At 43.6% G+C, this 143,778-nt stretch overlaps 2 protein-coding genes across 4 annotated transcripts; one reads left to right on the plus strand and one right to left on the minus strand.

Moving 5' to 3' along the window:
• The first annotated feature begins 15,890 nt into the window (after positions 1–15,890).
• ATIC (5-aminoimidazole-4-carboxamide ribonucleotide formyltransferase/IMP cyclohydrolase) lies at positions 15,891–39,528 on the plus strand. Its single transcript, XM_086465203.1, has 16 exons — positions 15,891–15,912; positions 16,724–16,850; positions 18,607–18,683; positions 19,769–19,835; positions 22,153–22,241; positions 23,612–23,763; positions 23,916–24,072; positions 25,837–25,962; positions 26,132–26,239; positions 27,511–27,596; positions 28,807–28,896; positions 30,555–30,683; positions 31,654–31,746; positions 37,683–37,865; positions 38,793–38,948; positions 39,409–39,528. The coding sequence occupies exons 1-16, from the start codon at positions 15,891–15,893 to the stop codon at positions 39,526–39,528; spliced, it is 1,782 nt and encodes a 593-aa protein (XP_086321329.1).
• Positions 39,529–44,382: 4,854 nt separating this feature from the next.
• On the minus strand, positions 44,383–98,752 carry FN1 (fibronectin 1). 3 transcript variants are annotated; one of them, XM_086465425.1, is made up of 46 exons: positions 98,593–98,752; positions 98,126–98,254; positions 95,987–96,124; positions 94,145–94,276; positions 93,880–94,017; positions 91,242–91,400; positions 89,637–89,837; positions 88,969–89,148; positions 87,338–87,514; positions 86,255–86,407; positions 84,242–84,370; positions 82,464–82,607; positions 79,951–80,072; positions 78,599–78,776; positions 78,302–78,478; positions 76,568–76,696; positions 76,363–76,452; positions 75,630–75,824; positions 73,941–74,213; positions 70,363–70,629; positions 68,714–68,808; positions 68,201–68,369; positions 67,862–67,948; positions 66,897–67,088; positions 64,294–64,566; positions 63,056–63,238; positions 62,005–62,094; positions 61,162–61,431; positions 60,648–60,764; positions 60,048–60,212; positions 59,205–59,360; positions 58,281–58,394; positions 56,301–56,570; positions 54,254–54,441; positions 53,083–53,170; positions 52,725–52,901; positions 52,398–52,487; positions 52,008–52,187; positions 51,372–51,461; positions 50,066–50,532; positions 49,361–49,499; positions 47,745–47,909; positions 46,360–46,485; positions 45,653–45,759; positions 45,238–45,348; positions 44,383–44,811 (listed from the first exon to the last, which is right to left on the minus strand). In XM_086465425.1, exons 1-46 carry the CDS (start codon positions 98,750–98,752, stop codon positions 44,737–44,739), a joined length of 7,455 nt encoding a protein of 2,484 aa, XP_086321551.1. In that variant the 3' UTR covers positions 44,383–44,736. The 3 variants fall into 3 exon arrangements, with proteins under 3 accessions (XP_086321551.1, XP_086321552.1, XP_086321553.1); XM_086465426.1 differs by having other exon boundaries at positions 73,941–74,207; positions 75,624–75,824; XM_086465427.1 differs by lacking the exon at positions 64,294–64,566.
• Positions 98,753–143,778: the final 45,026 nt, after the last annotated feature.

The raw sequence follows: 143,778 nt of genomic DNA on the forward strand, positions 1-143,778 counted from the left end.
GCCCCATTTCTACAGTCATTTATACACATGCTTAACTCCACAGACAACTTTAACGTGGAACAGCTACCCACATATGGGAAGAAAAGCCTGTGATGGCATCCTTGCAGGACTAGGGCTCCAAATGGTGGGAGCCAGAGGCCTCTCCTTGATAGCAGGAAGGCACTTTGCATGCTGAGGATGCAATGCAAAGCACCACAGAAGTCAAACCTTAATATAAACATTAGTTAGAACTATTTCATTATTCAAATCTCAGGAAAGCTGTGGGGTCAGGCACCTTCTCCTTTTTTACATGAGAAAATGTGAAAACCCCGCATTGCCTTCTTCCTTTGCCCTGGACTGGAAGTTGGGGACTCTGCTGCATACATTGGCTTTGAGCCTTTTTTTTTTTTTTTCTCATTTTTGGGACACACAACAAGCATTGCTTGCAGTTATTCTTTTTTCCACAGACAATAATCAACAGCTATAAAACCAATTCCAAACACAACCTGGATCAAGTTTCAAAAAGCCCTCATGTTCTCTGTGTGCGTGTGTGTGTGCGCACAGCTTAATTTACTGCGTCTACAGAACTGCATTTGTAGGACTACATTTAATTTCTTCTTTTTTAATCTCCAAGGCAGTTATCTATGACAGTGAGCGTGTCACAGGACAACATCACTTGCAGCGATTGCACAAATCAGCCGCCAGCCTCTTGACTTAACAAGCTACACGACCCAGTGATCTTTGGCATGACACTCCTTGCGTTTTATTGCTGGCTTGCAAGATCTGGTTTGAGTCTCTTTCAGTAGCAGAGGTCTTTATTGCTAAATAGCCCTGGCTGTTGAGCAATCTGTGAATTTAATGTACTTGTACTGGAACGCCTGCTTGGAAGGTAGTGGAAATTCAGCTTAAAACTGCAAACAGCTCTCTTTTTTTTGCTCTTTTTCATTCCGTCCTCGAGTTTCCCTTTTGCTGTTCGTAAACTACTTCCTGAGCTGTTTCCTGTGCTGTTGTAGCTCTTTATGAAGCAGGCTATTACCTCAGTCCTGCTCAGGCACATGAAAGAGCTGATCTAGAGGAGGGAGGAGCAGTGGCAAGGCTCATATAAGCAGCATCCTACTTGTGCTGCTTTGACAAGCCATGAAATAGTCCCATTCTTCCTGGCCATTTTATTAATACTCAAAATCCATCCACAGAACAAAGCGTGGCTGGTAATATTTCAGCTGTCTGTTTGGCAAGATGCATGTTGGGAGGACATGGAAGAATCTTATGAACAAGAGCACCAAAGCCCATGTGGGACTGTTTCATACCTGGAAGAGGTCAAGGAAGGTTTCTGGGGGCCAGGCTTTGGAGACGGAATAGAAATCATGCTTTTGAACATTCTGCATCAAAGCTCTCTTGAGTGTACCACTGTTGCCTCTGGTACTTTTTGCTAGGAAACAAAAAGCTTCTGTGACAGCTACCAGCAGTTACAAGAATGGAGCTATATTACTACTGGGGAAAAAGTTCTAAGCTCATAAATGTGTATCTGAATTTTTAAATAAGTCTGTTGACACATTTCACAGAGCTTTTCAGCAAGCACTCTACACTTCCAGCAGGAGTACCGACAGTTTACTGGGAGCAAATCCTGTGTTTTATTCTGAAAGAACATCTGTGGTTTGGTGCTCTCGGGTATTTAATTTTTTTCCCTAATGTTCCTGGTGCTGGGATCTGTGGTATAAGTAAGAGAACCACCTTTCCTTAAAGCAAAAATCCATTTTCAGCCCTCACAACTGAAAAGAAATGCTGGAAAACATAAACTCTAAAAAGACATGGACATCAGGAAGACCACATAATGCAAAGATGTCATAATTTTTTAATGGTTTGGGGTAGTGAAACTGAACTTGTGGTTGTCCCTCTGCCCGTTGCACATGAGAAATTTCATTCTAAGTTATGCTCCCATGATCAGTAAAGAGAAGCACACTAAGTAGCTATCTATCCATTTAACACTCCAAATTTGACCACCAAATATTGTAATAAGCTGCTCTCGAACCAGTTACAGATTCAGTATTATTTGCAGAAATAATAACAACCAGCAATTTGGCATCCTCTGAGGAAAGTGTTATTTTCTAATGGGCTGTTCACGGTGACCCCAAATAGACAAATTAACCTAATAAGGTTTTCATTATGTATCATTTACCAGCTTGTGCAAGGGTCAGTCCAGAATGCAAGACCACACCTGACCTTTTAAGACACACTTTTCTAAAACAGCCACTTTCTATAAGGCTACGTTGTAAAGCAGCTTAGCTTTTATCCTGGTGGCTGATCAAAACACCCCTCCTCCCCTCTAGCACTGAGCGCCCTGCTCTGTGAATGCTCCACAACTCTTATCACACCTCTTAAGTCCTGTTCCTGGGACAAAGAGCAGAAGGAGCATTGTATCTTCTGGGGCCCCTTGGAACATCTCTATTGCAGGTGCAGGCTATCAGAAAAGAAAAATAAATTTAAAAAAGGACAAAAAAGGACATCAAGCACAGGAGCAGCAGCCTACTGTTGCAAGGTGATGACAGAACATGGTTAGCCCTGGCAGGTCAGGGTCAATGTCCCATCCATTATCGAGGCGAATCTGCCCTACCTCAAAGCCCACGGATCGATGTGAAAACAAGACAGACATTCCCCAGGTCAGTGCCCTGAATTTCATAGACTGATGCAAACAACAGTAGCTGTTAAAATGTCACTACCTGTCCTGCCCCTGCATCCCCAGTTACCATCCCTAGCAGGGAACAGCAGGAGCAACTGTGCCTCGGTGCCAGCACTGCAGCATACCCACGGCACCCACCTCTGCTGGAAGCCCATGTACACTAGCCAGCCTGCAAATTAGGAGCTGGGGACACTGAGATGTGTTCCCTGCTGCAAGGCAAGTCACTCTTGGTGGCTGGTCTTGTCAGCAGCTGGGGCTCCTGCAGTCTGACCTGCTGTGGCTTCTGTGGTGTAGTTAGTTAGGTGCACTTAGTTCAAGTTTTAGCCATATGCCCCTCAAGACCATTAAAGCTAATCTCAACAGGCAAAAGGGGTTTACAAATGGGCAGTGGCAAACCAGTTGCCTATGAAAAAAGTGTCATCATACTGCATCAGACACTGACTCTTGAGTCAATGCAGCAAAGTATGAAGCTATAACCTACGTTTGCAACTACTTGGCAGCCTTGAACATATCAGGGCCCATTCTCAGCTACCATGAGTGCTTTGAGAAGATCCTTTTTTATGGCTTTGATGTGGGGCTCAAAGCATCTTCCCCACTGTGGGGAAAGAGACAGCTGTCTCAAACCCAGGGGAAAACTAGTGCCATTCACCTGAAGTGATACTATGAGGTACTCTCACTACCTGTTTTGAACACAGAGCTCCTGCATCCCTCTTCTGGGGTCTTCTCTGTCCCTGTGCATCTACCTTTGCATTGGCTGCTCTGCGAGCTGAGGAGCACCCAGCCAACTACCTCCTAAGTCCTGCTAACCCACACAGACGCATGCTGCAAAGAGCAGAGATGAGTCATCTTCAGCTTTTTTTCTTGGAACAAATGCATCCAGGTGCCTGCTCCCATTAGCTGCAGTGGGGATGCAGATACATTATTTGTTTTTATGTCCATGAGAAACGAGGTACTGTGTAAGAAGGAAATACATCAAACATGCAGAGATTTTTCTTCTCCCATTTTCTGCAGTGGCTGAAACAACCTACAGACTGGTGCCGCTGTGCTATAGCTGAAGGAAACCCTTTTTCAGTTGCTGGAGAATTAAAGGAATAAAAGTATGAAGACTGGTTTTGTTTTACAGTAAACATCAGGCACAGACAGCTCAGCTGTGCCCAGTATAGACAAGCATGAATCTAAGCTGCCTTTCGCTCTCTGGGTACTTAAGAGTCTCTGTCCGAAGGAGTGACTCTCCGTAGGAATGCTGGCTGGTAAAGTCAGTGTTTCAGACAAGCCCCAGACTGTTCCATGGCTGTTGATGCAGAACACAAGGGTTCACCTGTCACCCAAGAGTGACAGGTTAGGTAGGGAAATGCAGGCAAAGGGTTCCCAATGAATGGTAACTAGCTCTATCTGTGGCATATTAAAGACCAACTCACATAAGCTGGGTTTTTTTTTTAATATGGAAGGTCCTTTCCTTTGGGGTACAGTTTCCTCTCACTCGAATCAATGATCATTTGTTACATTAATTCAGAGTCAGAAATCAGCTACACTGCATTCAGGCTCTTTAATTGTCCAGCCAGAGAAATCAATGTTTTTATTGAATTAGCCAGTTGCCACAGCAAGTTTTCTTTGATTTCTAAGGCTCCCATGAATCAATAGGAGTTTGTCATTGCCTCTAAGTGGAGCAAAGTCAGACCCCAAGTCATGCTCATGGATGCCAACACGAACCTTCCTGCCGAATTCTCTGCATTAGGTGGATATGGGACTACCTGGCAATTTGCTGAAAAACTACCTCAAATCACTTCCTCCCCTGCCTCATCAAACTGCCCTCAGCCCGTAACCCCACTCCTGCCTTATCAATTCTCATCTCTCACACTCAGTATCTTCTGTTTTCCTGCTTCCTTATCAGCTTTCTCTGTGCCATAGGCAAGATCTGCTGCTGCTGTCTCCATACTGTATTAGGTGCAGGAGTCTATGCCAGAAACATCCTCCCCTACACAGGCCTGCATCTGATAAGTCTAAATGCCTCCCCAGGACTCCCTTCCCTGTGCTGTTGGCAATAAGTCATCTTTAATCAAAGCGCTGGTCCAAATATTATTTTTTTCTTTTTCCCCACAAAGGTAATTTTGTTGTTGTTGTTTTCCAGCTTTCCCATAAAACTGGCCATTTTTTTGGCCAGCACAGCTGGCTGGAAGTGTGACTCATACATAAATTACCACTTTTACTGCATTCCTTCCCTTTGTCAGCCCTTCTGCTGTCAGCTACGTGGGACAGGACCATTACTCTTCACTGTTTAGCAAACACTCTACACATAATGGGCGATACTGTCAATAAATGAAAATAAGACCTGAAATCAAAGGAAAGCTGACTGACAGGACTTTTGTGAAACCATCTAAGCTTTGCAGGTTTTTAATCAGCTGTGCTGCACTGTTACATGGCACTGAGAATGGCTCTGCCTTACCTGTAGTGTTAGACAGCATCGCAAAGGGATGGCAACGGAAATCAGGTCTTTAGCTCTTCTACCCGTGGCTCACTTCAGCTGATAAAGAACGATCTGTGTCTTACAGGTTGAGAAGCACCATGTAACTTGTGACTGGCACAAAATGCTGGATAGCCCAGCATTTACTTCTTAATCATAATTTCTTCCTGGAAAATTGGGGGAAGTGAGAGAAATTGATGCTAAGAATGGCAGGCTCTAGGAGATGTCAAAGGGGAAAATGATGGGGGAAATTTCAAAAGCCCACCGTTAGTGAGTGCTGAAGTTCATAAAAATCCTTTGCAAACAAATTTTGATCACGTCCTAGAGAAGAGACAAAGGGGAAAGGCAAGGACTGCAAAGATGACTAAGCACTAATCTGAGCACAACTGAAAATCAGGGGAAAACAGTAAAACAACTCAGAGGGCTCAAGTATTTCAGCTACCAGGTGGAAGTAAAAGAAATTAACAAGACGAAAACAAAACTGGCGCACTGCATGACACAGCTCCAACTGGGACATCAAACTAGTACGAATCATATGACATGGTATTATTTGTAGGAGAAATAGCAGTGTTTTCACAGTGGCAACAATGAGAGGCTTGTGGCTGCACATGTGTTTGAAATGGACATTGTTTGTGTAGTATCGCCTACCCCAAACACTCTAAACTTTCACCTTTGGCTTGGAAACAGTGAAACTGGCTTGAAAATTGACAAGTTTATAAAAACACTCCATATATTCTGAATGTTTGCCTTCTAGTTTTCAACCTTCATTCAACTTTCAGTTGCAACTTTCAGTTTTCTGCAGTAACTGAACTACAGCTTCATGTTCTGAAAAAAAACCCAAACAAACCAAACCAAAAAAACAAACAACCAAGAGTCTCATCATGCTCCGAAAAAAATCCAAACCACTAATTATTTCAAGATCTGCAGTAAAATCATGCAATCAGCAAAAGCCAGCTGCAAACCATGTAACAACGAGTCTTTGGACAGAGAACATAAATACTCATGGTAGCGAAAAGGTGAAATCAGAAGATGGGAAAGAAGGAATTAATCTAGTGGTAGCTGGTTCAGCTGAGCACAGATCAGCAGCTTTGAGGCACGCTGTTGAGCAGGGTCCTTTCTGCCCAATTCAGAATGGTACATCGGCCTGTGGGGAAGCAAACCAGCAGAGCATAGTCCCTACTATAGCCCTGGCTTATTTCTGTTATGCAAGGGTAGAAGCTGCTCTAGTTGTCACACTGGAGGTCTGCAACAGAGCTGGAGATCAGACCAAACGCTGGACTTCCTGCAGCCTTGTCATTTATCCTTGCTTCTTTGGCAATACAAGGAATCCCATGAAATTCAGCATTCAGGGTATTCCCTATGCCCAAGATGCTTAGAAGAGGATCTCTTTAGCCTAAAATGTCTCTGAAGAAAAGAGCTGCCCTTCTTCCAGATGGGTGAGGCTGATGATCCAGTAAAATTAGGAACAGTGGATCAGTAAAGGAGGACTTTGGCAGAGAAACACCAAAACTGAACAAAAAGATGGGAGGTGAAGAATTAACCGCTTTCCCCAAACTACATTAGACCTGAGTCTCTAGCATTAATCCAGGAGTAAAAAACATTTCACGTGATTCAATCACATGGATTCTTAATTCCTCATCTAGTGTGCTCCTTGCTATGGTTTATGGCATCAGTGGGATCTGATACTGCCTAACACTGGGATTTCAGCCCCTTGCAGGAGATAATCTAGAAAGGAAGAACTCCCTATGTTAAAGGATTTTTATCTGACCCATCATAATACAACTTCCTCTTGCCTGGAGAAACCATTTTTCCCCCTTGTGTTTGTTATAATGCTGATGTGTGCTTCTGAGATGAGTTAAACGGATCTGATCAGACCCAAGCAAGGCTTTTTCCAGGTTCTGACAAGGTGTGTATTTATGTGAAAAACGGTGCAAATAAAAAAAATGTCCTACTCTCCAGCTCTCCAGAAATAGCTAAATATCGCATATTGTCAGCAAAATTTTATGTTTTGAGAATTCTGTCCCCAGCATGTTTGCTCCTTTTCAACTACACTAAATTAGTCAATAAAACACGGCAAAATAAACTGAAGTGTTACCCTGTCCTTATTAGTCACCCAAGTTTTATAAGATAATGGGATAAGGCCACAATTATGTTATTAATGACATTATCATTAATTAAAAAATAGGGCTGGAGAAAACATTAAGGAAACTGAAGAACACAGTTGAAAGTCTGTAGCTGTGTTTTGCAGGAAGTTCCATTAAGTTCCCTCTGGCCCTGCTGCCTTGGCCTGAGTCCCAGGCTCAGGTTTTACTACTGAACTCATATGGGGCCAAAATTGTCACCCACATGCATCTGTTAATTTAGCCCAGGAAAACAGCTCCACACAATTAAAGCATGAATAGCTCCAGTGACTCCAGAACAAGAGCCACTGAGCAGAGATGGGCACGAGAGACAGTTTCAATGCCTGAAATGTATGGAGACAACTGAAAGACAGTGTGGAGGAAAGGGGCACTACTGCAAAGGCAATCCTAATCCTGCTTTTGCTCCAGAAGGGCCAGACCCAGCCACACTCTTCACTGCTCATCGTCAGGAATTAACAAGCAAGTCAGCACAAAGCTTGCACGCTGGCAGGAACCGTGAGCATTGTACTGCAGCTCCAGGGTAATTAATATGTGCCTCAGCTCTGCCTAATGAGGGCTGGTATTTGCCATCCACATCCTGAAGTCTCCCTGGCTCTTACAGGGGCATTTGCCCCATGAATCCAGGCAGTTGGTGCCTACGATTCATGTAACTCAGTCCTGCCCAGGGCTTTTCATCAACAGATTTCAACTGCACTGCAAATGCGGATACGTTGTTGCCCCTTGTTTGCATGCAGGGAAACACGAGGACCCCCGACTTCACTTGCACAGGATTATCCTGCAGGAAGAATTTGGGTTTCCCAACTCCCAAACTGTGCAGCACCTGCTCAAAAGTCTTCGTGGTGGACCCTGGTTAACGGAATAGTAGCTACATAATTAAATCCTAGTTTTCTGAAAAGCATTATCTGGAAAATGACATTGTTTATTCTAGAACCTGGAAACATTCACTTTAAGGCTTTTTTTTTTAATGAAAAGCTGAAAAATTTGGCTTTGATTGAGGTCAAAAATAAAAGGGTTTGTTTTAATGTTTTCTGGGGAATAAACCTCTTCCTTTTCTTGTCATTCCTAGCCACAAAACTTCAGAGATGATCTGAAAAGCCAGAATTTGTCCTGTTGCAAGTGCAGACTCTGAGCAAGGAAGGTCAGAACAGAGAGGAGCCACAATGATTATGTATGCAGGGCATACAGGGTAACAGCCTTTCAGAAAGCACAAGAAACTCCTGGGGAATCCAAAGCCATTGAGTTTTGAGCACAGAAAAGAAGTAACATTTACTTTCATTTTCTTTTACCTCCACAATTCTTCATTAAAATGTTATCCGTGTTTCTAAGGCCACAATACAGTCACCTGGTCCAGTTTCTTGGGAGGAAAAAAAAAAGAGCAAGTGATTAATGCAAAAATATTTTACTCTTTCTTTCTTTTTTTTTTTTTGTTGTTGTTAAAATTAGACTATGTATAACATCAGCAAAATCTGAAAACAGATTATTTGCTGCACCTAAGAACATCTATTAAAAAAAAAAAAAAAAATCTGCTAGTTAGAGACTGCTCCAAGCCTTCGTTGGCTGTGGCACTGACTGCTGTATGATGCTGGACATGTCTCTTCATACAGCTCTGTGTCTTTTTCCACCTTCCTATTTAGCCATGATTTCTATTCACATCACAAGGGCTTGCGGCAAGACCTGTTTTTATTCTACATCTCTCGAGGGTCCGGATCACAGGTAGCTCTAATGTAACACACATAAATAACCACCTATGACTGTCTTTCCAGGAGAGCCTCCTTCTGCTGCCATCTTTGGCAAGCTGTCGTTTTTTCAGGCATGCTGCAAACAGGCAGCTCTGCATTTGCTGTCAGGTCTCCTATGAGCCTGTTAGAAATCTGACAGGGTTTCCTGGGTCCCCCAGGGAGCTGGAAATGAATACAGGCTCACAACATTTGCCCTTCCCTGTAAGCGAGCCCCTGGATATTGGACAGAAAGGTGAGCAGAAGGTTTGATGGAAGTGAGTGATGGGGTTTGTGCCTAAACCCTTCAAAGCCAACATGGGCTAGTCTTCCACTCAGGGAAATGACTTCTTCCTCCCTGTCTCGAGTCTCTTCCCTACACAAGTGTCTCATGGACTTTGTGAACCAAAGATGACTGAGGCTGGACTGTTATATAAAATGCCTGTGTTCCTTCTCAATCTGTTGCAGGCTCCCTCGCCAGGCTTCACTGATTTCCAGATGCTTCTTGACTCTTTTCAATCAGCCTTGACTCTATTTGCATTATGCATTAAGAAGAACTCCTCAAGGATGATTTTTGCTTTGCTTTTTGCCTTTGCTTTGCTTGTTGCTGTAGATCCCCCATGCTCTACAACAGATCATGCCTGGTGGACAGTAAAACTATGTCACCTATCCCTCCAGGCTCTCGCTGGGAGACAGCAGAACACCCCACCCAGGGAGTATTTCATCATCTCCCAGATCTGGTCGGAGCAAATTCCAAATATCTGGGGAACCACAATGAATTAACATGCAAACTGATTCCTGAGCCAAGATTTGTGTCACTGTCATCTTTATGTATTAGACTGTAGATCATGAAAGGAATTATGCTCTGCTGGCTAATTAAGTAAACATGAAGCAAACAAGGGTAGCAGACAACGGCTAGGGTCTAGGAGCCTGGCTAAGACAGAAAATTCTTGTGTGAAGATGGGCAAGTTCGTTAGGGGTGGTTCTGAAATGCACCAAGGACAATAGAAGGCCATTAACAGGACCTTGAGATGAACTCTTGTCCTTGTCGAAGTACAACACAGGGCTCTATAGATTTCCACTTCTCCTGTCGTACAGAGCAATAAGCTAAAACAAGAGGAGTGTGAAATGAGAATGAGGCAAGTTAAATAAAAGGCTGGAGAACAAAGCTTCTTCCTGCCCTCTGACAGGCTGAGGGTCTTCCAAAAGGTCTTTCCCAGCACTTGACTCAGCCCAAACCTCAGTGCGCTCAGGCAGCTACAGCTGGCTTTGCAGCACACTTCAGCCTCACCTGAGGAAACTGTAGCCAAAAGATGGTGAAACTAGCCACATTCTCAGTTTCAAAAACAAAGGTGCCACGTCTTGCGTAGGCATCTTCACTGGTTCCACTCTGATGCCAGAAGAAAACCATTCCCATTTGAACTGTCCTAGCGCGCTCTAGTGGGAGCCCGTTCCCTGCACAGCTCGGCCGCATGCCTGCAAGGCTGCTCTCGCAGGAGCAGCCTTCTCCCCCACGGACACAAATCATCCAGTGCAGGTGTCCAAAGAGCTGGGGGTGAAGGGAGATGACTGGTGTCATAAAACCAGATCCACTGCGCAAGGGTCAGTGATTTCAATGATCAAAATAGAGAAAAGGTAAAATATTCTGGTGTTATTTGAGGATAATGTTGTTTCTTTGCAATTACAGAAAAAAAACCCAAAACATTTCCCCCTACCCCTTTCTTTTTAATGGGAACTCCCATGAACAGCTCAAGGAGGCACGTAAAGAAACTCAAAGTTTCTTGGAGATTTTTTTTTTTAACTGCAAACCCATATTTGCAACTACATACAGACCCTTCAAGCACCATCTTCCTCCCACATGTGCACCCTGTATGTCAGTTACGTACCACCACCACTGCCTTCATCTTGTTCAGCTGAGGCTGCTCTGAGGGCACACGACCTTTCTGTCAAACACTGCTTCGCCCCTTTGCTTACACATCACAGGCTGCTTCCTAACACACCGCTACAGGGTTTCATGCTCTGCAACTCCTTGTCTCACTGCATGGAGGTTTCAGACAATAGAGTAGGCACCAATTCGCCAACAGGAGAAACTATTTAATAACTTTTTATTATTATTCTTTCTATGCTTGGATAGGAACAAGCCTCTGTGAGGAAAGGAATGGGAACATTCAGAAAATAAATTGTTGTTTGGTTTATGCACCTTTGGATCCAATTCACAACCCAAAGCATTACAAGAATAATTCAGGTTGAAATCTGAAATATTTCTTCTATTACAAGGAAATTGTTTCTTTTCCAGGAAAAGCATTAGACAGTGATATCAAAAGTATGAGAAAACCGACTACTTATGTTGGTGCTTGAACAGGGGGACATAATCTTCAAACCGCAGGTCAAATTGTCCAAGCAAAGCTCTTTGATGTCTCTGAACTTTAGGTAACAGGCTAGTCACCATCTCTGCAGCTACATGGGACACTGATCACGGATTTACAAGGACAGCAGACAGACAGTACACCAGGCCCATGTACGTGATTTAAATGGGACCTCCAAGGAACACAGTAAAACAAAAGCCGCTCCAAGCTGATAAGGGTTGAAAAAGAAAAGACGCATCAGAACTCTTGAGTCTCTCAGTAATTGTGGAGTACTCCTGGCCAGCCTGCTCATCAGCTCAGCTGCTGGAGGTACCCCAGAGGTTTGGTAACTGGTGGCAAAGGGCATGAGCAGTGCGATGCAGCTTTCAAACAAGGTTCAACAGAGCAATACTTAGCAGCTCATTTTTCCTGGAACACACCAAAAAGACTTCATCCTGTGGTTCTCATGAACGCTTAAAGCAAAAGGCAGATAACCAAAAGACTGGCTGCAGCACTGTCCATGGATAAATAGCCTGTATTAAATCCCATTCCCATCTCTACTGTTGTGTAACATTCGAGACAGGGCCTTTGAAGCCTGCTTGAGCATGCACCTTCACGAGTAGTCAACTTTGTCGGAAGGAATCCCATACTACTGAGTGCGGGGGTATATACACATGCTTCGAAAACTGTTGCCTCTGTAAGACTGGAGAAATTGGGGGCCAGTGTTTGGCATCCTGAAGGAAGATACCAGAACAACACAGATGATAGCAGTGCCCCTTGTGAAGGTATCAGCTTCCTCTTACACCTTTTCGCTTCCCATTTAAACAACTGTCAGTAAAGAAAATAGGAGTTTCGGTAGGACAGAGATGTATTTGTCCTATATCATGCTACACCACCGTCCTGAGACATCACAGCCTTTGCAAGAAGGCAGCTCAGAAAGAGCATAAAAGAGGCAAAGACTTGTTTGCATGTGGATAGGGCGTGGGGAGGTATATAAAAGAAAGCAGGGCCTGGTTAAGAATGTTTTTATACAGGCAGAGATGGCTATGTTTTTCCAAAGCAGCCTCATGGCAATGAGACACATTTACTGGGGTTGGACAGATCCAGACCAGACCACTGCTGTAACACTCACCACCACCACCACCACTCCACTTCTGAAGCCAGGGTTGCCCCAAACCAGACCAGCCAGTGACTTGCACTTTGGTTTCCTACATTTCAGCTTGATCTTCCTTGGTCCACTGCCAGGCCCGGCCCACCCCTCTGCTAGCTCCCAAGCAGCTGCAGTATTGGCTGGAGGATCACAGCTTGTTGGCTTCCTACCCTAACAAATTAATACATGGCAAAATTAACCTCTTTTCTCTACCCTCCCGTTGGTGTGCTACATGGAAAAATAACCAACAGAGAACAGACTTAGAACAGGGACTCAGAGACAAGCTAAAAAGTGTTGCTCTTACTCCCTACAGTCTCAAAAGAAGGGAATCTAGGGTACTGTCCTAACAGCAGCAAACCCAGGAATGCCATCCCTTTTGTATGTCTCTATTCAGCTTCATCCTCTTTTACTTATTAACACAGCAGAGTACACTGCTAATTAAGCCTAATTTTTCTTTCTTGGATGTAGGCCCTAGTATGATTTAGAAATAACCTTAATCTGATATTGGTAATTCTAGTATTTATGTCTTCCTATGATTTACAATATGACATTACTGCATTCTTGGCTCAAGACAAGCTTCTGTAATGGTATAAAACACCAGGAAAAAACTCCAGTGAGACCTTGTTCCTATTGATTAAATCATGGGACGTAAGCAGAACCCAGGATATTTGAATATCCTCTAAACACCACCCAAACCAGTTAATTAGCTAAGCTCTACAAAGCAAAACTAAACCTTTGGGGAGGCAGCCTGTTTGTTTTCCCTGCATGGCCATCCCCAAACCAAAACATGCCTGTTACATCCAAATCCGTACACCCGTCTAGCACACAGCCAGAATGCCCCTTCTCGGACGTCAGTCCAAGAGAGGACACGAGGTAAATCCACACCCCTCTTCTGCCACGCAAGCCCCTGTGCAAACAGAAACCCCCACCTCATATGCCAAGGGACAACAAACTGCTGGACAAGTTAAAAAAGCAACCACCACTATTTACGCTGATAAGATCCCTCTGACTGTTTGTCCGAAGCAGCAGCGGCCCTGTCCTCTTGTGCATAGGCTGACATGGCCACCCGCTTGCACACAGCTCCTGCAGCATCACAAAACACCCTGCTTCACAAACAGCACACGCGCTGCTCCTTGGCTGCTCAGGCACTGCACCGGAATACGCAATTGCTCTCCAACATGGGATAAATATGCAGACCTCTGTCAAATTTTTCATTGTCACATGCATCAATCATCCCCAAAGCCCGCCTCAGCTGTACAGATCTGTACTCTTTGTACAACTTTTATTCTCTCAAAGGTGTGTATTTTCATAATGATAGTGCTCATGTACCACTTAACAGTATATTTTCACTTGGCCCCAGCCACACTTCTGCAGAGTAATTTATTACTGCTTGTTGGTAGCTGCTACTGAGAGTAATACATATACTGGGTTTATTTACTTTAGTATTTCTTGCTTGACTCTTCCTTACACAGACAATACTGCCCAAGCCCAGAGAGTCACAAATCAAAACAGCCAAGTTTCTGGGCTTTCCAGCTGCACTTGTTCTGCAGTTCCCAGCTTCTTGTCTGCAAGATCTAGAAACTTTCACTTATTTGTTCTTTTTTAATGAAAGTGGAGAGCCATTTAATGCAGTCTGCCTGCTCTGGGAGCTGAAAGTGTACAGTGAACACCTACATGGGCAATGAAAACACGATAGAAGTATGCGGGGATGTCTCAGTAGCCTGCCCATGCTGGCTTTATTGCTTAAGGACCTGATTCAAAACCCATATACCAGGCCCCCACCACCCCAGAGGTAACATATGTCAGGAATGTGCATGTTATACAAAGGCAACAGGTCCCAGCTTGCTAGACCCGATACTTGCAAAATGTTTGCCACTTTGCTGGGCAATGTTACCTGCTGGGAACAGCAGCACTGACTGCATGCTGCTGAAGTGACAGGAGACGCATGGAGAGGCCTCATGCAAATACTGGCGTGGTGAAGGCCAGGGGTTGTGCTGCAAATTAACGCAGAGCTCTCTACCTGTAAAGCAGCATGGGCTGCTGCTGTCTCACTGCTGTACTTTAACCCTGCTGGGGTGTACAGGGGCACAACAGAGATTTTAACCAGCAATGTTAAAACCAACATGTTTTGGGCCCCTCACTACAAAAAAGACACTGAGGTGCTGGAGCATGTCCAGAGAAGGGCTGCGAAGCTGGTGGAGGGCCTGGAGAACAAGACTTATGAGGAGTGGCTGAAAGAACTGGGGTTGTTTAGTCTGGAGAAGAGGAGGCTGGGGGAAGACCTTATGGCTCTCTATAACTACCTGAAAGGGCGTTTTAGTTAGGTGGGGGTCAGTCTCTTCTCCCAAGTAACAAGTGATAGGACAAGAGGAAACGGCCTCAAGTTGTACCAGGGAAGGCTTAGACCAGACATTAGGAAAAATTTCTTTACTGAAAGAGTGGTCAAACACTGGAACAGGCTGCCCAGGGAAGTGGTGGAGTCACGACCCCTGGAGGTGTTCAAAAAACATGTAGATGTGGCACTTCGGGACATGGTTTAGCGGGCATGCTGGTGTTAGGTCAATGGTTGAACTTGACAATCTCAGAGATCTATTCCAACCTAAAGATTCTATGATTCTATCAGTTCTGTCAGTGCTACCTGTCAACTACAAGCTAGAACAAAACGAAGAAAAATTCTTTTGCAAGGAGTTCCAGGAAATCTGGAGGCCTGTAGGGGGTTGGACAAAAGCTCCTGCCCGTTAATTCCCCTTACAGAGAAAAACAACAAATAAAAAAAGGGAAAAGCATCATTCAACTATTTGCAAGCTTAATTTTCTACCTCAGACTTGGTAAACAAGCGTTTTATCTTTGCCCCTGCTTTTCAGTAGATTGTGAGGTCCGTGAGAGGATTTTCCACGGATGAAATTTCAGTATTTCTGTGAAGAATTAGTTGTCCTTATTGCACCACCTTTCACTGCAGTGAGGTATTGCCTCACCTACCCCTCATTTTTCACCCGCCTACTCAGCTGGGGTCCCTGTCACCGAAGATGCCCCAGAAAACCCTGCGCCCTGGCCTGAAGGTGCCTGGCCTGCAGGTACCGCACTTGTGGCCACCCACCCCGTCCCCGCGGGAACCTGGCGAGCCCAAACGCTGCACACGCCTGTTACACAGAGAACACTTCCAAGACCGGCCCATCCACAACTTCTCCGGGCGCTGCGCCCCCCGCGTCCCCTCCACCGCGCATTGCCCTGCCGCCCCGGCAGGGCTCCCACCTGACACCGCCGCTGCACACCCACCTTACCACCCCTACAATTCCCCGCCCCGGCCGCGCCGGCCGGCCCCTCAGGCCCCCGCCCCCCCCGCCCACCAGGAGCCCAAATCCCGCCGGGCCGCCGCTGCCACTCTCCCGCCTCCCCGCCACCGCGCACACATCGACGGCGCCATGGCCTCCCGGCAGCAGCTCGGTAACGCGGGGGTGGCGAGACCCCGGCAGCCCGGGGTGGGCTGCGACCGACCGACCGACCTACCGCTGCGGTGGCAGCGGCAGCGACGAGGACCGGTCGCGGCCTTTAGAGCCGCCGGGGGGTGGTGAATGGAGGGGGCTGCCCTCCGGCCGGGCCTCGAAATGGCCGTCGGGCGGGTGGGCCGGAGCCGCCGAGCCGAGGTGTATTTCCCGGCTGGCGGGTTCAGATCAACAGGGCGGCCCTGCAAAGCGAGTGACGGCCGGGTGCCGCTCGTCTCGGCGCGTGGCCGCCGCTTCCACCCCGGCAGTTGCCGTGCCCTGAGGTGGGGGAGGGAGGACGCGCCTCCTTCCCTCCGGGCTGGTGATACCTTCGCTTCGATCCGAGCTGGTGGGCATTCGCCGCCATGTGAAAGGGGGGTCTGAACTGCCGAGGGGAGAGGGGTGAAGAGAAGCGGGAACGGCGGTGAGGGGCTGTCCCGCTTTTGGAGCCCCGAGGCAGGGTCGGCAGCGCTGCCGCCTCCTTCCCGCCGGCGGGACGCGTCCCCCGGGACCGGAGCCAGCGGCGGTGGGAGGGTAGGGGCCAAGCTGTGGCTGGGCTGGGAGTGAGGGGGGGCTTCTCCGCTTTGGAGGTGGCGCTGGTGGCCAGCTCTCCCCTCCCCTGCCCAGTCACCTCCTTGGCAGGCAGTGCCTTAACTCACATCGGAGAAGATTCGTAAGTTATAGAACTTAGAAAGCTTTCCTTCTCTTAATCCTGTTTTATTTCGCTGTTCCACTTTTAAAACCAAAATATTTGTGCTTTTCCCACCTGTTAGCTTTACTCAGCGTGTCTGACAAGACCAGCCTGGTGGAATTTGCGAAGGGTCTGAATGCTCTTGGTCTGGGTTTAATTGCCTCTGGAGGAACAGCCAAATCCCTGAGAGATGCTGGCTTGCCTGTCAGGTACTGACCCTTTCTTACATATGTCCACCAAAAATATTCGTTTGGGTCCTGAGGTTGCTTAAATTGTTTTCTCCCATTTGTGAGCAAAAATGATTGAAAACTGGCCTGAAAGCAAGTCATCCCTTCCAAAAAAACCCTAGCCCAAATCAAACTTCAGAACCTTCTTGTCCAGAAGTTGGTTGACCGAGGCCAAAAAATGTTGCTGTGCAGGTCAGCACACAGAGGGATGTCAGAAGTGCTGTGTTGTCTGCCTCGAGCCAGCTTTTTTCCCATGAGACAATCAGTTGTCTTGAAATTCATAATCTGACCCTAGTGCTGCTCTTCACAGCCAGGTGAAAGCTGATCTTTGTCTGGTCCTGGGACAGGATTGATGTGTCAGGAGTATGTTGAAGCTCCCTGGAAATCATTTGTCACAAATAATTTTCCCAGCATGATGATTAACTTTTTCAGACAGAGCCTTTAAGTGTTGTGCAGCCACAGTCACCAACTTATTTGGCCCATGATTCTGGGAAAATTTGTTTTAATTTCTTCCATGCTGTGATTAAAAAAACCAGCTCTGGCCAAATAAAAATTGTTTCCAGTGCAGCGATAAAAAAATCTGTCAATTATTTGGCAGGACAGGTGATCATGACTCCTTTTTTGCTTCCAGTGAATGCTTCCAGTAGGTCACTGAGACACGTCAGCATGAATATACACCATCCCCAGAGCTTCCTGTCCTCACTGTTATCCAACATTTGGTCATTTCTCTCCAACCTCTTTGCTTGGCTGTGCTAGCAGTGAAGCCTGAAGCAAAGGATGGTCATGTTTCCCCTTCACTCTCCAATTTATTGTTCCTTTACAATCATGAATAGTCACAGGGAGTGGTGAAACTTTAATTAATGTTTTGGCTAAACTGGGAAGAAGAGTACTGAGGCATTTCTGCTTTTGAGGGTGGTCTTCTATTCTCGCTATAAATTATGTTGACTTGGGATTTGCTTATCTTTGTTACTCGATGTATTCGAGAAGTAACCATACTTCTTAGTTGAGTGTGACCCACGAACTCTGTTTCTATTCATGGGAAAAGCAGTTGTTGCCCCTTTGGCAGGAGAGGGGTTTGTAGTGAAGTTTATATGATTTTTTTTAGGTTGGGTCACTTGCTGGAAAGCAGTGTCCTTGCTATCTTCTGTCAGGTGTGGCTTTTGCAGAAGATACAGATCAACATCTTGTGAAGAGTGAGAGAGCATTAAACCAACATTTTGGATGTTTCTAGTAATCCTTCTGTATATAGCAGCATTTTGCTAACCAGTTGACAGATGCCAACCATAACTGAAACAGTCAGATCTAACTTAACATGGAATTCCTCGTATCGGAACTACTTCCCAGCCTTCCATAAGAAGGATGCATCCTAGTCTATCACTCAGCATGGGGTTTTCCTAGCCATTTGGTAATACGCCTTCCGTATGTTTTGTTCTTAATGAGATAAAGACATTGAAGTTTAGAGGAATCGTGCATGTGTTTTCTCTCTGAACTCTTCCTGTCATGGATGGAAAAGTGGTGATTGATTTTGTTTGTTTGTTTACAGAAAGACCAAAATAAAACTAAGTTTAATTTCTACCCCCTTACTGCCTTTAAAACTTCTGGGGTTTAAGTCTTCTTACAGTTAAACCAACATTGTCAGTAGATCTAAATTACTGCCCTGATAGGAATAATAAGCATTCAACCTGTAAATAAAGGGAGTATGGCACATCTATTACCGTGCTGTTTTCTCATTGAGCAGAGATGTTTCGGACCTGACAGGGTTCCCTGAGATGTTAGGTGGACGTGTGAAAACCCTTCATCCTGCAGTCCATGCTGGTATGTTTCTGCTAATATATTCTTAGTCTAAAATGGGCAGTGAGGGTGGGAAGAAGGGGCTGACAGATGCCTTTTTTAAGGGTTGTGTGTGGAAGAACTGAGTAATGAAAACAGATTTGCTCTAGCAGCGGAAGGAGAGGTGAAAAGCATGGGCTGGAGAAGTGCACGGTGGCTGAATTGCTTCCTCTATTGCTATGCTGGCATCTGTGCAGTTAGCAGAGCTTTTCTTCCCCAGGGCTACCAGTAACAGGGCTTCTCTGTCAACGTCTTTGCATATTCTTTGCAGAGCCAATTTCAGACTTATTCAGGCAGAGAGCTCCACTGAATTTAACCTGTGGATGAATCTGGTGTGCAGCATAAGGAATGCAACAGCATAGTCTTTAGTGGGTGATTTCTGCGTGCTCTAATATTACCTGGCTCCTGTTCAGCAAGGAAAATGTCTGACAATTGGTTAATCTGCACATTAACCCATCTGGTTTTTCATCTCCTGTTACTGTGCTTGAGATCCCTTGAATTGAACCTGTTGCCCATCACACCTGAGGGCTGGAGATGATCTTCTCTGGTAGCCTTCAACCCAGCGTTGTGCTGTTGCTTACTCTGTGCCAGCCAGTCACCTGCCTGTTTCTCCAAGTCCCTAGACCCAAGCCAGCCACCTATGCTGCTCAGCTAGAGGCGCAGCACCTCTTGCTTCTGTTGTTCCATAGGCTTTGTGTGTTGTTGGCTGATGAGCGGCATGTGCCCTTTTCTTCTCCATGTACTCCTTAATGACAGTTTTAGTGTTTTAAGTGTAGCAACTGAATGCTTATAAAGTGCGTTTTTGAGGTGGTTGTTCAGCACTTGGGATGCTCTAAGATTTAGCATTGGGGAAAAAGATGTGTTAGTATGGAATTTGAACAGCCAAAGAGCCAGTAAAATGGAACAAAGGTAGAGGAGTAGGGGCTGAGGGCTGTTGTCTGAACAAGAATCAGAAAGTTTATGATAAAGTCTCTGAGGAAAAGCACAATCTGAAGGAAGATGTTGAATTAAAAAAATGTTGGTGATTGAGTTCTTTTTTGATAAAGATATACTGTTTTTTTTTTAACTAGGCATCTTGGCTCGCAGTATTCCAGAAGATAATGCTGATATGAACAAACAGGACTTCAGCCTTGTCAGGTAAATGTTGGGGGACATGTTGCAATTCGGCAGTAATCAAAAGAGAACACTGGAGACCAGTCAACACAAGTGAATGGGAGCAGTAGGGATTATAACGTCTGCACACCAGAAGATCTGCAATCTCCTTCCTTTTCACTTTCAGGAGGTACTATGTTGTTAAAAAGTTTTCTACAGATGCATCTTCATCACTTTTTAGTGAGAGAACACTAAAACAAGAAAGTTACATTGTGGTTTCAACAGGAAACAGAGGTTTCAATTTCTTCTGGTAATCTGGGAATTTTGACACTTTACATTTAGTCAATGTTGGGCCACATTGCACTTGCAAAGCTGAATTCAGTCCTTTAGAAGCTGGCACATCTCCCCTCAGCTTGGCTCTGGGTGTCTGATCAGATGACAGTTCCTGATTTTGAAATACTTGCTTAGTAAATATACCCTTTGATATTTGCATAATGTTTACTGAGTTTCAACACATCAGTAAAGAGTAGCTGTGAAAAGTGAGTCAGCAATACACATCATTTGTACAGACAGAACACACACAGATAACACACACAAAGCTTACTTTGAGAGCCATCATGAGAGCCAGAAATTGAAATAATGTACTTTGTGCACTAACATACCAAAGGTTTTTTCTTGTTTTTGTTAGAATGTGTTTACTCAGTACACTCACACAGGGCAGTTTGGGGCTATGTTTAACTAATTGGTTTTAACATCCAACTAGTGATTGTGAATAACCAGTTCTATGTCAGTGAGTAGCTCCTGGTTTAGAAATGAATGGCTGGATTGAAAGTAATAAATTGTAGGTATAGCTAGGATGGGAGGTATAGTTTGACTGTGGTGATTGGGCCAGAATGCATCTTAGCTTTTAAAATTACTTTTAAAAACTGATGTGCCTAGGATGGATGGATTTCCAGGCTAATTTGAATGAAAACCTGAAATTTAAAACCACAGGAATCCTCATAGATGGCTCAGTAGTTGTGGCTTTTCAAAGTGTGCTGCGTATTAAAGCAGGCTCTGCTGAATTGCAGGGGGAGTAAATGCCTTTACATCAGTGACTTACAGTGCACTTAAATCCAAAGTAGTAATTTGGATTTGGGTTGTCTTACATAAAGCAGAAGCAGCTGATCCTCAGCAGGAGGGTCTTTGCATAGTTGCATAAAATTTACATACCCAAGATGAGGTAGGAAACCTTAATATTGATTATCTTGATTTTCACAGATGAAAGCATTACCAGTGTTAAAGTCCAGATTCCTGATGGTTTGTAACAGGTCAGGAACATGAATGGATTGTGGGGGAGGGGGTATTAGAAATAGAACGGACAATAAAAGACATTGTAGGAAATGTAGAGACGTAGGAGATTCCAAAAACCGTACTGGAAGCTGATCATCAGTTCCGCTTGAGTTCATCACACAGTGTGGAAACAAAGGAGTATTAAAAGTTGGACACAAGTGTGTGCATCACAGCAATGCGCTGCCAATACTGGGCATGCCTTGGAGTTCGATACCTTTATACGTTCAGATCAAGAGAGTGAATTAATTCTTGTGGATGAAAAACATTGTGAGTGTCAACACAGATACCTCCCTTCACTGCAGTTCATCTGGCACTGGTAGGTTGGGGCAGGGCAAGTTACTACTTCATGTTTTCTGGAACACAGACTGCAGCTTCTTTCAGATCAGAGCAAAAAACTAATTCCAGTAAGGTCCAGTTTTACCTTCAGAGGGAAAGGTTAATTCTCCCCACTGCTTTCATGTGCTACAGAGGTTTTATGGGATCCAGGCTGTTAGCTCAGGTTTCATATGCTGTTGGTATTTTAAAAGTCCAGAAGGTGATATGTAGGTCGTTTTCTGCTCATGGAAAAGTTGTGGAAAATTAGATCAGTTGTACTTTGTTTGCAATGGACCTTGCCCTGGGTGCTTGCTCTCTTAAAAAAGTTGATGGATGCCTATTTTCAGTACTGCTGAGAGCCCACTTTGAAGTCCTTTGAAATGGCTCAAGTTGTGCACCAAAATTGCTAACACTTAAATACAGACCCACATATTTAAAGAAACTCTTCCTTTAAACTAGCTTCTGTAAAGTCTGACTCTATCTGAGGTAACATTGTTTAATACACAGTTCAGTTAATTTCATAGTGCATTGTACCATCACTTGGCCTTTGGCTGAACACCAGCGTCTCTTAAGTCTTTGGAGAAAGAAGCCTTGCCTACAAGGTTTTATGTTGGTCCCTGATGCGAGAGACAAAACTGTAAAAATAGTGGTGGTATCTTGTGCTTGGCATTTTTATTTCTTCCTGAGTAACCCTGCTTTTCCTCTCAATTCTCAGAGTTGTAGTGTGTAACCTCTACCCATTTGTGAAGACTGTATCTTCTCCAGGTGTAACTGTACAAGAGGCAGTGGAAAAGATTGATATTGGTAAGCTAAAGGGAGAGCAAATCCATTCTCCAGGCGGACTCGATGGTTCTGGTCTCTAAGTGGTGTCAGTTGTTTTGGTTTTGTTTGGTGGCCTTGCACACCCATAAAGCCAGTCCGCTAATGAGCTCAGGAGCTGCATGGAGCAGACTTAAAGCATAGCTGGGGAAACCTCATTGCTTTTAAGCCGCTCTACGATTAAAATGGCAAGTGGCTGCTGTAACAGGCCGGCAAGCCATGCTGCATAGCTGGGCAAGTCATGCACTGGCCAGAAGAAGGAGCCTGATGTACTGTAGAAGGCTGTGCTAGGGAAGGCCAGGTGGAGCATGCTTCCTACTGAAACAAGACCAGATTAAACCTCTTTTGCAGCCTCTGGCAGTGTAATAAAAATGAAAACCGTGAGCTTTGGAGAGAAAAAGCTGAATCACTGAAGGTGCTCTGGGAATTGCTGGAAACTTCGCTGCAGGAAGCTGCTGCAAGGAAAGGAGTTGGTCTTCATATGTGGGAGAGTAGTTAGGGCCTGAGTTTGGAAGCATGGATGCCTGTATCATCAGCAGTTTTGCTCTTCCTGCTAGTTATTAACCCCAAAAGGCTTGCCGTTCCTTCACTGCAGCGTCTCTACTTGGCAGCTTGTGAACAGTACAGGCACAGTTTTGTGCCATGAGGCTGGATTTGGATTGAATTTTCTTGTAGTAGTTTAGTCCAAATATGCCCAGCAGACCTCTCTATTAAGTATTTTATGGAGTAATATTCACTCTGCATGTGGTAGTTCCAGCCTCTACTACTCCTTTGCAACAGCCTAGTGTCTTGTATGATTTAAAGTGTTGTAATAGTTGTGCAGAGTCAGATTTAAGGGGGAAGCATGGGATTTTATCTTACACAGAGGGCCTGGGTAGGATTCATTAATATTTGCAGAGAGATTTGGGAACCTCTGTTGCTTGGCAGTGTAGAAGTAAATCTTCTTATAGACCTGTCCCCAGCCCAGTGTTGCAGAGGATGGTGCTTAAGTGATACGTGGAGACAGCCATCTTCTGCCGGATGTGGCTGTGCTGCTTGAACACATTCTTGTCCCAGTTGCTCATTGCAGCCCGTGACCTGTTTCCTTGTCACTGCAGCTCTGCCTGTGTCTGCAAAGGCCATGCACCATGCATATACACACCAACATGCACCTTCACCAGTGGGTTGAGTAAAACTCACCAGCCTTGTGCGTTTTGAAGAGCACTCTTACAGTCCCTTCTCCTTGCTAGAGAGAGGGGGGCACCTTCATCTGGCACGAATGATTGATTGGTGCATGTCCCTTCATGGCCTCATATGTGACTCTTGACTATGCCATGTCCAGAAGAGAAGTGATTCATGCCTCCATCCTCTTGCAGGAGGAGTTGCCTTGCTGCGGGCAGCTGCCAAAAACCACGCTCGTGTGACGGTTGTGTGTGACCCTGCAGACTACTCTGCAGTAGCTAAAGAGATGGCAACATCAAGGGACAAAGACACCTCCATGGAAACCAGGCGTCACCTTGCACTGAAGGTTGGTCATGTTTGCTTGCAGCAAAGGGCTAGGCCCCAGGCTCGTTTACCTTTTGTTCAGTCACTTCTTTAAACACCAGGTCGTTTGTAAGTTCACGTTTGTAAGTAAGTTGACATTTGTGAGTTGACGAATGTCCCCCATTCTGTCCCCAGGCTTTCACCCACACTGCTCAGTATGATGCAGCTATCTCTGACTACTTTAGGAAAGAGTACAGCAAGGGGGTGTCCCAGCTGCCCCTGAGGTACGGCATGAATCCTCACCAGAGTCCTGCACAGCTCTACACAATGAGATCCAAACTTCCCCTGACAGGTGAGGCCTAGGCTGTGCTGGCCAAAAGGGAGCTCTGGGATAGCTAGGGAAAGAGGCGGTGGGGCATGTCTGCCTGTTGTCTTTAAAACTGAAATACCATCTTGTACTTTAGTCCAAGGGGTGGCCAGTAGTGCCTCAACAACTACTTGATTCCTGGGTGGTGTTAGCTTTGCAATGGAAAGGTTGAGCTATGTGAGACACAAAAGCTTGTTTGCTGATGCCCGCAAGACTCACTGTAGCTCCACATTCTCTGGTGGCGTGAGATTGTGTGTCCACGCTGAAGACACTTGGAGCAGATTGACATGGTGCACCTTCTGCTTGACGTCAGATCCAAATTTTGCAAAGGAAAACCTTGTCATCCTTTTAAGATGGTTGCTGCTTCCCATTTTTCCTTATTTAGTATCTTCCCAGTCTTTTTGTGTCACCATTTACTGTGTCTGGAAACCAAGTTATTTAGGTTTGAATGGCTTTTGTTGTTGTTGTTGTTGTTGTTTTTATTTATTTCTTTGATGGTTTTGAGAAGAGGTTTATTACCTTAGTTTTCTAGAAGGCTGCTTCTGCTAATGGTGGCAGAGGGAAGGGATAGTAGTCTCACTCTCAAGAGTTTGGGGCAGGTCTGGTGTCTCTCTGGCGTTTTACTGGGTGTGCCACTCATCACAGCATTGCTGCAGTGATGGAAGCCCCTGTTTTAGACAGAAAGTGGTTACTCTTGTTCTTGAGATTTGCTTTCAATATTGATGAAAGCCAGCTCTCCTTGGTGTGCAGACTGTTGTCCTGTTGAATAGACAATGAAGCTCTGTGTTGCAGAATTTCCTTATTTAAATTCTGGGATCTCATAGGAAGCTTTTCCACGCCTGCACTGCAGGTTGATTTGTTTGCAAGTCTGCCTCCTAGTATGGCAGCAGAACAACACTGTGTTCACTTGTTATGGCCACAGACTATTGCTGAAATGATCTTTTCCTTCCATCTCTTGAAATGCTCACGGTCTTGCTGTGTCAGTACGAGCAGTTCTTGCAGGACCAGGGCAAAAGGTTTTGAGAGCAGGCTTTTGAATGACCTTTACTCTTGTCATGGATTTCTGATGAAAGGACCAGATGAAGCATTTTGCTAAAAGCTTGCCCTAAATTCAATGGCTGTGAGTGATTCTGTTGTCATCAGTTAGAGACAACATGTGCTTAAAGTTTGGCTAGTACTGGAGTACATTGTTGAATCATAGAACAGTTTTGGTTGGGAGAGACCTCCAAGAATCAGAGCCATGGTCCCTATATGAAGTTTACTTACTAGATTTATAAAGAAATTTACCTTTTGTGCTTTTTGTGTTCTTCCTTGACAGCACTGGCTGTGCACCTTGGTCAAAATTGAGCTCTGGCAGGCTCCCTCAGAAAGAGATAGCTGTTGTTCCAAATGGCTGCCAGTTGAAGAACTCAAGGAACGTAAGGGGGATTGTTCCTTTTTTGTTCCTCTCTCACAAGAGGGGAGGTGCACGGGGTCAGTGTATTTCTTGCTCCAAGGTCGTATCAGCAGCTTCTGGTAGGGAAGAAGCAGCTTCTGGTATTTGCACCTCCTAAGTCTCAAGGCTGTACATACCTCACAAGTCACTGAAGCTTTTCAGGGCCCTTAACCAGTTGCTGAAGAGGCAGGGACATGGAACAGGAAGAATTTGTAGTGATTTCAGTTCTTGGTGGGAGAAATCTCCTCTGCTCTCCAGACTCTAGGGAAAGTGGTCTGCCTGCTTTAATCTCTCTCTCTGTGCTATGTTTGCAGTGGTCAATGGCTCTCCAGGGTTCATCAACCTGTGTGATGCCCTCAATGCCTGGCAGCTGGTGAAGGAACTCAAGCAGTCATTAGGCATTCCTGCCGCAGCCTCCTTCAAACACGTCAGTCCTGCAGGTGGGTGGCTCCTTCTTGCCATGCTTTCCTCTTTGAACAGACTCCAACTTTTGGCAGGCCCTGCCAGTGGTGTATCTGTATCTCTTACCCTGGCGGTTTGGGGAGGTCCCAGCGGCAGGGACCAGCGAGAGGCTCTAGTTTGAGTGCCCTGGCTTGTATTTCCAACTAGGTGCTGCTGTTGGAATACCTCTCAGCGAAGAGGAAGCGCAAGTCTGCATGGTGCATGACTTCCACAAGACTTTAACGCCCTTAGCGTCTGCCTATGCACGAAGCAGAGGTGAGAAGTCCAGGAATAAACTAGCATGTCCAAAGAGCTGATCTTAATTCTCAGCACCTGAGCAGCATGCTTAGCACTTCGCAGGCTCTTCCCTTTGCACTGTGCCTCCTCCTCTGGAGGGTTTTTCTCCATAAGGATCTGGCTGACTGACTAAATGAACTGACTGCCCATCAAAAATTGTTCTCCAAGTGAGCAGACCTTGTATATTGTTTAAAAGAGGCTAAAGGCATTTTGGATTCTGTTCCTTTATGTATATAGAAGACCAGTAGCATATTTTTTTTTTTCAATTTAAATGTATATACACACACATATATATGAATCTGTGGGATTTTGGCTAAGGATCTGGATAAACAGCTGTGCTGGTAGCACACTCAGCCTTCCACTGCAGATGCAGTGCTCAGGAGTACTTAGCTTGAGAAGAAAGTTTCTGCCTAGTATTTGGTGAGTAGTTTTTTAATGCTTCTATACTGCAGAGCTCACCAAAAAAAGCTAAAAATAAGTAAATAATTAAAGTATCTTCTTCTGCTTATCTGAGATGCTTTGCTAAATCTCTCATTTTCCATGGCATTCCTAGTAAATCTGCACAGATTATAGAAAACAAAGCAGACTTACTTGATAAGGGGCACGTTGGCTTGGGTTCATTTTTCACCACTTTAAAGGCCACCTTTGAACATTGTCCTCAGAAAACCATTGCATGTTTGGAAAAATAAACCTTTAGAATGGCAGGGACAGAAGAATTTGCTTTACTAAGTAGCAGAGCATCTGCAATGGGAGCTGAGTTCACATTAGCTATGCCATTAAATATAGAAAATATTTATTTAACAAAAAAAAAAATTAAAGATGTTTTTAGATACATTTCTGGATCTGGTTTGTTGCAGCAAAAGCCAGATTGGGAGCATAGGCATCTAAAAGCTCTCCTCTTTTTCCAGCTGTCTCCCATCTAAAATCTTTCTTTATGGTCCTTGCTCCTCCTTGTCCTCTTGCCACCATGGCTACAGCTTGTGGTAGTGGACGTAGCCATTGCAGAGTTAGAGCTTTGACAAATGCAGAGAAGGAAGAATAGCAGAGTTGTGGGCATATTTAAAGGTGCATGTGGTTGAGGTAGGATTTTTCATCCTTGTTGCTCTTATATGTCCCTTTTTTTTTTTTTTTTTTTTTGCGGTGGGACTAAATTATTGGCTCTCACAGAAATTGACCGCGTTACAGAAGCAAAGACTTTTTTTTGGTATTATGCTATAGTTTGCTAAGTTACTGAAACCAGGATTTTGCAGGTGCTGATCGGATGTCTTCTTTTGGTGACTTCATTGCCCTGTCTGATACCTGCGATGTGGCTACTGCCAAGATTATTTCCAGAGAGGTTAGTTAGCAGCCAATCATTCCAGTGTAAAAAGGAGAATCACACTGGATGGAGTCATTGGTTTGTAACAGCAGTTCGGTTTGAATTTGACCCATTTTACTAAATACTTATTGGTCCGTTTGTGTAATTTGGTATCCAGGGTGCAGAATTTACGCCTATCTTCTGATGCATTTTTCTTCCTACTAGTTAAAACCCGGCTGTGTGGGAGAGCCTGTGAAATAGCAGTGCTTGAAATGCTGCTTTTGAAGAGATGATTGCAAACCTCTGCCTCTGAGTAGGCCTCCGGAAATGAACCCTGATTACACTGTCACGAGTATCTGGTTGTAATCAGAACAATAGCTGACGGGAGAGCTGATGGCCACCCTCTTGCCCAAGTCAGGAACGTGGCTGTAGATTGCTGCCTGCCAGTTGATACAAGTTATGTGTAGGCTCAGTCACTTTCCAGGGTGCACTTTTTCCATTGCTGGATTCAACGTTCACTCTGTAGCCGACTGCACTGCACAAGTCACTGATTCAAATGCAGAGTTAAACAACTGGGAGTTAATGCTTTACTGACCATGTTCATCCCGTTCTATGTTGCTTACAAGTTTTTTGAGAGGGGGAAGGCACAATGCAAAGAGCTCTCTTGTATGTTGGAGGCTTCTTTTCAAAATGAAAAATGACGTTTGACTGGTTTATGAGGATAACATTTGGTATACTGTTAACTTAAAAACAACAAAAAACAACCCGCCCACATTGGAGGATAAGAATGTGAAAGGTGTCTGTCACTTCATGGCACTGATGAATGTAAACTCTTCTCAGTTTCAATGCTGTTAACAGCTCGTTTGCCAGTATTTTTGCCTCATCAGGAGTGTCACTGTTGAAATAAGGATTCATTTTTTTAAGCTGTGTTTGCCATTAGGGCTGAGAAAAGTAGGAATGTCCTGCCTGAGCTGTTTCCTCCTGGAGGGGAATATTAGTTATTAGCTCCATTCTGTTTAGTGATGCAGGATATTTTTACTAACTTCTGCCAAGAGCTTACAGCACTCTGCTGTTTCCTGTTTCCAGGACTGAAACCAATATTGTAATTGTGCCTTTGGTATTGTGCGGTATCTACAGACCCTGAGAGGTGTGGCTTTCTGGAAATGGCAGGTGGAGCTTTCAGTATTAGTCCCTTGGTTTTTGTTTGGTTGGTTTTTCACGTGGAAGCTGAAATCTGTGTGCGTTGCAGGTATCTGATGGTGTGGTAGCTCCTGGTTATGAGGAAGAAGCTCTCAAAATCCTTGCCAAAAAGAAGAATGGTGGTTACTGTGTCCTGCGGGTTGGTACTCCTCCTCCACTATAACCTTCTACTGCTTTTCCTGTACCTGCTTTTCACAGACGTTAGTGTCCAAATAGCTGGAGGGCTGATCCAGGCACCTCTGCAGTGCATGGAAGTGTTTCCTCTGGGTCTTCAGGCATTCCTGTATGAGCTAGGATTCCACCAGCAGTGTTGTAGTCATATTTAGCCAGTAGTCCTAGAAGGGAGTATTTTTATAATACCTTCCTTGGCATTCAAAGTGGTGTGAATTAGAAGTAATTAAATCTATGAACCAGAAAGAGTACTTCAAAGAAACAAAATTTGTGCTCTCTTTCCAGTCTTTGCCAGCTTTTCTTGCTTTTGCTGAATTTGTTTCCTCCCTGAATTCTGTGATGCAGTGCCTCAGTGATGTTGTGAGTCTTGGCAGCAAGAAGCATGTGTAGTATATCCTTGGGAGAAGCTTTGTCTGGGCATGTGGTATTTGTAGAGCAGTCTTTTAGTACAGTCAGTGATGAAGGTAGTAGCATAGAGTCTGGACCTGGGATGATGCATCTTTACCTACTGCAACCAGGATGCTTGTCAGGGAATTTTAATATCGTGTGGTCAAGCCAGTGTCAGGTTGCCTTCCTAGTTCCCGCAGTGCTCGTTTGGACTTCAAAATCATCCAGTTTTGTTGAACATGACTAACAGATTACATAATGCATGTTGGGATGCTCTGACAGTCTTATTTCTGCCTGACTTGGAGAGACAAACAAGCAGAGAACTTTACTGTAACCTTACAAAAAGAAAATCCAAGGCTTAGCTGAAGTTGCAATTGTAGTATTACTACCAGGGGGAGCTGTAGAAGATGGCTCAGGAGCTTCACGCAAGAAGGAATGAAATTGCAGATAATCTTGGCAGCTGATTACCTCCTGAATTCAGTTAGCTTTGCAAGGATGAGGTCATATTGGTTAAGCCTGTATCTTCAGGGCCTGTCTGCAGAGGGATGCTAAGGGAAGCTGATGTGAACAAATGTAAACAGATTAAGGAAACCACATAAAGGATGTGCACACTCCTATTTAGAGCTGGTAGCCTTAATCTGGTTTACTTCATGTCTTAATAACCTGAACTGGGGCTACCAAAATTTTAAATAGCCCATGCATCGGTAGACTTGAGTGCAGTTTAGCAGTTCCATTTTACTTTACCCTGACACTGGTGTAAATTAACTGTGCTGCAAGCTTGTTTGGAAATGTGACCTAAGAGAGAGCATCTCTGGAAATAATTGCATTCACTGTTTCCTTTAATGTCAGAGAGGGTTGGGAGTTGTACCTTGAGGCATGTATGAAGCAACTCAAAATATTTCTCCCTTCCTGTGGAAGGCTGGAAGACTCCTTGTGTGGATGTTTTTCCCTTTCTGTGAAAGACTGGAAGTCTGTAGATTTTTGTGGCTGGCAATGTGGACATTTGTATATAGACATTTGTACTGCATTACTCTCTTCACCCTGTAAATGTCACCTGGTGCTGTTGAGACCCTGCTGCCCCAGTTAATTCTAATTACTTCTGATGATTTGACATCACTTGCTATAAACAGTTCACTTCTTTTGGATTCTTTAGGTAATGTGTTTTAGCCTAAGCTATTACTGGACCTTGGCTTGGAATTGCTCTAAGAGCGTTTTATTGGGCTGTCCTTTGGCTTATAGATGGATCCCCGTTATGAGCCAGATGACAATGAGATTCGAACCCTCTATGGATTGCACCTGATGCAGAAGAGGAACAATGCAGTCATCGACCGGTCGTTGTTCAAGAACATCGTTACAAAGAACAAAAATGTAAGCGTCAGAAGATAAATGAGCTTAAAGACTGGTGGAATGAACTGGTGTGCTTTCATCAAGGAAGTAATCGCTGTTCTATTTTAAGAGCTCTTAAAATGTTTTAATGAGATTTAACTGGCTTTTAACAAAACAATGCAGCAAACTTTCTGGACCAAATGTGCTTGGGTAAATCAGGGTAGTTTGCCTTTGTTTTGAAGCCTTGAATAAATAAGAGGAAGTAGACCTTGCCCTTTACCTCCAACTACCAAAATATTTGTATTTCTTATAAATAAGAAGCTACTATGTATAATTTCTTATGGTGAGACAGCCATGTGCGAAGGATCTGTTGTGATCTCATTCTGACTCACTGTTTACTTCCTTTTGTGTTCAGTGTGTTGTATAAACTGGCCTTGCTGATATTGCTCATCATTTAGAGTTCACATCATTAGAAAGTTATCAGATATTTCTGTCTCTCTGGTCTGGTTCTCATTAAAAAACAGATGTTAATGAGCACATGATTAGTCATGGGCTCAGAAGCAAGTTCAGACGTTGAGGTAATAAAAATCATTTTAATAAATTAGTAATGGAATGGACTTAAAATAGTACTTCATGCAGATAGTAGGAGCTGTTATTATTATTACTGTGGTCCTGTGCATGCTTACTTAGCTTTTTGCCTATGAGCACATCTGATGACACAGAGCAAATACAGAAGACTTTGCAGGCTGTGGGCCACTCATAGAGCCCTCTTGACCTGGTAAGATTGAGTCTTATCCCTACGAGCTATCAGATCAGCTGCCAAACGAATCATTTACAGTTTTTAATCTAAAGGAAATTTGCTGGTAATTGAACAGAACAGGATATTTTAGTTACTTTGCTTTCTCTCTCTGTGATACAGCACTTGTGATGGCTTTAGGGGTTTGCAGATCACTAGCCAGTTGGCTAGTCATGGTTTTTAGGATGAGTCATTGACAGTGGCATTTTGTTTCAGCTGCCTGAGTCTGCTGTCCGAGACCTGATTGTTGCCAGCATCGCTGTCAAGTACACCCAGTCCAATTCGGTTTGCTATGCCAAGGATGGGCAGGTAACCAAATCGGGCAGCTCTGGGGTGTGTGCTGTCACAGCCAAGCTGGTCAGAGACTGCTTTTGTCAGGCTTGAGTTTTAAAATTGCTTAGTGTACAGGAAGCTGTCACACAGGTACAGGTGACCCGCCCTTGACAGCGCCATGCAAAGCAGTCACCCAGCCTGTGCTTCTCAAAAAGCTGCTTCAAAACCTCGGTGTAATTTTTTCATGGTAATGACACAGCTGGCTCTTTCAATGACAGGGTTGGAAAAGCTCTTACATGCTTCTGCAAGTTTGGCCTTAAGTCATTTCTTTCTAACTACTCTGTCCTTTTCTATAATTTTTTGAGGGCATGTACATATGTTGTAGTCTGTAAAAAGCCTTAGGAAATGACAGCAGTTTTCACAGCTGGATTCTGACTGTCCAAATGGTTCTTAAAATTTTCACTTTTTATGCAAGAAAGATGAGATGTGCTTTCTTTTTTCCCTGTTGGGGCATTAGAAATTTTCTCTCTCCTTGATTACTTTTTTTTTAAAAGCTTATGATGGATGTTAGGATTTATAGGGGCATTATCAAATGTGTAATTGAGAGATGAATCTTGAATTAAAAAGAAAAATACTTTCTTTCCAAATTATCACTAGGTGTTCAGTTTAAATCAGTTATCCAAGAGTTGTTGTAAATGTATTAAAAATTGTATTTCTGCCCAGTGGCTGATTCTCATAATGCTGTTTAGCTGGTTCTCTGCTCTCCATGGTAACTTTTCCATAGGCCTGGATTATTTAAAAAAAAAAAAAAAAAAGAAGACAAAGACAAAGAAGGTTTTTGATCTTGAGCTTTAGTACATCATAAATCAGCAAAATGGACCAAACGGTGTACCCTACAGGTACAGACTGTGAGTGAACTGCAGTGCTGTCCTTTTTTGCATTGGTACTCATCTGCATTTGTCAGATTGTTGTTACAGCCTGAAAACATTGCAGTGCTGTCTCAGTGCTTTCTGGGGTCATGTGCTGTGTGATTCTTGAAAACATGTCTCTGGAGATCTGGCATTTTTCTTTTCTTCAGCTTAAGGTTTTTTTCCCTTGCTTTTAAATGGTTCTCTGTACTCAGGAGTCTTAGTTCTTGTAGCCCCAGCACAAAGGTGTCACTATCTTTGTGGATTTTCCTTATTAGAGGAACAATTTCCCCAGTGCTTTTGCAAGTCTGGACTTAACGTGGTGCTGCAGATGTTTCTGAAGTGTGTGTGGCAATGCATGTAGCATATGGAAGGGAGAAGGCATGAGGGAGGAGTGGAAAGCAGCACGGGCAGGCAGGGATTTAACTAGCTGGGCTTCAGTGATGGTTTGCGTATTTGCAGGCATACGTTTTAATCAAATATCAATGTGCATTGTCTTGGTTTGTTGTGTATGTGACAGGGAAGGCCAAGATCAGAGGTCTGTATACTACACTCAGAACAAATGACTTTTTTAAGCCAAGGATTTGTTTTTGACCTTTAAGTAAAGGTCAGCAGCCATTACTATCACTTACTCCTGGAGGTGGTGAATCTGCATTGGGGTCTTCAAATCAAAGCTTAACGTCCTCCTTAAGAGATTCAGTACAACCCAAGTGCAGAAACAGCGGCATGGATGCTGTAGGTAGTGCTGGAGGAGCTCAGATAGGAGCTGCCTTCTGGTTTTTAAAATCTCTAAAAGCTTCCTGAGACTGTTAAGTATTGAGACCATTGTTCTTAGGGTACAGATGAGGAGAGAAATAAGGTCCACTGAAAACCAGTCTGAGATAGTGGTTAGCTTAGATTCTTGGTGATGCTGTGCAGAACTAACTGCTGATCATATCACCTGCTGAGACATACTGTCAGATGTGTACAGGAATATTTGTATGTGAATAAAAAATAGCACAAATCAAGAACCAGGGATGGGAAGTAACTTCCAGACTGTTACACTTCAAATGCTTTTTCGGGATCTGGCTTGGTTTTGGTTATATGAGCCAAGCCTGGGAAGTCCAGCTTTCTTGCAGTTCATTGCTGTCGGTATTCCAGGAGTTACTTCAGCCTCACAGCATTCTGCTGCCCAGCAAAAATGCTGTGTGTCAGACACCCAGAGTGTTTTTTAAGCTTGGCTTTGTTGGGTTTGTGAATGGATTGACCACTCCAGCAAGGGCTGGTGCTTGTGTTAATAAGTTCTAGGAAAGTGTGAAGTGGGAGGAAGCATTTATGGACTTGAGTGTCACTTAATTTGCAGGAAGCCAGCTGCCACTAATTGCAGTAAACTTTCACTTGTTTTGTCTGACTTTCAGCACTGGGAGGCCAGTCTGTAACGTGTTGATTTACACTTTCTTTAGTGATACCATCATGTTTTAAATTAGCAATTTAAAATTATTCTCTTTCTTTGTTCTCTGCACAGTGGGATAAAAGAAACCCGTTAATCTACCTTGCTGGTTTTCCCCCAATGGTGCAGACATTCGTTAGTTATTTCATTGTTTGTTTGTCTTCATTGTTTCTCTTCCCAATTATGAAGTCCCTTATTTGATTTTTGTAATTCCAAATGTATTTAGGGTTTGGGTTTTCACTCATTCAGAGTAAATCTGAGTAAATCCAGGCCAATCTGGATCATTTTGTAAGGATCCTTTGGGCATTATCCATCTTATCCACTCACAGTATTCCAGCTATGGGGCACGTTTGGCTCTCCTGGAAGCCAGTGTTTTGGTCAAGTAGTTCTCAACTTTCACCACCTTTTTTTCAAATGATTTTTCTACTCACCCTGTATTACTGTCTCCTTTCATTCCTCACACTTAATAGGCTCTGCTTAAGAACTTTTTGAATCCCAGGAGACTAAACTCCGAAAGAAATTTTATTAATTTTTGTGTAGGAAATGGGCAGAAAATGGAGGGGGAAGGATTCTGTGGTGGAGGATTTTGAGGTTTCAGGTGTGTTTTCATAGGGGAGAAAGCCAGCGTTTGAGGAAGGAAGAGATGAAGTCTAGGAAGAAGGAAAAGGGGGAGAAACACAAAGAGAAAAAGGGAGAGTACAGGTGCATTTAAACAGGCCAGTGTGAAGAGAGATTCAGGTACAAGGCTATAGTTTGCGTTAAGCAGGAGCTCAACTCTTTCTCCTCTTCAGACCAGAAATTCCAGGCTAGACTGAAGATATCTTCCCCGGCAGTGTTGCATCAAAACACATTTTTCTACAAACAAGGATTTGGCTTTCCCTGGGTCACCGTTTTCCAGTGAATTGCATCTTACCAGTGTGTTCTTCTCAGGCTGTAAGGCAAACTTCCCTCTAGAACAATGTGGGCTTACCAGAAGGAGGCACAGAGAAGCAGCTTTTATATTCTCTTGCCTGTTAAGCCATTATAAAAATACTTACATGCGTTGCTGATAATATCTCTGTAGATTTGGGGATGCCTATGAAGAGTTTAGAGGATACATTGCTCTGTGTAAGTGAGTACAAAGTTCCTGCCATTTTGGAGTAGTTGAATATGAGCCAAAGTTCAGTTGTGCGTCTTCTGACAAAATTTAGGTCACAAAAAATGTAAAATACTTTGAGAAAAGAAAAAACGCTCTTTTTGGGAAGGGTGGTTGGGTGCTGACAGGTAGGAGAGCTTGGTTTCTAATCCGTGCCCATGAAGGAGCTGCATGTGTTTGGGGCTGCACTGGCATGGAAACACTTGCCCCAGCACCAGTGCCTTGTGGGCTGAAGGCCAGGGCTTGCAGTGGGCCAGCCAGTTCCACTACAGGAGTGCAAGGCCACAGCTCACAAGTACGTGATGAAGATGAGGCTGGGAGAGGGCAGGGAGGACATTGCACTTCTGGAATGTGACATCACTTTTTTTTTTTTAACAGAAACTTGGGAACATTTCATAGTATCTTGGCCCCCCCCTAGACCAGAAGTCTGTCCACTACTCTGCACCATGTGCATCACCAGCTAAAGATTTCTGCCTTAGCCTATCCTGGCTTGCTAGGCCCACTCTTAAGGGCTGAGTGACTGTCAATGGTGTTCAGCGTATGACAATTTTAAATCCTCTCCTTTGTGCAGGGAGAGAGGAAGAACCTCCGTGGAAGAGAAAATATACCTAGCGCGGCTGGTGTTGAGCTCCCTTGCGTTGCAGGGGTCTCCTGCAAGCTTAGAGGTTAAGCAGGGTGGATGTGAGAGCAGCGGTTGGACATCAGGAGTGTTTGGGGGGCAAGGTGTCACTAAGCTATGAGAAACTTTGCATCTATTTAGTATTTATGATAATACTAATATCCTTATGGGTTTATTAAGCACTGATGACTTCAGTTACAGCTGAGTGGATGATACTAGATACAGCCCAAGTCTTTCATTTGCTTCTTGGGGGAATAGTATCCAGCAGCATGTTTTATGGTTCTGGTAAGAAGTGAAGTCACTGTGTCTTGATGAATGAGAAGACAAATGACTCATTCCTTTGAGGGCAGCCTTTGACTTGTAGCTTTACCATGTTTCAGTATGAGCTGGAAACTCTGAGGCATTGGCCAGAACCGCTAGCCTCAACGCAGTGTCCCTGGAGCAGTCCCCCATGCGAACAGTCTGGTGAACAGTTCAACTGTAGCTTCATAGGAGGGGGAAATCATGGGAGAGACTTGTTTTCTGTCAGCTCTCTGGTTTGAAATGGCAGGAGCTCTCTTTGGAAAGCAGGACCCACAGCTCTGAAAGCCGTGCAGAAAAGTTACCAGCCCAAGTCTGACAGCTGTGGTGGCTAGGTCTGGCCTTCGCATGTCTGGCATACTGTCGGGGCAGAGACAAAGCTGAGGGACAGCTGACAGTCTGGAGCCCAAGAGACCTCAGCGCAGTCACTTGCGCTTGCCAGTTGTGACTGGGCAGACCGTGCCTGCAGGGGTTGTCCTGCTAGCACCCAGTAACCAAGATGTCTCCATCCACATGCAATTTTCAGTGGTGTCAGCAGTGAAGAGTTCCCTTTGTCTCCAATGCGAGTTTGCACCAGCCAAATGGGATGTGAGAGCTTGTGTGCGTTGAACTGTGACAAATGGCTTGCAGAGTTAGCACCAGACTCCAAAAAGCCTCTACATATTTTGATCTATAATGTACCTGAAAAAATTGACGGAGGTTGAACGTGTCTGATGAGAACGCCAAAGTGGTCTGATAAAAGCAAATGGAAGCTGAGCAAATACTGTATTTTCATAGCAGCTTCCTTGAGGGAGGAAAAAAAATAAATCACATTTTGGATTTTGCTTCCGGAAACACTAGGTCTGTCTGATGTCAAGCACAAGTGCTATTAAATAAGGTTAACAGCAGCTATTTTAAAAACCTGGACTCTGGCAGATGGCGAGTAGGAAATGTGTTGGTAGCTCCAGGACCTTGACAGTCCATGCGATGTAAATGGCCCTACTGACCAGCCCTCCTGATTGAGCAGTGGATTTACTTTCTTATCAGCCTTGACAGACAAACTGCCCTGTAATCCTCTACATATCATGGTTGATCTCTTTAAGTTGTGTATGCCTGGCCCGGCAGGAACGATGATGGCATTTGGGTGACCCAGGCTCAGGCTTTAATCCTGAAGTGAAGTGCCCTTCTCAAGAACAGGTAGGCAGCCCACTGCCTCTTACCAGTCACATTTATTTCTAGAACCAAGAGGATTTATTTTGCCTTAAACCAAAGCCATAATCGTATCACTCTCCTGAGCTTAACAGTTTGACTCAAATGGCTGGGGCTGTGTTATTCAGAAGGATGAAAGAACGTAGTGTCCTCAGAGTGACAGTCAGCTTGGGAGAGCCTTGGAAGTTAGCAGTGCAGAGAGCTGCAGTTTGCAGGATTGGGCATGGAGGTATTGTCAAAGTTTTCCTCACTAATTACCTACACTCCTTCTCTGCTTTAGTGAGGAGGAGCTCATGTGTGGGAGGTCTTTCCTAATTGCTTGGCTGGAATGCAGCTGTGACTGTGCTCCCTGCGCAGCAAGGTGTGATTGTGCTTTGTATCTGTGTGCTTCAGGTCATAGGGATTGGAGCCGGCCAGCAGTCCCGGATCCACTGCACGCGTCTGGCTGGTGACAAGGCAAACAACTGGTGGCTCCGGCACCACCCACGCGTGCTCTCCATGAAGTTCAAAGCCGGTGTGAAGAGAGCAGAGATCTCCAACGCCATTGATCAGTATGTCACTGGGACCATTGGTGAGGTAAGGGCTGGCTGAGAGGTTTCCCTGGAGAGCCTGGCTTCTGCAAAACAGAGTCTTTACATAGTACTTAAGCCTCACTTGAGTTTTGTGCGTGGGTGTCAATAAAAGACGATCCCAGAGGGCTGGGGGATCAAGTGGCCAGCGCCCAGGGTGGTGACTTCCCCAAGGTTGCTTAATGGCCCGGTGGCAAAGTGTCCTGATTTGCCCCTCCGATACTGCACCCACCAGTCCAGGTGCTGGAACCTGCCCTGTGCTTTGGTGTGCGCTTGGTTCCGTCTGGTCCTTCCCCCTGGCAGTGAGGGAGGGTTAAAGCTACAGTTAATAGTTCAACGCTCACTGCCCCGTCTGGGCAGTTGTCCTCTTCTCACATGGTGCTGTTTGCTTGTGTGGCATTTTGGATTCTCGGAATCCCTCTGACCTCCCTCTTACAAGCAATAGTGAGGCAAGAAAATATTATGTCCTTTTTAAGTAGTGAAAGCCAAGAGCTGGATTTGGGACCTCATGAATCATCTCTGTGAGCAGTTGCTTGTTTAAGGGGGTAAGAACTGGAGCAATTGCTGTTTCAGAAGCTGAATCATAAACCAAGCTGCTGTTTGTCATGGGTTAAGTCATCTACCAGATCCTGTTTGCATGTTCTGGCATTTACACAGAGCAGCACACTGCAGGCAGGCCAAGCAGAGCGTCTTGGAATTAAAACAGGGGGAGAAGGAATCCCTCAAGGAGGGGGAAGGAAAGGAGTTAAACGGATGCAAAAAGAGCCAATGGTGGTAATGTGTTCCCACCACCACTTGGGATTTTAAAGTCCCTGGTATGAAGCTCCCAGCAGCAGAGCTGTGGGAGCAGAAAGCACAGCTGAGCTGGGTGTCGGAGGGATGTCAGGGCACTGCCTGTGCTTTGGGGCTGAGCTGGCTCTGTTTGTTCTCGCAGGATGAAGACCTGGTGAAATGGCAGGCGATATTTGAGGAGGTGCCTGCGCAGTTAACGGAAGTGGAGCAGAAGCAGTGGATTGCCAAGCTGACTGCTGTCTCCCTCAGCTCCGATGCGTTCTTCCCTTTTAGGGATAATGTTGACAGAGCTAAACGGGTAAGGTCATGGCAGGGCCAGGGTGTCAGGGTGACTCCAAGGAAATGGAGTTTTAATTTTGTGCGGACTGCTGAGGAATACACTGCTGGCTAGAAGAGCGCATCCTGGGAAGGATGTTTCTTACGGTTCCTGGTCTCACATGGAGAGTAACTATCCAGCCATTGCTCAGTTTGTTGATTTGGGATGAACAGAGGATTAAAGTTTATTAAACTGTTTAAGAATATCAAGACAAGGCCTGTTGCTTCCAGAGGAACAATTTTACAGTTATTTGAGCTGTGGAGAGAACTGACTGTTCGCATGAGGAACTCCCCTGTGAATGGCTTTGGGCAATGGAAGCCTTTGTTTGTTCAGGGCTTGGTATTGTGGGATATCAAAGAAGGACTGGGGCTGCCAGGTCCTTTTCCAGGGGGTTTTGGTTTTCCATCCTCTAATCCTTCTGCTTCTCTCTGTATTCCTTCAGAGTGGAGTACAGTTCATCGCTGCCCCATCTGGCTCAGCTGCCGACGAGATCGTGATCGAAGCTTGCAATGAGCTGGGGATAACTCTCATTCACACCAACCTTCGGCTGTTTCATCACTGAGTTTGCCCTGGGCCATAGTAGTCCCTCTTTGGTCACAGACTCACCAGCAGCAGTCACTGGAGTATTGCCAGCTGAATTGGGAGGCACCTGCAGTCTGTGGTTAGCAAGTGTTTGTAAGAGCCGTATATGAGAGCTTTCCCTGCGTTAATAGAGAATGAAGGTGCAGGAAGTTGGCCTCCAATGTAGAAAATATATCTCTTTTTGCAAATAAACATACGGTTCTTAGCGATGTGGAGTCAGTAGTCTTGTATCATCCAAATACTGTCCCCTCAGGAAAAAGGTTTATTTTTGAGGTCAATTTTATGGTCCGGACTTTACTAATTCATTAGAAAGCCTATGGATTGCTATGAAAGCCTGGCTTATGCCCAGCTTCTTAATGAACTGATAAAAATCTATGTTGTTTAAACTGAACTGAGCTGCTTTTTTTTTTCTCAGTCAGCAGGTCGTTTTCTCCAGGTGCTTCTAATCCATTATCCTCTTCCCCTGTGACAGAGGGGAATGTGCAAGGCAGTCTGGGGTTTGGTGCTCTGAATCCTGCCCTAGAGGCGTGCTCTGGGCCGAGAGGCAGTGTCAGATTGCTTTCTCCAAGGTAAAAGACTCATTCCTTCGAGTTTGACATGCTTGTTCTCATACTGGGGAGTTCGATTCAGAGTTCATAGGCAGGCATCTGGGAAGCATCTTGCCTGAAGCCACTTCCCTTCTCCATTGTGCACAATTTGCATTAAGCAGATTTGAACTCTGATTAGAAAAAACAAAGTGAAAATCTGGAGCACAGTGAGATGAATAAAGCAACAGCCCAGGCACGTTTTTGCTGGCAATCACTGTGACCATTTCAAAGGGATTTTTTTTGGTTCCATTTTATAAAATATGTTCAGTTTTGGCAAGGAACAGTCCACAGTTTTGCAATAAACACTTCTGTCGCGCCTCTGATCTCAGCTGGTACAGAGCAGAAAGTCCGCATGTGTTCCCTTTGCTTGAGCAGTAGCAGGGATGCCTGGGTAGGAGATGGACCTGGGAGAGGGGAAATTCAGGCTGTGTTCCTGGCTCTGCTGCTGACTTGCCGTGACTCTGGGCATGGATTTTATTTCACCTGACTACCTGCTGGATCCAGACTGATTCGAACTGAGCAAAGCAAAGATACTTCCTGGGGGATAAGAGTCATTTAAGATATAATCTACATGTGTAGATCCTTTAATGCTCTCATTCTGTCTGGTCTATGTACGTGTGCTCCCCTTGCTCTTGTGTCTTAGGCCCTGGGCACTGCTCAGGAATTCTGTGTGCCCAGCACTGCCCTTGCTCTGGCCTGGAAGGGAGCTGTCTCCCCTCTTCTGATCTCTACAGTGGATTATTTATTTCCAAATGTCTGGAATAGGCAAGACAGGGTAGAGAGGATTCTGCTTTTTGGGCCCAGATTAAGCCAGTAGTCCAAAATAAAAATGATCCATTGCTTGATGGCTTGCCTTTTGGCTGTGCTTAACCCAAGCCCTGGCCCCTGACTGCTTTCTGTGCCATTGCTTCCCATGGATTGTCAGTGTTTGGAGTCTTCCCTGGTTTTATTAGCTCATACTTTAAAAGCTGGGTTTTGGACTCTTCCACTGCTGTTCTATTCCTTATGTGTCTCTTCTGTCATGCTGTTTTGACCATAGCTGGTACATACCATGCTGTGAGGTTCTCTCAGGAATCTGTTAGCCCATTCTTTACCTACATCAGCTAAAATAGAGACTGGTAATAAGCATTTGGCTGCTCCTGTTGTGTATTCCTGCTTATCATTTACCCTTTGTTTGCTGTCCTTGGGGCGCTGTTTATTCTGCTGATGGAAGTTCATAGGTACTAATCTTCTAGGTGAGATCTCTGCATGAGATGTTAGTAAATGTCTGAGGCGATAACCTTGTGCTTTGTTACTTGCAATTCTCTAGGTACACAACATCTCGCAGCATCTGAGAGGGATGCTTTTGCTTCCTGCCATGCCTGTGGTAAGGTTAAAGGACGTACAGGAGACATACAGAATTGGGGAACTGCACCTGAGTGTCCCATGTCCTGTGCAAGGTGGCCATGACTACCCTGCCTCACTTATCCGACTAAAGGCTGATGAAGAATGCTGGTCTAGTCCCAGGTGTGAGGTCACCTCATTAGGAATGCCCTCTGGAGTGGCTTGTCACCTACTGTGGTGACAATTCTAGTCTGAAGCTTTCCCCTTAAAGGAAATGGGCAGCATGTGAAGCCCAGCACTTGAGTGGCTCCTGTTTGGGGCATGGAGCCATGGGTGTTGTGGTAGGAGCATGTCAGTCTGGAAGCAAGGGCTCTTCAAGCGCTGCTTTGTGAGGTCAGATCAGGAGCTGCTGTTTTTAAGCCGCTGAGAGATGCTGAAGAGCAGGCTGCCGACAGGCTGTTTTGCACTGTCACCATATGGCGTCTTGCCCCTGGCAGGTCCCGTGCTGGCAGAAGGAGAACAGCTCCCGAAAGTGTGGAAGTAAACAGAGGGCAGGGAGGAATCATTCTCAGCCTTTGCAGTCAGTAACAGAGGAAATTTTTTTTTTTTTTTTCCCCCCCTTCAGCCACTCTGTTCCTTGCCGGAATAGAGGCCTGACTCTGGTGGTTCCTGTGCTCTAACTGAAGCTCTGAGGTAGCTAAGAAGACAAACTGTGTGGAGATGCACCTCCTCTTCTGGAAAAGAACAGCCAAGGGTTAAATGCCACTGGGCTTGGTGTAGCCATGAGTGCCAGGTTTGGGAGCCCAGGGTGTCTGAAAGCTCCCCACTGGTAGGGGCAGATGCTCCCTTCATCCCTGCACTACTACCTGGCACTAGTCAATGTTGGAAGAGAAATTGTCAGCAATGTAAACCCTCATGCTTTAAGGCATGGACAAACCTCAACAGAGAGCTTAGGCAAATGCATTGTTTAAATCATTTTACCTCACGCTGCTTAGTACAGGGAGGGCGGGCGTTTGTTACAAGCTATGTGGTGTTAGAGTGAGAAGATGAACTATGACTGCTGTTCAGCTGGGTGATTGCCGTGTGTCTGTGAAGTAAATTACTTAGTCACTTTGCTCCTAAGCAGGAATCTTTGCAATTGGTGGAAACCAATATATAACCCTCACTTGGGAAGGACAAATTAATAGAAATCTAGTTTATCAGGAAAGTATTCTTCTGTGTCTCTGTCTCTGCCATTCTTAGTTCTCATGTATTTTTAGATGCTCATTTGGCTCTTGAACAGTGCTGGGACAGAACTGATTTCTCCTGCAATTGTTTTGCTATTTGCAAATGTTTTGGTTGCTCTGTAGATAGCAATCTGTACAAACAACTGTCACATGTGTTTATGTCAAGAAGCCAAATTCTAGTTTCATGCTATGCTTTATTCAATCCAGAGAAACCTGTTGACTTGAGTAATACAGCGCTTTGGTAGCCCAGAGAGGAAAGTGGTCTGAGGAATCGTGACAGAACCTTTCATGTTCTGTGGTGACAAATGCTGTACAGGTTTTTGCAGCGTTGGCAGCGCAAGCAAAAGGGACTCATGGCTAACTTTGTAATAAAGACTGGCTTTGTTCTAAAAAAAGGTTTTGAGGAGACTTTAATCTACCTCCCTCCCTACCCCATGAGGCAGAAGCATAGCAGACTTGAAAGTGGTCTTTGCCTGGAACGTGAAGACATGGACCCAAGTGCTGTCTGGCCCCTGCTGTTTTGTGAGCCTTTCTGCAGGGCTAAGGGAAGGATTTCTGTGATATGGTTGCAGCAGTGCCCAAGGCCTTGCTCACTAGTACCTAAGGAACCTCAGTTCTGGATTTTGTTATTTGAATTTTCCACATTGCAAATAGAGATGGAATAGCTGAGAGTTGAAAGAAGGGTGTGGTAGCCCCTCTATAAACCCTTTCGATGGTCACAAGTAAGTTATCCTCTGTTGCAGAGGGGTGTGAACTGCAGTCTGCCCAAGGGGCAAGGCATGGAGCAGGGCCTTAAGAGACCCAGCATCTGTTTGGACCCGTGCGGGAGTCACTGGGTCCAAGTACAGTTAAGTTCTGAACACATCCAACTTCACAGGTGGGGATGGCCTTGCTAATTTTGCTAACTCAGAACACTGGAAACGTATTTGATTCTAGGCATTTAAGTGTCTGGCTGGACTGAGGACCCTTTCTACCTCTGTTCCTGGCCAAAGCAGGGCGTATTTTCCTTTCCCTCCCTGCTTTCTCTCCTCCACCTGTTCCCGCAAAGCAAGCCTGTCTCCTGCAGTGCAGCATACATACTCGGTGTCTCTCTGCTCTACTGGGGCAGGGGTGCAGCTGGAAGCCTTTAATTAACAAACTGCTCTACAAAGACTCTCTTGAGGTTTACTTCATGCTTCATTGAGATGTTTGTTCCATCTTGTTTCAAGGCAATGTTACTCCAGCTCAGAATAATAATCTTCATCCTAGATTCCACAGTAGCAAAGAGAATCACTTAAACTACCTGTCTGGTTTGTAAATCTTTTTATTAAAAGAGTTGTTTTTTTTCTTTTCCACAGTAGTAAAGCTTTGGCACTTACAGTATAAAAATAATCACTGATCATAATTACACCAAATTCCTCTTTGTCAACTGCATACTAAGTGTCTTCAATACATTTTATTCCCATATAAAAACACTTGAAGGTCAGGGGAACAAAACTGATAAATAACAGTATGAGATATAAAGATACAGCTAGAAAAATACTAGGATCACTGAGAAAGAATTAGGACTGTGCATATTTTAAATATCACAGTGATTGGAGTTGCTGTTCCTATCTTATTGCTGGCTGCACGCTTATGTGAAAGCAGAAGTGTTTGGTGGACTTTCCTATAGCTAAACTTCAGTAATGTTGTGCTCAAATGTTCTTTGTGTAGCACGGCAACCTTGGATTTCTACACCCTCCCTTCCCCTTAATATTTTAATCTCCCGCCAATTTGTGATTTAGCATCTCCCCCCCTTTTTTTCTTTAAATTTGAAAATACTGACTTGTATTCAACACTTTGAGCAAAACCAAGACCATAGCTATCAATCAGAAAAGTCTGAAACGCTCCAAGAGTGGCGCTTGGAGAAGCTGTGAGTTGAGCTTAAGCTGGGAAAATGGTTCCAGAGCAGAGGGCCATTCTCAAAAGATGCAGTTTTGCTAGCATCACTCCAGTTTGGATGGTAATCGTGGCAGATAGGTATTTATACTTTGGTTTGTCTGTTGCCATGGCCGCAAGAAGTCTTGCTGGATGTTACTTTCCCCGTGGATGTTGTGTGTCTGCCTGTACATCTAGGGGCATGAAACACTCAATGGGGCAGTTGACATTCTGTCAGGAGGGAAGGAAATCAGTTAGCTCTCTGTCCTGGAAGGCCAGACACCTCAGTGGTGTGGTTTGGGCTGAGAACTGTTGCCAGCCTGTGTAGCTGTTCAGTTTTCTCAGCACAAAGCACACAGCAAGTGAAGACTAGGAAACCACGCACTACCGCCTCAGAGCATGCGGGCACATCCCGGGGTGAGGAAATGAGACGTCCTGCCGATGTGAGAGTGGCACTGAACGCTGGGTGTGGAAGTGTGAGCTCAAGCGATATGTTCCGTGCTGTGCAGGGGGACGGTTTGCCGGGTCAGTGGCTGCCATGCACTTCTGACCAAGCTGAAAGCTACACCCTGCCCTCACCCCTCGAGCCCTACACAGACCCCCTGTATCTGGGCCATAGACCTAGTAAGGGAAGGCAGAGACAGAAAGTGTACTCACGGTGTTTGTGGCCTGGTGGTATCTCTGTGTAAACTGGGTGTAGGTATGGCCAGCAGAGCCTTCAGGGGCCACCTCCACGCTGGGTCTGCGGCAGTTGTCACAACGCCAGCCCTAGAGAAACAGAACACATGGGTGCCGGTCAGACCCTGCCAACACGGATAGCCAAGAAGCTGCCAGTGTTCATACACGTGGAGACAGCTCCACCGACACCTGTGAGGTTGCTCCCTTTTTATACCACACAAGCACTGATGCCAAGTACTTAAGCTCTTCTACTAATTATTTTTCATATATGAGCCTCTTTTGGCCAGACATTAGACACCATCTGACCTGAAACCCAGCAGTCTTAGAACTGCACTCCAGCTCAGCCTCCTCTCTTCATTCCCTGTGTTCAGCATGCCAAGTTCCTCCTGCTTACCTGCTGTCCTCCATAACAAGTGCAGGAGCAGATGGCCCCAAAGTACTCCTTCTGCCACTGCTCTCCAACTTGGTACATTTTCCCATCATCATAGCAAGTGGTCTCATCTGTGGAGGAACAGGCAGAGCTCAGTGGCATGGCCTGGGCTTGGCTTAAAGTGTTCTCAGAGCAACCTGGTGATCAGAACAGGAGCCTCTGGCCAGTGCGCACTCCCTGTTTGACTGGAGGCTCACTGACTGGCATGGGGGAACATCAGTCATTTTTACAGTTCTCCAGGTTTAAACTAGAACATGAGGGTGTTTCCCTGACAGGAGCAATGCTTTTAATTCATAGTGTGAAGTCTGGAGCATCTTGAGGCTACAGGCCCTGCTGAAAAGTCCTGTGTTACTGATTAGGGTAATTGACACCACTTCGTGCAGTGACATGTCCCTCTTGTGGCTGCAGGGCCACAGGCAGACAAATGCTGAGTGTGCTGTGCCCTTGGCTAACAAAAGAGGGTTTTCTTTTCAAGCTTGGGAATGGGAGTTTTATGCCTTCAGCTCTGCTGAGAACAGATTCATGCTGTCACAAGTTCACCTCCAAAACCTGAATCAGACATGCCAATACTCTGCTTGCCCCCATGGCAGGACCAAAAGTTAATGGGAACAGCCCTAAGATGCTGGAATTGCCTGAATGGGAGCTCAAATTAACATCAGGAGGAGACTTACGAGGTTCACACTTGAATTCTCCTTTTCCATTTCCAAGGCAGGTGCAGCTCATCATCTGGCCATTCTCCCCCTGCCGGTCCCACTTCTCCCCAATCTTGTAGTTCACACCATTATCATGGCACCACTCTGGAAAAGGCAGAGGAACCAGAGAAGCAGGAGTTATCCCCCATGCTGCAGTGACATAGCAGGAGGAGAAGAGCTTGGTGGTGTCTCAGGAACCAACAGAAGGGCAGGAGAAAGAATCTTTTCACAACTCATGTAAGTCTCAAGAAGGAAATTGGTTCCTGCTGGAAATGGGTTCAGCTCCTGCAGCTTTTAACTGCTGAGGACTGACTGTTACAGCTCTGGGAAGCCTCTAGAGGCTCTTAGGAAAAAAAGTAAGTAGGATGTGACAACAAAGAGTGGGGAGGAGGAGAGGAGGGTTGGCTAATAGGAGAAGAGAAAAGAAAGGGAATTAATAGACATGGGGCAGGAAGGGAGAGCAAATTATTTTAAATGCTTTTTTTGATGCAATACCCAGAAAAACTATCGCAGAGCCTGCAAAACACAATGGCTGAGCCATGTATATCAAATGATGAAAAATAAATATTAATCCTGTAAAACAAGTGCTTTCCCTGCAGTCACTCCTCTTGAGTCTATGCAAATTGCAGAAACACCCTCTTTGCTCAGCTTACTCCACAATTTAAAAAGCACAATTTCACTTAGTTGGATATATGTTGTGTTAAACCACTCAATTGCAGACTTTTGTTCCATTTCCTTACATGAAGTTTGATATTGTTCCATGTAAACCACAGTCCTGCAAAGAATAAAACTTAGTGCCCTGGCAGAGGTGCTGCCTGCTTGACAAAGCTTCAAAAAGCAGCTGACTAGAAAACTGGTTCCACAAGATGCTTTGCAAACGCTGTCTGCAATGCAGAACAGACTCCATACTTGCTGTAATACCCACTGAAATCCACCCAAGTTCTGTCTGGCCCGATGCAACAACATATATAATTAGGAGATGGAAATTCAACCATAATTTAATACTCAAAGCTGTCTTCTTAAATGGCTACTCAGATACTGTCACTTAGGCGTCTTGCCTATCTCACTTTTACACCTGGCAAGGGTAGGGAAAATAAAACAAACATTTAACTTTGGTGAAAAAGTCATTATGTATCAATACAACACTGTTGCTGATGCGGTGAATGGCAATACTAGATAAGCTGCAGAGTTCAGAAGTAACCAAAGTTTTCCATCACTCCTCATGATGCAAAACACTGCCTTGGTTTAAAAACTTCAGAGCCTGCATTCATTTGCATCATGTTTGGATCAGGCTGGATCTGTCAAACGTGTAATTGGTGCTCAGGGAGCTTGGAGACAGGGATGGTCGAAAGCAAGCTACTCACTAGAAGAATCGCATCTGAAATGACCGCTGCCAAAGCCTAAACACTGGCACCAGAGTTTAAAGCCAGTTTCAGATAACCGCTCCCATTCCTCGCCAATGGAATAGAAGGAGCCAGTGTAAGTATCAAAGCAGGTGTCGTCAGCTGGCTGGTTTAGTCCTTCAGACACTGCAACAGAAAGAGAAGAAAGAGGCATCACACACAGCAATAGGAACCACTGAGAGACAGAATGATTTTCACTAAATACATGTGGGGTTGTGGTTTTTTTCTTAACAATATCCTGGCAGTAATGGAGCTACCCCATGGGCATATACTTGATGGTTCTGTCAGCAGCCCAGACTCCCTGTGATTTATTTTTCATTTGCATTTGTCAGCAGCTGAACAATAAAAAAAAAAAAAACTGACATGAAGGCTATTTTCATTTTGATTTGCCAAGTTTCAAGCAACTGTGAGTTTTTGCCTTTGCTGCTGGAAAGTAACAACCTGACTTAGCCTGTGTATAAGAGAAATGTGTTGTGCGACACTGGGGAACAGCAGGAGGTTGGAGGCTGCGTGTGCACTTTTTTGAGGCACTTCAGACTCTAGCTCATGGGACAAGGATACCAGACCATGCTGTTGGACAGACTGAATTCCACCTTAGGTGTGTGCCTTGATTGGAAGGTGGGTGTTTTACAACCACCAGTTCAGTGTGTGATGATCAGGGTCAAGAGTTAACGCTCTTGGTTCAGTCTGAGACAGACATAAGGCAATTGAGGTGCTGGAAGGGGAGAAACAGCCTTATTTCCCTGGGAGGTGAGGGCAGTAGGAGGCTGCATGGAGAGGCTTAATGGGTGGGCAAAGTAAATCCTTAACTCTTTCTTCATTTCCTCTTCTCCCATCCTGTCCTCCTTTTTGACCTCAAAATACACACAGGAGCTGGAGGGAGAGGGACTTGTTGACCAGACCCCTTTTACCCCTTTGCTGGTAAAAGCAAAGCCCAGGTCCCACAGGGCTTGTGTGGGCTCTGGGCTTTTCAGCTGTGGCAAGTTCTGTCTCGGACCACAAGCACTTGCGGTTGGTCATACAGCTTCTGAGTGCTGCCTGTTTGTGCTTCATCAGCATCTCTGCAGGCAGGCTGTCCTGCTGTTGGACCTTCAGGATGGTCTAGCGGTGCTGCTGGATAACCAACACAGAAGCAGTGGCCAATAACTGACAGAGCAGTTAAGCTGGCCACCAGCACTTTCCCATAAGCACGTGTTACTGCGATAGTATAGACAGACAGATATAGATCCTTGCTGATAGGGTGGGAATCTGCAGCACCAGCGTGATCCCAACTTCCTCTGAGAGCAGCAAATACCAGATCTTTTGCTCTCCTGGGCATTGACCCTAGACAAGCACGTTCTTCATGATTAGACGACAGATCAGAATAGCTCTAGTCACACAGGCAGTCTGTCAGTTACCCAAAACCCGTGGAGCTCCCAAATCACTTGTCCTGGTGTCCTGCTCTGAACTTTCCTTGTCAGGAGAAGATGCCTTTCTGAACTATTCTCAAGCCTGGGCACCAGGTAGGTTGCCTTGAGTAAGAGGAATGAGGCATGGACAGCACAGGTTCACCTAGACTCCATAAAGCCTTTACTTACCAGTATTGCCAACTGTGACCACCTCCTCCAGCACCTTCTGTCTCCTGTGATCTTTCAGGGCTTCTACTATGATGTTGTAGGTGGCCCCTCTTGTAAGACCAGTGAGTGTAGCACTGGAGGAAGTGCCAGGAACCCTGAACTGCAACAAGAGGTAATGCCAAGTCACCAGAAAGGGATTAGTCCTTAGGTGTCACCCTACCCACAGGAAAGACAGGATGTTTCGGTTGACTTCTATGCTCTGTACCATAACAGAGCCAGCCCATTCCCCTTAGACTTTCTGAGAACATCAAACAATACCAAGTTAAACTTGACTACTCTGGACTATGGTTCATGATGGATATGTTATTACTGCCATTTCAGGGAAACAGAAACCAAGGGAGACAAAGGAGAAGGACTAAGGGAGTCTTTGGCTTGGAGAAGTAGTACCTCAGTCTTTGAAACTCACAGTCACCTCCCTGACTGCCCCCTTCCCTGGTGAAATGCTGATACTGACAGCAGTTCAAGGGCTTTCTGTTTTATCCTGTAGCCTCCTCCATGAAGGAGAGGAGAGAGGCCCTTATCCTTCTCTCAGCTACATGTTAAAAAGACTCTTTAAGCCAACTCCAGCCATCACCCCCTTAACACAGTCAAGGGCTGGACTCCTAAGAGATGTCTGCTGCCACAGGTAAGGCTAACACCGTTCCTATGTTAAGACAGTCCTGTTACCTGCAGAGTATCTTCATCCTGGCTGACGGGCTGACATGAGATGATGTATTCAGAGCTCTCCAGCAATGGCCTCCAAGAGATGGTTGTCTGAGAAAGAGCTTCTTGACCTGTGGTGTCGTTGCGCCTGGGCCCACGGGAGTGAGGGTATGAAGGTTCGACTATAATAGGCACTTGGTACCCGGGGATTTCAATCGCTTCATCTACATTTGGTGGCTGCCGTCTTGACCCCGGCCTAAGGGGAGTTGCTGTAGTGGGTACTGGCCGTCTGTAGCCATGCTCCTCAAAGAAGACTTGTTGACCCTGGTGTCCTATTGTCTGTGGGTGCCCAGAAGTGCCTGGAAGTTGGATACCGTTTCCATTGTCATACCTATTGTTTGTGAGGTAAGGGGTCCCCTCGTCAATGGAAGGTACGTCAAGAATGTCAGGTTGGTTGGGGTGCGGTCTGGTAATCAACGTGGGAAGGTCATCTAGCCAAAGAAAGGTTAGAAGCCATAAAGCAAAGCGTGGCAAATTAACAATGGTATATTAAACAGCTAGAGTGGACACTGTATGCTGCTCCAAGCACCAAAGATTAGCAATCATCCCAAGATGCAACACACTTTTTACGACCTCATTGTGATTGTGAAGGTAATTTCTATCCCTCTATATATTTATATACTATATATGTGTATCTTTCATACATAGGCATAAGAAGTGTGTCGGTATGAAATTTTCATACAGCTAAGCAACAGTTTTGAACGCAGCAACCCAAAGAAGCCACCACTGCTCAAACTGAGAAGAAGAAATGATTACAAGAGATATTCACAGGTTGTCAGTTTAAGGAAAATCACTGGTGTGCAGTAAGAAATTAGCTCCTTGATCACATTTGGATATACAGCTGATATTTTGCTTGCTACAGGTATTTCAGTCTTGCCCTGTGGAGGGTGTAAAGTAAGAGAAATGCAATGGGCAAAAAATAATGGATTCTGCCTTTGATGTGCATCATGTGCTAGATGGTAATCTAAGTGTTAACCCTTATTTAATTATCAGTTAGGTACCCAGGCAAGAATCAAGCACCAAGCACATTGTTCTGTTCTTAGCGTTCAAACACAGCTAAATGTGATTAATGTAACTTCAGAATCTTACCTCCTGCATCCTAGAAAGGAAAACCTCCTTACAAAGCCCATTTGTCTCATAAAAAAGGTGTGGCTGAATGGTGTGAACAGGATATTTTAAGTATCATTATTATTTCAGTCCTGAGATTGTATTCCCCAAGTGGAAGACACTGTGTCCTGTTGGCATATAATCACCCAGAGCTTTGTTTTACCTGTCCTTTTTCTGCCAACCAGTGGTTCACTCTTTTGATTGTTCTTCACAGCAATGATATAGATGACGTATTCAGTTCCTGGTTCCAAACCTAGGGAGTGAGGAAGGACACAGAGCCATCTTAAACTTCAGAGTTGCTTTTCTCAGTATGTGTGGGATTTAAGGCAGAATGAGAGGTGGGTATGGTTACAGAATAGGTATGTGCAGTTTGGATCTGAGGTTTTCAGGACAGTCAGAGAGTCCGGCCTCCTGTCCTCAGAGTGAGTTTGTAATCTGACCATGTCAGCTGGGATCACAGACACTGCAGATACAAAACATCATGGGCCTTCAGAATGACTCATGGGGTGCCAAGAGTTACGCACTTTTTTCCTTGAATGGGTGACAGCTGGGTGGTGGCAGTGGAAACAAACATCTGTGGATTGTTAAATCTGACGGCTGATCTGATCAGTGAAGCGTATTGTGTTTGTAGGACAGGTGTGCTTATAGAACCGCTGCCATTAGGAACCACAATAAAGGAACAAAACTTTGTCTTCCTCTTAGATGAATATCAACACATTTTATAATTAGTCCTTCCCCCTCTCTCTTCAAATGTAAGTGTTTCAGGTGAAGAGCTCCCAAATAAAACAGAGACAGGTACCAGTAATAGTAGCCTCAGTGGTGCCGGGCCGAGGGCGAGGCAGAACCTCCTTGACTGGTGAGCCAGGTTTCTCATATCTGATGATGTAGCCTGTGATCTTGGCTCGTGGAGGTTGCCAGGTAGCCAGGAGGGAGTTGCTTGTAGTTGTAAGGAAGCGCAGGTTAGAAGGAGCATCAATAGCTAGGCGAAAACAAAAGGAAACAAGTCAAATGCAGTAAAGGTATGCATATTCTTCACCTGAACTGCATCTTCTGACACCCTTCTCAAACTCAGGAGTAAAACATATTGCTGTAAGTCATAGTATTATATGCTATCAGATACAGACAACTTCTGCCTGACCATATGTAATTACTAGTTAGCATGAGCAGGAAAGTCAGACAAGGTCATTACCAGTGGAGGCATCAATCACTACTGGGGAACTGCGTGCGTTCTCATTCAGAGTGTAAAGGTAGATCTTGTAGTCGTTGCCAGGTTGCAAGCCTAAAACAAAGTTGAAACATAATGTCAGGCTAATTGAGGAAGACAACTAAAAAATGTCATCAGAATGTCTTTCGGCAGCTTTTTCTTAGAGACTAGTCTTTATGACTCAGGTGTTTTTTCCCACCTTTTGTTCCTATAGTATTTCTCATCAACAAATTTCAACTACAAAATGAGAACCCAGTGTACCTTCTGATGTGAACCTGGAAGCTCCTGCATCTGCAGAAGCACCTCACTTACCAGTGATAGTGTAGGTCCTAACATCAGGGCTGATGGTCCTTTGAATGGGGTTCTGGCCACTCGCTGGGATAGCATCAACTTGGAAGCCAGTGATGGTCTCAGTCTTGGTTCTCCAGGTAATGGTGATGGTTGTCTCAGTAGCATCTGTCACACGGGCCCTGCGAGGGGGACTAACATCTGCGCCAGAAGAAAAAGGTTTCCTGTCAGTATAGCGGGGATTGTGAATCCTACTAGTTAAGTGTCTGTGAAGGCCTTTGCTGGACCTTCATATAGAGCCCTACTTCTGACACAGGGTAGGATCTCTGCCCCTCCACCCAGCACAGCAGTACCCGGGCATTTGTGGGGGATCACGACTTACTTTCGAGAGTGGTGACCACGCCCTGGGCTGGTCGGCTGGTCAGAGAGTCCTTCAGGGCATACACGCTCACTTCGTACTTGGTTGCTACCTAGAATGGACAAAGTTATACCACGTTATGAGAAGCGGGAAATACTCCTGCCCTCATTCCGTGTTTGGTGGAGCCACATTTCTTTGTCACCAGTTGCTGAAGTATGAAATTTCAAAGTAACTCAAATCAGTGAAGGATTGATGGGATAATTCTAATTATTTCTAGCTGCAATAAAAGAGTAGGCATGGACCCTCAAACAGTGCTGTTGATAATACTAGTAGTGCACATGTGCACACCCAGGAGCAGAGGAAATCCTGGAAGAAGCTTAGTTGTCATCCCTCATTTTGCAATCTGTGCTTCCAAGTCAATTCTTCAGAAAAACCTAATTTACATCCTGTTTTTCGTGGGGTTAATGGATGCCATTTTCTACAATAAGGTGCTCTTGCTGTGAAGAGAGAATGGTGGAAGTTACAGCATAGTCTTTCATCCCTGACTGCCTCAGACCAGGAGCCCACTTAGATTAGAATGTTTTTTAAGGCTCATTTTTGAAAATTATTCATAAAACTCCTTAAAAGCAGATCAGTAGCTTTTTAAGATAGCAGGAACCATAAAAGCAGTGATTTTCAGCCTTTTCCAGTTCAGGAACTCCTGAAATGTTTCTAGTGGAGAATACAGCTATATAGCACATTTAAGCCCACTCACAAAAGACTTACATTTTTTACTGACATTTTGCAGATGTCTTAAAAACAGGCAATAGCCTGCCAGAGGTCCCATATCACAGCTTGAAAACCTCTGTATTAGGTCACTTTATATGACCTCTTTTGTGAAAGATTAGTAAAAGCCTTTTACTGGGTTACTGTTGATTCTGAACCGATAATTTGCATTTGACTAAGGCATCCAGTCTCTCTGCACTAAATGAGGAAAGGAAAAGAATGCAGATTCAGCAGGCCAATTCCTTGGCTTTTAAAAAACTATGGTAACAAGTACAGCTGATGGCTAGGTCAGACTTCAGAGTCAGCCCCTTAGGAGCTGCAACGATCTACTCCAGCTAAGGTTCCTGACCCAGGAATTTGAAATTGCTTCAAGTTCTCCTAACATCTCCTTCCCACAACACAGTCTGCATTACATAAAGGGAAGAGTTACCATTAATCCCGACACGACAGCAGATGTACTGTCCGGAGAAAGGTTGATTTCTTTCATAGGACCAGTCTTTTCTTTGGGGTTCACTCTGACTCTGTAGCCAGTGAGACGAACATTTGGTGCATTCCAGTTGACAGTAAGACTGGTGGGAGTTACCTGAGTAAACTTCAGGTTTGTTGGAGGTGGAATTGCTGCAAAAGTCCGGATTGGCACATGGTTAGTTTAAAGACGACAGTCTTGGCTAAAACAATATTCTCTCCTGAACACGAGACAGGTTTAAGCCTCAAATACACAGGCAGGAAAGTGGTGTGCCTTCTGCAAACACAGGCATAAAGCACCATGGAAGGGGACAAGGTATTCAGGAGGAGGTTCTCAAATCTACAGTAACACTTTTCAGAGGAAATAAGGAGATCTCAATGCTTCAACCCTGAAGTTAAGTGAGTAACAACACTTGCTATGATACAAAGTGAAGGCTTTGGGAGGTGCTTAAATCTGTAGGAGGCCAGTCTGTTTTAATTCTTCTGCCTGTCTCTGCTTTTCATCACACAGCTAATAGTTTAGTCCTGCTTCAATTGCCTATCTCTGTTTATTTCTAAAATACGACGGATGATTTACAAAAGTAAGGAGGAAGCAGGCTCAGGAATTGCAAAGAGGATATAAAAATACTGCAAATGCAGAGGGGAAGCATTTTACAGCCACTTACACAAGGGTAAATTACTACACAGAGAGCAAGGCAATGGAAAAGCAGAGCTGTGGTGGCCATAAGGCTCATCACGCAAGAGTCTGTTCGTGAGCTAACACACCTGATGTCTTTAAAAAGAAACGTTTGCATAAAAAAGGAGCACCCATTGAAACATTTTCTTGCCTTACTATTGGTAATCCTTGGGCTGTAAACAGGGGAAAAATAAACCTTACCATAGTGCCCACTATTAGCATGTTGCTGTGATGTTTTCTGATTTTATAGAGTGGAAAAACAAGGTAATTCTTCCTTGTTGCTTTGCTCAGAGCTCAGTTTAAAGCCCACGAGAGCAAATGGGAAGTCTTGAATGACTTCAAATACCCTTTTGAACAGCCTGCAAAGGGTAAGCCACAGCGTGTGGGGTTTAAAAATTAGTCTATTTCCATTTCTGGCAGGTAGTCAGCCAGCTGTTTCCATCATTACAGCACTTTGCTTCAGTTTAGTATGGCAATCTGTACGCTAAGAACCACGGTCTTCATTACACCCCTGGAATCATAGCACCACTTTTCATTCACAAATGAACGAGAGACCTTTATTACAAAGGTGCTACCTTTGTAATAAAGACACATCTGGTAATGCTGGAAGCAATTTTATCTTGAGCAATTAGCTTCCTTTTCCTTTTTCACAAAGGAATTTTAAATGTATTCTACATGGAGTTGGATAAGACTGCCACATGAGGGACTCTCCTGAATGGAGCATATCCTTTTCTTTCTTGTGGAGGTGATGTGAGCATGGGGTGTGGGCATGCACACGGGCTGTAGTCCTTAGGGAAATGCCAGTGAAGGATCTAGAGGCTCTGTGAGACCTGAGAGTTAAGCAATCTCCTAGCCCTTCATGCTGATCTTTTGCTCCGTCCAACAGCAAGGACCCTGGGCGATGAAAGCTGCCCTAATTTCTCTGTTGTTGGTAACTGCCTCTGCTTGCAGGTGCCCCATATCCTAAAGACAAGACCAAGGGTATTGTGAGAGGGTGGTTCACCATGAATCAGGCTCTGACTAGGGACCAGACATTACTGATCCACTTGAGGACTGAGAGAAGGCTATAAGGTAATATACCTCCTTTCTCTAGAATCTGCTCCTTCAATCCTGCTGACTTTTCCTGCCTTCCCTAACGTGTATATAGGCTGACTCCACCAGCAGCCAGCCTTCCAGCACCAACTACGCCATCTCTCTCAAGAGCAACCACATCCCCTTGGCTGCCCCTGGGGCTTCCCTGGCACAGAGCACCAGTTGCGCATGGAAGAACACTTTACCCAACAGGGCAGAAGCCACTGCTGCCATGGCCTGCTGGGTGGTGTAGTTAAAGGTGTACCTGTGGACTGGGTCCCAGTGAGGGGTAGGCTCTCCATGTCATCGTATATGGCAACGATATTGATAGTGTACTCAGAACCTGGCCTGAGGCCATGCAGCTCAGCAGTGTCTTCTTCGCCACCTGGGGCCGGCAATAGCTCATGGATTCCATCCTCAGGGCTTGAGTAGGTCACCCTGTACCTGGTGACTTGCCCCTGCGGGCTTTCCCAAGCAATTTTGATGGAATCAACATCCACCTCAGTGAATGTTAGTCCTTTAGGGCGGTCAATGTCTGTTAGGCAAATTAATGGTAAGAGGTTATGTGATAAAAAGCAGGTTGTGGGTGAGGAAAATAAAAAGCATTTCTATTACATGCAAAGCAGTTGTCGGTTTTGTGCGGGAGAGGGGATACTTGATTCTCCTCTGTGCTGCACCTTGCACACATGCTTACACCTGTGCAGAGTAAGGCTGAGATTTTGTGAGTGCCAGACAGCAGGAAGGCAATCTTGGCCTTGTTGAAACCAAAAGGACTTGCATTACCATCCTGGAAGCAGCCAGGACACCAACTCTTACCTATATTTGAGCCCCTTTGGCACTGAAACCCCTTTTACACAGCTCTAGCAGCATGAAGTTACCTTAAAGTGGTCAAAAGAAGAAAAGAAACAGGCATTTTAAGACCCGTTTCCACCATCACAGCCAGTAACAGCCAGACAACCCATCTGACTCAGCAAGTTTGGATTCATGCTGCATTTGCTTTTCACTATCATAAGCTGCTGTGAAAAGTGCCAGTCCAAGGAGAATCAGTCCCGCTATTTTCTTTCATAAATTAATATCCAATTAAACACACTTCTCAAGAAAGCAAATTACTCAGTGTATTGTATTTTAAAATCAGTTAGAAACAAACTTTTCAGCTTAGTATTGAGTGCACAGGGAACATCCGCAAGTGCAACTGGGTGATATGCACGCTTCCCAATTAGACCAATTCATCCCATTTTCCTAGCAAGGTGGGAGCTCAGTGCTAGACAGCAACGTAAGTGAGCCTTGCTCCACAGCAGCCTAGTGCGGCTACCACAGATCTATAGCCATTTGTTACACAAAATGAGAGGATCTGGCATGTCATTTTCATATTGGATCCAAATTATTCTTTTCTGTAAGATTTCAACTTTTTTTTAAATTTGCCATAATGTTATATTAGTCCTGAATTTTCTACATTTTCTAGTTGGCAAAGGTGATTTTCATCCAGGAATTTGTTGGCTTGAAATTAACGTGGACTCTTTTCCCACCTCTGTAAAGCTTCAGAGAAGCTCCTTTTGCCTTTAGGACAATTCTGCGAGTATTTGGGGCTGAGCTGTGGTTGTGAATACAAGCCTGAGCAAGGGAGTAACATGCATGCAACTCCCTACCCCAGGGATGTCCCTGAAAAAGGCACTTTACAGCAGAGGTATCCCTCTGAGTTACACGTTCCCTCTTGCCTCCTCTTTGTGTCCAGAGCAGTACTGCTGTTTTGTACAGGCAGATATCGCAGTTTGAGGGCTGATCTGTCCTTTCTTTTGCAGTGTGTCATCCCAAGTTGTTGATAGAACTCACGTGGTTTCCTTTACTCCCCTGCACAGGGCAAGTGCTCTCAAGCCGAGTCCAGTCCCTTAACAGCAATCACCTTTGCCACCTAGCTCCAGAAGAGAGATCTTTGCATGTTTTTTCCACTGATTGGCTGACGGTAAACAAAACCCCAAAAGACTTTGCGGCTTTAGTGAAAGAAAATCAGAAGCTCAGCATTTTGAGAGGGTGGGGAACTGCATTTTGCCAGTGTTTGAAGGACAGGGACTGCATTTTTGCCAGTATCTGCTGTCTCGGTGCAGTACGTATCACAGGGCAGACCACCTTGCATTCTCCTGGAGACTAGGCACCTGCCATTGGCTTTCACTAGGAGTGTGATACTGCATGGTAGATTCAGACATCAATAGAGAACATTCATTTTGTTACCATGAAGTGAAATACGTACTGGTGACAGCTGTCTCAACCAAGGGCAGGCTCTCTCCATTCTGATTCTGAGCGTAGACACTGACCATATACTCAACTGTGGGCTGCAGACCTTCAATAGTGACTTGTGTTTGATCTGGTAGGAAAGAAAAACATTAGTCCATTGGCAGCTGCACAAAGCTGCAGACAACTGGCCTCTAAGCAGCCTTGAATGAAGGGCCTGTAGAAGGCATACCCATGAATAAAAGTCATTAAACCAGACAGGATTGACATACCCAGTTTGCCTTTTGCTTGCACTACACTTCTCTGGCAGGGTGCAACAAGGCATCTGAAATTTGTACCTGCTCGAAGGCCCCACGGCTAAAAGGGCAGGTTAGCACAGTATAAAAAAATAATGCAAGAGAAGACCAGCTTTCATCATTTTCTGGGAAAAGACTGACCATTAACCCAACTGCATCACAAGCATCCCCGAGTGCTAAACTCTGCAGATCCCACAAATCGCACTGTGCTCCTGAGAGCAACACGAGAGCTGACTTGGCAGGCTCTATGGTAACGAAGTCAAGCCTGTAGCGTATGTGAATGAGTCTGTGCTATGACCAAGGGTCACATTATGTGACCTTTGGAAGGATTTCAGAGGAAGTTTTGTTGGATGACAGAAAATCCAATGGCATTTCTTTGAAATCCAGGTGTCTTTCAGAGACACCGAGATTGCCAAGAACAAACTTTCACAGCACAGTGGTGTCAAAAAACCATAAACCTTTCAGGGCAAAAATTTGCACTAGCTTCTCCTAGATGAGACCCAACTGAAGTCAGCAGGATGGCAAAAAAAGGTACAAGTAGGAGAAAGTTTGGCTTTGAGCATATGCCTAGTGCCTGACAGTGTGGGTTCTAGTGGTCATGTCTTGCATTCTTTACAGATCTGGTGAAGGATGTCAGCTACTCTTACCTGCAGGGACATTTTTAGTTTTTGTGGGCCCATGTCCTTTCTTGGGGACAGCTGTCACTCGATACCCTGTGACTGGGGATGTTGAAGGGAGCCATCTGATGCTGATACTGTTGTCCTGGACATCGGTAACTTGCATCTGGGATGGTGTGTCTATTTCTGGGCAACAAAAAATAGATTTTTGAGTATGTTGGTACAGGAAACCCTCCCTCTGCTGTTGCCTCCTAGCTGAATTTTATTCTTCTCTTCCTCTTCTAGGCTGTGCTTCTTGGAAAAGAAAACACACATTGCTATTTATTTGATCCTCGTGCTAACCTACAGCAAAAAAGCCTTAACCATGAGGTGTGGGGTGGCTGACCTTGTACCAATGTTAGTTGAGGACTTTTGTCATTTTAAAGGCTACTAAATGCCTTTATCTGCAGCTATAGTAAGAGTAGGACTAGGCTATATCCAGATCAGGAGTGAGACAACAGTCCTGGAGTTAGAAAGTCAGGTCTTATCAGGATCACATAATATGACAGTGCACCAGAAGCACCAGAGTGACCCCATGATATGAGAGCCCAACAGGATTTCCACTCTGCCATAAGCAGGCAAATATTGCTTGTATTGCCGTCTGGCCTCTACAGGGTCTCCCTCCTCCAAAAGTCCAAGTCCACGATCCTCTTCTGTGTCATGTTATTATCATGCTGGGCCACCATGATACACAGCTCCACTGAAAATGATAGGCTTACAATATCGCCCATGACTTCTAAAAGAAACCAGGGATCAGCGGTATGAATTTATGGGGATAAGCCAACACAAAGATGTAGGGTTTTTTTGTAGTTGTTTTGTTTAAACAGGTCTCACCTGTTTTGTAGGTAACAGTGACTGGCTTGCTACTGGCAGGGCTGTCTCCACGGCCAGTTACAGCATACACGGTGATGGTGTAGTCTACACCAGGTTTGAGGCCAGTGATGGTAGCAGTGGACACGGTGCCAGGCACTGTAAACTCCTGCACAGGGCTGCTTGCACCTAAGAAGGGTGGGGTGGAAAAAGAAATGTAATGGATCTCTAAATCACACATCTTAAATCATTACGAAAACCAGAACAATCCTACATGAATCAAGCTGAAGAGAGGACCCTGTTGATTTCACTGGATCTTGGGTCAAAGTCTTTTTCAGCCCAACCCAAGGAAAAGAATGAAATACATATGCAGAACCACCTCTAAAATGACTGGAGTGCTCCAGATGCTCTTTCTTTTTCTTAGGCAAAAAATGATTTGCTCTCCTTTAAAACAAAAAAAAGGCACTTATTTTTAACTATCTTCTCTAAATACGCTGCAAGAATCTCAGAGATGCAAGAGTTTGTCTGCTGCAGTCAAACTTGCCTTTGCTATTTTCTGGGGCTTTCCAATGGCCTCAGAATAGAGCTTCTGGTCTGTGACTGGTTGTAGCAGCCTGCCCTCACCTGTTTCACCGTAAGTGATCCTGTAGTATCTGACTGTCACTGCAGGAGCATCCCAGGAAATCGTAAGGCTGGTTGGGCTGGTGGGGGTGACTTCCAGGTCCCTTGGAACATCAGACACTAGAAAAAATAGAGAATTGAGAGTTTAAACACCATTAGCACACATCAGCTACATATTCCATCTATCATACTGTGCTCCTCTGCTCCTCATCTGACTTACTTCTAGCCCAGTGCACACACCTCTACAAGTGATCTAGCTGGTTAAAAAACATCTGGCATTGAGCTAGATTTAATAAAAAAAGTTCTGCTGGCCCTAAAGACCTCTGACTTGATCTGAAAGTAGCATAGATCCTCCCACCTTTTTCTAAATCAGGCCCTACCTCAGTATCACAGGCACTTCCTCATGAGCACAGTTTCACCAGCTAGTAGGGCAGATCCAGTTTAACATCAACTACTTTGCTAGAGGACACCCAAAATCCTCACTGTAACTTTTAGCCAGCATTCTCTCAAGGCTTACCCGTTGTTTGTTGGCCAACCAAGGGCACGCTCTCCTCCCTGCCATTGATGGCAATGATGCTGACCACATACTCGGTCCCTGGAAGCAGGTTGGTAAGGGTGATGGAATTCCGCGAGGGAGGCACACGGTCCTCCTTGGGCCGGCCAACACCATGCTCTGGTTGATGCCTGATTTTGTAGCCCATAATGGTGGCACGAGGAGCAATCCAGTGGACAGTGAAAGAATTAGCAGTTATATCCGAGAAGTCAAGGCCAGTGGGAGAATCAAGACCTGGGTATTTCAGAGACAAAAGGCTGAGCTCGACCAAACTACTGGTCATCACCACTGCCACGTTTCATTAAGCTCAGTACCATGACACTGCCAGATCCCAAGCCAAATGCTATGCAGCCATGGAACTGAACAAATATGTGTTCAGGATCAAAGTGAGATAAGCAAGCACTGGAACGCAACTGCAGGAACAAGGTGTATGGCACACACAGACAACACAGCATAAAACAATGCACGTGACCAGCAGACTCTGTTACACAGTTATGAAACGAGAAAAGACTCAGTAATAGATACGATAGGCTCTGCCTAGGCTTGTTCTCAGGCAGGCACTGTCGGTATATTCACACCAGGGTCTGCAATGCTCTGCCTAAAACCAACAGAAGCTCTGGCTCCCAATCATATTGAAACACAAAATTTTCTAGTGTTTCCCAAGATGTACATCTGCACTGCTCACTGATACCTAGCTGTCAACCCACCAACAAACTGGCATTACCACAGGAAAGAGTAACAAAGTCCCATTAATGAATGTTTAATGGATGGCATTAATCACACATGTCTCAGGGTGCATCTAAGTACCTGTTTTCTGGATTCCAGACAAAGGTGCACTCTCATGTTGCTCAGAAACACTGTAGACTCTCACCAGATACTCAGTACCAGGGAGCAGATCTGTGGAGTTTAAGTACAAGAATTTAGACATATTTCTTTACTAATAGCTAAAAGTCACTCAACCTACACAATTTTAACTATTTCTTAAGGGAGGTAATCAGGTTTTGCTTGATGGAAGATCTGAGCCTCCAGGACAGTCAAAAATTTAGTTCAGTTCTTCTTGGAGCATTATGGTTGCCTGCAATGTTTTAGCCTGAAGGAGCATGGTATCCTGTATCACTGCTTCATTAGTTTGTGGAGACTGTCTAGAAGGAATTAGGTTTCCGCAAGGTCCCTTCTAGTTACCTAGTAGTTTGGTTATGCACCAGACCAAAGCTTTAGCTGAGACAAACTGGAATACACAGCTATTCTAACTCAGATGAACTCCAGAGCTGGTCTCTTATTCTGAAAGTAGGTATGCCAACCTGATTCTAGAACAGAGGAAAGAACAACCTTCAAATACCACACAGCTTTTTGCAGCAGCAAAAATTAATGTCAGCTTTTTGAAAATGCCCACATTTTGTTGCCATATCCTGTAAGGTTCCAAACAGTATTTATTTTCTGACCCTGAGCATACAAAGCCAAAGGAGCAATGACCTTTTGCACATTCTGATCCTCTCCTTGAACCTCTGCACTGCAAGTCCTTGACACTTTTGGCAAATCAGGTGAGTAATAAGTATTTACTCTTAATACCTAACCAGCCTGCAAATCAATGCAATTGCCCCACAGTCTTGATTCATCACTGTCCTTGGATTGGATGGGAAGATAAAAAACACCACACTAACTCCTGTGGTTTGGCTTTAACTTGCGTAAAGCATGCGGCCAGACTCCATTTAGTGCGAGTTTGTATGAGTCTACTTCAACATCAGCCTAGATCAGCTGAGAATTTGGCCAGTTACACCTACAGTAAGCAATTTGTCTTTTGCCTCATCTTAGGTCATAAAGGGCCTCTTATGTTGACTTATGTAGGTGATCCACTTACTTGTTAAGACCACCATGTTGTCCGAGGGTGAAATTGTCAGCTCTGCAACGTCTTCCTCCTTCTTCACAGGGGAGTAGCGCACCAAGAAACTGCTCAGCACGATCGAAGTTGGTGCGGTCCAAGTCACTCTCATAGTATCAGGCCCCACATTAGTGAAGCGGAGGTCAGTGGGAGGAGGCACAGCTACATAGCAAAGAACCAATATATCTTAGTTCTCCGTTTCATAAAAGTTGATCAAGAGTTATGTTCAGGAATCACCAGAGAAAGTATCTCATGCATAACAGACTACTGTGTCAGACCCATGCAAACAGACTTCTAAACTACATTCGGTTCTACCATAGTTAAGAGAAAAACACCTCTGTACTACTGTCAGGCTCCTTTAACATCTTGGCAATTCCCGATACTTTAAATATACCCTGTGGGGCTAATTTGAAAACAAGGTAGCAAGTTTCAGTAACTTGCTTCTTGCAGCTGGATTTCATATTACAGATGCGGAGCCAAGAGAGGTTTAAAGTTGCCATACAGCAGCTTACAGATGGAAAAGTAATCTCATCTAGAATTCATACATGCACACACAGGAGAGGAAAGGGTATATCACTAATTTCCTATGACTCTACTTCTACTCGTGTCGAAGGATTTACAGCCTCAGGATTTTCAAACACAACAGGATTTCATGCAAGAACCAGTTTTCAGCTTGCCTTCTGCTCATGCACTAGAGAGACCCTTGACGGTGTGGCATGGCTGTCAATGGCATGTACTCAGGGAGCGGCGTTTCGTCTGCATCCTTTGAGGCATTGTGGAAAGAGTGGGGCCACCACTGAAACAGACTGCTGGAAGCTCAAACAGCTATCAAGGCTGGAGGGTGTCTCCTGAACTGCTCCGCCCCTTTGGCGCTCTTATTTGGGGAAATCACAGTTTAAAAGTCTGGTGAATATACAGCTCATGTTTCAGGCTCTTGATTCCAACTGGATCCCGGAAATCTGACTAGCAGAAGGTGAATGAGCCTGGCTAGTCTGCAGTCTGCAGCCATTCACACTATTAAAATGCTTCAAGTTAGAAAACTGAGCAGCACATATCCACCCCCAGCTGCCATTTAGAAAAAGAGCAAGCTGAGTCTGTCCAGATTCCCTGCAGTGAGCGGCTCGATTCCTCTTTGGACAAAGCCCCATCATCCTGACAGCCAGTGACAGCATGAAACACCGTCCATGTCACAAAACACAGAAGTTTTCAAAATTCACCCGTTTGCTGTGTCAGAGTGGTAGGGGCGCTCTCTCCGCCATTAATGAGTGTGATTACACTGATGTCGTAATCAATGCCTGGCTCCAAGCCTGTGACTGTGTAGTATCCTACTGAGGAGTCCACAAAATCTTCAAAAATAGGGACACTTTCTCCTGCCGCAACTACTGTGATGCGGTAACCAATAATGGTGGAGGCATTTAACGGGGTCCACCTCAGGCCGATGCTTGAGTCAGTTATGTCAACAAAGCTTAGGTCAGTGAGTTGGGGCACCTCTAATGAGTTAAAGAGCAAACGGGAAAGGCAAAGATATACAAAGGCAAAAAGAAAGACAAAGGAGAAAAAAAGCAGTGTTCATCACTATTAACATTGACAGAACTTTAGAAGCAATTGCGGTGATATGCAGAATTTCTCTTGCGGTTTGGGGGAAAAGGAGGTTTTTTGGTGGCTGGGTTTTTTGTTGGGTGTATTTTCTTTTCATATTATACCCTTCAACACAGTCTCCAGATGCCTCCCCAGGCAGACAAAAGCTGAAACCCCTACCCCCTGAGACAACGCACTTCCACTTTAGACATACAATTTTCCAAGAGACCTACAAGAGGCACTTAACTTGCAACAAATTTACTTTGAGCAATGATGAACCATAAAGACCCATCATTTTCTAATGAAAATAGAAACAGAAAAAACATACCCAATTTTTTTTTTTTTGCAGGTAGAACACAAAAGATCAGAGTCTATTAATGTATAAATAAAATAACTCCTCTGAAATAACAGTCAACTGACCCTCTAGAATTTTTGTCTTGTTTGACTGGTAAGTCTAACTTTCAGTATTGGATCATAAAATCATCAACCTGTTTGAAGGGGCTAAAGATCAGACTACACCCTCAGCTGGTGAGAACCATCACAAAGCTTCAGGGTAGATCATCCACTATCCGACCTATTTACACTGGATTTGGAACAAAGTCCCAAATCCCTATAACAGCTTGAGGATCTGGACCAGAACTCCTCAAGTTTCACTTGCCACTAATTGCTGCAACATATGTGCTAAAAACAGATGATATGGAACAGTGAGTAATAACACACTTTCTTGGAAAGACAGCAAATGGTTTAGAAAGGCCTCTGGATAATGATGAGAACTCTGTAAGAGTGATAATGTCCCCATATTCAGAGATTATACCCAGCACATGATGTGGCCAAGAAGCCAACTTGATTTGTGGCTAAATTGTTCAAAATCTCAGAACTGAGCCACTAAATAAGGATCCTCTTTAATGACATTCTAGATATTGCCTATGTTTCCGTATGGCAAACAAGCACAGCTGTGACTGTTTTCCCTATCAATACTGTTCCTGTTAGCAAAGCTGTTCTTTTCCTGCATGTTAGGACTAAAAGAATGTTAGATGCATCTCTAACCAACAATGGCCAAACCCTCAGTTGCTCGTCAATAGACCGGTATTGGTTTAAGCCACAAGATTTGGCTGTGAAACTTTAGCAGAGTGACCCTGAAATCAGTGGGAGCTAATGGATACCCTTCCTTGCTCAGGATCAGATGCCAGTAGGTGAGTCAAAGATGCAGGACTCGGTATCCATTCTGTTGGATCATTACAAGTTAGCTTGAAAAGGAATTATGGGACAGTAATACTGCAAGAAACTGGCTTTAATAATACTGGTTATGTTCTATTTTAACGTCCTTCTAAGAAAAGACTTATTTTACAGAACAGATGCAAAAATGTGCCAGTTTTCTGTAAAATCATTGTTTATCCACATGGAACGCATGTACCATATCACCTTTAAAGAGCACAAAAAGCCAGAGACATACATTCTTAGCTTTCCTCCACCAGAAGATGGTAAAGGACTAAAGCTATTACTGCTTTAATTATGCAGTATCACAGCATTAGTTCACCCCCAGGGAGCATACAGCACTTCAGTGAAGCATGGAAATTTTAAAGCAGTGTTATAAGAGCAAGCAAACACAGTAGCTGGCATCATTTCAGGGCTGAGCAGAAACAAAAACAAACAAACAAAGCCCTCCCAAAGGAAAATTAAATGAAACCATTTGCAGAGATGCCTATTAATTTTGCTACTGTGGCTACAAATATAGTTTCTGCAGTCATCGCAGCATGTAATGTGAGGTGGCACACACCACTGTGTCCCACAAGCGCTACAGTGATGGACCTTTCAATCTTGGCTTTCCTCTCCATTGTGTTGAAGTGACCTTCTGCCACTATTGCTGCCAAAATTTCTCCTGTGCTTGCTTCCCACTCATACCTCTCTTCACCTACTTCCTATTCCCACGAGCTGCGCTCCAGATGCTGGGGTGCTCCAGGGCCAAGTTAAATCTCTGTCGCTCTCCTGCTTACTGTACTGATGTTAACAGATTCATCCCTTTACCACCACCCTGTTGACAAAGGATGTAGGCTGCCCATGCAGAGAAGTACATGGGTATAAAGGCTGCTCTGTCACATGTTGGTACATGGCTATTCTGCTCCTTGAGAATAAAGTCTAAGCCCTCTGCCATCAGACTAATAGTGGAGTTCTGCAATGGAGAGCTCTCAGGCTCAGCAATTTGATTGTAAGTAGCTAAAACTGCTGCTCATCTTTTCATTACCTTGTGTGATGGTTTCAGAGATGGGGACACTCTCCTGATCGTCCTTGACTGAGTAAACGCTGACGTTGTATTCCACACCAGGGTTCAGGTTTTCAAAGGTGCAGGTGGTCTGATCTGCACCTACTACTTCCTCCAAGGTAGAGCCCTGCTGCCCATTGGTAGGAGCAGTGGTCACTCGGTACCCGCTGATGCCTGAAATACAGACACACCAGTGTGCAGTGATCTCGTGCTGTATTGATTTACACCAAGGCTCAGGATGAACAGCTGAAGCAAACACATTACATTTTACAAGTGATTTTGCCACCCTGAGCCCAGCAGGTAAGAGGTTGCTTTGTTAAGCACCCTGAAATGAGCTTCCCCAGAGGTAGCCAGGCCACTCTCACAGCATAGCTTCAGCTCCCTTTGAGACCCTACCAAACCGGAAATCTCATAGCATGTTGAGAAAAGATACATCTATTGACAGAGTGGGGTTTTCAAAAGCTTTCAATCCTTGTTTTACAGAAGTCAATTGTACAGTCCTCATCAGCTATTGTGGAAGAAGAGTTCATCCTGAACACTTTCAGAAATCCCATGCCTACTCTCAATAACATGAGCTTGTTCTTCACTGCCAGAAATCTTTTTGGTCCATTTTGCTTTCCTTCCCTTGGATTTTTTTTAAACCACTGGGGATATTTAAAAAAATCCTTCAAATCACTAAAACAGTTGAAATATTTAAATATGTTCATACTCCAAAATAGCATTTTACATTGAATGTGTATCATGAAGAGTCCTATGGCAACCTATACTTAATTGCGAACTATATCCTTGAATGTATCTAGAAATATGTACATTTTTCCTTAAATTACTCAACAGCAAGCTTTCCAAAGTCTCCTTAATGAACTGCAAGGCACCGCAGACCCAATCTTAGCATTCTGATACAACAGGAGATTTGAGGGTTTAAGCATACTGTGAGTTCACATAGTTACCTGGAGTTGTGCTTCTGTCCCAAGAGACCACCAGGATCCCCGTATCAGGATTGGGCTCCAGGCGCAGGTTGGTTGGTGGAGACAATGCTGCAAGCATTCAGACAAATGGGTCACTTATGGCACTGAGACCCATGCTAGCTCCCTCAGCATTCCTCCTCCCCAGATTATATCCTTACCCTTCAGAATGAGCTAGAGCTACTGTCACCTACGCACCAAAAAAACCCCCACCTTCCAGACCATGACAGGAGGGAAAGACTAGAACTAACTCCCAGAAGACAGCCGTTGATCTGGGAAGCAAGTAGAAGGAGGAATAATTGCGAAAAAGCAAATATGTCATACGTGTAGTCACTCTCCTGATAATCGGAGTCTCTCTCTCCTGGCCGTCCATCAGGACTGTGAGGCTGTAGGTGTACTCTACTCCAGGGGTCAGGCCAGATACCACGATGCTGCCAGAATCAGAGATGACCTCCCGGGGAGCCTCTCCACCTTGGCTTGGGCGCACACCCAACTGCACAGAAGGAGCAAAGTTTGCTTTTCAGTCTCAAATACCATCCCAGCTACCTATCAGCATCCAGACTTACCATCCAACATGAGTACCATGGGCCCTTACGCTGAACACCAACTGTTAATCCTGTAACTTGTGTTTAACACATCTCACTGATGAACTTGACCTGAAGCCCAGAAGACAGGCTTCCACCGACCTCTGTCACCTAGACGTGCCCCCTGTAAGCAGCATGTCTTTTGCACCTCTCTCCTTAGTGCTATCTTCACTGTAGTCCCCAGTAAACAGCTTTAATCTGACCTATCACAATGAAGCAAGGGGGAAAAACCCAGGACTTCAGTTTCTCCTACCTTGAAACCAATCCTTGGGGCAGGTGTCCAGGTGATGACAATAGAAGTCTCAGTTACCTCTGTGTTAAAAGGAGGAACAGAGCCAACAGGCTGATCTGTGAAGTGAATTGACAAGAGTTGAAGTCTAGCTGCTGTGATGACTCCAAACAGTTAGAAAACCTGACCTACAGCAGCCCAAATAGCAAGAGGTATGTAGTAAGTGCTGAAAATTCAGTGATTTGGGAGGGATCTGACAGATAGATGACTTCTTTCTGCTGCTAGGCTTAACAGACGCAGTATGCAAGTGGTCTAGTTATAGCCAGTGCTTTTATTGTTCCTGAGGAAAACAAAACTATTGAAGTGGGCCTCATGGGTCCTCCATGCATCTAACCCCAAGAATTTGGGGAGTATTGGTTTTGGCATGGTACCTAAAGTATTCCTCAAAAACCAACTTTTTCTTCCTTCATCCACCATATTCCATTCAATCAGCAGAATACTACATCTTTGCCTTTCATTTAGCTGTCCCACCCAGTACCATCTCATTCCTCACCAACATTTTTGAAGTCAGTAGAGTGAAAGGGAGCTCAAAGTCAATCTGAGGAACCTGTGGCCTCATTGGTATCTGTCAGGAGTATCACATAGAAGCCAAAGCCTTTGTTTACCCCAGAATCAGCCTAAATAACTCCACTGAGTTTAATCTGAATTGACCTCATTATTAATCTGTAGTCATAAACTGGGCTAACTTCATTCAGATAAGCCAGAATTTGAAGGCAATATTCAACTGAGTTATCCAATCATATCCAAATTGAAAAATATTTATAGATAAAGCTGTCTGTCAGCAAAAAGCACTTTGCCAATGTCAACAGCATCACTCTGATTAAAAGTTTGAACCTTTGTTTAAATTTCAAATTGTTCTAAAAGAAACCACATTCTCTTTTGAAAAGAGGATGTGGTTCTGGGCTTGGATGACTTTGAATTTTGTTAGTTTATATGACTGCTTCATCATTATTTAAACAGTGAATCTATTTGCTCTTTCTAGAAGTATATGTGGGTTCTTACAGAACTCCCTTTCCTCCCAAAGTTTGCTTAATATTTCTTCCCAGCCAACAGCACAAGTATAGATGACTGAAATGTAAAAAAAAAAAAAAAATTAAAAAAAATTAAATAAAAGGAGTATAGAATGTGATGTTTGTGTCAGTTTCTGTCACTGTAGTTGAGCTGCCTTAGATGGTAAGGTTGGGCTTGAGAAATGACTGCCTTCAGCTTTACACAAATGACACACTAATTATTCCTTGCCCATTTTAAGGGAGCTGTTTGCTTTCCTTGACTTGTCATGCCAAAACCGAACAACTGGAAAGATCAAGTAAAATTAAATTTCTTTGTCATTCAGTTAAACAAAAACTGAGGTACCAGTAGCAAGTTCTCCCTTTTGGTTTTAATCACCCAAAAGCTGAAATATATTTTACTAAAAGCTTTTTGATGCAAATAACTCTCTGTTTCCTGCCAAGTAGTTCAGAAAGAACAACAAGGAATATTTCCCAAGCAGTTCTACTGGAACGCTACTTCAAAAGGTTTCTTCTGTAAACCAATTCGCAATAGCCACTTTCAGCACAAATTCTGAAGAAAGGCCAGGGCATGAGGGAAGAGGAATATGTGCCTATTACACTCACAAGTTGTGAAGACTCCAGTCTCTCTGGCACTTTGCAAGTCGTCTTTAACTGCCACAAGGTACACTGTGTACTCGGTGCCAGACTGCAAGTTCCTGAGAAGATACTTGGTGGCAGAAGGTCCCACATTGTAGGTCCTTGGCTGACCTCCTCTTGTGGGACCTGCAGTCAGCCGGTAGCCTGTGATCACAGCCCGGGGCCGCGTCCACAACACTAACACTGAATGCTCCGTGGTATTGAGAAATCTCAGGTTGGTGGGGGCATCAAGCTCTAGGGAAGAAAATGCGTAACGTGCATCAATTTTCCAGTTGAATCTCTACTTCACCCCTACACTTCCAAGCCACATTCTTTACCATGCAAAAAACACAGGTGTCCAATGAGGTTGCTGAGCCTGTATTTCTCACTTAGGACGTGAGTGCAACAGTCGGGAAGAGAGAAAATGGGGACCATGAGAGAGCTGGAAATAGAAGTGAAACAACTATATCCATGCCTCAGCACCACCTGGGAACATGCTGGGCTAGGCAGACCTGCGCGTTTCAGGCTGTGCCGATCTGGATCACTGCCATACGCGCCATCCCATGGGGAGGTCAGGCCAACAGCTGAGGCAAGACAGATGAACCCAACCGCACTCAGGAATTTCAATAGTTTCTCATGAATGCTGAGCATTTTTTTAAAAGCAGCTCAGTTTAGACTTGTCAGCATAAGCACAGAAACCTAACTTTTGCCCTTTTTCATTAAAAAGATTTATACTTTTAAATCTTTGCCCAGTCCTACTCCCTGCCCTCTCAAAATCCCCTCCCAAAACAAAACACCCCCATTTTGTCATTTTAATGCAAAAATAAATAAGAGTCAGCAACTTTCTGCAGAAAACCAGTTCGTAGATCTACTTAAAAATAATCACACCGTGGAACTGACTATACAACAATTCTAAGCATGTTCATCTCTCCCAGAGGACTCATGCAACAGCTCTTTTTATCACTACCCCTGGGAAGCTGGTAACTCTTGAAAACTACATAAACAAGAGGCTGAAGCAACACGGTTTCTTCAGCACTACGCTGGAGTCCAGTGAATGGTGGAGATGTCACTACCTTTGGCTGAGACAAGATGAGGCTCAGAAGGGGAAAGACACTTAAGCAACTTGCCCCCACAGCAGGCAGGGTAGCACTGGCTGCAGCAAGGAGTTTATAGCCTCTACACGGCCAGTTTCTCCACCTTTTCTAGGTCCCTATCATACACTGCAATCAAGAGCAGCAAGGAGAGGTTCCATCAGTGCTCATTTTTGATGGCAAGTGCTTTTTTCTCCCTGAATAAACAACACTTTTTTGATAAAAGTTAATGTTTTCATCACTCTCCCAGTGATTCTGCTGTAGGTGAACCTGCTTTAGCAGGGAAGTTGGACTAGATCTCCAGCATTCCCTTCCAATCCCTACCATTCCACAATTCAGTGCAAAGAATTTTTTGTCTTTTCTTTTTGTTTTCTCCCCAATTGCTTTCTCCCTTTTTGAGGAGGGATAGAAAAGGAAGCAAGGACTTCCTTCTTCTATCACTTCCAAAGATGGGGGAGATAGTTGTAAAAGACAAAGGACGAGTGTGACCCTCCTTAGGCCTATCTCCAACCACAGGCTGAGCGTCAGCTTTATCTCTTCTTGGTGCGTAGATCTGGGCTAAGTCTCGTCTGACAAGGATTGTATCTTTCTCCAATTTGTAGCCTACAGCCAGTTCCTTTCTGCACAATTTAATTTGCCAGCTCTATTAGGCTTTTATCACTTCCTCTCCCCATGCTAAAGGAAAAAGGGGAAGATTAAAAAGCCACACACACACACTCAGAGTTTATTTGTGGACTGCTTTTTAACGGAAGGCCAAAAAGAGAATCACGTTTACACCGTGGGAAGAGACTTCTGCTGCAGGGTTTTCCTTGGGAACTCTGAATGATTTCTGTTTCCCAGGACTTTTGATTACAGGATGCAATTTATGTGAATACTTTCTGAAATGTGGTTTAGGCAAAGCAGTTAAGCAGATGATCACAGCCTATGGAAAATGATTCCAGACATTTGTAATTAGCCCTGTGCTGTCTGAATCAAATGTCTATGCTCAGATGTACACCTCTGTGTGTGGACTTTCAGAGGGGATCTACACCTAGCCAAGGCTCCTGAAACAACCACAAAAAATTATACATCTAACTGGGAACTGAGCCCTTCTTGTCCTAGATGCTTCCAAGAGAGTTCAGACTCTTAAGTTGCATCCTTGCTTTTGAAAGCCTCACTTGAAAGAGGGAGGGTGTTCACACCATCTATGTTACACTCAGATACCTATGTCAACAGACAAACATAAGGATCCCATTCTCCCTACATAGTCAAGGCAGCTGGTAAGAGGGAGAGGCACTATTCATGGCTTCTAGCTTTATGGCTGTAAGTAAATAGTATATCTCAAAAAGCATGGTTATATTCCATTTCCTTTCCTTCCCTCTCATCTTTGTAAGAATTGGGCTGGATTCTCAAAAGTTGCTGTCATTTACTGAAGAGTGTCAGAACACAGCAGCAGATGTGCATAGCTAAATTTTGGTCCTTTGAATAATGTGACCTAGTCAAAGAACATCACAAACAGAGAGTCATCCTTTTATTGCTCAATAAACAGGATCTGTTCAGATGAATGACATCCCAGGTTCTGTCTGATGTGCTTCTCTTTGTTCAAAAATGGAGATAATCACCCAAACCCATGTTAAACTCCCCCTCTTCCATCTGAAAGCCTACATCTTGCCCAGCCACTGCTCCTTTCTTCTCTGCACTTCTGCAAAGCAAAAAACAATGTCTGACAGACTGTGTACTTTGCTTGTCATCTTGCCTCACATTGGTGAAGTGCTGCACTGCCACTAGATCATTAGCAACTGGGTTCCGAGAGATACTGCCTGACCCTTCCTGAAAACTATATGCTCCCCATGGCTCTTGTCAACAGTCCCTTGAGGTCGCTGCAAACATTTCCCCAGGTTTCACTGGAATGACAGTGAAAATTCTGGGGTGGTGAAACAGCCTGTGGAAAGCCAGGCCTGACCTGGCAAAGCTGAAATGCAACCCTTTTAATGACAAGGCCTGTCCTTACATGTGCATGCAGAACTTCTACTGCTGGAAGCGGAGCCAAATAGGTATGCAGCTGTCAGAAAGGAGATGGGGATTTTCAGAGCAATCTCACCAAGGCTCCTAAGCCATGCTGAAATCTGCCCTAAGGTCTCCTCAAAAGAAAAAAAAAGAAAAAAGAAAAAAATCACAGGCTGTGATCTATGCTGTAAAAGAACTGCAGGGCCCATCAATTCTCAGTCAGTAATAAAAAAGTTGAATTCCAGCCATACAAAATTGTTTTAAAGTGCCATGAGAGTTAAATTCCCATTGGAAAGCCCTGGAGGAGGATAAATCTGCTGAAAAGATCATTGTTTGACTGAATGAATCCCCAGCCCTGTTGTCCTACTTATGGGATACCTCCTGGGCTATAACTGTTGCACTTTAAGTGCTCTGTTTATATATTTCTCTAAGTGACAGAGAAATATGCACTTCAAAAGGTTGAAAAAGGCATGAAGGAAAGACACTTACTGGTGGTTTGCTCTCCAGTCAAAGGTTTGCTCTCCCTGCCGTGGCTCACAGCAAAGATCTTAAAGAGATAGGTTGTTCCTGGGAGCAGGTCAATGACTTCAGCAAAAGAGCTCCTGGTGATAGGTAGTCTCTGGCCATGTTGGCCAGGGCGATTGACAGGGATCACTTCCACTCGATAGCCAGACACTTGGCTCTGTGGTGGGGTCCACATGATGGTGATCTTGACATCAGAAACCTCCACAAACTGCAGATCTTTGGGTGCAGGAACTTCATCTGAAAGCAGAGCAACAGAACAGTGTTAGAGGGAGTCCTTAGCAACTGGCAGGAGAAACTATAGTTTTACATGGAAGAAAAAAAAAGTTACTTTTGATTGAACAATGGCTAGTCCAAGAATATTTACCAAATTAAAAATGTCACTGTAACCTCACTGTAAACATGTACACACACATTCCCAGAGGAGAATCAGGCAACTACAATTCAAAATGTCACTACCTAGTTTTAAGTATTATATGCCTTCAGTCTATAGAAGGTATCTTGCTGCCACAGAAAGAGAACTGAAAGCCCAGATGTAATATGCTACAGAACTTCAAGTATATGCAGAACCAAAAGTTGGGGGTGGGGTGGGGAAATACTCCACGGGTTGGAAACAGGAATCTCCTTTTAAAATTAAAAAGAGAGGGTTTTCAAAACCCATAGCATGTTCTGAATGTCTATAATTAACTTAAAATCCATCTTTTACAATTAAACAAGTACAGGGGCTGATCTGGCCTTACAGTCAAAGACAAATTCCAGCTCTCTGTGTTGGTCCACAGCACTGCACCCTTGAATTCCTCTGTTCAAATTAAGTTTCTTCAGATTAAGACTGATACTGCCCTAAGGTTAACCAATGCACGTTTTTGGAAGATGCAGATGCCAAACCATAAAATCATCGAGCTGAGTTCATTCCTGGCAAATTCCCATTTGCAAACACGTGCTTGCAACTTGAAGGACCATCACATTCCACTGCTACCACATCAGGTCCCAATTTTTTCACTATCCTTTCTTTTGGTTTGGCTATTCAGCCCAACTGGATACTTAAAGAACCCTGAAATCAGTAGTTTTCCAAATTGTGGGTGCCTCAAGTTTAGATCATATGGTGTTATTTTGGCACATCAGTCAATGCTGAGCAATCCCCCATCCCCACTGACTGCAATGGAAAACCATGGTTAGGACTAGAAGGGAGAGCAAGAAGTCAGGTGAATGATTTGGATTTGTGTTGTGGTGTTGGAGTGCATAACCTTAAACATCTGCAGGCCAAGTACCGAGACAAAATGATTTACCAGGCTCTTAAGAAGTTCTCTTAGCAGAATCCCCTTAAGACAACTTAGGAAACTCTGATCTCTCTTTTCCATAGACACAACACACAACCAACCTTTTGACCTGCCTGCAGTCTGATCCCTAGGAATTACAACCCTATTATAATGCAGAGTGGTGGGTGGACTGTGGCAATTCATAAGCAAGTATGACATTAGTAAAGAACTTCAATAACAGTGACATTTCCAATTAAAAAAACCACAACAATGACAAAACCCAGAACTGAGTCCATTTAAGGATTCATTTAGCTAGAGCAATGAACACCTGCCTTGTCATTTGGCTCTACATACTAACGGAAAATTCAGTGACTGATATCCAGAACACGCTGACCATTACCTGTGCGTGGGACACCTGTGGTTTCCTGTTGAATGAAGACAGGAGTACTCTCCTGATTTTCTTCCACTGCGTAGATGCTGATGTTGTACTGAACACCGGGCATCAAGTCACTGAGTGTTACAGAGGTTGCAGTGTCAGGCAGGTTGAGCTCTGTGCTGCTGCCTTCCACAGAGGGTGTGTAGATAATTCTGTAGCCTAAAGCAAGAGAATTAGATATAGTCCTCAGCCACAATCAGAAAAGCCAGCACAAAGAATGCTAGAAATGAGCGCTAAACTGATCTCTCCAGTAAAAATAGTACTGAACTTCTCCAGGACCTGTGGCTTGCCTGTGCTCATGTCTCATCTACAGATCACATACTCATAATGCCTCACAAAGCATAATATGACCTCAATTAGAGTATTTCGGAGTTTTGACATGTGGATTTAGGTCTACACAGTTCTCATCTTGTTATGGGATGGTCTGGATGACAGATAGAAGGAAAAGGTCATGGGGCTTGTTTTTATTTAACAAAAGTCCAGAAGGAACTGTTTTGCACCCAGCCTCCACAATTGCTTGGTTCAGACAGCAAAACCAAGCAAATACTAAACTGTCCATATGCTTTCCAGCTGGTCTCTCAGACTGGGCACAATTATGCACTAGCCCTCTGTCACAGAGTCCTACTTCATTTTCTTCTCTACCTAGATTTCAGATGCTACCAATAGTGCAAAATAGGTGCACTCCAATTAGACAAACCTGTGATCGGAGCCTGTGGTCTGCTCCAGCTAATGACAATTGACGTGTCATCTACACTTTCCACGGTGTGATCGGGAGGTGCATCAGGAGCTGTTTAAGGGAATAAACAGAGGAGGATAGCAAGCATGAGGATAAGACGTAACAAAAATTTATTGAGCAAACAATTAAAAGTTTTGAAAGTGTAGCAACACCCACCCACACATACCTGTAGTCTGTGAAGTAGACAGGATCAGATTCTGCTCTCCTTCTTCAGAGATCTGATAGACATTAACAATATACTTGCGACCAGGAAGCAAGTCAGGGATGTTGACAGAAGTGGCTGTGCTTGGAAGATCTAAAGAAGGTAGGAAAGGAAAAAATTGCCTTAGCAATTCTATTGTTTGCTTTCTCTCCAAATTAAATAATTGAGATCTCTGCTCTCATCTGAGCTGAATCAGTCTTCCTGCAATAAAACAGCAATTGTTTTGCACTATGTCTTTAGTCTGTATCAAAAAAGTTGTGTGGAGAGTTGGGACAGGTCTCCACACTCAGGAAGCAGACAACACCTAGGACAGCAAGGCTTGATGCGTGATACAGCAGGGGAACTTGAGCAGCAGCCCCCTGCATGATGCTGGCATTTCGCCATCTCAGCTAACCAAGTGCTCATTTCATACCCAGACTGTTGTATTTTCAATACAGAAATATATGGAAAAATTTTCACATGAATAGGTTGTGTGGAAAGACTGACTCATGAGCAGAGAAGAATGACATTATGAGAAGAATGACGAACTTCTCTTCCCTTCTCCCTTCCCCTAGATGTCCACCTACAAGCCAGATGTAGGAAATTCCCCATGAAGCAGCTCCTACTGGCCAGACTGAAGCCAAGCATCTTAAGGGAAACTGGGAACTGCCTTTCGATTTGCCTGTAAAGCTCTGTAGACAGATGAGCTCAAGAGTTGCTTCACAACACAGCTCAGCTATCTGAGCAGCCAGTGTGCAGACAAGAAAGGTGGTGACAGTGCTGGAGTCCCAGTGTAAGCCACTTCTCCTCATGAGTCCAAGCCTGTGAGTTCAGGGGAGCAACGATCCAGGGAGAATTATTAGGTCAGAGGATTACTGTTCTTTTTCTCATGTTGTTCTTCTACCACACTCATGCCCAAATAGCTATTATAACGTCAAATCCTTGTGAGATATTGCTATTACCATAGTTAAGACAGGAAATTAGGAAAAAGAAGTTAAGATGAAATTACATGTGGTGACACAGGTTTTACAGTAGATGCTGGATAAATGGATTCAACTCCTAGGTTTGAGTCCAGTGCTTTTAACCAGCTTCCTGGCTTAGCTAAGCTGTCGCATTATCAAAGGTAAGATCTGATCCAAACAACCGACAGAGTGGACTGGAACAGACATCCATGAGACAACAATTAGTCAAGACAGAACATTTGGGAAAGATTTCTCTCTGTCCATTCTGATGGAAAGACAAAGATATCACCAGGTGGCAGGTTTGAAAACCAGATTTGATTCTCTTATCTGCACTGCTGCTCACTTCAGGATACTGTGGAAGCTAGTAAATGTACATGCTTTCAAAAAGAAGAAAAGACTGGCCAAATTCATGGAGCTGAAAAGAATAAATATATCTACCCACAGTTATTACAAATCCACCACCCCTGGGTCAGGGAGTTTTCCCCTGCAGGATCCTGGGACAGTATTCTGAGGGGGTATTGCTGTATACTTGCCTTGTTCTCATACCCCTCCTTGGACATGAACTTGTGGCCATTGATGGAGAAAGGACAATGAAGTAAGTGAGCTTCTAATCTGAGCTAGTCCTGCCACTCTCATATCCTAATTGAATCAATCATACGACAGATAGCAAGATCCTCACTAGCCATACTGATTATCACAGAAAACAGCAATGTACTGTTAGCAGTGCTTTGGTGTAGTACACCGAATATTGTCTCACCAAGGTATTGTGGCTCATCACCCTCCTCACTCAGCTCATACTCAACACGGAATCCAGAAACTGTGTCAGAAGCAGAAACCCAGGAGACAACAAAGCTGTTGGCTGTGATTTCAGTGACTGACTCTGAAGTAGCCACCACGGGAGGAAGAAGAGTTGTCTCTCCTGAAACAGTGTTGCCTACAAGAGAGAAGACAGACAGAATTAACCATCGCTACTTCTGTGTTAACTGGGGTGCATGAAGCAAAGACTTAGGTGAAGGAGATTAGGTTTTTCTGGATGCCCTGCTGTTCAACTTACTTGTCACTGCTGTGGTGCTGGTGGTGGTAAAATCAAAGCGGGTGACTTCTTTGTGGCCATACCGCTGAACACTGATGAGCTGTCCTTCATATATCACACCAGGCTTCAGGCCTGAGATGGTGTAGGAGTTCTGGTAGCCAGGGATGGTGGCTTCCTTCCACTGCCTTCCAGAGTTTTTCTACAAGAACAAAGGCACTCAAACAGTGAGACACCCTAGCACGCTAGCAGGGGTATCTAGTGGCCAAACCTGCTACACGGTTACCAAGCACTGTGATATTCAGAGATAAGACTTAAATGGCTGATGCACAGACAGAATCGAGTCAAAGGAGATGAGGAAAGTATGCCAGGAAGCATGGCTAATGACATTTTGGGTGATTAAGTTTTACTGGGGTAAACTGAAAAACAACCTGGCAGCATCATTTGTAATATGTAAACTAAACTCATTCCTTTATCAAAAATGCAGTAAGGCATGAAGGAATGGCCAGAAAATGCATATTTGAAGGCCGCTCACAATAACACTCAAAGCCATCATCTGAAAACAATATACAGAGAAGTTCTTCCCTTCTACCCTGTATTTGAACTCTATGGGAAGCTCTCAAATAATGCTCCATCCTCTGAGGTTTGCACTCCAGTGCTTTAAAGTCCAATTCATTCAGGCCTTGATACACCGAAGTCAGTAAAAAGTCTTGAGTGCCTTTAATGGCTTTGGATCAGGGCCTTTATTGTTCTGTTAATAACAGGCAGCATTGAAGTACTAATGTTCTTAATCATTAAGTTGTCTTTTGTGAAGCTGTACTCAGAGGAACTGTAACACAACACCTCTATATTGGTTAAACCGAATCATTCCTCAAATACGAATGAGCCAACAAGCAGTGGTTAACCAGCTTTGCTTTAAACTTCAGAGAAGATGGGAGATGGCTGTATTTAATCCTACGCTGACTGTTTATATCTTCATATTCTACTCATTTTTACCTCCTCATTAACAGGATAAAATCTATCCCAGTTGTCTCTGGATATGCACATGGTACTAAAACAACGTTTCTTAGGATGAAGAAGCTTCCACAAGGATTTACATTACTTAAAGCAAGGAAGGTTATAATCTTGTCTGCTTGCTAGTGCTTTGGTTAATAAGATGAGCAGAGCGACCAGTAAAGTTTGGGCAGGAAAACATCAAGTGTTTATACAGCACTGGTTGTCTTTGATCCTCAGAGTAACTATTGACCTCAACAGGACAAGGACACTGAATTAGCAACTAAAGTTTGCTGAAATTGTGTCAGCCACTTCTTCCAAACACCAGAAAAAGCCAAATAAAGTATCTTTGATGAATGAATGATGATGCATGGGGCACTCACCGGTCTCCAGCGCAAGATGTACTTGGTGATGTGAGATCGTTCAGGAGCATTCCACTGGATGGGGTGGGAGTTTGGCTGATTTGTACTCTCTGTGATGATCACCTGAACAGGCCCAGTTGACCCTGAAAAAAAAATTGCCATTTTTATCATACCAAGGATGCTTTTCTTCTGCCTTTGTTGTAGAATCAAAAAGCAAGAAACCCACATGGCTCACATACTACTTCTATAGATGGGCAGTATTGTCTTTCTATCCTTAATGCTTCATTGCTACTTAGAAAACTGGTGAATTAGAATATATTCTGTGGGAGAGTTATCATGCACTGTTTGGGTTAATTTCCTGTGAGTTATCAATGAAACAGAAAACCGGAGCAGTGTAGCATAGAAAAACTCTGCAAAGCAAAGTTGTATTATTCAAAGAGAGGTAGCCTCTCAGCAGCTAACTACTTTCATCAATTAGTATTTTCTGCAATGGGAGCAGGGAAACAGATGAGAAACACCTGCCAAATCCAGATTTTACCTTGTGGCATGGTGGGGGCAAATTCCTGATCTGACATTGAATACACCCTGCAAAGAGACACTAGTCTTTTACTATTTTACTAAATTTCTTAATCAGTTTATTTGAAACACTGAATTTTCATGACACTGTGGAGCACTCCACAGGTAGTGAGGCAGGTCTTCTGCACATGAACCGCACCAGACAGGTTGGTGGAATCTTGAGCCAAATGATGACTCATGAAAATGTAAGTTCAGCTGTGCTTTAACATTTAAGACTACCAATTGCTTTTAGCAAGATCAGGCTTAGGCGTATTTTCTCCATACAACTCTCTAATAGAGAAGGAAAGGCTTTATGACCCCATGGCTCTCCTTTCAGTTCCTCCCAGGCCTGCTGCAGAGCTCTCACTGAACACTCAGCAGCACTGTCCTCACGATAGTTCTCAGAAAATCCTAGCAAAGAACACCCTGGAATCTGCAGGAAAGCATCTCATTTCAGCTTTTAAATACCTTCACTTCTAATTATAACTTATTTGGACAACGATGTAACATATATACGTGCTCCATATTTAATAGGACTTACAAACAAACCAACCTGCGCCCACAGGCAGAAAGTTTCTAAGCTCACCTAACCCCAGACCTACATTTGGCATTACATTTGTTTTATTTACACATTTTCAGTCACTCTTGTGTCTAAGGAAGCCCAAAGCCCTGGTCTCCAGTCTGGAGGCACACATATTTTACATAGCTCAGGGAAATGTTTGTTTAAGCAGTCTGACAGGAGTCAATGAAGCTCAGCAAGCTCCAGTAAAAAACTCAAGAAAAAAAAGTCCAAAGAAGGCCTGCTTCCTGTTCTTGCCCTCCTTAGTTTGCTGCCCCAAAGAAAGGCAAGTCCATAGTTCTGTCTGCCAAGTATCCTTTTGCCTTGTCTCTGGCTCACTAGCTGTACGGCCACGGATAGAAATTCAGTCAGTTCATGGACAACACTGCTGGGTACAGGTCAGGTTCAATAGGGTGCTGTCACAAAGATCTTCTACACGATGCGCGTGAAGCGAGTCACAGAGAAGAGGTCCTCACCTTATTTACATGAAGCATGTAGTTGTAACAGACTTCAGAGGGGCTAGTCCCCTTCTACAGCAGGGGCACGTCCCCTTCTACAGCAGGGGCACCTATATTAAAACCCTCTTTCTGAATGAGCCTCACATTCCCTTTCTTACCTTGCAGGGCACTTAAGGCATAAAGACATTGCAGCTAGTGAGTGGACAGACTTGTCTTAAGATAGAATAAGAGCAGAGAATTGCCTCAGCATTGAAACTGCTACATCCAATCCTTATGCAGTTCCTCCACATTTATGCTTAGAGATGGGTTGGGGAACAGATGACATGAGCAGAGTCTTTTCCTCCCAACAGGGAAGCCAAAACACAGGCTTAATCTCTCATCTTACTCATATTAAGACAGTGTCAGTTGCAATCTTCAACAGGAAAGTAGAGAGGTTCCCCTTACCACATTCTGTTCAGGGAAAGGAAACAGAACAAGCCAACAAACAGGCATTGCCTGTCCCTGTAAAGACTTCCCAGAACTGACTGGGCAAACACAAGTTCAAATATTTAATTTCTTCAGGGCACTGATCAGGAAAAATGTCTCATTCTGTGGTGGATTTTGCTTCTGCAGTGAGTGGAAAAGGAAAGACTACACATGTAAGAGTTTTAAGCAATAGAAACGCAAGGTTGCAGGTGTGATATCACTCAATACCAAGAGGTAATGTAAACCCAAGTTGTTGTGTGAACTGATAGTCTTTCTCTAAACCAACCCTAGCCTCAGGAACAGCTGTTAACAGCCTGGCCCCTTCTTGCTAATTATGACACCTGTTTGTGGCTGCCAAGGGAGAGTGGGAAATGGTTCTGTTTAAAAAGGAAGCCAAAGGGAGTAATGTACAGAAACCTGATTAGGCAAGGGGTGGAATGATTGCTTTCCTCATGTCTTACTCAGCAGGTGAGCTAGTTCTCTGTTGGGTTTCTTACCAGGATAGGTCTGCAGAGGCTGGCAATGCCATTCTCCAATACCACGACCGTAGCAATAGCACTGGTATCTGACACCATGGACGTACTTCTCCCATGAATCTCCAATCTGGTAAAAGGTACGGGTTTCTGAATCCTGGCACTGATCTAAAGGCACAAAAGAGACAGTTAATCACTGCGTGTTCATTAAACTATAGTGAAAAAATCTATGTTGAGAACAGGAGTAAGTCACAAGAGACTTTTACACAAAGAAATGTAACACCAACATTTATTTGCAAACATAGTTACATAAAGAGAAAGTGGCAACAGAAATTGAATCTCAAGTCGAGGTTCTTGATGTTACCACTGCATGTGTTGTTATCACCGCATGTGTTAAGTTAGATACTAGAGGACTAATTCAGCTGTGATGAATTTCTTAAGATACTGTTAAGTACAGGCCATCTACCTGGCAAGCTTCCCAGGGAAGTCAATGCATTCCTTCCAAGAAAGGATTTATTTTGAACTATCTATCATGGAGACCAATTCTGCTCCAGTCAACTAAGTTCATCTCTCATCTGAAGCTAAACCGTGCTGCTCTCAAGGAAATCAATGGCAAAATTCCTACTGGTTCAGCAGAATTCAAATCATACTTTAGAAGTCCAAAGCCACCTATTAATTTTCAGCAGAGTCTTTCCAGATTTACCTTCATATAAAGCAAAGGAGGGCAGATCAAATCCTGAAATCAGCTTAGCTAGTGTAAATGCAACACAGTACCACTGCTTCAGTACACTTCCCAGTCTGACCTATGCCTGTGTTTCTGGCTCAACGGAAATTTTCAGTGAGAACTAGCATTATGCTTGCTTGGATAAACAGGAGCATTGTTTACAGAGAGACAACAAAATTAAACCAATTGCACCTTTACAGATAGCTGAAATCATCCTCCCGCCCTTCTTTGAAAGCAGTAATTTTCAGGAGCTTTACAATCCAAGTTCCTCCAGTAAACCTGTACAGATATCACTGTAAATATAGCAGAACTTAACCACTAGTACTTTCTAATAGATTTTCTTGGCAATAGTTTGAAGTTCTCTTGGATTTAGTAAACTGCAAACCAAACAGCTAGTTCTTATCTTCCAATCAAGGTTCACTAGGGAAAGGGGAAGACAAAAGAGATGAAATCTCCTCATTCCTGCAGAGAACTGTGATGGTTTTAGCTAACCTCCAGAGTGCTATTAACATGTGTTCTCATCCCTAAGCTCTCTCTCTTTGCCAGAACAAAGGGCAGCCAAAAAAATCAATTTAGTCCAAAGTAAGTTAATATATGCTGGTGCTCCTTTCTCAGTTCAGTGAGGAGACCTAAAGGTTTTAGGATAAAGAAAGAAAAGAAAACCAATCCTATCATCAGTGCCTAGGTGTATAGTGTTTTATTCGTGTTCAGTCTGACAGCCCTGTCTGCTAGGCTGACAGCTCAGGTACCGGAATTCAACCAGATCACCTCAGCCTGGGGCTAAGGTGCCCTGTTACCACAACCTGCTACATTTTAAGAGGTATGTTGCCACAATCTGTTAGCACTGCATCATCACTGACGTCTTTTGTGGCATGTCTAACAACCCAAGCTTACAGCCTTAAAACTAGGAATGCCTTTTCACTCACCCTCCAGCAAATCCAGTGTTACAATTGCAGTTGTGCAATTCAGGGCAGAAAGCGGGCAAAGACCGGGCCCAAATTCACATACCAGTGTCACCATACCACAACCAGCTTCTACATAGCCACAGAGTGGCAAGCAGGAACAGCTGGTGACTTACCAACAGGATCGCATTTCCATCTCCCCCGGCCCTGGCCAAAACATGTGCAGTTCAGCATGTGCCCCTCATCATGACGCTTGTGGAAGGTCTGGTTCACATCATAGGTGATACCGTCCACAATGCACTGGTCTGTTTGAGAAAAAGCAGAGGCAGCTTGTCAGCAATAGCTTTAAGCATGTAGACAAAATCCTTTTGCTTAGCACATCGTTCCCTCCTCTTGATCAGCTTATAGAGACTGACCATGACAAGTTCCATTCATGCAAAACTGAGTCCTCCTGGTATCTGTGACCAGCACAGATTAGCGCTGCATGCACATCACCGCTCCGAGTTCATTTATCAGCAGTGGGCAAATATGAACACAGGCAGAGAAAAGGTCTGTAGGATGCAATTCGAAGCGCTACATGTTATTCGAAGTACAGAACTGCCCGATTGTTCCTTTTGACAGATTCCATGTTTGAAAGAAAATCTAAACCAGAACACTAAGTCTCTCCACCTCCTCTGAGGAAGGTCTAGACAAATGCCTCAGTAAGTACTGTCTGAAATCCTTAGAACTACACAAGGAGGAAAGGGCTATTCCAAATTCATAAAGATACCATGAAGAGGTACAAACACCCTCATGATGTTATTCTGCTGGGGGTGCCTGCTACACTTTGTAAGCTGAAGACAGGAGCCAATCTGTTACACATCCGAGATGCAACTGGTGCCTACTAATCTACTATCCCCTCAAAACACAGTAACCCGATCCTGATCCCATGCTTAAGTACAATGGTATCAGTCTATTAGGTTCAATGGTGATGTGTCAATCTGTGATCTGGCCCAGAATTCCTAAAGCCAGTCTAGTGATAGCAAGGAGCAGAAAGACAAAATAAACATGAAAACCACCCCAGAAGCATGTTGTTTTGTTAACTGGGACCCAAGAGACCCAAGTTCCGTTACAGAGTCAATCACAGATCATCTGTCCTTGGGGAAATGACTCAGTTAATCCCAGGTTTTCATTCCGCATCATAATTTCCCACACCACAGGCAAGACGTCTGGATAAGCCAAGCAGCTCAGACCTTCCTACGGGCGCTAAGGACCTTCTCTGGCTGCTGCATTTGAACAGCTCTACTTGGATAACCTTTGCCTTTTGAAAACGCAAAGTATCTCTAACCACTCCTCATCAAGAAAGGACACTTTAATTCCAGAACAAAACTGCAGAGAACTAGCTGTGTATGGGGAAAAAGGCATTTCACAGACCAGAACTTTTAGCAGTGCATTTCTCACCATTGAAGGAAACGCATAAAGAAAACCCTCCCAAAGCCCTTGAGTGAGCCTTTCCCTATAAATTATATCCCATTTCAGCAGTGGTGTTAAGAGTCCTTTCTTGGCTCCTTGACAGCAACCCCCCTGCCTTTTCCAAACATGAAGCCAATGCCATGAGCTAGCTGTAGGATGATCAAATGTCTGTGCTTTTAAGAGTTCTTTTTTTGGTATTGCTTAAGCACTTCTCTACTTGGACCACTCATATAAATAAGTAAATAAATAAGAGTAATCTCAGTGCTGTCCTGCCAACTTTTCATGTAGATTAGCCAGCAAAGGGCTAATCCAGCACAGAGTAATTGAAAATTTCACTGCAGAACAATAAAACAGAATGGCTCTGCATTCAAACTTCAGACTAGTCTGGGGTTTTGTCTGTTCTTCAGAGGGGGAAGTGCCTCTACTGAGCTCTTCGTAAAGTCACAGTGGTGCTTATTACTAAATGTAGACAGGAGGCAGGCATACCTACTGATCAAGCTAATCAAGGTTTGGCTCTGCTTATCAGCCTGCAAAGGCTGAAATAGTACTTTTCCAGCATGTAAACAAGACAGGAACCTCACATAGCTCCTCTGATTCCCTTCCCACTCCAAAGAAAAGCTTGATAATATACAGTTCTTGAGCCTGGGCTCAAACGCACAATATGGGAAAGAAAAACAATTTCTCCCACCCCTCAAACACTTAGACTAAAGTGGTGACATCAACATGAAAATCAGTACCTCTGAGCTGGGAATATGCAATGCAAGTCCATTCTCCACGGCCATTTCCTACACAAGTACATCTCATCATATGGCCCATGTCGTGTTGTTTGTCCCACTGGTCTCCAACACGGTACATGACACCATCATTGGTTGTGCAGATTTCTTCATGGGCTGGTTAAGAAAGCAAGAGGATACTTTATGTGGCTAGAATTAACAAGATCTTGAGGGCTTAAAGCATTTGCAATGCCCCTTCATACTGTGTAGTGGTTTCTGCATCTTAACAAGGAACCTTTAGGCACCCACTCAATTTCGAACAGCATTTTTGCTGGGTGATGACATTCTCTAAGTGCAGATCCCTCGTAGGGGCTCATTCATTTTAGTTTTCATTTGAAAGCTACTAGAAATAGCTTCTGTACAATGTCCAAGCAGTACTGTGTGAAAGAATCAGTTCTTGTTACATACATGCCTTTATATGAACAGGGCCATTTGAAGACCCACGTGTTCCACGAGCAGTTTAAGGACTCAGCTGCATTGCCTTTACTTACCAAATGCCTTTCATTTAAGAATTAGGAGTCACATTCCCCCCCACATGTCCCCTCCTGACACCACAGAGACGGGCGTGGATTGTAGGAAGGGACCACAGTATTGGTTTAGACACCACTGCCATTTCCAGGGTAATACACTGATATTGCAAGTACAGACCTATTCCTAACCACAGATTGGGCATGAGGAAGCGATAAGTCATGAGGGAGAAGTTTTGGAGGATGCAAGAGAAAAACCTCACTTGCTACAAAGCACTACAGTCCAATGGTGTCTTAACAGATCTACATCAGTTTGCACCAGCTGAGAAGCATACCTACCACTGGCTTCTACCATAATAATGAAAAATGCCTTCTGGCATTGTCTAAGTCTCTGCTAGAGGTGACCAGTGGTGAAAAAAAAGGACAAAACAAAATTTCAGAAATGCCTTAAAGGGTTTTGGGTTGGGATGCAGCTCACTGGAAGTCATCAATAACTGACCAACGACAGACAGCTCTTTACTTTCCAGCTCCAGAACCACTTATAGGTATTCCATAATACCTCTATGGTTCTCAGCCTTACCAGCCATAGGGCAGAAACCAAATTTCTGGTCAGCATCATAGTTCTCGGTGGTTCCACACCACTTCATGTTGTCTCTCCGTCCCTCAGAAGTACAGTCAGTGTAGTTGCGGTTGTTGTATAGGAAGGGGAAGTGGCACAGAGCACCATTGGAATTACCACCACGTGTCTGGACCAAAACTGCACAAAAGTGAAAAGAAAACACATGCAAATGAAGCCTGCACTCTCCCCTAGCACGTGTGGGAGAGCTTGGGAAACAAACCCCTAGCACTATTTTTTCCCCACATGTACCCTGTGTATTATCTGTGGGCCTCTTTTCATGGCTTCAGTTCAGATCTGGAAACATAAACCTTGCACAAGGTCAGTTCAGTTCAAACATCGCTTTGGAAGAAGCTGCAGAGCCAGCCATGGGAATTCCTGGGGAACAGGGAAAACCAAAGCTTACTGTGTTTGGGAAGTAGCTTTGCAGACCCTTTGTGCCAAAGCCCAAGAATCAAACAAACTCCAGTTCTCAGCATACCTGTATTATCTCACTGAGGCTATTGCCCAATTGTGCCCTTTGGCTTAGGGTAAAGCCTTAGCCCTCAGGAAAGGGTTACAATTCAGCTATGTACAACAAGACAAGTCAAAACCTCTCTGCAGGTTGGAGGCTTCATGTTTTGCAAACAGCAGTCGAAAGAGGGCTGTAATCTACCTGAACTACTCATCTCTTGAGCAACTCTGCTTTACATATAATGGAGAACACGGAGGCACTTGCTGAAGTTTTTCTATATTGGTATTTCCCATTCCCCACAGTGTATTACAAGAAGTCTCACTAAAACAAGAACGTGTGTGTGGACAGGGACATTGTGGTATTTTGTTTGGGGCTGGCTTTTTGGTTTTTTTAAAAGAAAGAATATTGCACGTGCTACAGAGAAAGGCTTGACTTATATCAGAAAAACACAACTGAAGTAGAACAGAGTAAAAAAAAAAAAATCTATGCAGAGTAAGAAGCAGTATTTTCATGTGGGAATGTGAAAAATTCTCTCCAAGGTCAGATCCCAGAGAAGCTGCCTGGTTACTTTTCCATGGATGTCTGATGGGCTTTCCAGGAAGTGCAGCCACACAGGTAGAGCTGTGCTGTGAAGGGAACACTGACCATCCACAGACAAGAGGGAATGCTGCCACCTTAGTCATGCGCCAGCTCTTGATCAGTGATCACAAATCACATTAAAATTACTGCTATATATGGCAACCTGGCTAGATAGTCAGGATGGAGCGAGTGACAGAGGACTGCACAAACTGTACTCCATGGATATCCTCCTCTTCACAGCCTAATATGGGCATTGCTCTAGCAATTCATCCAAGCAAAGGGAAAGTCCTTTGGGCCAAAGCTCCATCCTGACAAGGTAATCCTGTTTTAAGGTCAGCTCAGGAGAGAATCGGACTCAAAGGGTACACCTGAGTCACCTTGAGCATCCTCCAAAGATGCCAAGAGCCCAAAAGTGCCCTGACACCAGGCAGCCCTCCATTCACAGGGTGGGTGCCTCCAGACAACTGAACTGTTCAAGCAGCCTGTCCCTACGTTCTCAGCTTCCTTCTCCATCTGCACACGAGGGTGATGTGCATGCAAAGATCCTCTGAGAAGCGCTTACCGTTCTGCTCTGTGCAGAAGGAGTATCTCCTGTCCTGCTCAAAGTTAGAAGTGGTGCTGCACCAGAGGTGCCCATCTGTGCGGCCTTCAGTAGTGCAGGAGTAGAAAGTCCTCCCATCGTAGGTGAAAGGCAGAACACAAGCTTCTCCATCAGAATTGCCACCATACGTTTGGGTCACAGCTTTAAAACAAGCAAATCACAGCACTGACTCTGGCTTAAAGCAATCCCAAATCTTAGGGCTCTAAAACAGCAATAGCCCCTCTGGGCCAAGTCACTGGCTGCTGCAAACCCCACACTGACTGCCATGGACCTGGGCCAATACACAGCAACAGATGACTCAGCTCCACAGCTGTGTCATTCTTTTACATTCTTTTCCAAACATACGTTATTGCAGCTCGATTTAAATAAAGTTATTAATGCTGCTCCCCAAGGGCTCTGTTTTCCCTCAGCATGTTATATATAACTCACTGGGAAACGTTTCTGCCCTCCAGAACCAGGCTTCAAATAACCAAAACAACTATTTCTTCACCTCCTCCACCTTTCTTCAGTATGTCTTCTTCAGAAAACATTTCTGATACACACACAAAAGGGTTCTACTTCATAATCAAACCACAAAGCAGTCCCAAAGATCTCACTGGACTGAAAAGGCACTGAACACAAATTCATACCTATTTCCTGGCAGCTGACTCCATTGCCCAGGCAGGTACAAAGCATTTGCTGGCTGCCCTGTGTCTTGAGCCACTGCATACCCACAGAGTACACCACTCCGTTATCAGTTATGCACTGGCCATACGGATGAGGCTGGGGCTGTTGAGGCTGTGGCTGGTACAACGCAGTCTGCACGTTCGTGAAGCTAGGAGAGCCAGATCCTGCAGCAGAACATGGGACAGAAGTGAGACATTGCATGCAAAGAACAGAATGCCTCAAATCCAAGACAACAAAACCTTAGGCACTCCATCAGATTAAAGGCACAACTCTCTCAGCTTCCCTAGATGTTTAATTACTCCACTTAGCAAACTTCAAATTTAAAAGAACAACTCCCACTTCTGCTAATGATAGCCTCTGGTTTCCACCACTGTAGAGTGGCTTTAGAAAGGCTTAAGAGTCAACTGCTTTTCACAGGAATTCTTTAGAAACAATTTTTATGGAAAAAAAAAATTATTTGAAGGAAATCTAGAATAGAAAAATCAAGATCAGTGACAAGACAATAAAAAACTATGAAGGTAGTAGGGAAATAAGGCAAAAAGGATTCATTTTGAATTTTTGTTTGAAAAAGAAAATTACACCACAAATGTATTCATTTACTTTGGAATTTTTAAACTTTGAATCAAAGTTTTTGGCCCATTATCATTTGGAATAATACTGAGAGACAAAAAGGCTTGTTGTCTACATTATGGAAACTTTTGCTAATGATTCCCACAGGAACCTCCACAAATTCAGCTCTGCTGAAATAGGAGAAATAATAATGGAAACAAAATACGGGCACACTTGAAGCTTTGTGCATTTTTAAGTTTAGACCTTCTGAGAGTTTGACATTAACCTGCTGGTACTGAACAGTTCAAGGTCATTTACCAAGAAAAATCTAGTGTAGGTACTGCAGGAAAACAGAGAAGTTTCACATTGCACTCACCAATAGAAAACCTAAATCCTTAAAATGGCAAAAAAAAAAAAGAATTTATAAGCTGAAGACTTTAACAAATCTTGGGCAAAAACTATGTGCTCCCTATAAACTAGGTAGTATTTCAGACCAAAATTACAAACCATCTAACGTACATGTATTAAATAGCATTGTACACATTCCTTGACATTTCTGTTTTTTAAAGCTCAACCATTAGTAGGTGTATTTATCTTGTCAAAGAAACCAGATGGTCTCAGTGGAGTTTAAATTAAGGACATTTCAAGAAAGTTACCCTGAGGCAAATACATAAAGTTCAAATATTAACTTGAAGTGCCATGCTTCCAAGACAAAGCTAGTAGATAGCTCCTGTGGATTCAGAGTCCTAGCTGTGATTTACTGCACGCTGACTGTGCAGGCAATCACATCTGTATGTGCAAGCCCCATTTGTGCATGGAAACAAGGTATAAATTAATCTTATCTACACAGGCACAAACAAGGAGCATCTCCTGAACTCTGACCCTCTTTGTTGCTGAACCTTCCCTGACAAGGCAAATACCTAAATCAGGATAGTACAATTCAACTCCAAGTCCTAGCCATTCAAAATTTGCCATTCCTTGTCCCTTGCCCACCTTACACACTATGATGCCCCACTTACCAGTGCTGGTTGTATGCAGGGACGTGTGTCTTTCGCATTTCCATTCACCTCTGCCATTACCAGTACAGATGCACTGAAGCAAGTTTCCACGGTTATCCTTCTTGCTCCAGGTGTCTCCAATTCTGTAGGAAGTCTTGGTGTCATGGTCATTGCACCTATCTGTATAAGGAACATGACTGTTAGCTATTTCTGCATTGGATGGCTTCACTGTGCAATTTATAGTACTGAACCACCAACACTATCAAACGAGCTGATAGTTTAAAGCCTTTATTGAGAGGTCACCTCATTTTCTGCAGCCCACTATTACAAGTCCTGTATGCACTAAAGCGGCCTACGTGAAACTGCATATGCTGAAAGCGTCTGAAAATCCTGACGCTTTAGTTTAAGGGAAAATTCCCATTTTTATTTCCAGAACTGTGAATTCACTTTGTAGCCATTGTCAAAATTAGCATCATAACATTCCCAGTGTGAATACAGTAATCTATGTTTAAAATCAATGCGGAAAAGCGCACTCTGGATTGGAAACATTCCTGCTAGTTACTTTTAAAACTATTTTAAGCCCATTCTGTCTAACATACACCTTCACAGCTTAAATTTGTTTTAATGTCTTTTTTTTTTTTAAGTGGAAGTCTTTGTAGCACAGGGCACAGTTCAAGTTTGTGTCTCTAATTCAGCTGGAAGAAACTAAAACCTGTTTTAGGGCAAAACGTAAACTTCATTTCTTCCAAAAGAAGCGTGCATGAAGCTCCAGTGAAGTTCATATAAGCTACTCACGTCATACCGAGAATATCAGACTTTCTAAATCTCCCCGTTGCCTTTAACTTTAATAACCTACAGCCCCTGATGAATTGAGTAAACGGGTTCAAAGGACAGTGTAACAAACTACTTTTGTCTGGATGAGAGATCCACATGGATTAACTAGTGCTTCCTCCATTACAACATTTTATCTTCTCATTCAAGGGCAACTTGATACAGTGGCTCAAATATAATGGATTTATGAAGAACTGTGGAAGGACATGCACACCATGCCAGATTACCAATGAAAGAGCGCACAGGATAACAACGTGGAAAACATTAATAATTCACAGTGGTTAAAATGACCGAAAACTGAGTATTTGCCAGAAGAGTGGTAAATTGGTGAAGTATTCAAAATGCAATTTGGCAAATGTGAAAAAAACCTGTCTTACAGAAACTCAGATTCTCAATTTAAGACAATGAAAAGCTGGAATGTCCCGCAAGAAATCAGCTGCGATTCTGGAAAATGCTGGCGATAAAAGATATATAACAGCAGCACATACTGAATTATAATGCTACTTCGTGTTCTACGGCTACCTTTCTACATACAGAAATTTGAACTTCTCCGATTACATTTGAGAAACAAAACAAAAAAAATGAACAGGTCATTTTATTGAATTTCTCCTACAATACTACAACACATACCTGAGTTACGGGAGGAAAGATACTGCCAAATCATTTTTATTAGTAATAACAACTCCAAAATTCACAACCAACACATTCTGTTTTATTCATCCCTATTTGGCAGTTAATGATTTTTCGCCATGTGTTTTTAACAGACTTAATATTGTCAAGGCTGGTTTGATTTTTACAACTTATTTCTTGACCAAGACTCTCCAGATACTCAGTTTTAATTGCAACCCTCCTAACTGTTTTAGTTCTTTACAGGTCTGCTGTTTGCATCAGCAGAAAGCCATTATCTCTGTGCCCTGAGGCAAGCGAGTATGAGGCCATTTAAAGGCTACAAGAGTGTTTCTCAAACCTTGCATAACAAAGGTTAAGTTTTCTTGAGGCAACTGAATGTAAACCGTGATAGCTCCACAACAGAGCTTGCTCCTAACAAAACTGGAAGAGAAAGTAGATAAACAAGCAAGATTTTCGGATTTTAAAAGCCATGTTTGCTTTGCAAATACAAGTAAAATGGAGTATGTATAGTAATGTCGTTCAATGACGTAAAAACTAAAGCCACCTGCGCTGGTGTAGCATGTTTACACTGAAGACAAAATGGTGGGAAAAACTCACAAGCAAGACGGGAGAGCAGACAAAACAAACCCTGTTTTAGCTAACACATATATTAAACAGTAATAAAGAGAAAAGATAAAGACATTTTAATCTAATCTGGTAGATCCTGCTGTTGGCGCAGGTACCCATTTCTCTTCAAAAGCGTCTAATTCTCCCTCAGGAGGCTACTTTAAAAAACAGAAATGGAGATACAAGGCCAAACTCTCTGCCATTTTGCAGACAAAGCAATTCCCCCAACTTCCTGGGGGACACGCGACTGCCTCAGCTTTCTTAAAATCTGCCTGCAGATTTCTTAAACCTTTCTCTCTAAAGCAGGTTAAAGCCCCAAATAATCCACCCACCCTGTCACCAGCACAGATCACCAGCTCTCCAGCGTGTCCCCAGATCACAAATAGCAACCAGAACCCACAAACACTCCCTTCTCATCTCAAGAGGGGTCTGTTTCCCACCCCTTCTCAGGTGACGGCCATCCCTCTCAAACTACTGCCACTTGCAACAGCGCAGAAAAAGGAACACCTTTTCTTTTTGACACAGGACAGATTTGAAAAATAAGTAAGACAAATAAAATGGAGAAGCTGGCAGGTGCCAGGCCAGCACTTACTTCTGGAGGTGCAGGTGATGCGGCCGCTGCCCTCCCCCAGGCAGGTGCAGTCCACCATCATCCAGCCCTGGTAGGGCTTCTCCCAGGTCTCACCGACCACATAGGACGTCCCCGCCGTGTTGTCGTAGCATCGCTCGGCTGTGAGAGGGAAGGGGATAAGAGTCCACCCAGGGCTATCCCACATGGGGGTGCCTCAGGGAAGATGAGGAGGAAGACGCCATGCACCCTGACCTAGCTGGCGGAGGAAGAGGGAGCTGCCACCTACCCACGGGCTTGCAGGTCCACTCGCCCTTGCCGTTGCCCAGGCACACGCACTCCAGCATGTAACCGCCAGTCTCGTGAGGCCGGCGCCAGGTATCGCCGATCTTGTAGGACTGGCCACCCTCATGGCAGCGATCTGCAGCAAGAGAGAGAGAGCAGCTGAGGTGAGGGACCACACCAGGGGACAGCATCATGGGGACAAGGTAAGGGCCACCTGGCCAGTGCTGAAAGGTGGTCATTTGGGGTAGAGGTTGGGCGCGGTGAGGAGGAGTGGGGCAGGCTGTGGCTTCCTTCTCCAGCCTGCAAAATGGTGCCCACCCTTTTCTACAGGTACCCGCCATTTTCTGGGCCTCCCAGGCCCCATCCTCTCTCCTCAGCTAACCTCCTCCAGGTTTCAAACCACAGCTGAGACCTGGCTGGTGAAGGGGAATGCCAGGGCCCAAGGAGGTGCCATTTCTCCCTCAGGCCCCGATCACAGCCTGAGGGCTGGTGAGGTAGGGTTTGCCTCCATTTTGTTCTGAAGTGGTACTGCTTGGGCCTCTCTGTGGCCATCCCTATACAGTGTGAGGGACATGGTAGCCAGGCCAGCATTTGGAGAAAAAGGAGGTGCTTAGTGTGACACCCCGGTGAGACATTGGTCCTCTTGGGTTTGGAAACCCTGCCCTGGAAAGGCAGATTCCCAGCACAGTGGGGCACCACAGCCCTGAGGCCATCTGGACAGGCCACTTGGCCCAGGCTCAGGGAGGGAAACATGGTGAAGGGCAGTTTGCAAACACAGGGTGTTCTTCCAAGGAAGAGAGGAGAAACACTGATCTGTTCATTTATTAGGAGACACTAAAATGTTTCATTGGCTCATTTATGAAAGCAAGGAATCTAAGAGTTAGGAAGACTGATTCAAAGCCAGTTGCAGTCAATGAGACTCTCCAGTGAGCTCTAAACCAGGCTGATGACAAAATGAGTCTGCTCTTATGTTTGCAACTTCCTTACTGGCTCTTTCTTTTTTTACAACACCTATCATCCCCATCCAATAAAATGCCATTAAATTCAGAAGGGCTTTATCTCCACTTAATAGATTCAATGCGGGTTTTTTTCCCCATGCTATAATGATGGCTGGCTTCAGAGTCCTCTGCGGCAATGCTACTAGGATCAGCATGCATGTCTTAAACAAGAAACTGGATACTTTTAAGAACAAGGCTTTTCTCAAAAGGTGCCCTCAGGGACTTTGAAATCTCAGTCTAAAAGTCCTGACACACAGTGATCGTCATCTGTGCTCACAGAAAGTCTAATTATGAACTGAAAGGAAATTGTGAACAATTCAGTGACTCAATATGGAAAGGATTTCCAGACAGACAGAGATGTGAAAGGGAGAACTGGGAAGAAAGAAGAAACAAGAGGAAAGTATGGGTCGGGCTGGTGAAAAAGGAAGTACAGAAACACAATGAGCTGGTGTCTGGATATCAAATCCCAGCTCCCTCAGGGACAAGTGTTGGCATGACATTTTTGGAGGACAAGGGGACTGGCTCTCAGGTGGTATTTATTATTTATTCAGAGTAGTCCCATTAATGCTGATTGTGTTATTCTGACTCACCAGCTGCAGAGCATACCCTCACTTTCTTCCAGGCAGAAAACTACTTTCATAAACATGCCTGTGAAGATGTGACACACTCTTGTATATTGCGCAAATGCATGTACACAGGGCAAGGCCTTTCAATTCCAAGATTTTGATAGGCTTTGGATTAAACCCCCCCCACTCTAGCTAATGGGCATTGGGAATATCATGCAAGTTGCTCTGGAAAATATGACACTAAGGAACAATAGCTCTAGTAATAGGCTCTGAGTTACATACTGGCAATAGTGCAGCTGATTCTCCCACGTCCAGCTCCAATGCAAGTACAGTCCCAGATCATGGAGTCCTTGGGGCGCTCGTAAGTCTCCCCTACTCGGTAAGTGGATCCAGTGTATTTGTCAAAGCAAGTCTCTTCAGCTAGGAGGGGAGAAAAACCAACTTCATGTAACCATGCCAGTAACATGTACAGTAGACAGAAATACACATTCTTCACCTCCTCACACAGATGCACTTTTTTTCCTGGTGAAAACTGCGTATCAGTCTCCTGTTTCTTCCCAAGATGGAAGAGCAGAGAGGAACTTGGGCAAAATTCACCACCCCAAGGTCCCTATAATGCTGAATAAACTCAGCTTCCCTCCCCCACTGAGCCAAGAGTTGCACATGGCATGTGGGCAGCCATGCCCTGAAAACATCAATCCCAGCTGTCCCAAGTGCAACTGTAAGAAGACAGGAAGGCACAAACATCCCCTAGAAGCTGTGTGCTTTGTCATGCTAATCCTCCTCATTCTGACTTGGCAAAAAATTGAGTATATTAGTCCTGAATTCTACAGCAGTCCTATCAAAGTCTACAGCACTACTTTTGAATTGTTCACACTCGTGCATGAGTGAGTGATTAACAAATGGTTATTACTGAATGGTTTCTTATGCTGGGGCCCCCAGCGTACAAAAGACATGGACCTGCTTGAATAGGTCCAGAGGAGGCCACGAAGACGACTGGGGGTTGGAGCACCACCCCTATGAGGACAGGCTGAGAGAGTTGAGGTTTTTCAGCCTAGAGAAGAGAAGGCTCTGGGGAGACCTTAGAGAGGTCCTCCAGTACTAAAAGGGGGCCTACAGGAAAGGTGGGGAGGGACTCTTGACCAGGGAATGTAGTGATAAGACAAGGGGTAATGGTTTCAAACTGAAAGAGGGGAGATTTAGATTAGACATTAGGAAGAAGTTCTTCACTGTGAGGGTGGTGAGGGACTGGCACAGGTTGCTCAAAGAAGCTGTGGCTGCCCCCTCCCTGGCAGTGTTCAAGGCCAGGCTGGATGGGGCTTGGAGCAACCTGGTCTGGTGGAAGGTGCCCATGGCAGGGGGGCTGGAACTAGGTGATCTTCAAGGTCCCTTCCAACCCAAACTGTTCCATGTGTCTACAACTCTGTTCTATGTCAGTGCTACCACTAAGCTTGAGATCTGCAACAGAAGAACGTTCTTCACTACTAGACAGATTAACAGATTAACTGCTAACTGTGCCATAAGGGAAACTTGCTATTGGACTTCGACACTGTAAAACCTGGGAATCCCTGCAGAGGAAAGAAAGGTAGATCAAACCCCCTTTTATGGAGGAGTAAGAGGACTGAGTACTCCTTAAAACGCTCTAGCCATGAGGCAAGCAGCACACAAGCCTTGCAAAACAGATTGCTGGGACGCTCCCATCTGTCTTACATGAACACTATCAGCCAGGAACCAGATTTTCTCTCTCATATCTCCAGAGCAACATAAAGGAGTTATAGCAAACCGATGGCTTCAGACCAATAAATATAGATAGGTCACATCTGATAATCTAAACTACGCTGTATCCTGGAGGAACGCATCTTCCAGCAGACACTGCATTTAAAGTCCTTTCTGTTACCTAAACTTTTTCTGCAGAAGACTAAACAATCTCATTTTACACTCAATTATAGAAAGCTTATAGCACGGCTGGGGGGCTGTGGAAAAGTTGTAAGTTGAAATATTTTCAAACAAGCTGACGACACTGCACAACTATGAAAAGTCAGGGTGAAGCAATCAAACAGCACAGAGCCAGAGCTGCAAAGTGACTCCAGATTTGAACTTCCCCGTGCGAGTCCAGGAGTCAGTTCAGTTCATTATAAAGAAGAGGCTGGCTCCAAGATTAATGTTTAGATCCAATCCTCCAGAGAGATGAGTGATGTTTGGCTCAGGGTTCTGGTGGCAGGCCCATCGCTAATGAAAAGCATTTCTTAAAATCCCAAGCCAGATCTTCGGTGTAATTGAGTGTAGATCCGTTACAGACCCTAAGTACCAAACTTCAGCTGAAAACCCAGCCAGTTATAACTTGGTACAAGGCTTAGCTTACTCGGCATCAAAAGCGATGCTGGGGTCGTAATGCAGACAAAAAAAAGACCACCAACTTACGTTCAGGCTTGCTTTCACAGTTAAACCCTCTGCTTCCACCGTAGCAGGTACAGACCAGCGTGTTTCCCAGGTAAATGCGTTCCCACTGCTGGTTTATCTGATAGTATCTTCCATTGTCGTAACAGGTCTCTGGGGGTGAGAGGAGGAGGAAGAGGGAAGCAAAAGGGGAAGAGAAAGAAAAGTTTGGAATTACTGACGGCAGAGGCAGGGAAGGGACATGGCTCGGGCGAACGCCGCTGCAGCGGCACCGGCTGCCGCGCCGCAGCCTGGCACACGTGCGGCTCCCCCCGCGCGGCTGGGCGGCAAAGGGCCGAGCCGCGGAGCCCCGGGGACGCGAAACACCACCCGGGGGTCACCCAGCGGGGCCGGCGCAGCGTTCGCGTCCTGTTGGCGCTGAGAAGGGGCCGAGCCGAGCCCCCGCCATGCCCTGCCCTGCCCGCGGGCCCCCATCCCGGCTCAGTACTCACGCTTGCCCTGCGCGGGGGTGCCCTGAGGTACCGAGGTGGTCTGCGCCTGCCGCCGGCTCTTGCCACCGCCTCCGCGGCGCTGTCCGCCGCCACCCCCCGCCGCTGCAGCCCCCAGGCAGAGAGCGAGCAGCGCCAGCCGCCACACGGTGCGGCTCAGCATACTGGCACGGCACGGCACGGCACGGCACGGCACGGCACGGCACGGCACGGCACGGCACGGCACGGCACAGACAGCAGCGCTGCTCGCAAGCAGCCCGACAGACGGCACAGTGGCGCCGCCCGGGCGCTATATAAGGCGGGCGGCGCGGGGAGGGGGCGGTCGCCGCCGCCCCGGCGCCGATTGGCCTCGGGGCTGGCAGGGGCCAGGCGGGGACCGCCACCGCCCCTCCGAGGGCAGCTAGCCCGGCCCGGCCCGGCCCGGCCCGGCCACCACAAAGGGCCGAGCCGGGCGGGGCGGGGGCTGCGAGCGGTGCGCAGCGCAGGGTGTCCCGCCGAGTGGGAGGCCCGTCCCCTCCCCCAGAGAGCGGGCTGTGGCGTGGTCGTGCCATTTTGTGGAACGTTTGGTTTAACAAAATGGCTTTTTAGGGAAAGGCAAACTTTTCTTTTTCCTTTGAGCAGAGCTGTCTGTAAGCTGATACCGCTCCATTCCGGAGAAATAATGTTCTGCACAGGGGAGAAGGTGAGGCGTAACATATGTGTACAGGTTGGAAATAGGAAACTCGAAGTGATGCTTTATCTACTACTGGTGGCTCAAGGTTAAAATCTTTCACACCTCACTTGGAAAAAACCGTGTGATAATTTTCCATTCAAAGTAAATTTAATAGCCTCATTCCCTGACTGTATTTCTTGCTGCCCAAAATCAATTCTGAGAACAAAAGAAAAGTGAAAAAAGAAATACTAGGCTCTGAACCCCTTTTAAGTACACAGGGTCTTTAGCGTGGTGATCTAATGTAACCCTGCTGTATACAAATTTTGTCATCCTCTTTCCTCTGCCATCTTCCCATAGCCATCTCTTGCTACTTTGGGGGGTAGGGGGGTGGGGGGGCGTCTCTTTTCCCTCGTTTGAAGGAATACTGCAAAGCACTGTAGCTGTGGCTCTCAAGCAGGAAGCTGCTAGTGAACGAAGCACAATGTGCCCCGATCTGGTACAGCGCCTGGACCAGCACTCAAGTTCACATCGTATAGGAAGGTCTTGTTGCTAACCGTATGCACGCCTCTCTATGCATACTCTGTTTGGCAAAAGGATTATTAATCTAAAAGTCTGCTGTGGTTCCTGATCTATTAAAGCAACTCTTCAGACAAACATGACTGTGAAGTAGTCTACAGTGTTTCCAGACATCTTAACCTGAACATCCACAGGTCTCCATAAGAGTTCTTCATCAAGCTGAGTGCCAAGCTCTAGTTCCACTTACTGCAAGCCAGTTGTATTATCTTTACTGAAATGCAAACAGTAATACCTGTTGTGATGAAGACTTTTGGTAGGCAGTGTACAGAGCCAGCACATGCCTTGTTCCAGGAAAGCACATGGTTGTGATGTCAGTTATCTTGTTTTCAAAGAAATTTCTATTCCCCTGTATGAGGAATGCCCACAGATACATTAACACATGCTTCCCTGCTGAAAACTTACTGGAAAATGAAACCTGACCTGGCAATTAAGGTGAGCTGTGGTGAGCTAATTCCCATCTTTCCTAATTTTTATTTTTAGCTCTACTGTGCTACATTTTTTTTGAGTTACCAGACACACATTATCTCTCAAAATAATCACAGAACTTAAATGGCCATAGTGAGGGAGAGCATTATCTTTTGAAGTGGGACACATCATCATAAACAAGCAAACAGACAGTTTCTTAAAATGAGAACCTGCTTTTCAGAGAGTGATGCTGCTCTTCTGAGACCTAAGATATGAAGTGCCATCCTCAAATTCCAGCTTACATCATCTCTGGAATTCTCTGATGGAAACAAGGTGAAAAGCATTTTGTCAGAAAATTCTGTATGGCCATTTGTAACTGGGGTGTACGTTACCTATCCTGCTCCAAAGGAAGCATTACTGAGTGGAAATCAGTGGAAAAGAAAAGTGTTCCTTCTAGGAAACACAGATATACAATGAGGAGGCAATTTTAGGTCATTTTTCCAGTTACTGTATATAGGTCTCGGTCAACTTTTCAGTTTCTTTTGCGCAGCATGCAATGTAGCGCTGCTGCTGCACAGTGCTTGCTTCTGCATACCCTTCCAGTGAGCCTGTGAATGGGTCCTGCTGCGGCTACTAGCTGCCAATTAAGCTCAATTGACATGGAAAAGAAAAGGGTAATGAGGAGGCTTCAGGTACAGGAGGATTATGATAAATAAAAATTGCTAGGGGAAACCGGCTTAATATACAAGGGCCAAGTACAGGTAATCCATAAGGAACAGGCTATGGTGGAATAAGCAAACATGAGGAAGCAACCAGCAGTCCTCACTGTGGAGCAAGAGCCCATGGGTGCCAGATGCTGTGCAAACATAGCCAAAGAGTGCTCCTGGGAGTTTGTAACCTCGTAGGTCTAGGTACATCGTACCTACCAGCTCTCTGCAGGCATAGCAGAGGAGAGGCCCTGCTCCCAAGCAATAAGACTTTTAGATACATTTCCATGATGTTTTTAGTGACCCCCATTTCCAGCATGCTGCTATTTTTAAATGACATTTAAAAGCTTCATGTACCACATACACTCCCCATGAAGGCTAAATGAGCAACATTGGCCTCATTTATGTCTGTTTTAAGTCCAGTTCGTGTAATTTTGCATTGCACTATAGTTCAAGAACAGTTTCAGCCTGTAAACAGAATGAGAAATACAGTGTTAGCAAGTGTGTGACTGTGTCTAATGCTTTCCACAGCATTAGTTACACAAATACAGGGACAAATGGAAGATTCTTGTTTAAGAAAACATTACTGGAAGCACAGGAAACAAAGTGAAAATTTTCAACCATGCTCAGATTTGTTTCTCGCATAGCCATCATTTATTAGCAGCCAGAAATAATCTTATGAGATGTATTTCAGTACAATTTGGAGCAGCCTGGTTTCACTTCTAAAGGAATCTCTGACAGTAATTACAACACAAACATGTAGTAATTGGTGTATTACATGCTGTTAGACTTTCTGAGATGTCTCTTATTTATTTTGGGAAGTGGATGTAACTCCTTTGTCTGTCCCGCTGTCAGTCTGTCCCTCAAGCTAACAGGAAATCAAAGGAAGATTCACCTAAGTCTTTCTTAGGATGAGATCAGTTTGAATTTATAACCACCCTTCTGTGGGTTTTGCATCCAAATAAGGATTAAGAATGTCCTAAACCTTTGCTTTAGCCGTGGGTATTCTGATTCATGTTCTTGGTCTTTTCAAAACTTGTTTCAACTGAAATCCTAACTTTTCAACTCTTGGTTAGAAAAGGCATGTATCTTTATACAGTTCTCCTGATTTTTGTTGCTCCGTTGTATTGCTCTGCAGATAAACCTCTCCACTGGATTGACTTCATTTCCTTTACTGCACACACTCGTGGGAGGCTACATGTGTGGCTGGGAGCATGGGCTGTCCCTGTAACCATTCTCCTGCAAATTCCAATAGCAAAGAGGGAAGATGAATCAGTACAGAAAGGACCAAGCCAGGTCACTTGTTACCCTTTTAGCAACCTTAGAAGAAAGGCCAGACGGGCTTAATCATGTCCTTCTAAAATTATCACTCATAGGAACAAGAACCATAAAGACAAGAGGTCAGGATTCCTCTTTTTGACATAGGGAGACCATTAAATATTTCCTGCAGTTACCAAATATTTTTGCAAGAACTCCTGTTGTGAGCTGAAAATTTCTGAATCATCACAATTTCAAGTCTGTGGTTTTCGTTAGGTCACAGCAAAATTCATTTCAAGGCTGCTGAGGCTCTAATGCACAATGCTTCATTCACTCCAGAATGTCTCGTCCAGGAATCTGGAACATCACTCTAAATGAAATTCATTCCTTCTACCGGTTAACTGCAACTTCAGCAGTATGTAAGTTTATGCCGGCTCTCAGTGTAGGAATGAATTTCATCGTGTGTAAATGGTCCATGACAGGGCATTAATTAGATCTTTGGCACTGTCAATGGAAATTCCCTTCTCTTCTCCCTCCTCCCCAGTTTTTCCTAATGAAATGTTCATTGTCATCAACGCAGAAAAACACATTTCCTTTCTCTAGTTGTCCGTGGATTATGTTATTTAGTCTGGTCTACCCAAACTGTTGTAGGTTGCCAGTGACGAGAAGTTCATAGCCACAGCTCTTGTTTTGCACTTAACACTTGTGAGTCACACCCCACAAAAGCAGGGGAACAGCTTTGGAGGGCAGGCAGAGGAGAGATTTTAATTCTTTTCCAGGTAGAGAGGTTATTTTTGGGTTTTTAGGTTGTTTGTTTGTTTTCCGGATTCTTTAAGGAGGTGTTTGCATCACATACAAAGTAATTTAAGAATGTAAACCGAGATTCTGACATGCTTCCTGATGCCAAGACTTCAAGAAAAATGAGAGCTCTCATGAGATCCATAACAAAGTGAATTGTCAGGCAAGTAGCATGGGACAGACCCTCCTTCACAGGAGAAGCTTTTGGAAGGGCAATACCAGCTTGAAAGGGCTGAAAACATGTTCTTCTTCATCACATTTTGAGGTGTTTGGCGGTGATTTTCACAGATGCCAAAATTCTTTGGAAATCCCACCCTGACGCCCTGCTGGGAAAGTTCTGCAGCACTTCTGGGAACTTGTCAGGGCAGCTCTGGAAGTCTGAATCGGCATTTCAGGATGTGTCATGAGCACCATTGAACGGGGCTGGGGGACCTGGCTTGTGACACCAAGCACAGTGTTGCCAAATCTTGAAAGACCTTATTTTAGGCAGAGTTGGAACTATTTTGTCTTAATGAGGCATGTTCCATCTCCCAGTTGATGTCTGCCCTGCTCAAAGGAAGCCCCCCTATAACTGGCTGCTTGTGCCACTTTCTTTCTTCCTTTCAGAGGATAAGCATCCCCCAAGGACTACTGCAGGGAATGGGCAAGCCTTTTCTTCCTCCAGCTCACGGCCCAGTACTCCTTGTACAGAAGGAGATGGGATTCTGTTGCTTCTCCCCAAAGCAGAGAGACCTTCAAAAGGCACTGAAATGGGGCTACTGGGACAAAATGCACCAGAGAGGATTGCTGCAAGCGAGGAGCCTGGGCAGCATGGGGGTTTGCATTGCTGAGTATGGGGGTGACAGATCACCCATCAAGAGCCAGAAACCCCCTCCACAATTAACAGGGGAGAATTAGCAATGTCTACAATCGTGTGCAAACCTGTACGCTTTAAACATGGACAAAGGAAGGGAAAACGTGACAGCTGGAAAAGCGCAGTTTCTTATGACTGTTATTTTCTTTTTAATTTTTGCGTGTTGGCCAAAATCCCATCCAGTGGTGACGATGGGGGAAGGCTCCTAATTCTAGTGGCTGGTTTTAGTCATTACAGGCTTCCAACAATAACTTGACTTTCGAGTGATAGAGGGTTTTTTCTTCCAGTGGAAGGACAACAGGTAGTTACATCCGTGCTGTTAGCATAACTTGTGTTTCCCTCAAAGCCCAGAAACAGAGTTGAAACCCTCCTTTTTCCACAGCAATCTTAAAAGTACTGACAGTGATATCACCACCAGCAGCATGAGGTGAACTTGGCCACAAACCCTGGTATTTGAGTGCAATTGGTTTTATTCTTTCTCAGCGATATGGCAAATCACACCAAGTCTTGTTTGTTTATAGACAGGCCTGTTCAAAATCCAGAAATAAATGCTAGTGCTGGGTTGAGCTTGGCTTGCTGTGAGGAAGTTGAATACACTGAGCAAGCAAACAGCTATTTATTATGATGATTATGGGGGAGTGCGTAGCGGGTTGAAATTGAGAGTCACAAAGGGCTGAACTGAGCCAGGAGCATCCAGAAGGAACGTATTTTGGCTCCAAGCTACAGTTTGTCCCCTATTTCCTTCTTACCCCTTCCACCCAGCCTTACATGGAGCCAGGGAGTGTGGATAGTTCTTTGCTGCCAAGTTTGGAGGGTTTGCTTTTTTTTCTTTTTCCTCCTTTTACTGTTGGTAACCTGATTTTTTGGCTGTACTCTCAGAGATGAGAGAAGCTCTCACTTTCACTTGTTTTTCAGCCCTGCCCAGAAGTTCTCATTGGCTGCCTTTTATCCTTTCCAGCTTCTGGGGAAGAACCTGGGTCTTCTCCCTGTCTTCATTCTCACTCTCTTTTCCCTGCTCTTGCACCCTCCCCCTTCCAGTTGTGCAGGTCTCCTGGCCAGCATGATGTTCCTTGGTTTCTGATGTATTTATTTTAACTAACTTGGGTGTTTCTGTGGCCCAGCAATAGTGTCACTTCTCCTGTGGGACTTTCACAGCTATTTCTCTTCTGTGGGTGGGAATCCAGCCCAGAGAGAGGCCTAGAATAGGGCATAAGGGCTGTTTCTGACTTACAGACTCATAGACTGGTTTGGGTTGGAAGGGACCTTAAAGCTCATCTAGTTCCAACCCCCCTGCCATGGGCAGGGACACCTTCCACTAGAGCAGGTTGCTCAAAGCCCCATCCAACCTGGTCTTGACCACTGCCAGGGAAGTGTTATTCAAACCCTTTGTGGAAGATGAGCTTCTAGCAAGGTATTTCAATAAAGCAGGCTGGAGTTTCATTCTGCTTCAGTCAGTCAACTCATAACTTGTCTGAAGTCAGGGCCCCTTGCAGGTATGGTTCTTACCTGGGGAGCTTTGCTGGTGGAGAGTTTTAGTCCTATATGGGCATAGGTATTGATAAGGGTTTTTTTCTCCCAAGTCACTTCCATTGGAAACCTCTAACTGTAGAGTCAGGCTGAGAAATTGAGCTACCTCCATCCTACATCTCATTGTTTAACTGTTTCTGGTGTGGCTTTATGTTAAAATCTAGATGTTTTTGATTATTGATTACATTTTGGTTGAAACCTGGACCTCGTGGCAGAGGATTTTCTATACTGACTCAGAGAATTTCTGCTCTGTCATTAATCCTTTGAATTAATTACTTACTTTCAAATGTTTATTATAATGGGCTAGACTTTTTTTTTTTTTCCTGGCACCCAAAACTGGTAATGGTCTGCGTATGTTTTTTGATTTTATTCCTTGTTCTGGTTTTGGGGTTCCTTTGCATCTTGGACCGGCTTGGAGTTCCAATTTTCGGTCTGTACTGAACTACTACATGAAATCATATAGATTTGGAGCTAATGCTTTCCAATGGTCATCACTTACATCTTTTACCTTTCTGACAGTGTGGAGTTTGCAGTGTTCCTCATTCTTGAGATGATGAATTATTGTAGTGACAATAAATATACATGGTTTTCCTGGGCCGTTTTACATAATTATTTCTGCCATCTATACTGATTCAGTCACACCAAAGGAGTTTCTGTGTGCAAATGGGAGTTTTATCACTGATTTAGCCATTGACATATGTATGGTTGGCTTAGCTATATATGCTGCAAGAAGTTTTCCACTGGGACGCCACAAGTGAAAACAAGTCAGTTTGCCCAGAACAAGGAGCTATGCCCATGTTCCAGGAATCCATTTCATGACTTCCAAGCACTTACACACCAATTTAAAACTTCAAAGTGTTTTGCAAGAAAGCTGGTTGTTCCCTTCTCTCGCAGAATTCTCCTCTCAAGACCAGCAAGCGCCTTTGACTGGTGCATGGGGAAGGGATGGCATCATAATTTAACCTACACTTTCTTGTCTACACCTCTCCAGTAAAGCCATAGGAGCAGTCGCCAGGCAGGCACTTAGGCATGTAATGGATGGAAAACTAAATCCCTTACCTCATTACAATAAGGTAATTGCAGTCCAGCCTGTTGAACCGAACAATAAAATTCATGTTTTTCTTAAAAGGAGTAGGATTTGGGCCTGTTAGCAGGTTGATCTAGGGACTTTCCAAACTGGGTAGCTATTAGCATTTCCCTTTCATAAATACAGAAACAGGGGAAAAAAAGGGGGTTTCAAAGGAAAGAAAAGCCTAAAGAGTTTGACACAGTCTGGAAAGTGTCTCATTACAATGTCTAGGATAACTTCTGGCAACACCGAAAAAGCTGAGCATAATTCTTAAGTGAAATAGGAAGTTTTGCGAAGATGCATCATATCTTGTGGTCATATGCTGAAAACAAATACCCCAAAGCTCTTGATGATGCATCTGTGCTTGTATTCATTGAATATGTCCCAAACCAGCCATATTTATTGGAGGCACATTTTTGCTTAGCTGGGTCATGCAGAAATTAAAGCAAACTTTACTTAAATACATATGATCAGATTGGGGTATAGATTAGTATAAACACATTTGCTCTCCGTTCCATAGCTGAAAGATTTATAGGGGCAGGTAGAAGCTTCAGAGTGTGGAGATATACATTGCTTCTGCATTTGATTATACTCTCCAGATTTACACACAATGTGGAAAGAGGCCATAGCTAACTCTCCAGGAACAGCATTCATATTTTCCACAGAGTGCATTAGTAAATGCAGATTACATGCACATTAAATGAAGGGAATTTTTCTGACAGTATGTCTCTTCAATTAATTTATAATCAGAAATATCGTGTGTAATATTGAAAATAAGTGCTATACATGATATTTACCTCCTGACTGACACTTCCTTCTCACTGTTTCCAGGTTCTGTTTCAGTGGTGTGCAGGGGCATGGAAATGGGAGACTGTAAAGGACTGAATGAGTCTCTTGTCTTTAGAGAATATTTTGGTGAAAAAGAGCTTCTAAAAATTACTCTTTTTTTCCTCTGGCAAACAAAACATCCTGAGACATTTCTTATATGGAAAGCCTTGAAGGAGGAAACAAAAATGGGAAGAGAGAAACATACTTTGATAGGAATTTTTTTATAGAAGGTGGAGCATCTGTGCATGGGAAAGAAATGTTTAAGACAACAAAATTCTAAGGATCATAGGAAAATCAGCAGTATTTTACCAACGTTGTTGGAAGATGATTCTATGGTAGAGCTTTTGTCTCTGGAGTACTGGTGTTCAAGCACCTCAGAAATGCCTGGGTCTCAGGTCAACATACGGACATCTACCTCCCACGCGTTTGAGACCTAAGATTGTTTGACAGGCCAGGTCCAAGAAACTTGTGAGCCTAAGTCTCATTGAAAGACAGTACAATTTAGGTTTCTTGGTACCTGAGTCTCTATAGACATGCCATTTAGGCCCCTGAGTCCTATAGGCACATGGCGTCTGGTAGAAACATTGCCAAGAGGAAGATAGGTCAGCTGGGGAAGCGGTGTTAGGCTAGAGGTAGCCCACTGCACTGAATTCATTGCTGCTGTTGGCTTACAGCTTAGAGATCCACGAGAGACTTTTTGTAGCTGACAGGCTCAGATCCTGACCCTGCAAAGATTAATTAAAATGTCTAGCTTTACCTGTTGCAGTAATTCCACTATTTGATTTACCTTGGCTGTCACCTGAATAAAGCTAGGCATGTGCTTTGTCTCTCTGGAGCACACTCCCCACACTTCCATGAGCAGCATTGAAGTACATCGGTATCCTCACCCTTGCCACTGGGAAAGTGTGTACGAGTAAGCTGCATGACAGGGTCATAAATTACATGGAGTGTAGAACAAATTTTGGCAGCAGAACATAGCTGCTGGAGAGATGAGAGCTATGGCAGACACATGAGGAGAAAAGGAAAGGAAGACTAATATTTAAGAGGAGGGCAGAAGTTTTACTACTAGATTGTTCCGTTGAAATGAGACCATTTCTAACCTTGGTTTCTCTGGAAGCAGGCTTGGTCTCAGAATTTATGTTTAATGTTTTTCTTTTTGTCTAACCTCTCAGGGAAGGATTGATGCTTTAAGACCATTAGAAATTCTGCCTTCTTTACAGAAAAGCCAAAATCAAACCCTAAAGTGCAACTGATTTTTAAGCAGGCCGGAGAAATCCCACAGAAGCATATATATGGAGCATGCCTGTCTCTAAATCCATGGACTGCAGCTATATATACTTAAATTTGTGTGTCAGCCTTCACAGGATATGGGCCTAAATATTCTTTCAAAGTCTAGTGTCCATCACAGAGTCTAAACAATGTTACTGTGTAAAATTCTTTTTTTTTCTTTGAAGCTTCATAACCTTAGAACATCCTTATAAATGTGTCTGAAAACTGTGGTATGACTTTAATACATGCTTGGAAGACCTTCAAACAATTACAAATATGCACTCAAGAAAATCTGTGCTTAGATGAGGTAATCCACAAGAGGGTTTCCAGTTGGCCTTTTGAAAACCAACTATTTTATATATAAATGTCAATGTTAATTAAAAATCAACAGAAAACAGGAAGTAGAAAACCATAATGCTGTATTGGTTATGATCTGAATATACTCATTAAGTCCTACCCCATTACTAAGAGTTTATTCCTGTTCTTGGAGGCAGTCAAGTTTTAAAAGAAAGAAACAGATATACACTCCCTGGAGGATGCAGCCCATCAGATGATTTCATATTGAAATGAACACATGGAGAACAATTTTCAAAGGCATTGTGGGTCCTTGTGTGATGCCTGATTAATAATGAAAATGAAGCATCCTAATCCTTTTGACATCTGTAAAAATCCCTCCCATGATTTAAGCATATTGGCTATAGTCCCCTCCCTGGAGAGCTGCTGTTGTCTGCATAGGCTTATACCATGAATTAGTAAGACCTCATGAGTTAATACTTGTGTGCTTACACTCTTAGCTGGCTTTTATGAGTGGTACTAAATGGCTTTTTAGATCCAGTCCTCAGATACACAAAATGTGCTTTCCAACACGGCTGCTTACACCCAAGCTGCTGGAGGGAATAGGAAATGGCCTGAGTTTAATCCATCCTCAAGACAATCTTAAAATGATTAATTTGTGGTTGTCCTCGAGTGCCACACAGCAGGTTTCACTACCTACTGAGTTTTTCTAGAAATCTGCTTATTTATTACTGCTACATACATTGCTGCATTTTTTTAGGGATGGAAGAGTGTGCTAGTGCATTCAGGGCACACTTCAGTACCTCACTGGTGGGGCACACACTTGAAGAATTTCCCAAATCACAGCACTTTAAATCAGAAATCATGTGCAGATAAAATTGATTTCAAAAACATGCTCCATAGTGTGTCCAGCGCTAGGCGCACCATTTCTTTTTGTGAATGCACAGGGACACTGCAAACATGCCTCAGCTAAGGGTGACTGCTTACATCTTTAAGTCTTGTTAGGTCAAATTCTCTCCTAAATGATAGACAGAACATAAATAAAATGGTGAACTATGCTCATCTCCTTCCCCAGATAAATTATCCATCCTGGGGACAGGATGCGGTCAGAATGGTGTGTTCTCACTTGGGAGTGGTGGGGCTGTGTTAGGTGAATGGGAGCCCTAGGGTAGAAAGCCAGCTGGCAGAACAAGGTCCCACAGGAGCAAAGGGGGTGCTCAGGGTTTCCCTCACGGGTGCTGCAAAAAGTTTGCGTTGCCTGCCATGGGAGGTTTAAAAAGTGGAAAAGAGAGTGGTATCTCTCAAAAACCTAGTTTGCACGATGTTCATAATTGATTAGTGTCTTTTTAGCCTTTCTTCTACTCTGGAGTTCAAGGTAAGGAGGAGCTTTGTAAACTGCCAATCCACACACTTCCCTGATGAGAAAAGTTTCCAAGAAGGAGAGATTTAGACCTGCTGTAAGCTGCTGTAACGGATGGGACTTTCCCGATGCTGCTTTCTGGCCCGTTTGGTCTGACATGCTGCCTGGAGTAGTGACCGCAGGCAGAGCAGGACTGAGAAAACAGGCCTGTGCACCTCCTGCCCCATAAAAAATATCCACTAGATCTCCGAGGATGTTTTTTTTGCACCCGTGTGTGAATGCAGCCGGCCATACCAGCTGATCACCCCCTGCTATGCCGCCAATGTCATTGCCAGTGCAAGTTATGTCATAGTGTATGCAACTATGGGCTGTGATTATGTAGTTCTTAGACAAGTATGTTCTTGTTTGAGTATATAATTCCAGCGAGTTATGTGTTTAAAGAGGAGATTCATCTCCCAGCAAGGTAACACTTTCTGACATTCAAATGCCACACTAAATATCAGTCACTGATTTGTTTTGCCTCATTGAAAGAAGAGACTTCATTATAAAACTGAAGTTTTGATGTTGGTGTTAAATCCAAGCGTAACTTCAGGGTGTTTTGATCTGGGACTTTTAAATTTAGATACATATTCAAGTTTACGTTCATTTGTCTAGTAGATATTCATGTTGTATACATTCTGTATAACCGAACAAATTATATAATGTTCATTGAGTGGGAACTAGAAGACATGACCTTGTTAAACTGGTGCTGGAAGAGCCAACAACAGGGACAGCATTGCAAGCGTCACCTGTGAGCGATGACTTCCCAAAAGTAAAGGGATTTGTAGGGAAAAGGCTCAGCCAGTGCCCATAACTGCCTGGAAAAGACTAGAAAACAGTCTTCAGTCTTTCCTGCTGCAAGGGAATCTGAGTAAGGCTGAAAGCAACTGCCGAATCCTGCAAAGAAGAAAGGAAACTTTTCACCTGTCACCATTTGCAAGTTGCTGGAGGCAATGAAAGTATAAATACAATAACTCACGGCAATAGCTATAGCTTTGCAGTGAATTGCACAGTCACCCTAAGCCCCTGTGTTGTATTATAGGTGTATGCTGAGCATGATGAATGCTTCTGGTTTAAAATATTCCAGAGAGAACATTTTTTATCTCCCTTCTCTTCCAGACTTCTACCAACTGTGTTTGCATCTAATGAAATCCAGATGCTTCTTGAAATAAAATTGTGCTGTATTGGATTGCAAAACTTCTTTTAAAATTAAAGTTGTGACATTTTTAGCAAGTGTTCCCTTTCGCTGCAGTGGACTCAGAGAAGGAAGCAGTAGATTTTATGACAGTGAACCAGGCAGAAGGTGTTTATTCTTATTTGCTATTTAACAGCAGTATTATTGCTCCGTGGTGCTCTGGTGGACAGTTTCTAATGTGGATTGTATCTAATATTTGTAGACAGCAAGATCTTGGAAAAACTATTTCAGACAACAAGTCTGATTTCTCCTAACATAGCATATACTTGCTTATATGCACCTACATGACATCTAAGAAAGACTATAATGTGCCAAAATGACCTGAGAAATTAAAATAACAGTGTACACGTGGAAATTTAGAGGCATACTTCCAAAGGAAGATATTTTTGGATGCTATGTCAAGGAAGGCTATGAGGCATCATTGGGATGGTTTGCGACACATTATGGCATAGGACCAAGCTAGACAAAAAGTGAATTTATAGTGGGTTTATTATGACAACAGAAATAGCCATCTTTTATGCTGGTATCACAGCCTGTTTTCATTTTGTTTGAAAGACCAGAGGCCTTTATGTGCAAACCTTGGCTTGCACATACCTGTCTTAAATAATTTCCACTACTTCTATGGTAAAATACCTTGACCCCTTGTGTATTTTGTATTGTCAGTCATCGCTGTGCACAAAAAATACCTCTTCCAGGAATCCTTCCTTAACCAAATCTCTTGTACGTGCAGATTGTCCCCGACGCAACTGCAATATTAAGAAATATATTTCATTTTTTTTAAAGAACTGAAACATTCTAATTTCAACAACTGGTACTCCTGTGTTCAAAAGAAATTCACATGTGGCCAGATGCTTCTGAAAGCCTGTTTCTCTTTCTGAAACAAATGCGTCTGTAATCACTGACTTCATTTCACTAGGGTTTCCTCAGGTCAGGTGCTACATGGAGTAGCATGATGCTAACTGTGCTCTTTTTTATCCCCAAATTCTTTTCAAGTCGAAAACTTTGGGAGCCCACCCCTTTGAAAAACTGTAAGTTTACAAGGTGAAAATCACTTTTCAAGTTCGTCTTTGTTGGGACAAAAGGCTTTATTTTGAACAAACTAAATTTATCGTTTATGTAAAGAAAAAAGTCAGAGAAATATTTCAACTTACATTTCATGGCAAATTCTAATAATAAATGAAAAAATAAACCAGTCTGATGTCCATGGAAGTTTCTAGTTATCCTGATACTGACTTAAAAACAATACTGAGGGAATTCAGGCAGGATAGATGTTAGTGAAAGGATTGTTTCTTGCAAAGTATATTAAAGGGCCATAAAACCAGCTGTCTATTTTGGATGTTGAAAGTGGAAATGACATAAGGTACAATAAATGAAAGAAAAGATGGAGATCTCCACTCTGCAGATCCTAATGTCAACCACTTAGTCTGCTAATGTGTCTGTGTATGCAAGTGCATGCTAGGTTTTTTTTAAGGTATTACTGTACAGAAGATAAAGAACATTCAGTTTCTCTAGTGTATTTAGCTTTATAAAAAACTTGCCCTGAGAACAAATGCAGAAGATGAATTGAGTCTTCAAAATAACTCACTGCATTTCCAAAAAAAAATACACTATTTTTCAAGAACTGTCATTTCTGTCTCCAGTTAAACATACACTGGGCTTCACTGGTGTAATGCAGGCGTGTATAGGTGGACAAGAGTCACAGCTTGTATTTCACGCTGGCCATGTATATTGGTGAAGTGTATCTCAGCAGCACAACCGACCTGCAATGTAAGTACTTTGCAAGGCTGTAGCAGAGAAAACTTAAGCCCATGAATTTCACTGGTTATTGTCCTTCCCTATTGAAGGTGTTAGGATTCAAAGTTTGAGATCTGGGCTGCTTTCAAGTCCATGGCAGAACTCCATCAGTTCTAAAAATTTCAAGGCTTCAGCTATTAATCATCTTGAGTGCAGAGAGGAATTGGATGTGGACCTTTCTTTCTTTCTTTCTTTCTTTCTTTCTTTCTTTCTTTCTTTCTTTCTTTCTTTCTTTCTTTCTTTCTTTCTTTCTTTCTTTCTTTCTTTCTTTCTTTCTTTCTTTCTTTCTTTCTTTCTTTCTTTCTTTCTTTCTTTCTTTCTTTCTTTCTTTCTTTCTTTCTTTCTTTCTTTCTTTCTTTCTTTCTTTCTTTCTTTCTTTCTTTCTTTCTTTCTTTCTTTCTTTCTTTCTTTCTTTCTTTCTTTCTTTCTTTCTTTCTTTCCTTTCTTTCTTTCTTTCTTTCTTTCTTTCTTTCTTTCTTTCTCTTTCTCTCTTTCTCTCTCTCTCTCTTTTTTTCCCCAGATAAAACTCACTTCATGTCTGATCACCTTTTATAGCTTTCCTACTGTTCCCTTCTAGACTCTTTCCAATATGTCCCTAGCCAACTCGTTGAAAGGCTGAAGCACCAGAATAACAGGAGTGGTATCATGGCTGATCAGGCAGAACATGGGAATCATCCTCTGAATTTTGCCTACACTGTTCTACTGCTTTTATCCATTCCTAGAGCCCCAAATGGGAATTGTAATTTTTGGCAATGACATCTCACTGATTTTTTTATAATATGAAGTTTTCCTCATCTCCTAATTCTTTGCTGGAGTTCTGCTGCTGAACGACATAAGCTCCCTTTATTGCTGAGCAATCTCCAGTTGTCTCTATTGGATTTCATGTTACTAGTTTCAGAGGTGATGTCAAGGTCATTTTGGATTCTGACACTGTCCTTGAAATTCTTGGAAGTTTTGGTGACTTTTGGCCACACACAAATGTCCTACTTACGTTCTGTTTATTCTTGACAGCGGTACTAAGGAACCATGTTTTAATTGGAATAATTTGAATTTTTACTTTAAAGACAGTCCCTGAAAAAGGAGAATTCAGGACTTAAGGAATTCTAAACAGAATTGTATTTAATGCAATCCTTATCCTACCTTATCTCTTCTTTCTGTTGATTTTTGAAAGAGATCAAAGAAATGATTTATTAAGAATCTTTGTAAGTGAGCGCTAGCAGTTATGTTCAACAGGCTAGTAACATGCAGCAGCAAACGAGAAATGGCAACTGGATTCTGTGGCAAATGTTTCATTTTTCCATGCATTCTGATTACTTGCTGCGGATGTATCATCCCAAGAAATATGTAAAGTTTACATATGGGGTAACAGACAGAATAACTTTCAACAAAAATTCCTTTCTTTCTGGCTGAGCTGTATAAAAATGGCAATTCTGCTCCTAATGCAGACTGCAGTTCACATGCCTCATATACGAGTGTTTGTGTATATGTGTGTCTTTTGAAAACAAACCAAGGGGAATCATGTTGGAAGAGCTTCACAGAGTCACGTTGTTGGCAGAGCCTAGAATAGCAGTCTCATGGAAAAATCAGTTACCAGCAGGCAGGTAGGGATGGCAATTGTTTTCTCACTTGCATAAACCAGAGGGAGGGCTTTTTTTCCCCTATGCTTTATATTCAGAACCAGTTGTGTCTGCTTCTGCATTTCCATCAGTATACTGAGGACTGATGTTCTTCTTTTGTCAGCCGGCTTTTAAACATAGAACCAGCTGTGCTGCTGGTTTAACTGCACTATCTGTATGGCAGCCCATGAAAAATGAGGGATTATTTGGTAGGTATTCAGTGGGTAACTGCATTTGCTTGCGAGAATTTGTACCAGTCTTCTCCATTATAGAAACTAGACTGCCCCAGTACCCACAGCCACCAATAACACCGAGTATGCAATTTCTTCAAATGACTTTGCAGGGAATTACTATTGGCAAAAATCAAGATATTGCCAAGGCTGTTGCTCTCTCTGGGGGGCAGCCAGCCTTTGATAGAAAAGCTGACTCAGAGAGGGTTTCTATGGGGTAAAGCTACTGCCTCATTCCTCATTTTTTTTTGCTACCCTGATGCAATGGAAATTGCAGGTTTCATAGTGGTGGTGCTTTTCTAATGAGCATGCCCAGCCCCATGGGTTCTTCTCTTGCCTCCGGGTATACACCCACTGTCCTCTGACCCACCCCAGCCACCCTGGAGCATGAGATCCTGCTTGCTCCTGTTCTCTTCCTTGGAGCCACACTCATCCTACCTGTCTCATCATCCTGCACTCTCTCCTTATTTTGTATCCTGGCTTTCAATTTTGGAGGATGTGTCAGAAGTTATACTGAGCTTGGAGAGACAAAGAAAGTACGTCTCACTTCTACAGTTGGCTGAAGGATTTGCAAAAGCTTAAGGTGTCTGACAGCATTTTGAGCTGCGCAGAGGTGTCAGTGGAGGAATTACAGCATATAAAACAATGCACAATTAAATACCCAGGGTATTTATTGGATCTGAGCTTATAGCAGCTGATTGTCCTTTATGGTTTTGGGTTTCTTTTTTACTAAACCATTACTTACTGACCCAAACCCAGTCTCTGGAGGAGCAGATTAGCAGGACTGTTATGCCATCTTGCCTAATACCCCTCAGTATTTATTCCCGCTGGGAGCTACAAAAAAATACCGTGTAATCTCCTCCAGGTTACCAAATATGTTGGGCACGTTGGCAGTCATACCTCCCTGATACCAAGATCTTCATTTACTGCAGGGCTGATGGATAATACTGTAGGAACAGGGATAAACTTGGCCCTTGGTGTATCATGAGTCTGATTTCAAAAGCAGCAATTTTTGCTTAGAGATTAAATATATGAACTTGCAATTTTAGAAGACATTTGTTCAGGGAATCCATGATTTGGCTGTCCTGAGCATGTGAAACCCCTCAAGAGAGGCTCTACAGCCAGGCTGCTGCTGCCCTGATTAATTCTCTTGCGCATTGGCATTTACAAGCAAATAATTTGACTCCATTTTATTAGAACACATATTGTAAAGTGCTCAGCTAAAGAGCAAATTAAAATTTCCTTTCACACCCAACACTTTTCCTGGTAATATGAATACCTCGATATTACAACAGCCAGCATACTGTGTAGACAAAGCAGGGCAAAACCACCAGAGACGTATTTCATGGAGAGTGTGATGAAGGGTGTTTGTGGAGGCATGAACTCCTCTTGCTGCAGAGCTAGGGCGAGAGGGGGGAACAAGAATAACCTGATTAGATCTTTAGCTGGTGCAGTTTGGTGTAATTTAATTGATTCCAGAGGAGCCACTTTCGCTGACACAGCGTGGGTGGAAACCCTCAGAAAGGGTTATGCTAAGGACCTGGCTATTCATAAGCTGTCTGTTACAGAGCTTTATTTTTACCATAGGCAACTCTGAAACAGGCTTGAAATGAAGGGTTCAAGAGAGAGGCCAAGGGTACAGCTATTGCAGCTGTTCCACAGTTGGGATGGGAGTGGTGCTCCACAATACATTTTGATCAGAGACAGCTCCATCCTGTAAGATCCTGAAGTGCTTTTAATTATTCACTAGAATAATTATTCAGTGGAAATACTTATTCAAGGGAAAAAATTACTCAGGAGAAAGTAGCCATGATCAGGAAGAATGAAACAGCATATCCACACACCATCCATGTATAACAGCATTTACAAGAACAGGAGGGAAACAGCAACTTTCCTGGTTGAAACCACAAGTGAAATTATAAGCAGGCAAAATCCCATTTGAAATTGAGCCAGGGCTGTGGGCTATCACTCCTACTTTTGTGGCAAGTGTGATGGGGTTTTTAACAATGAAATACAATGACGTAGAGTGATGCCTCCTGTGACAAGCAGGAGGATCCCCTTCCATTGACGTTTTCTGCCTTCTCAGTGGACTTTATCCTATGCCCTTGTCACTAGGTGACAGTCATCAGAAGTGCTGTGCTATGTCCTGTATGTCTCTTAGGAATTGATATATTTCTTTTTCTTTAGCTTAATAGCTGTTACTTTTAAATCTTTCATGATCCAAGTGCACTTGGGTGTTGAGTGCACTCCTGGGTGAGAATCTGTGGGACTCAAATGCCCTGATGGAACATTTTTCTGTCAGAAGGTACTGTATCCTCGAAGTCAAAACTTTGGAATTGTAAGCAAAATGTCCACAAAATTTATACACAATCAGATCCAGCATTTTGATAATATCAAATACCCCTGAAATTGCAGAAAATCTTATTTTTTACATTTATGCTGATTTCAACATATTAAAGAAAATTTTCTTTTAAAAGCTGGTATGAAAGTTAAACATGGGTCAGATTACTTCTGTGTTGCTCAGAATCTTGAAAAGTAATATTCCTGTTTAATTTGGAATGAACATTAATGCTTAAATTGCAGGACATTTGAAATGCCTCGGATGCAAGTCTACTCTGATCAGAAAGTCAGATTGCTGGTTTATTAACTCAAAACCAGGTCTGTACTAAACCTCACTGATATGCAAGAAATTTCACTGAGTTAGCACTAAGTTCACCTTTCTGCACAGGTATGTCCCTGACGTCCGTTAAAAGCTTCTTCTGCATTACAGTGTTGGGGAGGCCACCAAATAAAAGCAATCACCTCTTTCCTCTGTTTTTTCATGATCTTTGGAGTGGCACAAACATGACATCCTCTGGGATTTTTTGCCCTGCTCTATTAAATAGGAGTTGTAATGTGTAGGGTGGGGCTGCTTCCCTTGAAACATTTTATTTTTAATATCTGCACGGGGTTTATCAGCTTTTGACGTATTTCATGCATGGTTGGACTTCTGTCCCATTTGCTTGCAAAACGTGCTATAGTCCCCACTTAGGGAAGCAGCTGGAAGTTCAGGAGTGGGCTGATTTGAAAAATAAGGATGGAATGTGCTCTGAGCTGGGGTGGTGGCAATGGTGGTTTGGATCAAAAGGTGAGCAACTTCACCATCCTAATCACCCCATGTTTGCTTAATTATTCCAAAGTATGTCCTTCATTCCACTGCCCCCTCTGAGAATGTGAGACAGGCTTGTTATAACTATTAGAAAGTATGAAAGGAGAATTTCCTCTTAATTTAACATATTTCTGAGTTGCGCACTCTCCCTTCAGAACACAGCTGCTTTGACTGCTGTTTTTTGTTTGCTTTTCTTCCAGCAGTCTTGCCTTTCTTTGGCCTGTTTTTCCATTTTCTCCTCCTCTTCTGAGTCATATGTTGACACAACTCAGTGTTAGAGTGGGGCATTGTTGCTGCATATAGGTACAAAGAAGACTATTTTCATGCTTGGTGTGTGAATACCAAAATTCCCCTCACTTCTGTTTCTTTGAAGTCAGGTATTTAGTGTCAAGATGTTCAACTGGTGCCAGTTCACTTTCGCAGATCTATTCTGGTAGGCACCAGTTGGAGATGATGGAGATGACTGACTGTCCTGGGTTACAGTGTAAAATGTGCCAAAAGGAAAAAAAAAAAAATATTCTATTACCATCTTCAGGAGCTGTTGAGACCAGGTGGGGCGGTGCTCCCTGCCTCCCCCCTCTGGACTATCTCCTGTTACTGGGCACAACAATGCCTTATCGCCTGACCCATCGATAACTCGCTCCTGGGCTATCTGCTGTTAATGGCCCATCAAGGAACTGCCTCACGACTCCCCATCCCATTGTGAGATGCTCCGCCCGGGGAGGGGGGGGGAAGGAGCCAAGCAGTCCATGCCAAATAAAAACGGAGATTTTGAACACCCTAGCAGCCTTTCTTCCACTGGATTCCCAGAGGAGCTTTTCCCCCCACTGGAGTTCCAGAGGACAAGAGGTACCTACCTACCACTGGACCTTCAGAGGAAGACCAGACTCTTTTACCTGATTGCTGCTTCCACAGAACTACATCCATCACTTCAGGAGGACTGCAGCCAGCATCTTATCGGACTGCTACTGCCACCCTAACAGGGTGTCAGGTTGTATTCCTGACTCTGTCAGTGTAAACCAGTGGGTTGTTTGTTTTTCCCTGCCTTGTGTTATATATATATATTAGTAAAGAACTGTTATTCCTATTCCCCATATCTTTGCCTGAAGGCCTGTTAATTTCAAAATTATAATAATTTGGAGGGAAGGGGGTTGCACTTTCCATTTCAAGGGAGGCTCCTGCCTTCCTCCACAGACACCTGTCTTTTCAAACCAAGACACTGACACTGTATGAATTAATTTTTCCTGTTTTCAGCCAGGACCTGCCTTCTCTGAAGTGATCTTTGTTCACCCCCTAGACTGACCCCAGTGAAAGCTGGCATCATAACTCTGAAAGGTTCCTTTTACATGGGTTATTGCCCAACACATATCACAACAACATGATGCAGTGCTGTGACAGCCAAATGTTTATATCTCTGGTTGGGATAGGCAAGAGAACCGTTTGTGTATCCTATGTTAAGGCATATATCTTGTCCTGGAGTGACTCGAAACTTGATTTATTTGTTCTGAAATGTCCTCACTCTCCTCCATAGCCGTGTTTGGAGTGCTGCATGAATACAAAGAGGTTTTAGTAAGATGCAGGTATGGAAAACCCTGCCCTGATGTCAGGTTGTAAATGGGGATGAAAGATAGCTGAGAAATGCAACTGTGTTGTGGCATGACCAAGGTCATTTCATCTCAGGATAGCTCGGCTGGCAATCTTGTCCTGATCATTTTGGAAGACCTTAGTCTCTGTGACCACAGGAATGCACCTTTATCAGGCCACTCCTGCGCACTGGGACAGACTCTACTTACTTCTTTCCTGCTACCTTTCTTACTGTCTGTATTGATATGAAGACGTCACTGGTGAGAGACTGGGCTGATGGGTTTACAAAGTAACACTTCAGACTTTGTAGTAAAAATAGTTTTAAATTATGAACATTTCTTAAATGACAGGGATCTATTTTTCCCCCAGGAAAATAGTAGACTAGGGAGTTGTTGCACTAAACATTTAACTGTTGTCAGGGGAATCAGTGTGCTGTTCACATTCCCTCTGCTGCAACTCTTTTGTACCTTGATTTTCTTTTCCTCTGCCTCTTGCCTTCCATGCTGAAGTAGTAAATACTTCAAGGCAAGGACTCTCTTACAGTTTCCTTTACAAAACATCATGTGTTAGAGTTCTTGATCATCATTTTAGGCCTTGTGGTGCTAGCGTAAGATAAAAGCAAACGTGGCTGTCTCAGATAATGGAGAATGTATGTTTAATGTAATGTTTTTTCTCCATTAATGATGTGTTTTGCTTTTAGAAGGATTTCTGGCCTTTCTATTCTAGTGTTATTCTTTTCTCTCTACCCTTCCTTCTCTGCATGATGGCTCAGTGTTGCATGGTTATTACGTTGGTCTTTTCTCTTCTTGGAACACAGTGTAAAATGGACATTGTTGTGATTTGCTGATAAAGATGGATGAACCTGTGTTTATTTTTTAAGAGAAACAGTGAGCCATTTCTCCAGCTCAAAACAGGGCTGATTTTGCCTTGATGAGTTTTGTGACCGCTTTTCTTTGTTTTCTGCAAACATCTGTCCAACCATTTTTATTTACAACTGTATATTCATGGAAAAGAACATGTCTCAAATATGGAAAGGAAAAAGTGTGACACCCTCTGAAAGCGTTTGCTCAGCTGTTTTGGAAGTTCTTTGTGGGTGTTGGAGTGTTTTAATCATTCAGTAAAAACAATGCCATGTAATTTAGCAGTTCAGAGGCCATTTACACAGCCTACTCGCTGTTCTAAGGCTGGAATACATTCAGCTGGTCTTGACCACCAAATATCTACTTAATTCCTCAAAGACTGGCTTTATGAAGTTGGGTGGTTTCATTAACATGATGTCTAAATGGAGCCCTTGCTGAATAGCTCACAAGCAACTCACGTGCAGAAATATTGTCATACAACATTTTTTCCCCTGTGGGTCTTTTTAAGAGCATGTTGTAAAATGTTATACCATCAGTTCTTAAATATCCTAATTTTAAAAAAAGGGTTTGTTGTGGAGGAAGTGATTCAACAGGGGAGAAAGAATCCCGAAGAGATGGACCCACACAAATGAAATAACAGTCCTCCACTGGGGTGAATTAGGCAGAGCAGAAGTACAAATGAAAGTAATAAGATGAGTCTCTGGGGGACCAAGTTAACATGAGATCAGAGCAGTAAGATGAGATGAGTATACTGGAGATCTTTAAAATCCAGAGAGTGACTCTTAATTGGATTAAACGCTGGATGAATGGTTAGAAGTATAAAAACAGTCAATGTGTCTGAAAATGGGGGAGATTTACTCCCATTTCTTGCAACAAGAGATTGTTCTGTTCTTGGATTTAGGATCTTTACAAGTTTCTGAGAGCAAGGATTTGAGAATCTGTCTTTTACAAGGCAGAAATAATTTCAAAAGGCAGGGTCAAGATAAGGACAAATGCTAAACACTTTCCATAGGTGAAGATGGGCAAAATTGCTGGAAGAGAAAAGAACACAGGCAATAATACCTTGCTTTCCAACCTGTCCTGGGTTACAGTGTAGAATGTGCCAAAAGGAAAAAAAAATATTCTATTACCATCTTCAGGAGCTGTTGAGACCAGGTGGGGCGGTGCTCCCTGCCTCCCCCCTCTGGACTATCTCCTGTTACTGGGCACAACAATGCCTTATCGCCTGACCCATCGATAACTCGCTCCTGGGCTATCTGCTGTTAATGGCCCATCAAGGAACTGCCTCACGACTCCCCATCCCATTGTGAGATGCTCCGCCCGGGGAGGGGGGGAAGGAGCCAAGCAGTCCATGCCAAATAAAAACGGAGATTTTGAACACCCTAGCAGCCTTTCTTCCACTGGATTCCCAGAGGAGCTTTTCCCCCCACTGGAGTTCCAGAGGACAAGAGGTACCTACCTACCACTGGACCTTCGGAGGAAGACCAGACTCTTTTACCTGATTGCTGCTTCCACAGAACTATATCCATCACTTCAGGAGGACTGCAGCCAGCATTTTATCGGACTGCTACTGCCACCCTAACAGGGTGTCAGGTTGTATTCCTGACTCTGTCAGTGTAAACCAGTGGGTTGTTTGTTTTTCCCTGCCTTGTGTTATATATATATATATTAGTAAAGAACTGTTATTCCTATTCCCCATATCTTTGCCTGAAGGCCCGTTAATTTCAAAATTATAATAATTTGGAGGGAAGGGGGTTGCACTTTCCATTTCAAGGGAGGCTCCTGCCTTCCTCCACAGACACCTGTCTTTTTCAAACCAAGACACAACCACAGGACATTAAACAGAGTGTTTAATTAGGTAGCTGGTGATTAATAGAAGCAAGTAGGATTTCATTAGAAAAAGACTAAAGTGATCAGAGGAAAGACTGGGTTTATCATTCTTTGTAGAGAAACATCATTCAGACATGAAAGGCAGAGTTGGTAGCAGTGAGAAAAAAAGGGGAAAGATTTGTAGGATATTTTGTTGTGACAGATGGGTGGTGAGCCCAACATTCTGAAAAAAAGTATTGTTTTAAAACATGACACACCAGCTAGAATTAGCTGCTGGTGAAATGCCGCTTCCTTGGAAAACTAGTAACAAGTGTCTGTTCAGCAACAGGAAACCAGTATGTAAATTATTGCAATATGTATTTTTTAATTCAATAATACTCGGGGTGATCTGCTTTTACAGTGTCTGTGTATCTGTATTTACAGTATGTAGTGTATTAAATCAGTGGTCATGCTCTCAGCAGCTGTTTTTCTAAGCCTCTCACTTCCTTGGATAAACATGGTATTATCTGTCTATACACGCATACCGTAATACTAAAAAAAACGTTTCATGTTTGAGCCTCCTTATGATAAATTCTGATCTCAGCTTTAGCCTGGTTTTAAGTCTTTCTACCTTGCAAGGACAGGCATTTAAAGAGGGAGTCATATCCCTGAGAAAGACAAGGTTGGTTTACAAATTGTGCGATCATTTTAGCTGTGTTGCCTATGCTTTGCTTCCTTACACAATCATATTCCTCTCCTCTCAACTTCTGAATCCACTGACTGATGTCAACCAACTTCACCAGAAGGGCGGAAACATCAAAGATAATTTTGTTTCTGTAAGTGTCAGCAGTAAATTGTTGAGTAGGAGAGAGAGAAATCTTGTGACTGAAAGGAAAGATTGAAATGTGAGTTCAGGCATGAGTAGGTCTGAATGTACCCAGGGGAGATGTTGCGAAAGCTCCACTAATGGGGAAATGATTGAGAATCCACACTTCCGATGTGGCTCGGTAGCAAACCAGTTTTCACTGCGTGTTGATCTAGTAAAATTAATTGGGGGTGCTTTTGACTTGTGGCCTTTGAATTTGTAAGGTTCTCTGTTCTGCTTTCCTCTACAATCCAGCAGGGGTTTTTTTAGCATGAAAGTCGACATTGTTTTACAGCTCTATGTCTTTAGAAGCTGAGCTGTTAAGAAAAATGCCAAATAAATTGAGATTAATGGTAAAATTAAAGCTGTTGACAGCATAGTGGGGGTCTTTGGAGAATCTTGGATTGTAATGGTATGGAGGCCCAGAGATGATGTGCCACAGGAACTCCATGAATCTATGAACTCTCAGGAAACAATTTCATGGCCATTATGCTGGGTAGGATTGATTGAAAAAAAATATGGCTCTGTATATACACTTCACTCCATTTCCCTATACCTTGTGTTGGGTTGACTGTTGGACTTGATGATCTTAGAGATCTTTTCCAGCCTTAATTATTCTATGATTCTATTCAATGATTCTCATCAACTGACTTATTCCGCTGCCTCCCTGGATTGACTCTGAGGTCTCTTCATGTTTCCTGAAATAGCTCAAGTGGCTTTAGAGATATTCAAAACTTACCTAGACAAGGCCTTGAACAGCCTGATCAAAGCTGTCCCTCCTCTGAAGAGGAGGCAAGTTCCACCAGATGACCTCCAGAAGTTCCTTCCAACCCATATTGGCCTGTGAGTCTGATGCTACAACCCTTGTGACATTGCTGGCTCACTGTGTAACTCCCTTTGATGATGTTTGCAAGCTATCCATCATCAAAGGGAAAGTCAGCTACTACTGATAAAGCAGTGCAGTATTGAGGATCCTCTTTTTTTCCGCTCTGTGTCAATCTGTCAAAAGACAGGCAGAAATAATGTCGAAGAATTGAGCTGATGTATGCAATCTGACTTGCAGGCACCTGATGCTCTGTTACTAGAAGACTTGGACAGCCTGAAGGAAATTGAGGCCAACGGGTTCCTCCGGATCTAGGTCTGGGTGCAGGCAAAGCTGCTGAGGCAGGAGCCTACCAGAGGTGCCAAAAAAAAGATCATGGTCTTGCTACCCTCTTCCTTGTGCCAGAGTCCCCAAAAGCAAGTAGCTGAGTCTGTTATTTCCACTGAAGAGGAGGTGAGGATACCTAGGGTTTGGCTTTTGCAGGAAGCAAGAGTCTGTAGTAATAGCAGACCTTTTCCTCTCCATCCGTTATTTGTTCCCTTGTTCTACATGTACACAAAACCAGGCTTTTCAAGTTTCAGAGAGTAAAGAGAGACCTGAAAGCTTTCCACAAGTGTTTACTACTCAAATCTCTTTTTCATCCTAAAAATTTAAGCAAGGCCTGTAAGAGACAACTAGACATGAGATAGGCCCTAGAAGAAGTCAGAGTTTGAAGAGTTGTGCCTCTCAGCCAACCAACTCATCAGGCACCCTCAGACCATGAAGCTGGCTTAGATGTCATGAGGTTTTTGTACACAATAAATCCTGCTCTTCCCCCTAGCATATGTTTTTAGGTGATGTCTTTAAAGATGTTACATTAAACTCAAGTTCTATTATATATCTGTACAACAGGAATTTAACAACAGGACCAGTATTTTATCACATTATGTGGAAGCTGGGGCATTAAGGAAAATAGCAAAACATTGAAAGACTGATTAAAAATGGCAAGAAATGGTAACACTTTTTTTTGTAGGCATTTGAGTCTCACTTTTTCTGGGGAGGACTGTCTGTGAGAAATGTGGCATATTTGGTTTCAGAGTGTCTCTTTGTCTGACCAGGGCCTCTGATGTTTTAATTATAACTGAGAGTAGATGCCTATTTCCAAGATAAACTTCAACTCTCTCCCATGGGGGGGTGGTGGGATGTTACTAAAACAATATCCCCTCCAACCAAAACGAGGTGGGACAGGGTAGAGAGGACACACATAAGCTCTTGGTGACTGCAAGGAAAAATGCTGACTGAGAAAACTTGTCTGTGCAACTTCATTAGACACAAAGCATCAGCTTCTGTAAATCAGCATAACTTAATTGATGCTGAATTAGTCATTTTGCTTTGCACAAAATGAGTCACTGGCCTCAGTCCTCTCTCTGGTGAGGATTTCTTATGTTCTTCTGGAAACAATCTTTACTGCAGATCATTTTTCTTTCAAAGCCCTTTTCTATGTGTAGGCATGGGATGGGCACTGTGTGCAACCTTCATTTGACCATTCTTGTAGCACATTCTGGTAGAGCATTATTTTTGTCTGTAGATTAAAAACAACAAAACCCCCACCTCTATAGCTTCTGTGATCTATTGACCCTGGAAAATCTACAAATGCTTAGGCTTTACCTGCTCTCTGCCCCACCATCTGACCCTTTCCTTATGGCAATGGGACACTTCGTTGGTTACGTGAGAAAGAGGTGACGCATCGATACCTTCACTGCCACTGAAGCCACAGGCATGAATTATGTGGGTTCTCTTGAGCTCTTGCTCTTCAGAGGTAGCTGCTGCTTTGGTGAAATGCTAAAGTTGCCCTCTGAGGCTGTGCAAAAAAAGGTGAAGATACAGCTGGTAACGGAGGAGAGAGTCGTCCTTGTTTGGTGTTCCCAAGCTCAGGAACTAGGGTCTGCTGCCATACCCTGCCCTGCCTGGGAGCTGTCTTTGTGTAAGATGTGACTACCCTTGAGCAGGAGGCTGCCACCTCCACATATGTGTAGCAGAAGATGTGGGGTGCTCATGGACCACTAACCTGGATATACCATCTGCACTTCCCTTCCAGCCATGTAATCGCTCTCTGCTCCACTGAACCAGGGTGAGTTTTGCCATTCACCTCCCTGGAAGCAGGACATGCTCCTTAAAGAGTGATGGTTAGAAGTATGCAGGAGAACTAATAAACCTGTTAGTCGTTAATTTTCCTGGTGGATTTCTCTTTTCCAGCTTTTCTTAGTGACGGGGATAGTGAAAAAGTTGGCTGTATGGCTGTTTTCTTTCCTAAATAATGGATGTTAGTTCACAAATTACAATTTGATTTGGCCATACCTTTCCCATAACTGAGTAATAATTAAAATCAGGTTATAAATGGTTTGTAATAGAAATAAGAGAAACACAGATGTTTCTAAAGGGTTGGATGAGAAATAAAGAAAGAAATTGGATTAAAAATAAATAGGATGGTTTGGTAAACATAATTTTTGAATTGGATGAGGAGCGTGATTTGAAACAAAAAGGCCCTTCCTGTTATGATTGTTTGCTTCTAATACATTCAGGAAAACTGGCTGGAAATTTCTGGTCAAAACAGAGTTTTGATGGAAAATGCCAATTTTTCTCAAGCCCACATTGTATGATTTAGGTGGACAAATCCCTGTGCAGCAGTGTGTGGCAGGGTGTTTAGGGAGCACAGACAAAGTGAGGGCAGTGCAAGAGGGACTTTCCTCTGGAATACAGAATTTTAGCATGTACTAAGCAAAATTTGAACCAAATTAAGCTTCAAATTTGCAGGAACTTTTTAGTTGTTTGAAAAGGAAGGTGAGAAAAAAACAACCTCAGCTCCTATCAGCCAGGAGCCCAGCATTTGCTACCAGCTGCAGCAGAAAGCTGATGCTTGTTAACAGAGCAAACTCACCATTGGGATAGTAACGGGAGAGAGGGGGAAGGAGTGGGAGGACTGCAGAGGGCTTCTGTGGTATGTACAAAGTGATTGCTGCTTGTACCCCTTTAAACGGAGCAGAAGCTCTCTGGGTGGTGCTTTATAAGGGAGAGTCTCTACTATGTATATCTAGAAGGGCAAAGCTTGTTGTACGTGTTAGTTCTGTGCTGCTTGGAAGAAGTGTTTCTGGGTTTTGCTATGTTGTTGCTTCTACTTAGTTTTCTGTTGCTTGACCCAGCTTTGTGTGAAGCTTCGTTCAAGCTCAAAAGTGTGAAAATTTGTTATATAGGACTGTCCTTTTCTGAAGAAGAAATCTGCTGTTAGAAGGGTGCTGTGTCTGTATGTGAGTGAGGGTTTCTAGATGTTGATCGTTTTGCTCTGTTCTGATTATACCCCACCACCCTTATAAGCTAAAAAGCCTTATGGATGATTGAGCAGACTCTTGAAGTCTCCCTTTTGCACAGGAAGACATTTAAAGTGAGGACTAGTCAACCTCTTGCTGCTTTCGGTGCTGTGTGTGCTTTCTGCTCCTACTAACCGAGGGTAACTAGAATATACCCTTGTACTCCTTTTTGCCCCTACTTGCTTTGAGTAGCTCTGAAGCATGACACTAGCTAGAAAACCCTGTGAAAGACCAGGCATGAAGATGACAATATGGTGGGTTTTGTGTGCTTTCTTTCAGCATTGTCCTTTCCTGTGCATGAACTTTAATACCAGCAAGTGGCCTGCTACAGCTCTATGACTGAGTGGAGAGGACAGCCTCGATGTGTACAGTAAGTAAGGCCTTTCATTTACCAAGTCATGGGTATTATTTGTGGTTTTTTCAGTCTGGTTCACTGAGTTTTACAGGTGAGACAATTATTCTTGGCGCTGATGTGCAGACGAGTGAAAAAGAAGATGCAGCAGTAGAAATACAGGTGTTCTGAAATAGCTGTCCATGTTTTCACGTGGAGAAATTGAGGTCATTCATAGTACAGAAGCTTAAAGACAGGATCTGTTTATGTGTGTGGAAAATGAGCAAATGGACAGTGAAAGATTGATGATGATGATGAAGAGGTACTGATTCACCTGAGACATTGCCCATGATGTTTTTGAGAAATAGCATCACAAATACTGTTTTTTTTTCTTGCTTTTTCCTTGTCTAAGGTAATGGAGTATTTTTCTCTGCATATGTCAGATGGTGTTCAAAAACTTCCTATTAGCAAACAGAAGAAAAATAAAACCTACTTTTTGTCCTTAAAAATAAATTTTGCTTCAGCTTTGTGGCCTTTATGACAATGAAACAAAGTTCTTTTATGGAGAAAATGTATAGGGTGTAAATAGGAGTTTACTGTATTTTATCAATTATCCAAATTCTAGTGTTTTTTTTTAATTTTAAAACTACTATTTTGTTCTCATATGAAAATGGTAAAAGTCTTGTTTTCTTATTTGGAAGTATTAACATTTCTGCAGAAAACATTGAAAGTGCTTTTGTAAGGGGGTCTAGACAGAGTGCTGTTTCCCTCTGAGCTATGCACAGAAACACAGCCTGAGACAAAGCCTTGCTTGTTTATGCAGTATGGTACAGATAGCAGCTGCAAGCAGTTAAGGGGTTAGAGGAATCCTTTCATAGCTGCTGTCTTCCCCACACAGACCCACCCATTTCTTACTCTCCTAGTCCCTGGGGAACAGACAGGGTAAGGTATTAATGTAAAACATTGTTTCTTATCTCTAATGTTAACAATCTGTTTTGGGAACAGTATATGTTAAACTTAAATAGATAATGCTTTGGGAAGGCAATACTTGTGAATACACTCTTAAAAATGTGGATAATGCTAGTACTAATTCCCCCAAAGGCCTTAAAAGTTCCTCTCCTTGTTTGGATAGCTTTACAACCAAGAAAAGTAGGAAGTTTTTCTGGTGCTTTTGGTGTTCCTTACAAAATGTATTTTCTTTTGTATGCCAGTTTCTAAAAGCTAGGTAATACTTGGGTCTTGAGGGCGCTTGGATTTCTGTTGGCCAACTTCTTTCAGCTTTTGTTAGAAATAGATGGTCATTTGAGGCAAGCCTTTTGCTGATGCCTTTGAAACAAATGTTTTTTGGCCAATTGTCAGAAACAGCCATTCCCCTTTGAGAGAAGGGTGTAAAGAAAGGCAATGTATCCTTTCCCCATGCATCTGGTGCTCCTACCTCTTGTCCATCCCACTTGACCTGGTAAAAGAGCAGCATTGCTCCTCTAAGGTGTGTTGTCAGCCTACAAGGCATGTTTTGATAGTGGGATGAATTGGATAATCTCCATCTGGAGTATCTGTGAACAAGGAGATGTGGTGCAAAGTCTTGTTCTCTGGTGCTATATTTGCCTATGGTTATGGTCATATAAGCTGATGGGAAGTTTACCCCAGAATGAATAGATTTTGGAAAATTGCTATTGTCCAACCTAAACCACCAACTCTGATACCTCCTGTCTACCACAAAAGTGTTGGCTCCCTCCTGAAGACTTCTGGCCTCCCCCTGCCTTGCTCCTCCTTCTGCAACTCTGGCAAGGCTGACTGTTGAGGGCTCGAGGAGTGAAGTGTGAACCATTGTCACATTGACTTTCATCTATTTAAACTGAAATATCATATTGGTACTTTTATTACAGCACATGCAAGTCCAAATTCTTGCACTTTAGTCAGCTGCAACCTTCAATGCCTTTGGGTTTCATGCTGCAGTTCTTCCCTGTGGTAAAATGAATCCTTTGACCTGCTAGGATGGTGGTGGTGGGTTATCAGCTTTATGCCATCTAAAGCAGTGTTCAACTTGCAGCTTGGGGAGGTTACAAGCTTGATATAACTGAGTATTATCCTTTTTTTTTAGCTAGCTGAGAGCCCAGTCTGTGGTGAGGGTCAATTTAGATGACCTTGAGTGCAGACAGTAGTTGGTTAGAATAACAGACAGAATTAGAGATTGCACTCTTTCTGCAGTGATGGCAAACTAAAATCTTCCTACTGGTAGGCAATTGGGAGATTGGTTCGTCATGATCCACCATATTATCCCCTCTCCCTACTGCTGCCTCTGGCTTTACACCCATACAGTGGAGATCTCAGTTGCCAAACGGGGACTGAAATCCATTGTCCTTGCACCACACTGACAGCACAGGCTGGGGACTGTGGTCCAATATTCCTCACTTTCTTTCCACTTTTTGGGTTATCCTAATCTTAACATTATTGCCACTAAATCTGTGTATTTCTTTTCTTCTAGCCAGCCCTTTGGTTTTTTGCTTCAATGTTCTTTCTGGCTCATTTGCTGATTCTGCAAGTAAAATATCAAGGCTACATTTTCTCCACTGGATTGCTACTTTTAAACAAACATAACAAATTCCACTCACTGGAAAGTTGCCAGTGCAATTAATTTTCGGTTCATGTGTCTGAAATCTACCTCTTGGAAGCATTTATTCTCTATATACACAGGAGAGTAAACCAGTGATATCTGCGATAACTTCTTTGAACATAGTTATTTTAAGGCCTTGTCCCAAGGTGTGGGATTTGTCTGCCCTCATGCACAAGTTCTACCACTGATTCCCTGGTTCCGTGTGGAAGAGCATTGGTTACAGGAGCTGTTGTTATTCATGTGCCTAGTGCCAATGGTTTGCTAAGTGGAAACTGCTTATATGAGTGAAGCTTTTGCTGGTTCTAGTCCTAAGTTACAAAAAGTCAACCATTTATTAAATGTTAAGTGTGTCTCTCAAAAGCCTGAGTGGAAATACGATCCATGGGTGTATAGAGAGAGTACTCCTCACCTGGCTGAACCCCTCAGGGCAGCAAATTGGTGACTTCAGTGGAGGTGTTGCCCAGATAATTACCAACCTGAGGCGTGGCTAGTAGAAACTGAGATTGGAAGCTTTATAAATAATGTATTTATAGTCTTAAATTTTTTTCCTTCATCTGTTGATCTAAAATAATTGAGGTGGGGAAACCATGCAAAAGCAGGGCTGAAACAATAGTCAAGGAAGAGAAGCTGAGGTCAGTTTTAAGGAAGATAAAGCATGGGTTGCTGAACATTTGTTGACATGTAAACAGTGCTCTCTTAGCAATATGGAGATGCTGATCACCGGTAGTCATGTCAGTAATCTACTGACTCCTCTTCACAGGGTGCATTGCTCAACAGAGGTTTGTGATGACAGCTAGGGAGGCAGACTCTTGAGAGAAGATGTGGTAGGAAACCTTCTGACAGAAAGTTTCCACGCAAAGAAAATTTGTTAGAACAAATTTAAAACCTTTATAGTAAAGTGCTGGCATCAGTGTAGCTCTGTCATAGAAGCAAATGAAGATGAAGGATATGCTTTCACTGAAAACATGTTGAGTTGCAGTATTATCAAACTTCAAAACACCATTGTTTGAACGAATCTTCTCAATTTTACTGAAATACAACAATATTTTGACTCCGACAGGCGTTTTCCAGAGATGGTAATTTAATTGTTGAAACACGAAACTTCTCTAATTTGGGATGAAATCTGACTCAGAGGGTTTCAGTAGAACTGAAATGCCAGTTCCTATGCCTCTCTCTAATTGGGAGTTCTGTGTATGTCCAACATACGGAAGGAAACATCAAATGGCAGAGTAGGGGGGATGGCAAACCCTGTTTTAAATATATACCTCCAAGAATGTGACTTTGGTTAATTCCTGTGTAATCAATGACTATGTACTGTGATGCTGGGAGTAGTTCACAGAACATCATTGCAAGTTAGCAGTGGAAGAGGAACTGTAGTCTGCACCCTCTGATGATCCTCAGGTCCATACCTGATGAGGTGACATACTGATTTGAATCTTCAAAGCTTATTCTAACTTATTTAGCTGTCTTCGGCCTATCTTTCCAAACTGCAATGGAGAATTAAGCAGCTGTGACAATTATGCGAGGGGAGTGGAGTATAGAGAAAGTGATTCACTTACTGCAGGAGAGGGCTGAGGACCCACTGTGCTAGGGAAGGCAGTGTGGAGACTGGCTTAACCACTCCTCAAAACATTGAGTGTCAATGCTGCAGACATGAGTTAGGCTTTCAGTTAAGCTCCTGTGTGGCTGAAGCTGGGGGTGTATTTAAGTGTTGAATGGAGACTGAAGAAAACATCTATAGAAGGAAATGATTGAAGATACTGCTGTCATGGGCTTATGAAGGTAGGAAGTCCCACAGGGATGACCTTTTTTAGATAAGTCTGCCTCTGTGGAAGCTATGAGGGAAACCACAAAGGTGAACAAAAAGGGCGGACACCTGAAATGAGAAACCTCCAGCTGGAAACCTCTGTTGCTGTCAAGGATTGCTGAGCACTGCTGTCTATGGCCCTCTCCCTACCTACCATTCATGTCCATAGCCTGGTGCCCCAAGAGCTGTGCTATCAAACCAGTTGTTCCTGAGGCATGGACAAACCTGCCTGTTAGTGATATGGGAAAGTAGTAAATACCTGAAAATATTCTTTTTGAAATATGTGATATGCTTTAGTCTCTGCAATATTAGCTAGCTAGCCTTGTCTTTGGTAAACAAGAGTGTAACCCCCTGCCATTGGCAGGGCTTAAGTAGGGTCTTTATCACTTGAAGGCCTGCTTCATTGTTTTAGGTAAGATGGTGATGGGGGAGGAATTGTATTTGTGCAACAGGCCATGACCATGGAGGGGGATGTTGCCTTGAGCTGTGGTCGTGGGGGAAGACGCTGCCCAGCTGCCCCTGAACTACGAACTCTGGAGGGTGGGTTCAAAAGGACAATCATGATGAAGACTGAGGAACTCTTACTTCCTCCTCAAGACCACCAAAAGACCCCCGAAGGGGAAGACTGCGCCTGCGCGAGGGGGAGGAGATCTAATTTACATCCAAAGCGGGACAGAGTGATAAATATGTAAATATGTAAGTTTTGTTGCTTTAAATAGGAGGCAATTACCGCGGCTCAGTGTGCAAGCACCCTTAGGGCACCTGACCCTCACTGCACCCAGCGCTGCAGAGCTGTAATAAACATACCTGCTTCACAATCAACTTGGATTGCGGAGTTCTTTTGCAGATCACTAGGAATGCCACTAACCGAAGCTGATGCTGTGCGACTTCTTCCTTGCCCAGCCATAGAATGAAGGTGCTGGCTGTTGCCCCATCCCACAGCTGCTGACTCTGTTCCAGAGCATCATGGGGGGCAGCAAAGAAACACTTCAGCTGTGGTGACTAAAAACCAGACTGACTCATCAAGAAAGCATGGAAGGAGATGGGACCCTGGCTTTGCAAACCTGGCTTTGCAAACCAGCCTCCTGCTAGCCCTCTAAGTATTGTGAGTCAGTTCTAGGGAGATAATTCCCTTATTTAAAATATTCTGTAGTATATATCTGTCTCCTTGGCCAGCTGTATGCCCTGGACTCTTCTTATCTCAAGTGGAAAGAATTCTTCCCCTTTGGACAGCTTTCTCCAAGGGGTCCGATCTAGGGTTTGGTAGCTACAGGAGCAAGGGCCTTTGCTGATTCCCAAATAATGACTATTTGCTTTGAGGGAATAAAGCCTATTTGGGCAGAATGCTTTTGCGGCAGACTGGATCTTTCAAGTACCCTCAGACAAGAAGCAGTTGCTTAATAGTAGTGACAGAAAAATGTGAACAGATTGAAGAAGTAAAGGCAGCAGATATTTTCTGTGTTTATTCATTAAAGGGGTCCCTATCCTCTGTGTTATGAAGTCCTTATGTCAGACCTATCATGGAAGAGGTAGTTCGGTTGCTAGCACAAATTAGAGGAGTTCTGGGACTGTTCTTACCTTTCATTGTAGTCCCCAGAAAGCCAAGGGGTCAGAGCTCTGTGACGCACAAGAAACAGCACGTGTTGCGAGAAGGGTTTGTTACCTGGGGAGTTTATCACCTAAAGCAGGAGATGATATGCTTTCTTGCTGATGTTGGGCTTTTCAGACAAGTGGAAACCAACGCTAATATATCTTACTGAGGTTTTATCAGTCACAATGTGGGAGGAATCTTGTACCTCTGGGTTATATGAATAAACAGTGAGCTGTGTCCTTTCGCTGCTGTTGGCTTCTCCAAAGGAGCTTGAAATAGATAAGAAACCCTTTGAGGCAGAGGAAGAAAGAAGGTAATTTGTCCTAGATCGCAAGGTAGGTGACAGATCAGGAACAGACCTCAGAAATCCTGCTTTACAAGTCAGTGTCTATCTGCCATAGAGCTTTGTGTTGGTTTTGGGCTAAGAAAGTAAGATCTAGGTGCTCTCCAATACTACTAGTGATACTTGCCTAGAAACAGCATTTTCTGCCTCATTTTGCCCTGGCTATGCCCTGTACTCTGAGCGCTGTGAAGAGGGTGGAGTATGTGCTGATGCCAGTCCTGCAATAATGTTTCTCCACATCTGAAGTATTGACACTTGGCTGGCTCTGGGTGGAGTTTAGGTTACCATAACCAATCACTCTTCCTGGGACCAGGGCTGATGGCACCACTCTTGCAAGACTAGATGTAAATGTCTGAGGGTACTGAATGGAGTCAGTAAATGGCAAAAGTTTGTAAGTGTTTGGATCAGGCCTTAAATGGCCACACCAGCCACAATCCACTCTATGCCAGGATCATAAAACCATGATAAATCCTTGTTTGCCAGCTCTTGATAAAAGACCAAAACTGTGATGCAAATTCCTTGCAGATAAAGCTGTGTGTTTAAGCACTTCCACTCTATAATTTAGTGCCTTTTTTAAACTGCTCAAAATTGATGACCTTGTTGCAGCAGACACAATTTCAGTAGATAAATATTATTTCTAAGTGGTGCAATGGTGGTTTGTTATCCTTATGTTCAGGCAACTCATACTGGTCTACTAGCTAAAATAGTGGAAAGTCACTTCTTCCTACTTTCTTTTAACTTTCTGAAACTTTCAGGATTGTGTTTTCAAGCATGTGTGGAGCTGGTTACTGAAAATATAAAATAACTCACTGGTCAAAAAACAATTGTGCTAATGATGACAGACTCATTTCAGAAAACCCAGTGTTTCATTCTGCTTGTAGGAGAGCTAATAGTCATCCAGTTTTTCACAGCCTCTACGAACTATTGCTGTAATGTTTGGGAAACAGGTATTTTTGAGTGAAGGTGCTTTTTGCTCCTATTCTTTTTTGGAAAATCTTTAAGAGGGAACTTTCTCACACTCTACAAGCCAAAAGTAATCTTGCCTATTCCAAATGGGCAAATGGAAACCATTCAAATTTGGTGCTTTTTAAACCTCCAAATGGCTTGGCTCATGTTCTGCCCTAGACATGGCTAATATTTGAGGTGAGGAAATTATCTGATGACTGTTACAATTGTGCGTTGTTCATTGCCACTGCAGTATTCATCCTAAAGTGATTTCCCTTGACCACTTCTGAGGGGGAGAAACCTATTGCTTATATAATTTTAAATGGGTCCTCACCCCTCACTTCAGTGCAGTTAATTCTGAGTTCAAACATGCAGTGAGCCATGAGATGGGGTGCAAGCCTGACTGTGAAAGAAGATGGTAGGTACAATGCTAGGCAGAAACATCACTGGGAAATGTTCAATGGGATGAATGTAAAAAGCTTCAGTGGCATCTCACAAGGAGCTCAGGGAAGAGAAATGCATGTCAAAAAAAAATTTCTTCTAACATGATACAGAGTAATCCAAAGGGGCTGGAATAATGAATGGGACTTTGTTGATTAGAATTTATGCGGTTTGCATCAGATGCTAAAAGCAGTTGATCATGTCCAGGATTGGCTTGAGTTTGTCACAAAATCCAAAGGATTAAAATCACTTGAAGTCTGATGCTGACTTTTGAAGCTTTGTTTTTAGTTTGGAGTTCTTAAGGGCTTTAAATTGCTGTTTGTAATTAGCTTAAGTCTGAATATTCCTGTGTAGCTTACACAAAGATATGTTGCACAGGAAATCCAACATAAACCCAGAGTACTGATTTTTTTTTTTTTTTGGTGTGTGTGAGGACACTGCTTGGCATAAGGTGCCTCACTGCATAGTACTGGGGTTTTGTCCAATAGCCATCAGACTGGAACTTCTTCTGAGGCTGGATTTGAAATTCAGGCTTGAAAACATAACAAAATATCTGATCTGAAGGGGGGAGAGAGACTTCCTATTAGGGTGGAGTGTTTACTTTGCTCTGTGAAGTGTTTTTATAGTGTTCTTTATTTCTTCAAAGCTCCCTGTGGCAATAATTTAAAAAACCAAAATGCTGTCAGCCTTGTTAACAGCAAATCCTGGAAGCATTTTTCAAACCACCTCTGATTCATCCTGCTAGTTTTCTTTCAGATATCTAATATGTATATGTAAACAGTTTATTTTTAAAGTTTCATGTTTCATGCTAAAAACAGTGCTCCTGCACGTAGTTACAGCTTACATTTTTGTAGTGAAGAGGTTTAATTGGCACTAGTATAATTATATTGGTGCTCTGTCAGTCTGTCCAAGCATAATACTTCCTGCTCAGAACTTATCTTTAAACTGGTTTTTGGCTTTAGTGTGTAAGGGCCTCAGACTATTTAAATAATTTAAGGATTAATTTAGCTATATTCCTGTTGACACAAATGTTTGTACGTGCCAACTGCAGGCACAGCTTTGAATGGTAGGAGCCCTGGCACCCATGAGGCTGTCTTGCATCGTTTGCCATTGTATCAAGTGATGTTGCTTTCATAGGGCATTCAGGATTTCCATCACGTTCCCCTTATTCTGTAGGTAGCAAAACGGACCTCAAAGAGGTTGTGGCTGAAGCCTACAGACGCTGTTCTTGTGCAGCCACCTTTTTACCTCCCTGTCTTGAAAGAATCCCATCAAGGAAGAATTCTAGGATGCATTAGGGGGGATGAGGTACATCTGGTTTCCAAAGGGGCTATACCCAGCTATTGCAGCTGATCTGTGGGAGTGCACCATGGGCAGCAGTACAGCAACAAGGACCTAGCCTTTATTTTGTATAAACAAAATAAAGTTGTTGTTCAAAACCCCTCTAGTAAAAGTTGTGAACTCCAGCATTCTGGACCAGCTGATCCTGTCTTTTGATATCCCACTCATCCTCACAGGTACCCTTCACTGGTTTGGGCTTGCCCAAACATGGTGCAAGTGTACTTTAGGTCACAGGAACTGATGAGACTTGGTTTCAAGCTTCCCTGGATGTAGAAGGGCTGCAGTGAGTGTAATTATTTCACAAGCTTGGAGGCATGCCAGTCATTTGGAGCCTGCCACTTCTGATAAGCATGTACATCTCAAATCTGCATAGAATTTAATTGTAGGCTTGAGTTAAAACGAAAATCCAGAGTGAAAGCAACTAATTCCACTTTGAAATTGGACAAGAGACATTGAGTTTGCTAAAAGGAAACACATTTCTACAGTAATGCCTCTCTACCAAGACTGATAGTATAGTCCATTCTGCAGAACTGCTTAGATAAAGCTACCATGTGCTGTGAGAGGCAGTTATTGTTCAACAGTTCCTACCAAAAGGTGCCTTTTTGATAAGACACTAGCCAGGAGCAGTGTTTGGATCTTTGTGGGCCCTGATCATTTGTGTGGTAGCTCTGGTGGGAATGCAATGTGGTGAGCCACAACTGTGCATTCGGAAGGGGTGCTGCAGGTTGGCAGGGAATGCCAGAGAAAATCTGCAGTACATCAGATTCAGTTTTAGCTTGCTGAATGGATTAAAAGCTGCAGGGTTATTAGCTTGAGCTTAGCACTAAGGTCCTGGAGTCTCTGGGTCAGCCCAGAGCAAGCAGTTGTCAGTGTTAATAATGGTGGGTACAACCACTGTGTTACAAGGTGCACAAATAGTAAAACACACCTGACTACCAAGCCTGGGACAGTACAGAAGCACCTGGTTGTCTCAGCCTTTCTGGCTCTATAAATAGCTGCTGCAGATGTGCTTCTAAATGCTGGAGCACTTGCTTTGTGCAGTTTAATGCTAAGTATACAGAACTAGCTTGCAGCCTTAGGTCTTGATCAATACAGGTACTTAAGAGCAATACAAGTACTGGTGATACTTCAAAGAGCCTGCTGAAGTTTGACACTGCCCTCTGTACCTAGTATTGTACAAAAAAAGGGGGAGGGCGGCAGCCCTGCTGTCAGCTACATCACTTAGCATATGACTGGTCCTGCTAGAATCGTGCTAACCCTCAAGAACATTGCAGCAAATAACAGCTGTTTACCCTGTCTTCTTTTAAGATCATAATCTTTTTTTGCCTTTTTGTTCTCCTAACTGCAGGGGGCCTTGGATTTTACCTGTGGGCAATATTCAGGCTGAGATTAGCCTGATGATCGAGGAAAGAAAACCTAAGGGAGGCTTAAGCAGTGCTCAGCTCTTGTTCTGACCCTTGATTTCCCCCATCTGATAAGAGCTAGCTTCCTCCTCCTGGAGAATGATCACAAACAGCAGGTGGTTATACAGTAATGGAGATTAAGAAAAAGGAATTTGCTGAAGACCTCTCAACACTCTGGAAAGTCTGTTGTTTAAACCCCATTTTGCACTTTGCTGCGGTAGTTTACCTGAGTTATTCCAAAACCAAAGAAGGTGTGCTGCCAACTCATGGGTCATTAATTTCCAAACCATGCTGAAAGGTGCAACGGTAAACCTGTTTTTCTTAGTGTTTTACTGACAACAAATATTTGTTTGGAATATTTTTGAGAAAAGTGGGGACCAGGAATGCTCGCTGGCTTGGAGCTGCTCATTGCACAAATTTGCAGTGAGGTATTTGGAAGATCTTAAGGCTGTGTGGGACCTAACAGGTCATGGCAGTCAGTCTTAGCTTAAGATTTACACGGTGATAACAGATTCTGGTGTGCGGGGTTTTTTTTGTCAACTGTATGCTGATACTTTTCCTTTAGTAAAACTTACCCCCTCCAGTTATTCAGCAGAAATTCTGCAGCCTCCAGGCAGTTAAATTTTGGAGAATGTTCCCCTCCAGCTCTCTTTAAGCTTTACTGTGCAATATTTCATCTCTTGCAGGTGATGCTAATGGTGTTTAAGCCAGTGGCACTCTTCTCTGGGGTTTGCTAAATTAGGACAAACAATTTCTGGGAGAGGCTAGATTTTTCACAAGATGCAGAGGCAAAGTTTTGACTTTTGAACATATTGCTAAATACCTTGCAGTATGCTTTTTGTTTAGAGAAATGAAGTCCAGTCCTGTTCAGGTTTTAACTTACCCTGTTATGTTCTGCCTCTGTGTCTTCCTTGAACTCTTATTCAAACATGATGGCTTTATTTCTTGGTGCCTTCTGTGGTATAGAAGCTGCTGAACAGCTTTATTTTGCTCTAGAAGTGACTGTTTCAGCGGTACATAAGAAATCTTTCATGCAGACTCACTTCTGCAAATACATAAACTGGTGACTAACTTTAAATAAATGAATAATCTCACTGACTTGGGAATATTCCTATGAACAGAAGTCCTCAGGGGTTTCCTAGGATTTGAATGGGTACCACATGTAAAGCTCTTTGGAAAGAGAGTTTCTGTATAAAATACAATTTTAAATGTTTGTTTGTATTTACACAAAACTACGTTCCTTCAAAGTTAAAGGACTACCTTCAATTCATAGCTTAAACAGTGTAAATGATTTGCTATAGGTAATTTCAAATATCCCATTTTCTATGAAAATTTTTATGATCTTACAGTTATGGTTTCCTATAGTTAAAAGACTGTTTTTCTTGTTGCTAAGAGAAAAACACATAAATAGTAAAGCAAACTAAATACAGTCAGTTTAGCTATCCATAAGAAAGCTACGTTAAATGTAAACCCAAATAAAACCCTTTCTCTTATTTTTTTTAACTTGCAGTATACATACTTTTCACAGAGCAATAGTAAGTGATATTTTTTTGGACAGGAGCACAATTAAGATTATGCACTTTAAGGCAATGATAAATTTGGTTTGTAGAGCTGCACACTTAATACGTGCCTCAATGGTGTGACTGTAGAGCTGTGCAGCTTTAAATCAGCTCTGTACATTCAATCCCAGGTTTTATTATTTGATCTTGGATACTATTTCAGCTATGACAGTGTTGTATTTATACACATCCACAATGTCATTCTTATGAATGTCATTATAAATAAACATAAGGAAAAGTTATTTTAAGTCAGAAATGCACAATGAAGTCGGCCACCCCAATGGCTTTAGTTACATTGCAGGCTGTAGTTTTTCAAGTAATACAGTCCTAAGGGCTTGGGGGCATGTTGTGTTATCTGTAATGTGTCTTTTATCTGGGGTTTGTGTGCTTCAGTATTAGATCTTGATAGTCAACAGTGAGGGCTTTTCATGTGGAAGTACTTGGTGCTTTGAAATTCTTATACTTTTTAAAAATAAAAGTGTTAAAAACATGAAACCTTGAAAACTTGGGGGGCTGAGAAGGACCTCTCAAGAAATTGATGTAAAGGATCAAAGGAAAAATGTTAGTTTAATGAAGTGAGTGTAGATGAGAGCAATCAATGTATGTGCTGCATGCGGACATGCATGTGCTTTTATGTGCAAACACAGCAAGATGGGCTTACAAAACAGGGGAGGCTGTGCACTTCTGTGCCACATTTGATCTGGTTAAGTCTGGAAGCTGTGCGATGTGCAGATGTCCTCCAGAGCAAGAGGGAGGCTCCTTTGGGAGGCAAGAAGCCTGTGTGCTGAATTTTTATTAATAGGGTGCTTGCAGTTAGAGAGTGAGAATGGTTCCATCCACCTCACCCTGTCCTCAAGTGCGAGTGAGGACTTGCTTGTGGCCTGTGAAAAGGCATGTAGTTAATGCTGCTTATTTCTAAGTCCAAAATATATGCAATATTTTAAGGTATGTTATCTGTGTAACTCAATTTACCAAGATGCATTAAACAGATGAAAGTGTCATAAAGGGTTTGTAAACCACTGATCTCTAAAAGCCAGGAGGGTACAGTGTGAGATATTCCTGTGGCCTTATTCTTCTCCCCAGCTCTCTTCTAAATCTGCTGTTAGCTGTGGTTAGTGGGTAGATACAGTTAGATCTAATGTGAGTGTATCCTCAACATGTCCAAACAGCAACAAATGTGAATTATCTTAGTGGTTTATCAAAGGTGTCTAGAAATAGGTAAAATTAATCGTGTGGGAATATTGATATATTAAAGTGTGAATGGGGAGTTGTCAGAACAGCTGTACACTGTGCATGCGAGGAAATAAAGGGAAGACAGTCTACACAGGTATGTGTCTCTAGCATGAGAACTACACGCTTTTTATTGAGAGTTATGCTTAATTTGGAGACTATGCAAGGGTGAATTTGGAGACTAATCATTTGGAGAAGTGCAAGGGCTTAGCCTCTGAGAGAGCATTGACAGAGCCTGGCCTTGCAGCATCACTGAGGAGACTGTAATTGTACTGTGTGGAAAATATGATGGAGAATGTATGGAATGTCTTCGAAATGTAACTAACAAATATGTATACGTAAAAATAATGTATAACAGCAGTCTGTTCTTCCCCTAAATGTACCATGGTGGACACTACAGGTTTATGTCAATATGCATGCCAAATGAGGAATTTTGATTCACCTGGATTTTGTTCAGATCAGGTATAATACAGTTTTATAACTAAAATAAAAGATTTGAAGAACTTTTCTTCAGCTGCTTAGGAAAAAAATTCTGAAACTCTAGCTGGAAAACATCAATTTTCAGCCAGAAAAGAATACTTTGGAAAAGTAGAAAACAAAAATAACTGTCCTGATTTGTAAACATGATGCACTCAGACACAGCAAACATAACCATGCAGTTCACAGCCACTCTGGCTACTTCTGCTGTTTCAGATATTAATAATTTTCTGCTTTTAAGTAATAGTTTAAAATAGAGAAAAGGAGCTGTCTTTAGTTGTATGGCTGGGAAGATAATCTGCTGTGATTTCTTGGATGAGATGATTCACACTTTGCAGAGACTTTTTTTTTTGCTCCTGGGTGACTACCATTAGAGACTAGTTTTTTCAGTAGGATAATCTGTATGACTGGGGGAAAACCTCCCCAATCAAAGCCTTCACTGTAAACATTTTGATTAAAAGTTTATTCTAGACCACCATCAATTAAGGTTCTGTTTTAGAAGTTTGACAAGATTTGTATCAGAATCAACAATCCTGCAGTTGAGACTGGCATGTAGGGCACAGGGAAGTGGAGCAGGGGTGCAAATAAAGATTTCGAGTATCCCTGAGTGCCTTACCCACTAAACTAGAGCAAGCAAGGACGCTTATTACTGACATTTTGGCGGAAACCTTCCTTGGGTCCTTGCTGCTGCTTTCTGCCAAAAGTTCTCACCCAAGTTAGTGAGACTGAAACTTTTATCTAAACATTTATGTATAAAGGATTTTACTTTTCTTTTGGTGTAAAGAAAAGTACAACATTCTGATTGTCTTTTTCTAACTAAGCATACAGTCCTCATAAAGGACCAGTTAGAGCCACTTTAAAATAAATTCTGGGGTTCTCCTATTTTCCCCTGCAGTAGCGAGAAACTTGCTGATGTAAGGCAAGACCCATGCCACTTCTAGCCTCTCCTAGACCTGCCTCTTTAAATACAGCCAGCTCCTGCCTCCTCCTGTGCTTCTAGGGTCACACCTTCACCTGTGCATCTGCTGTGAGACCTTCACTTTTTTGTCTTGTTTTACAAGCCTTTGAGTGACCCTGCCTGTGACCTTGCACTGTTGCTGCATGTCACATGGATATTGCTCCCCTCTTTGTTTTACACATCAGGGTGTTCATTCCCTAATTTGTCACTAAAGATTCTAGCTGTTTCAAGCATCCCTACAGCTCCAAACACTTAGAATAGACTGTTTTTAGTAAGTAGTCCAGAGACACAGTGGGTCCAGTCTTTCTAATGTTATTATGTAAGAAGCAAAATAGAAAAATATAAAGAACTAAGTTGTCTTGCTTTTTAGAACATGTTCCTGAGGATTTTGATGTCTATCCAGCTATGATCAAATAATCCCTTGTTCTTGCAGATGAGCAGTGAATTTCCAGTAGGGATGGTCTTAGGAGGCTGGTAAATCCACATGTAGTTTCATCTCTTCCAGACATTTCTCTTTGCTTACTGCGAGCCAGTGTTTCTTTCGAACACTTTCATTTTCTATAGAAAGCCCTCCTTGTCCTATTCCTAAGCTGCTTGTTTTTCTTCCCCAATCTCCAAACGTTTTTTCTCTTTAACCTAGTGAGTAGGTACACTGTCTCTTTTATTGAGTGCTTAAATCATTAAAGAAGTCTCAGCTCTAAAACTCTGTATAATTATCAAATAATCAAGTAATTGATATCTGATCATTCTTACTTAAATTTGAGTTTTGAATATTACTCAACATATGTGGAGCAACTGAGCTATGAACTGTAACCTCATACTTGGAGGATATTTGGGAGTCCCCCACCAGGGAGAGCTTTTTGGAAATGGTCCCAGCCAAGGAAAAGCTGCAGTTGAAACTGAAGCTTGTGCTTTTGACTTTTAGATTTCAAAGCTAATCAGACATAAGTATGCTCCTGAACACACCTGGGGACAGTTGAAGTTGTCCATGCTATGTGCCAGTCTGGCTTCCCTATTTTTTGAATGCTCATAGAAATGCTTGGTTTGCTCTTCTAAATATTAAGAAGGTCAGTTCTGTACTGTGGTCACTAGCATGATATGTCCAAACTAGCATCCACCTAGCTAGTATATAGGGAATCAGGGAAGGACTATAGATCAATCTTCAAGAAGGAAGATGGGAAAACCCTGGGCGGGGTGGTGGGGGGTGTGTGGGGAGTGTGCACCTACTGGGTTATTTCCTTGTGCTA

Source organism: Leptosomus discolor, chromosome 5 (genome assembly GCF_034619465.1).
Source record: "Leptosomus discolor isolate bLepDis1 chromosome 5, bLepDis1.hap2, whole genome shotgun sequence".
Classification (NCBI taxonomy): Eukaryota; Metazoa; Chordata; class Aves; order Leptosomiformes; family Leptosomidae; genus Leptosomus; species Leptosomus discolor.

What these genes read in the sequence shown, in the direction of transcription:
- ATIC (XM_086465203.1), top strand. Translation starts at nt 15,891, where the DNA reads ATGGCCTCCCGGCAGCAGCTCG. An exon ending in TCATCCTGCAGTCCATGCTG is followed by an intron (nt 18,684 to 19,768) that starts GTATGTTTCTGC and finishes TTTTTTAACTAG; the next exon opens with GCATCTTGGCTCGCAGTATT. An exon ending in AGTGGAAAAGATTGATATTG is followed by an intron (nt 22,242 to 23,611) that starts GTAAGCTAAAGG and finishes ATCCTCTTGCAG; the next exon opens with GAGGAGTTGCCTTGCTGCGG.
- FN1 (XM_086465425.1), bottom strand. Translation starts at nt 98,752, where the DNA reads ATGCTGAGCCGCACCGTGTGGCGGCTGGCGCTGCTCGCTCTCTGCCTG. An exon ending in CACCCCCGCGCAGGGCAAGC is followed by an intron (nt 98,255 to 98,592) that starts GTGAGTACTGAG and finishes TCTCACCCCCAG; the next exon opens with AGACCTGTTACGACAATGGA. An exon ending in CTGTGAAAGCAAGCCTGAAC is followed by an intron (nt 96,125 to 98,125) that starts GTAAGTTGGTGG and finishes CTCCCCTCCTAG; the next exon opens with CTGAAGAGACTTGCTTTGAC.